The sequence below is a fragment of the Coffea eugenioides genome, chromosome 1 (genome assembly GCF_003713205.1).
Source record: "Coffea eugenioides isolate CCC68of chromosome 1, Ceug_1.0, whole genome shotgun sequence".
Taxonomy (NCBI): domain Eukaryota; kingdom Viridiplantae; phylum Streptophyta; class Magnoliopsida; order Gentianales; family Rubiaceae; genus Coffea; species Coffea eugenioides.
The window spans coordinates 49,650,742-49,779,450 of NC_040035.1; the positions used below are offsets into that span (position 1 = coordinate 49,650,742).

Here is a 128,709-nt window from a genome sequence, read left to right on the forward strand (position 1 = left end):
TTGATAGTTAACGAAAAAAATTTGCATATAAATAAATTGAGTGTGATTCTGTTTTAAGTTCTGCTTTAATGGTAAGAAAGTCAATCTCAAACACAATTTTTAATCTTGCAAAAAATCATCAAGCTAAATTTTTGTTCCAGAGTTAAACAATTCTGAACTTGCAAAATGAAACTCATGTTGTCTCGAATTTTTAGTGCACAGAGTGTGAAAGGTTCGAGGCAAGTGTGAAAGTGGGAATTGGAGACGACAAAGAAGGATCGGCAGTCAAAGACTTTAAACACGCTTTTGTTTCGCAACCACTACCAGTACAGTACAAACGTATGTCTATTCCTAGCAGCAAAGAAAGTCAAGCACTCCAGTCTCCTTCCCTTTCTTTCCTTAAGCTCCCTTTATTGCACCAGTCTCGGTCGTCGCTGTGACTGTTTGTGTTTGTGTTTGTGTTTGTGAGAGAGAGAGAGGGGGGGACAGAAAGAGAGAGCTTTGGAAAAACTAGTAGTACTGATATTATGGAATAGCCTGATAGGCATTGCTTCTTTGACCCGATCCCCTCAACAGTAAAAATCCATCATCTCAAACAAATCTTTCTTCTAGCTTTTCTTCCCAAAGACTTGATCTTTTTCCTTGTCCATCTGAACTGCAGTCGGAAGTCTGAAGACCCATTTGCTGAAAGCCATTATAAAGATTCACACCGGCTGTAAATATATATCTTTGCTTGCTAATCTTCTTTTGAGGTAGCTATTCTGATTTTTCAGTTGTTTTAGTGCTTGTATGCTACGCTGTTAATTGTTTCTTGGAAAGCAATCTGTAATTGGGTTTGAATCGTTTGAGTCAAGTCTTGCCTGTCCTCTCGGGAGCTATATTGTGTTGGTTGTGAAACTTGGGATCAATCAATCAAGCTCTCAACTTTATCAGTGGAGAACAAGATTTCTTTTTCATGTTGATTTGAAGAAACCATTCTTGCTTTTGTGGATCCTTAAATTTTCAGTTTAGGGCTCGACAGCGTCTTAGTTGCAGGTTTTGTCTCTATCCTTTTAATCGTTGTTTTTTTTTTAACTTCATTTTTTCCCTAAAATTGTCCTCATCCATGTGGAACAGATTTTGCTCATAACTTTTTCATTAATTTCAAGATTTCAAATGGATGGGTAGCCTTATGTTTGTTTTTAGTGTTTCAATTCTATAGTCGGTCTTTGCTGCATCGAGCTGGCCTCCCCCCCCCCCCCCCAAGCCAACTACAAAAAAAGAGCAAAAAAAAAAAAAACCCCCGCCAAGGTTTTGCATCACCTCATGCAGTTTTCTGGGGTAATTAGACATAATTTCCGTGGTCTATGTAACATGCTTTTACTATTATTGTTGAACAGACTCATGCCTCTGGTTTCTTGAGTTTGTTTTGAGACTGAAATTATATGCATTAGACTTAAGCGTTCCTTATTTGTATCCTCGTCTTGATTTTTGGATGTTTTGCAGAGTGCTGATTTGTTTCTGTTGGTGTGCATTTGGTTTGGGGGACCTTATGAGGCTTGGAGTTTCCAAATCTGTATATACAAGTATTCTGTGTGCCAGTCAACCATATAAGTAGTTTTTCATCCCTTGGACTATTTAGTTTCTGCTTGTGCCTTGACGAGGATGTCACTCCATAGACGAGCTCTTACTGCTCTTGCTGCTGTCCTTGCCTGGTTTTTTGCCAATGCTTCTTTCAGTAATGGTAATCCGAGAGATGTTGATTGTCTGAGAGCTGTAAAACAGACGTTAGAAGATCCGTTGAATTCCTTATCTACATGGAATTTTGACAATTCAACCGAAGGTTTTATCTGCAAGTTTACTGGAATTGAATGCTGGCATCCAGATGAGAATAAGGTGTTAAATGTACGACTTTCGAGCATGGGACTGAAGGGGGAGTTTCCGCGTGATCTTGCAAATTGCTCATCTCTGACAGGTTTAGATCTTTCCAGCAACAACATCAGTGGAAAAATTCCACCTGACATCTCCAGTATAATTAAGTTTGTTACCACTCTTGATCTGTCCTCCAACCATTTATCGGGACAAATCCCAGAAGATCTTGCAAATTGTTCATTTTTAAACAGTCTTAAGCTGGACAACAACCAACTAACGGGGCATATTCCTCTAGAGATTGGTCTACTTGATCGACTGAAGACATTTAGTGTAAAAAACAATCAGCTGACTGGGCCTGTTCCAACGTTTATAAATGCTAGTGTTAATGCAGACAGCTATGCAAGTAATCCAGGGCTATGTGGGAGTCCGCTGCCGGCGTGCCAGGGTCCTTCAAAGAAACCACGGACAGGAATTATTGTCGGGGCAGCTGTTGGTGGGGTAACCATTGCAGCTTTAGCGGTTGGTTTTGGAATGTTCTTCTTTATGCGTAGGTTGCCTGGAAAGAAGAAGGAAGATGATCCTGAAGGAAACAAATGGGCAAAGAGCCTTAAGGGTGCCAAAGGCACCAAGGTAAGATGACTATCTGTGCCTCTTGCGGTCGTAAGATGACAATATTATGCATTGGGCTATTCGCCTGACATCCAAAGAATTTTCTGAATGCAAGTTGCATGCTAGTTTTAACTGTTTTGTGTCAATGCTGTACGAGGTATGTTAGCGCTTAACAATCTCATGAATAACTGTACTGATATTCAGTTGAACTATGTCACATAATTGATTGAATAAGTTAGTGTTATATGGTAATTTTGTTGTCCTTATTAATGACCTGTAAGTCCATCATTATAACACCCAATCCTCTTATTTCCAGCTTTCAATGTTTGAGAAATCAGTTTCAAAAATGAGATTAAGTGATTTAATGAAGGCCACCAGCAATTTTAGCAAAAACAACATAATTGGGTCTGGAAGAACGGGTGCTATGTACAAGGCATTACTTGAGGATGGAACATCACTCATGGTGAAGAGGTTGCAGGACACTCAGCACTCAGAGAAAGAGTTTGTTTCTGAGATGGCTACATTAGGAAATATAAGGCACCGCAACTTGGTTCCTCTCCTGGGGTTTTGCATGGCTAAGAAAGAGAGGCTTTTAGTCTACAAGCTTATGCCGAATGGATCCCTCCATGATAAACTGCATTTCCCACATGATGCTGACAAAAAAATGGATTGGCCTTTGAGGCTTAAAATTGCTGTTCGAGCAGCTAAAGGTTTTGCATGGCTCCATCATAATTGCAATCCTCGCATTATTCATCGAAATATAAGCTCCAAATGCATTTTGTTGGATGTTGACTTTGAACCCAAGATATCTGATTTTGGACTTGCTCGGCTTATGAACCCCATTGACACTCATTTGAGTACTTTTGTCAATGGAGAATTTGGTGACTTGGGTTATGTTGCCCCTGAGTATACAAGAACCCTAGTGGCCACTCCAAAGGGGGATGTCTTCAGTTTCGGTGTTGTGCTTCTTGAGTTGGTTACAGGAGAGCTGCCTACCTCTGTGGCAAAGGCACCAGAAAGCTTTAAGGGAAACCTGGTGGAATGGATTTCCAATCTATCAATCAACTCCAAACTTCACGATGCAATTGATCAGTCTTTGGTTGCAAAGGGTTATGATGGTGAGCTTTTCCAGTTTCTCAAAGTTGCCTGTAGCTGTGTACTGCCTGCACCCAAGGAGAGGCCTACAATGTTTGAAGTATACCAGCTTTTAAGGGCCATTGGACAGCGATATAACTTCACCACAGAAGATGACATTTTGGTGCTTTCAGAAAATGGAGATGCAGATCAACTACAGGAGCTTATTGTTGCTCGTGAAGGAATAGAGATGCAATAAAGGTATGAGTAGGTGAGATAGTATTAACGAAACCATATATATGTAACTATCAAAAGTTGTTCATTTTCAAATAAATGTTGATAAATCATGTGAGCAGTTTGGTTATTAGTTTTGGGTATCATGCTGGATCACTTATAACGTGGCATGTGATTTTGCTGAATATCTTCTTATTGTTGTGTAAGCCTTAGATTAGATCTGTGATACCAGATTGTTGGGTGATCTGTGGGTTGATTCTGCCTTTGTCTTTTGTTATGGTAACTGTCTTATCATTCTTATGGTAAAGTTTATGCTACGAACCCTTTGTAACGTTGTACTTTATGCAACATGGCCCTGCTTGCTAGACAACGTTCACCAATGCACCTTCCAAACAAGAGGAAGTTCATACCTCTCTGGGTTATCAAGGTCGCTAAAATATCATCTTAGCTATGAAATTCCATTTGGCAATATAGTTTTCTTCTCTTGTTTGACATTTTCTCATGATAGTATCATTTATTTAAAGTTATTGTTGTGTAAGGCTCAGCATATATTTGGATATTGCAGTTCTTCTATGTTGGGGTTGGGATCATTAGCTTGCCTGAGCAGTTTGTTTATGACATACTTTCCTCACTCTGTAGCTCTGTGTGGATGTATTCTTTCGCTTTCATGTTGAATTTGCTTTATTAGCATGCTGTGCTGCGTTTTTTGTTTTTGTTGTTGTGCCTTCACTATATTTTTCCATTTGTTTAACCTTCTTTTTGCTTGTAAATTCTGTTAGGCCCAGCTGGGGATATAAGCTATAATTTAAAATCTTCTTGTGATTCTGTATTAATGTACAGGGTATGAAGTCCATGGTTCCTTTTCTCCTCCTTTCTGGTTTCTGCTTGAGACCTCTTCTGTCCCACTCTCTCTTCTGGAGTTATATGTAGAATTCACCAGAATTACACCAGCATCCTTTCTCTTTTTGGGTGTTTTTTGGTTTTTTTTGTGTGTGTGTGTGTGGTTTTGGATGGGATTTTGAACCTGAATCTCAGATTCTTCCATTATTCTTCATGCACATTGATACATCCAAACTTGCTAACTTATGGAACCTAAGAATATGATTCACCTGGAGCCCATATACGAAATTGAATTTTCTCTAGTGCTGTATGATGCATGCTGAAACTTGATTTATTGTGCTGTTGTGTGATGCAAGCTTACTGTTAACTATTATTGAAAAAATGTCGCTAATTATTTGTTGTTATTATCTTTAATCCTTTATGGAACCTGTAGCGCGATATTGCCCTGATGGTGCATTGCATGCTTCTGTGGCTGTATTACATCAGAAAGACGCAATTTTTCAAGCATGGTTATGCTTTCAAAAAGGCTTGGATAATATATGGCACAACAACCAATAGAGTCTCAGATGGCCATGACAGTGTGTAATTTCAGAACAGCAGTGTGTTGTTTCATAGTTAAAACTGAGAGAAACAAACGAGGCATGGACATTACAAGTTTTATCCTCGTAATATCACACTCGTATGTCTCCTTTATTCTTCCATCTTCCTCTTTAATACCTCATTCCCAAGAGATAATATGGGTAGGGGTAGCTAAATATACTTCGCATAAGTGACAAATTTCTCGTGTGTTCCCTGCCTTCCCTTTCGTCAGTAAACCTTGTGGTAAATGTCCTACTACTTTATTGGGAACTTCATTAGGGGAGCAAGACATGCAACGATACACTTAGCGGACAGCGTCTATCCTGCCACTCTGCCTAGTTTGAAAGCACACTTGCATGAAGACATGCACACACACACACACACACGAACAATTAGAGACATGCACATGTACACATACATAAATTGAAAGCAGTGATTAAGCTGACCGACAGCAGTAAAAAAGGGATTACCTTTCCTGTACCTTTGAAGGTTCAGTTCTTATGAGACTCTGTTATTTACTAACTCTATAATATTTTGTTATCCTGTTTATCTTTGATAGAGGTTCTGATATTTTGATTTTCTTTTTGGTGGTTGTTATTTGTATGATATATTTATCGTGTGCTAAATCTGCCCTCCTTGGTTCTGCTCACGCACTTTGTTATTCTCTGCCGAGTAGTGCTTAACCTTTAGCATGCATTTGGCTAGGCAAAGAATTTCAATTTCTTTTGTTTTGTGGTTTCCAGTACTTTTCCACTGTTATGCAGGCATTTCCATTTTTCTTAGGACATCATAGGTTTTATGGAACTTGTGTCTGTCTTCCCAAAATTCTTCCTCCCTCTCAATTTACCCGAATCTGATGCACAGGCTGAAGTTGCATTTTCACTCGGAAGTGTTGTCTGAAACATAACAATCCAAATCCACGTCTTTTTCTGCCGGAAGAAGTATCTCAACTATCTGGAAAGCAAATAATATGTAGTCTTCGTTGTTAGTTAGATATACAAGGGATACCAAATACATTATGCAGAACTTACCAGCCTTGCTTTTAAGAGAGGTATTTGAGTACCAAAGCTATAAGAAAACTCAGATTCTCTGGTAACCACCATGCCTACTGGTGTAGACGGTGGTCTTGAGTTGTTAAAACAGTCTTGTGCTATATTTATAGCGTTCCTTTCCGATTGAGAATTTGCCAAGTGAGTTTTCTTGAAGAGCTGTGTTGATTCGATTCGACCATTTGTATCTTTTAAAGCCCCGCCCCGCCCCCATCATCTTTCTTCTGAGAAGAAGATGGCACCTGGTCTTTTTCTCTTCAGCTGATTTGGTTGACAGAGTGCTCATCTAAAGCGGCTGACGCTGTTCCAATTTTGTAGTATTGGTCGCATCTACTACGTTAGTTTACCTTTAAAATCCGACTCTGTTATGTTGTGTCGGTGGACAACAAACATGCCCCTCGAGTACCAGGAAATGGTCAAATTGGTCACCGCCTAAACTCGCCGTTGTCGTCATTTTGTCGCGTCAGTTCTTATTGATGCGGCCGCCGGCAACTCAGAATTATGCCACGTAAGCTGTAACGCGCGAAAGAAAATAATAAAAAAAAAAACATATAATAGCTCATTGATGCTGCGGAATCCATCCAAGTGGCAGGATGATCAGAAGGCTGCTCCCGTGTTGCTCTCTAACCTTGTGAGGTTTAAAATCTTCAATAAATTTAAAAATGATTCATGGATTTTGGTTTTAAGATTCAGCTCAACTGGCAGAGATATCAATCAATCAATTGTGAGATTCGTTCTATTTCTTTAGTTCTTCCGTTCTCTAGTTATTAAATAGTACAATACCTTAAACCTATAATAGCAAATCAAGTTTGCTTTTCTCTGTTTTTTCTTCCGGTTGGTTTACTGACTAAATTGGTCAAAATGATTTTAAATACTCGTTGTAGAGAGTCGAGCGACCTTGTTCACCACAAAAAAAAAAAAAAAATTGGGTAATTAACTCGTGCCATTTTGAATAATTTGGTGATCATTTTGGTCATTTACTATTTGAGATATATATTTCGTTGGGAGAATGATTAATACTTTTTTTTTAAATTTTTATAAATACCTTGTTTCATGCGAAGATGAATGGACTTAAGTGTGTAACCCAATATTGTTGAAGGCCGTAAGCCCCCAAAAAAGTCTACAATATCTATAAGAAGAAAAGTTAAAAGGGAATAGGAATATAGGATGGGATATGTTGTGATGATGCTGTCCCATCTTTCAAAGTAATCGTACTTTGGTTTGCCAAAAAAGGATCTTTTCAAGTAAACGGTCGACTTGACAATCTTTCGAGGTAATCAATATATCGCCGAAAACAAAAAGAATATCTTTCAAGCAAGCAGCCGACTTAACGCTTTAAAGAATTCTTTGCTGACCGCGGGTGGCGCTTTCTACATAAATTATTGGGACACGAGGACGTAGAACGGTGTTGGACCGGCGGTGCAAGGCTTGTAATGATCAGAGATTTAAACAATTCGACGGCCAACATCTGATCGGAGTCATTTGTCGGTCGAGTCAAGTGTTAACTGTGTCTGTGCGAAGATGAGACATGCATGAAAACCTCGGATATAGTAATAAATTATTAGTACATGAGATGAGATGCTACGTCTTGGTTTGAATATAGAGTATTGCTTCATTGGTACGACCAAAATGTTTTCTCAAAATTAGGTGTTTACCAACTGATAACGTCAGGCAATACCAGAGTGCCCCCCAACGCCTTCTGAGTCGTCGTGATGCTTTTGTGTCCCACAAGAATTTTTTTTTTTTCCCAGAAAACAAAAAATTACAAACGTCTGTTTGAACTTTCTCTTAGCTATGGCCATTCCTGACTTTGACTGATATGTAATTAGTGGCAGAATAATAGTCAACAAAACCTAACAAAGTTCCACCACGGGAAAACGAAACACAAGAAGAAGAACAAGATGTACACAATTTTATTTTTTATTTTTTTTTTTAAAAAACCGAGAGGGAGTAGTAGAAGATTTCAATCGAGGCACAAGTTCATTAGAATATTCCCATTACTTTGTAAACGATAGTATTAACCGCAGTTAGCACGAAATTTTTTCTTCTGCTATAGTATTCCCGTGCATTATTGTTCTTTTTTTTTTTATGCTAAACTTTCACAAGTTCGTCGCAGTCTCATCGCACACAGCAAAATACACGAGAGACATATTACAATTTACAAGCAAGAAAAATAAAACTACTTTCTTTTCTTAATTTGGGAAAAATGAAAAACTACTAAACGATAAAAGTAGAAAAGCAAGAACAATGGAAAATCTCCAATTTGTCAAGCATCTGGTTGTCCGGCACCGCTAATTAATTCGGCTACAAATTCATCAATATTCCTGTCAGAACTCCCACCCTCATCAATAGCTTCCTTAGCTAAAGTCTTCCATTTAATGCCATTCTCTTTGATCTGCTTTCCCCTTTCTCCCTCCATAATCTCCCTTATACAGGAAACTAACGTTTCCCTTCTCACAATGCCTTTCTCATCAGCAGCAGCCCTCACACCAACCCCCCAAACGTCCTCAATAAACTTAGCATTGGTGGGCTGGTCCGTTAACAGCGGCGCTGCCACCACCGGCACGCCTAAACTCAATGCCTCCATCACCGAATTGAGCCCACAGTGGGTAACGAAACATGCAACCGATTCATGTGCTAATACCTCAAGCTGTGGACTCCATGTCACCACCAAACCTTTCTCCGACGTCTCATCAACGAAGTTGCTTGGTAGCTTTTCCTTCTCAAGCGCCCTCACCACCCATAAGAATCTGAATCCGATCTCCATCAAAGCTGAAGCTATTTCCTCGACTTGTTCTGCTTCGATCCCTATCCAGCTACCGAATGCCACATAAACAACCGAGTCCTTCGGTTGATTGTCTAGCCAGTTGATGCACAAGCTCGAGTCTGGCTTGTAGAGATTGATCCCATAACCTGTATCATCCTCAAGGCGTTTATCCAAGAACATGGATGGAACTGTTGGACCCACTGTCTTCACTCGCCAAAGTCTCGCCATCCAATTCACCGCCTGTTTGATGATAACAACAAACAAAAAGAGATCAAAGTTGGTAGATTTATTATACTGCATAGAATTTAGGATCCCTGTAAGTCATACTCTTCTTGCTGAGAGAGAGGCTCAGTAAGTAGGAAAGGTGTATGCAGTGTAGTTGTATAAGGGGATGAAATGCTTACATCTTCCTCCAATTTGTGGAAATTGCTGAGGATGACCCAATCTGCTTGATCAACGTTGGAGAACTGATTGACAAGTATGTGACGAAAAGCAGGATACGAATCGGGAAGGTAGATAAAGGACGGAGTTTCCTTTGGTTGGAGCAGCGGCAATCCAGGAAGGGAAATAGGTGAGTCTGAAAGAGGGACCGGTAGAAGCCCATGATAAACATGGTAGTAGATGCTGTTTACAGCACAAGTTTGAGTGAAAAAAGCAGCCGTAACAAGTCCAAACCGCTTAGCTACATCAAGAGCCCATGTCAAGTGTGGATCATAAATCACGGCCTGAACTGGTTCGCCATCGTCTTCTAGTTTCGTGATAAGATCAGCCAAGGTTTTCGAGCCGACGGTGGCAAATTTTTCCACGTAGGCCTCGAAGCTTTCAGCTGCTGCATAGCCACCGTCGTCGTAGCCATCTGAAATGGTTTCAAAGTTAATTGACCTCTTAGGATCGGCGTGCATAGACTCGGACAGGGAGACAGTGTTGGCAAAGGTGACTTTGACACCCTTTGCCTCCAAACGTTTACAGAATTGGAGCAAGGGGTTTATGTGGCCCTGGACAGGTAATGGCAGAGCTAGAACATGAACCTTGCTTGATGCCATCGTCATTTCCTTCGATTTTTCTGTGTATTTCTGTCCGAGTACTGCGACTACTAAGAACTAATAAGAATGCCGTTCTTACCCAGTGGACCGCAGTCTTCTGCTGGCCGCCAGAGTTGACTTGTCAGAAAGAAAAAGATAGGGAAAGGAGCTGGGAAGGCGGGAAAACTTGCAGTGCAAGCGTTGTCGACCGATTTTGCGCATTTCAATAAAATGTAAATTTGTTTGTTTATATATTATGCAAATTAATTGTAACACAAAATGTAAGTTTAGAACACTTTGTTGTGAGTTGAGAGCCCAATCAAGGGTATTTAACTTCAGGAATAGTTGCTCCTGCCCCTAATTTCGGGAAGAATGATTTGTAAAAATTCTTAAAAGTTTTGTTGTCCTCACCCTTCCTTGATGCCTGCAGGCTGAAGCACGTTTTCATGGATGAGGGGCAGAGCGGTCCATCTGATGACCGTTCCTGAGCTGTTCACGGTCAAAATTTGAGTCAAAAAAATTATACGATCCAAATTATTTTTTGTACCTCGTTTTTAATGACGTATGTGGGATTCACAAAAATTTGTTTTAAAATTACACGTTGTCCAAATAAAGTTACGCCGTATGTAAACAAAATTATGCGATGCACAAAATCGCTAGGAACGGTTGCACCTACCCGTGGTCCCGTTTTCATGCATCCTGAGTTTCCATTCCCCATGTATTAACTTGGGAAAAAAAAAATAAAAAGAACTGCCAGGATATCTTGAACGTTGGCATATGATGATCTTCCAATTTCCAATGGTTTTAGATGGAATTTTCATCGTAACATATTTCGGGGACTGCTTTTGCATTGTAATTCATCCATTAGTACTTTTTTTTTTGTATTATCAAACAAACCAGTTATTGATTGGATGAATTTTCAAGACACAGTTAGGGTCTGTTTGGTTGGAAGTAAAATGTTTTCCTTGGGAAAATATTTTCCGTAGAAGTAATTTTCCATGAAAATCATTTCCCTTTCATCATTTTCAGGTGTTTGGTTAGCTTATTGAAAATATTTTCTTACTTCATTTTTCTGGTGTTTGTTTAACTTTTGAAATATTTTCACTTTTATCTCTATCTTTACTTTCTACACATTATAACTACATACTTCTTCCCATGCAAAATAAGAAAATTTATCTCATTGTTTAACTTTAAAAAATCTTGAAAAAATGTATATATGAATAAAAAATATCTCCTTAAGCAATAAACAAATTGCTGGCCATTTAGTGTCAAATATCAATCACATGCAATGCTTATTGTGACATATATCTTGCACTCTCACTGCTGAAAGTTTCTCTAGAAAAGAATGTCCCTATTATATATAATTAATTACTAGCATAGGATGAGCAAAATGAGGTTTTTTTTTTATTTTGAATATACTAGGGGGAGGGTTGGGTGGTACGGGGGAGAGAGTGTAAGGAAGAGGTTTTGGGTTCGAGTCCTCCTGTTTACACTAAAAAAAAAAAAAAGAACATACTACAAAATGTTTTCAGTAAGTTTGGAACATGCTACAAGCGGGATGCATGCATTTCGGAAAATAACTTCAGTAAGTTTGGAAGGGAAGTTGTTTTCCATAAGATGAGTGAAAATATTTTACATAGGAAAATGTTTTCAGTAACTTTTGTGCAACCAAACACGAGAAATTAGGAAAATATTTTCCTGAAAAACATTTTCACCCGAAACAAACGGACCCTTAATATTTATGAAATGCGATGCAGAGACTCGTCAATTTTTGAATGGACTCATTCAGTATGCAGTCATCTTCCAAACAAGTTTTCTTTCTTCCATTTTTTTTTTTTTTTTGGGGATTTTTTAGCACATCTAAATGTTTTTTTTATACACAAATTCATTTTAGAATCCAAATTCAAATTGAAATGATCTGATATAGATCCAAACGACTCAACCTTCAACATTAATTTAAAGAGGAAAAAAAATTGTTTAAGAAGATTGCCGTTCAATTATAGCGGCTGGAATTTTAGATGAAGAACCAACCAAACCTCTTAGAACGGTCTTTCTGTGCAAGGCTTGTAATAATAATGATAATAATCATATTTGCATGGGGGGATAGGTACGTGCTATTCGACGGCTGGCTAATTGGACTATTGACCTCTTTATGTCTTCTTTTGCCAAAGCACGTTACCGGCTATTGTCTTTTATTCTAGTGGTCATTGACGTTAGGTTAGTTGGCCCTTCTCTTCAAAAAAAACTCCAGCATCCTTTTGCCATGTACTCTCAGCCAAGACATGGAGTATTATACTTTGCTTCGGCCAACACTTTCTCAATTAAAATTAGGGTTTGGCTAATGAATGATTGAAAAATTCGTCAAAATAGTTTCAAGGGTTAATTTTTTGACGAAAGGTAAAATTAATTTGAGAAGGGATAGTAAATGTAAATGTGTGCATTGATGTGATAAGTTAGTGTATTTTTTTAAAAAAAAAAAAAAAATCCTTAAAATCAAACATCAGACTTTACACTCTGAATCAACAATTCCCCTTAGATAATTAATCGTCACAATAACTCGATTAGAGTTGATAGATAGTTGGATACCCAAATTATTTCAAATGATATTTGACATGTATCATAAACATATTTTTCAACTCTTTTTTTTATCTCAGATACATCACATCACAAAAAGTGTTACAGTAATTATTTTAAATAATATTTCAAATAAATACTCTATCCAAACAGATGTGTTAATTAATAGTCACGACACTACTGCCTATTTCTTTTTTTTTTTTAATCCCACAATAATAATAATATTTTCTTTCCCAAAAACAAAGACAATAATATTTTCTTTCCCAAAAAACGCAGTGAAAAACAAACGGCTCTTTAATTCTCCCTCGCAATCGCAGAAGGATGGAACTTATTCTTACTTGTAGCCGTCCTCAATCAATTAAATTCCTCTCTGTTCTTTGTAGTCTTGTACGGAGCAAACTCAAGAACAAAGATCTGCAGTTGCTTGCTAAAAGCCAAAAAGAAACAAGAATATTAACATGCGTTTGTTGCGTACCCAAAACCAAAAGAGACGGAGGAAGGCCCGGGGGAAGAGATAGCGACAGAGACGAGTTCACAAGAAGAAAAGTCGAGCCACACTTTTCTAGTAGAAGAAGAAACTAAAACGATTTTGATAAAAGAAAAAACGAACCTCTCGTAATCTTTTCTTTCCATACAATCTTTCTTTAATTATATATTTTTTTCCACAAGTTCATAGAATTTATTTTCTTTATCCAACTTGATATTACTTTAACCGAAGCATGAATGATTGATTGATGCTATTATGCATAAATTGTAGTGTAAATAATCGATGATGATGTTACCCCTAGCCTAGCCATCTTGAATGAATATTTTGGCACATAATTATAAACACTCCCACGAAGACACGTAGTATATGTTAGCCAATGCATTTCATTTGGAGTCATTCGTCAGCAGCTAGCTGTGCATTACACCTAACATAATAAAATATTTATTAGATGAGAGTATTGTACAATTGCCCACGCACCCCCTTGACTGGGGATGTAATCGAGCCGAGTCAAACTCGAGTAGTGCTATACTCGAGCTCGAATCGACTCATATATCCCTAGGCTCGAGCTCGATCGAGTCAAAAAAATTAATACTCGAAACTTGACTCGATGTACTCACTTTAAGCTCGAAACTCGACTCGATAAGGCTCGACCCTTAGTCAAGCCTTATCAAGCCGAGTCTAATCAAGTTTTTTGACTCGACTCGACCAAAAAACTGAGGCATTTTTTAGACATTTTTTCTTTTTAGATATTTTTATAATTATGTTATTACTTTTTTACCCTTATAAAATTTTATTATAAAGAAGAGTATATTGTAAATTCCATTTAACCACCCATAATAGTCATTTTATAATTATAATACATATATATTATTTAAATTATAAATATATTATTTAAATAGCCCGGCTCGACAAACTTCGAACCAAAAATTTGAGACTTGAAACTCGACTCGAACGCCAATCGAGCTACTCGAAACTCGACTCGAACTCGGTCAACCCGAGTTCGAGCCAAGTCGTTGACTACTCGCGAGTAGCTCGGCTCGCGTACATCCCTACCCTTGACCCTCCTTTCAAGCCGACTGAGTTCAGAAATTTTGAAAAGAAATGTGTGGTGTTTGTATTCTGGATCGTTCCTAACTTAAATTACGTACGAGGAAATTTGCTTTTGAATCTTCTAAGTACCATTAATGACAAGGGCCTTTTCCTTTGTAGTATTTTCAATTGGAAAGAAACTTGTGATTCTTTCGTCCCACCAGAATTTCTTCTTTCCCAAAATGCAAATGGCTTTTTTCTTCCCCGCAATCCCACATGGATTCAGCTTTCTCTTGGCCGTCGCCATTCCTAACTTGGACTGATAATTGAAATTGCCAGCAAACCTTGTTCGGTTTCGGTTCGCACGGTAGGATCAAGTGTGATTGGATAGGAAATTATTTGAAATATTATTTAAAATAATTATCATAGCAAGTTCTGCGATGCGTTATTTATGAGGTAAAAATGTGTGTTAAAAAATAAATTTGTGATACACCTTTTACAACGTGATATATATGAAATAAAAATGTGATTAAGAAAAATAAAAAAAGGTGCATTGAAAACATGTATTTGAAATATAGGTAAATAATTTTTTTTGGCAAATAACTCCTATCCAAAAATGGACTTGACTCCTCTTTATTGGATTTTCTTTGTTTTCTGTGGTGCACATTTGGATGCGTGACAGGTGTATTCATTTATTAACTTTGATGCATGACATTTGTATTCATTTATTAACAAGGGTTAGGATTGATCAAATATAAGACCATCATGTCCTTTTCTAATAATTGTCGAAAATGTAGAGAGTCCACCACCACGGAGGAGCCAAATTCAACCAAACACACCCGAGAGAGGGAAAGACAGGAGACTTCACCCGTAGAAAGGTTAAGCACAATTTTCTGGCTGAAGAAACTAATAAAATATATAAGTTGTCTCATTTACTTCATATATTTCAAAGAAACACGAATCATGACATAGAATTTATCGGTACAAGAAATTATTACAAATATAAAAGTACTAAATTATTTATCACGAGAGTACTGTTTGGAGGACAAGGTACGTTGCCCTTTTCAGTGTAGCATCCACGTCTAGTTCTTGGCTTTCTGGCCTGCTAATCCAGCAACAAATTCATCAATGTTCTTATCAGAACTTCCACCGTCATCAATAGCTTCTTTAGCTAAAGCCTTCCATTCAATGGCATTCTCTTTAATCTGCTTTCCCTTTTCTCCCTCCATAATGTCCCTTATACAAGAAACTAACGTTTCCCTTCTCACAATTCCTCTCTCATCCGCATCAGCCTTTACACCAACCCCCCAAATGTCCGCGAGAAACTTAGCATTGGTGGGCTGGTCTGTCCACTGCGGCGCTGCCACCACCGGCACCCCTAAACTCAACGCCTCCAGCACTGAATTGAACCCGCAATGAGTAACAAAACAAGCGACGGATTCATGTGCCAATACCTCAAGCTGTGGACTCCATGTCACCACCAAGCCTTTCTCGGATGTCTCCTCAGCAAATTTGCTTGGGAGCTTTTCCTTCTCAAATGCTCTCACGACCCACAAGAATTTGAATCCGCTTTCCTTCAAAGCTGAAGCTATTTCCTCCACTTGTTCTACGTCAATTTCTGTCCAGCTACCAAATGATACATAAACAACCGAGTCCTTAGGTTGACTATTTAGCCAGTTGATGCACAAGCTGGAGTCCGGCTTGAAGAGATTTATTCCATAACCGATATCATCTTGAAGGCGTTTATCCAAGTAAATGGATGGAACTGTTGGACCGACTGTAATCACTCGCCAAAGTTTCGCCATCCAATTCACCGCCTGTTTGATGGTAACAACAAACAAAAAGAGATCAAAGTTGGTAGATTTATTATACTGCATAGAATTTAGGATCCCTGCAAGTCATACTCTTCTTGCTAAGAGAGAGGCTCAGTAAGTAGGAAAGGCGTATGCAGTATAGTTGTATAAGGCGAAGAAATGCTTACATCTTCCTCCAATTTGTGGAAATTGTTGAGGATGACCCAATCTGCTTGATCAACGTTGGAGAACTGATTGACAAGCATGTGAAGAAAAGCAGGATACGAATCGGGAAGGTAAACAAAGGACGGAGTTTCCTTTGGTTGGAGCAGTGGCAATCCAGGAAGGGAAATAGGTGAGTGTGAAAGAGGGACCGGTAGAAGTCCATGATAAACATTGTAGTAGATGCTGTTTACAGCACAAGTTTGAGTGAAAAAAGCAGCTGTAACAAGTCCAAATTGCTTAGCTACATCAAGAGCCCATGGTAAGAATGAATCATAAATCACGGCCTGAACTGGTTCGCCCTTGTCTTCAAGCTTCCTGATAAGATCAGCCAACGTCTTTGAGCCGAAGGTGGCCAGTTTTTCAAGATAGGCCCCGGGGCTTTCAGCTGCCGCATAGCCACCTTCATCATGGCCATCTGAAATGGTCTCGAAATTAATTGCGCTCTTGGGATCTGCGGGGATAGACTTGGAGATGAAGACGCTGTTGATAAAGGTGGTTTTGACGCCTTTTGCCACCAAACGTTTACAGAATTGGAGCATGGGGTTTATGTGGCCTTGGGCAGGATATGGCAGAACTAAAACATGAACTTTGCTGGAATTCATCATGAATTAATCCCTTTTAAGTTTGCCCTTTTGTTTATGTTTCAGCTGTTTCCTGAACCTTGAGTACTCTCAAGTTTCTTCTTTTTCCTCGCGATAGCAACTCCAAGTCGATCTATAACTATGGTTGCATTTGTATGTTTGTAACTTGTACCCTATACATATATATATATGGCGATCGACTAGCTCTCGTTTTCCGTAGGAGATATGGAAGGATGGACCTTCGCACTGCTTTCCAAATTTACCCCTTATTATTCCATATCAAACGGCGGCCTATTATTAGTGGTTGGTAAGTCAAATTTGGCAAAATTCTTGTGGCAGAAACCAAATTGACTGTTTGCTTGACTTTAGATGTGAGGTGCATAATTTGCACTGCTAGCTACAGTCTTTCTTTCACTAGCAGATAAAAAGGGCTAAAATTGGAATGTGAATGATAATATTAATATGATTATTGTCTGCCAATATTAGTCAGTAACACAAAAAATTTGAGATAGACAAAAAGGACATTATAACACTACTGTATATGGGTCCGGAAACGGTAATGCATTATCTCTCATTAGTATAAGAACAAATTATTGTATATACACTTGAAAGAAATTTCTCTAAAGTTAGAAAATTGTTGGGAACTGCAATAAGAATGCATAATAAATAATAAGTTAGGTAGCATCCATCCATCATAACAGATTTTTTATATTTTTCTGTTCGTTTGTTAAAATTGCATCCGCCTATTGTTTCGTCAGTCCCTCACCTATTATTTACACTTCTCTATGTCGATAAATGATAGTGGGAAATTATGTCCGAAATTTGTTCAATCACTGGAGAAATTCATTCTCAAATCTCAAGACTTGAAGTAGTAGTACTTCCTTTGCTCTGCTACTGGATCCAAACTTAACTAGCAGATCTCTTTGAAGCTCAGCCGGCTACAACAAGAAGGCCCACTTCATGTTCTGGCCCAATCGATGATGGGCCGACCTCATCCACGCTTTTATTTGTCTTGCGGAAAGCCGCCCGTGTCGTGTGCTCTGTCTTATTTGTTCTCCATTTTGTCAGAAGGAAACAACAACAGAATAACACGCTAAATTAATTTTAGAGTTAAATGCAGAAAATCCCTACAAACTATTATAAGAATTGCAATTCACACCCTAGGCACTTTATACCCTCCTATTAGTCAACTAGTTCTAATTTGGGTATAGTATTGAACCTTTGCTGCTATTATTAATATTGTTCTAGATTCATATAATTTTTTTGGCACAACTTCATTTGAATTCTTGTGAGATTTCAAGTAATTTTTGCTATTACGTAAAGATATGACAGTATGATAGTTCTGCATTTTTTATTTTTTGTATTTTGTGCTGCCATTTATGTATCTATTTGTCAGCTAGACTTTTTAATATGAAGCTAAAATGAGTCTATTTAAAGTGAAAAAATTTTCTCATTCAAAGGGTACTTTTGTCACTTAGACTCTTAATGGAGGATTCAAGAGTTGCCTTCAAGAGGGTACTTTTGACTTCAAGAGTTGCCGGCTTTTGGAGTTTAATCTGAGATTAGGTTTAATTAAATCAAAGAAAAATCTATTACTGGAGTTGAAAAAAATCAATCACTTGGCTAGAGTTAATTTTTTTTCCATCATTTTTTAGTTGATCGAGGGTGTGAAGTGCCCATTAAAATAGTTTAGGGCATAAAGTGTAATTGACACAATAGTTCATGAAGGTTTCCTGCACTTAACCCCTAATGTTATCCAAGAATTCCTCTTTATTCTTCAAGCATAACTGGAACTGGGATTCTCAGTAGGACCTATTACTAATAAATTAAAATAAAAAAAAATTGAGGGAAGCCCAATTGCAGTTTTGTCAAAATTTTGACGTCAGCAGAAGTTTACCAGCTAGTTGGAATGATTTTTTACTCTGTAATGAATTTTCAGTGCCCTCCGGCATCAGACAAGAACAACAGGGCAACACCACAATCTTTATAACTTCCAACGACCGAAGATACCTAAACGTAAGCTGTCCTGTTGTGTTGCTGCTGATTTCCTACTGCTTTCTTTCTGCTTAAAATCCAACTTGGGAGTCGGGACTCCATTTCTCTCGGCCGAACTTTCTAATTTTCCCGGACCCTCCAAGAGAATAAAAAAAAAAAAAAAAAAAAAAGTCAAATGTTCGATACTTCGATTAAATTAGTAGCAACCCACCTCAAATTCAAAGCTCAAACCTCGCACCTCTTTCCAAATTTCGTCAAGAAAGTGTGGATTTCTCAAGGCTCCAATCTGTGAGGAAGTTTCTTGAATTTCAATGGATCTCAGCTCCTCTCCATCCCTTACCATTCCTATAGTATCCACCCTTACTTCCCCTTTTGAAGGTTCACCCAAGGAGAATGATCCAAAATCTCTAACCAGAAAACCTCTGAGTTTGTGGCCGGGAATGTACCATTCACCGGTCACAAATGCTCTGTGGGAAACGAGGTCTAAAATATTTGAGAGACTTCTTGACCCTCCACTTGATGCACCTCCACAAAGTGAATTGCTTACTAGGACTCCATCTTACAGCAGGACTGCTATTCTTTACAACTTTTCCACTGATTACATATTGAGGGAGCAGTATAGAGATCCATGGAATGAGGTCAGGATTGGGAAATTGCTAGAAGATCTTGATGCTCTTGCTGGCACCATCTCAGTCAAGGTAATAAGTTGTTCTTGCCTGAATTTTTATCTAATCTTTGTGCATCGTGTTCCATTCCCTTTTTACCGTATTATGCCCGTACATTGCTGTGTAGATTCTAGAGTTAATTCAGAGAACCGCTGAAACGAAGTTAATTAAAATCTTATGCCTGCTTAGGCTTTCTTGTCTGGGTTTTGGTTGGTATTACTTTCATTGCAGAATAGGGTCCTATTATTGCAGAGTAACACGGAGTTCAATTGATTTTTTATTGCTATATACTAGAATCTTGTTCTTCGTCTTTCTCTGCTCATTGTTGCATAATTGTTACTCTTGATTTCATGGCTTTATTAGGTTAAGAAACTTTGATGCTTATGAATGTTGATTTAACAATCACTTCCTAAAAGTAAATTGTTATTCTGACGTCTATGACTTGTAGCACACAGGAAAGATTGTTGTAGTCTCCTCCTAGTATCACTTACCTCACACATAGGATTTTGAGAACAAAGGTAGGTTTCTCTTTTTTTGGGTAAGTGAGAACAAAGGTTTCTCGGTTGGAAATTCCCTCCGCCCTGTTAATTATTTCATGATTCAGCATTTTTAGTTATCAGAAGATCTATCCTGCTTTTGCAGGGGTTAAGATTGATTATGGCGCAGATAAAAGTTTATGCTGACTAGATTACGTTATCAGGAGAAAAGGGTCTATCCATCTCTTTTCTTGCTTAAGTGTGGTTGATGAGTTATTGCAATACACAACTTGAAGACCATATATGGCCTTCTGGACTTATTTTTTGCTTGTGGATTAGCATTGTACAGATGATGACAGCATGACTAGACCGCTTTTGCTTGTGACTGCTTCTGTTGATAAAATGGTGCTGAAGAAGCCAATTAGTGTTGACATTGATCTGAAAATGGCTGGTGCTGTTATTTGGGTTGGCCGCTCCTCTATAGAGATTCAACTTGAAGTGACTCAGCCTACAGATGGTATGGTTTTTGGCTCTTGCCTCGTCCATTCATATTGAGCAGCATTACAACTACGTCCAGCAACTGTGTTGGAGTTGCCTTATTGGACTTCTCAAAAGCCATATTTAGTTTTACGGATTAAGATTCCAGTTATATCGTTGTCTATATTTGACACATGCTTATGTTGGTATTCAACAATCACTGATCTACTTTGCTTAAGAAAGTTATTATACAGAAAAACTACTTTAAATAAGAGATATTAAATCATTTTTGTTGGCTTACAAGTGTTCTTTCTCGGGCTTGTGGTGTCGTAACCAAGTTATTGTCTCAGCTTCAACAAAGTCTATGTTGTCAAATTTCCAACAGCAGAATACATAGAAAGTAATCGAGTAGCATTTTTGGGCTGCATTCCCCTCAATATCACCCAAGCAGTTAGTTCCTCCTTTTATACCCGGTATGAGGATTGTGACAAAAAATATGCATTTTTTACATGGTGTGTGTTTTCATTTTGTCATGAGACACGTTCATGCAATTGATTGAGTCTAGTTGTAATGGACCTGTTTTCTCTCATAATGACTGGACAAGCTGCATATCTAGAGTTTAGAGGTTGAGATTTTGAGAAGTGACAATTCCTAACAACTGCAGCATCTGTACTATATATAAAGCCAGAGGAGTGGCAATTGGCGTAAACTTTTTCATGTCATTTTTTGAACTTCCAATTTCATCCTTTAAAAAACTAATTTTTACCCTAATTACCTAATCACATTTTACCAACATAACTACTACTCATAATCACCCTAAGTATTGTAACTACCAATTTACTATATCCTTATAAACCAGTTCTTTAATAAATTTATATAAATTGTATTTGTGTGAAAATCAAAATTTATATAAAATTAATCCATTTTAATTATTTCTAAATTGCGCACACATTTTGTGTGCCTTAATACTAGTATCTAATTATTCCTCTTGTTTGAATTAACGAGGAATCTCCTCCAATCTGAACTTACTGTCATGGGTAATGGCTTTTCTTGAGCACTTTTTTTTTAAATTTTTAATTTTTGTGTAAATTTCCAAGTTCCCTCTTTATTGAAACAAGAATGTCTCTTAGGAACTGTATACATGACTTGTTGACTTGAGTGGATGGATGTAACAAAGGCGGCGGGTAATTGTTGTTGTCAGTGGTAGGTTGACTAAATGTCACCAGTAATAGGTTGACTAAGGAGCATGCTTCTTTTGCAGGAAAATCTGATGCTGCAGAATCTGTAGCTCTGACAGCCAACTTCATTTTTGTTGCTCGTGACTATAAGACACGGAAAGCCGCTCTAGTGAACCGACTATCTCCAGAAACTGAAAAAGAAAAAATGCTTTATGAAGCAGCAGAAGCAAGAAATCAACTTCGGAAAAGGAAGAGGGTGGTAGACAGAAAGGAGATTCAGAATGGTGAATTTGGTAGACTTGAAGCACTCTTGGGTGAAGGACGGATATTTTGCGACATGCCAGCATTGGCAGATCGTGACAGCATTCTTCTCAGGGATACTCGCCTTGAGAACTCTTTAATTTGTCAGCCACAGCAAAGGAACATTCATGGTCGGATCTTTGGGGGATTCCTAATGCACAGAGCTTTTGAATTAGCATTCTCAACAGCTTATGCATTTGCTGGTGTGATGCCTTGCTTTCTGGAAGTTGATCATGTTGATTTTCTTAGACCAGTAAGTACCGTTTGGGAACCTCTCCTACTTCACGTCTATTTTTTCCCCAGTCCCCCACATATTCCCCATGATGAGCGGGAAAGTTAATTTAGGTTCTTCCCCCCCCCCAACCCCCACAACCAAAAAAAGCCCAGATTTTTTTTTTTTTTTTTCTAATTATGTGATGATATTTTCTCAAATCTCCATGACATTAGCAACTTTACATGAAGGGTATCTCAGATAATAGTTAATTGACCTTTCGGAACATGACCAATTCGTTGGCATTTCAGGAGCACTTCAACCACCAAAATTTACTGATGAAGTATTCTCTTTTCTGTTGTGCAGGTGGATGTTGGAGATTTTCTGCGTTTCAAGTCTTGTGTATTGTACACAGAGCTTCAGAACACAGATCAGCCTTTGATCAACATTGAAGTTGTAGCTCATGTTACAAGGCCGGAGCTGAGGTCTAGTGAGGTACAATGCATGGTCCCCATTTCTTTGACCGTAAGAGCTTGGTCTGTCATCACTCATGGTCATAATTTGCCAATGGATGTGCAATAATACCAGCTTGAGTAAACGGTCAAGGAGACGTGTAAAAAAGAAACTGGCGTGAAACTGATTTCAAAACAGAGCTGCTAATCGAATGCCAAACTTCTCTTTTAGGTGACTTTGATGTTATATATTTTTATCATGCAGGTGTCAAACAGGTTCTACTTCACTTTCACTGTTCATCCGGAGGCTAAGGCCATGAATGACAGGGTTAGGATCAGGAAGGTGGTTCCAGCCACGGAGGAAGAGGCCCGCAGAATCTTGGAGCACATGGATGCCGATTCATTTAATCTAGTCTACAAATCTTAAAAATTTTACCAAGGACTGGTGGGTGCCTGGGTGGTTTAGGTTTATCAGTGAAATAACATGGATCAGTGCAATTTCATAGGACCCCTGCTTACTTTTCCTTGCTCAAAGATACATGTTAAAACTACTTCTGATTAACAGCATCCTATCTTATGCTTCTTTTCGTACAATGTCAGTTTAAGATTTACCATCAGGCACACAAATTAGAAAATTTGATGGTTTGAGTTCAACCTTATGTTTCTTCTACATCTCAATATGATCTCGACAAATTTGAGCCATTCTGGTAGATGCCTCCAAGTCCGGTATACCTCCTTCAGTGAACCCTAGCTAATTGGCAGCTAATTCTTCCTACATTGCAGTCGAGAGCTAAAATATCTTCTTGTTTCTTTTCATCATGATCGGTGGATTTTATACGAATTTACAGTAATCTGTACAGCATAGTTGAAATCTTCAACTTGAGCTTCCTGTCTTCAAGTGTTTTCGAATCAAAGAACAGAAAAAGGAGAAGTGTTATTTCTTTTTCTTGCTGTCTTCCTTTTTCCCCACCTTTTACCCTTTTTCTGGTTTGAGCAGACGTTGGGATTTTATTCCAGCTGATGCCTCATGCTTCGACGGGGACGCGATGATAGAGTCTCAAGCTATGTGACAAAATTTGATGCTCTCCAGTTTCCGTTGATAGCAAAAGATGAGCCTACTTTAATGCGCTAGCAAAAAAAAAAAAGCAGGTTATAGGATAGGATCCTTCTTCACTCGTAGCTTTTCAATCCAACAAAAATATTCTGCCACCTCGTGCCTCGCCTTCACCGACTTTAGGACCATAGAAATAGAATCAACTGAAGAGCATTTCGAGGGAAGAAAAGGGTAAAGAAACTTGGAAAGAAAGAACAAAAAAGGGTGGAATTACTTTGTGTTGAGCAAGTTATTGCTAATAACAACGGTCACACATGCACTTGCTTTTGGCCTAAAATATCGATGCATGGATTTTTTTTTTTTTTTTAAATCAAAAGTTAAACATGTTAGATCCAAAGGATCTTTGCAAAACTCGATTATTCCAGAATTGAGAAAATGTAACAATTCTCTTTGTAGTGTGTGCTTGAACAGTTTGGAGGAAAGAATTTTTTTTATTCGGTGTAAAGAGATCTCCTCCCACTATATATAATCCACAGAACGGTTTCCAAAATTCGTTTACATCATATGCTATACTAAATACAATAGAGGGCAAAAAAGATTACATACACCTAAAGTGATTGGGAGGCACTATCCTAACTAGCTCCTATCTGGCCACATTTATATGTTACAATCTTTTTGGCCAGTAGCAAAAAAAAGAGTAAAAGGTACTCGAAGAACCAAGAACTAAGGTGAAGAGCACTCATCATCTGAAGAACTATACCGCTGCCTTCCGGGAAAAGCACTGGAAATTGGCTGCAGATTAGGATTCACTGGAATAGGAAATTTGTGAGCGGAACTAACTGTTGTTCGCTCATTTATCATTCCGACTTCCTTGCATACCCGATCAAGAATTGATAGAAAGTCTCTCACAACCATGAATATTCTGAAAGGATGAGCCTCTTCCTTCGCTGAGTTTCCGTGAAAGTATTCTGTGATCTCCTTCACCAGCGTCAGTGCAACACTTTCTTGGGCTTGAATCCTTATAATCTCCTCCTCAGCCATCTTCATGAAACCACTCATTGATTCAGAAAATTTCTGGCTGCTGCCCCCCTCTGAGCCTGCTGCTTCAATTGATCGTACAACCTCAGCAATATTTCCAATTCCTTTCGACAGCTTCAAGACATCACTATTGAGCACTTCAGAATCCATAGCAGCAGCTTTCTTGACATTTGCGAGTTCTGAACTAAGGCCCGAAACAACCTGAAGCCCGAGCTTCCGGCACTTCACATCATCATTGACACTGGTACTGTGATTTTGGTTTGCACTAGAAAGACGAGCACCTTCACTTCTTATTATCTCCTGAACGACAAAATGCAAGAGAGTCGTTTTACCATCAGCTCCCTTCACATCGACAAGCTTCAGGAGCGTATCAAGTTTGAATGCATGTGCATCACCACGATTAGTCCCAACATTCATACGGTTTCCTGTCTTCAGCACAGCTTCTAAAAGTTTCAAAAACATCCTGCTATTCCTCAGTTCTTCACATGCTGCCTGTAAATTTGGCAACATATATAGCATCACCAATCACCTTATATCAAAAGCAATAATCTACCATTGTATCTTTTAGCAGAGTTACAACAATGTTAAAGACTTGGCTCATATGAATGCAAAGAATCAGAAGCTTGATTTTGTTGATCTAACTCTGAGAAAGCTCCTAAAGAGATGAGAGATGGACAATATCCATTTCTCAGCTGGTGCTTTTATAATTTCAGATATTTCCATCAATCTTGTCTCGAGCAACAATAATCTTAACATGCATTAGATTGACCTGAATTGCTGAATTAACTAAACACATTGGAACTACCCTGGTAAGTTTGCCCGCTCAAAGTCAGAGACAAAACCTGTTTGAAATTTTCAAACATTCAACGGATTAACAGGTGTTAAATGAGTATATCTAATATTCATAAAGGTATTTAAGATCAATGTTTTACAGTAGTTATGTCTGATTGCAGACAGCATGTACAGATTCTCCCTGATATTAAAATTTAAAAATTTCCATCAAAGAGTATGGAAGGAGCTTAGCTAAGAGGTGGCTTCCATGTAATTTTAGGTTTCAAAAATCAAAAAGCTTCACAGATACAGAATGCAAGAGCAATAGAAATTAAAAAAAAATGTGATACGTAAATCAACTTTAATTCTTTGTTTTGTATTATCAGTAACATTTTTGGTGCAAGATTATTGCTTCCTCAACTTTTGTCAACAGAATCAGATCGGATAATTTCACTTTGGTTTAAACTTGGCAGAATTTGCAAGCAATTTCAATACACAAAAGGCCAATAATGATGTAAAATTACCTCTAAAGTGTCAAATGACCTTTTTAGGTACTCAATCTCAGAGTCAAAGCTTGAGATGTAGAGCATTGCATCCACTCTTTTAAATGCGAAAGGAACATCCAGCACTGCCCTCAAAAATTTTTCAGCTGGCCCAAGCTTAAATGGAGAATCATCTTTATACTCTTTCAGCTTACGTTCCTCTTCTTTTGTTGGAGCCATCTTCAATAAACTCTCAAGGAGTTCAGTTCCAAGATTATCTGCATTGCCTGTGTAGAAGTTTTAAGGGATTATGAGCATTGTGATTACCAGATGGCTTTAAACTATGTAAAATAAGATAACTGCATTTCAGCTAATAGGGTGACATTAGATGTAAAAAAGTAAATAAACAAACTATTGATAGAAAATTGACATACATAAACTGGAGCAACACAGACAGAAACAACTAATAGACTTTTCACTACATCACTGGAAAAGAAGATGACCATTCTCAAGGTCATGCTAAGTGGTAACCACAAATTACCAGAATAATAAGGAGCAAGACAAAGACGCAGAAGCATTTGATGGGCAGCAGCTAAGTCCGCAAATAATAAGAAGCAATGCTAAGACATCTAATTACAACAAGAGTTCAAACAAACCAATCAACCATACAAGTAATGGTCGTCAATATACAGAAAACCACAAACCTTTTTCGTTTAAACCTGCCTATTGAAAAATAAGCGTTAGCAGAAATACATCTTGTAATTATGCGTTCTATAAATTAAGCTATTTCAACTGGTAAGCTCTATCGTGCATGACTTAAATGAAATTACGCAAGAAACAACGTCAACAACAATTTGCACAATTTCGTAAGTTCGCAGAAAATGAAAAAGATTACCTTCAATGAGAGCTTCACAAACTTCATCTACCGTCACATTGAGGGCCCTCAGTAAAATGGCAATATTCTGCGACTTCTTGGGATCAAGCACTCTATTGTCTTGGCTTGGTGAGGGAAGGAATGGCCTTCGAGTTGTTTCCTTGGGAACTTGAGTTGGAGTTTTCACAACAAACAATGTCTCAATCATCTCTTCGTCCAACCTGCATTGAACCCAATTCAGTCTGTTCACTTGATATGCAAGATTACCACCCAAAAAAAAAAAAAAAAAACTGTGCCAAAACCACTCTTTTTTAAGGATTGAATGTCATCATACTTGAATGAGCTGGACTTCAGTTGATCCCACACCATTTCGCGATCAGAACTTGCTCTGACTTTATCCCAATGCAATGGCTTCAATTTTGGTTTAGGGGTCTCTTCATTTTTTTCCTCATCTTTCACAACATTCTCAGTAACAGGACGCCCCTGGGTTTCGATGGTCTCCTCAGTCTTTTCAACAGCCTCCAAATTTGATGGCAGTTGCATAGGTGAAATTACTGTTGGGTTCTGCATAGATAAAGGCCTTAAAGGTGTTATTATAGCTGGTGGTTCGGTTAATATCCTAATGGCTGCCGCCGAAGGTGTTGCGGGACTTTCCCAGTGTTTAATTGGCGGCGGAGGCGGTGGGATTGAAACAGTGGGAGGCGGCGGCGGAGGAGGTGGTGGGGCTGAAACAGTTGAAGGCGGTGATGGAATGGAAACAGGCGTAGCTTGCTGAGCAGGACTGCAAATAATCACTGGAGACTCCAAATTCTGATCGGATACGTTTGAGATTCTAGGGGAAGTCTCCCTGCTTCGACTATAAACTCTTTCGGGCGATGATGAACTAGGAGGCGACGGAGATCGCGACAGAGACGGCGATGTCGATGCCGATGCCGATAGTCTTTGGTCAACAAAAGGGGCATTGAAAAACGATATCGGGGGTGCTGGCGGAGGTGGTGGAGCCCGCGGGGGAGGCGCAGTCTGAAGAGCAACCAACTCTGGCGACTTGGGCCTCGAGGCCTTCGGACTCAAACTCACTGGAGGCGAAATGCTGAGTGAAACGGACCTCACCGGCGAGCCCGAAGCAGAACTAGAAGAAGAGTACGAAGCAGAGCTCGACCGACCAAAATTCTCCACTTCTACAGCAGCAAATGCCCTCCTGGACGCCGATCCAGTGCCGATCGAGCTGTCCCTGCCCCCTAAAGACCCTCTAGGAGAGTAAAACTCTTCATCTTCTTCGTCCCCAGCGGACCCCACTTCGGCATTTTTGTGGTTTCGGCTTGCATTCTGCTGGCCACTAAGCGGCGGCAATGGCCGTAGCTCCGGCGAGTCCAGCTTTCTGGAATTGGCAGTACTCCTATCAGCAGTACTGCTGCGCGCATTTTGCTGCGGACTAGTATTACCAATGGCCCCATGCGAATTTACCAAGGTACCCAGATAGAGGAACTCGGAGCTCGTCTGTGATGGCCTCTGGAGCTTGGGGACGCTTCCGTTGGCGGAATAAGTGGCATTGGGGTAGTGGAATCGAGTGCTGTTGTCGGATCTATGGGTCTTAGCATCGCTAGAAGCTCGGCGGTTTCTTTTCCGGCGGAGGTGCAAAAAGACGGCGAGGGAGACAACAATGGCGGCAGCGACCACGGCAGCGATGGCGGCGGCGATGAGCTTGGAGGAGGCAGGTTTGGACTTGGAAGGCTGAGGGAGGATGAGGGAGGAGATGTTAGCAGGGAAGGAGGCGTAGGAGGCTGGAGAAGGCGGCGGAGGAGGGGAGGGGACGGATGGGAAGAATGGGGTGTTGTTGGGGGAATTGGAAGTGGAAGAGAACGGGTATTTGGGGGTAGCGGGGGCGGGGGGTGAAGGGTTAGGAGGCTGTGACGGTGGGAGCGAGCCTTGCGGGAGAAAGGGTTGGTGAAGGATGCGGCGGTTGTGGGTGGCAGGTGCGGTGGTGGCAATAATATGTGAGGACAATGGAAAAGTTGAGCAGGAGGAGAAGAGAGAGAGGAGGAGGAGGAGGGATAAGGGAGGCATAATTTTGGGCTGAGGAGATCAGGAAGAGTAAATGCAGGAAGGGGGAGGGAGGATATCTAGCTGGAGCAGGATGGGCGGATGCCTTTTTGGCTAGTGGGGACTGTGGAGATCGGTGGTAGTACTGGGTGTGAGAGTAAGAGAGAGAGAGAGAGAGAGAGAGTGACGAGAGGAGAGAGAGAGAGAGTAGGTTATTAGTACTAAAACATTAACAACATCTGCATGAGCATGAAATGATGATGATGGTGATGGAAGGGCAGGTAAAATGACCGATGAGGAGAGGAGAGTGCGGGAAGGAAAAAGGTGAAAATTAGAACAGTAGCAGAAAGCGGAAGAAGAAGCTGGGATCGCATCACAACTCACAAGTCCGTCGTCCAGACTACGGGAGTGGAGGAGCAATAGTGCAGTGTAGTTTTTTGAGTAGAAGAAGAAGTATATTATATGAGTTGGGTAACAATTACTTTAAAAAAATAGGCCAGGGTTGACAAGGCTCATATGCTTCCAGCTAAGATTTTGCTGGTTCGTGGCTCGATTGCTATTTTTTGTTGGTGTTGGTGATGGTGGGTAGGAACTTGGAAGTTGGAACTGGGAAGATGCCAATACTACAAATTCAAGAATATTTCATGTGTGGTCTCAAATTCTTATTAATTATTACTCTTACAACTACTACTACTACTACTTTTCTTCTTTTTCACAAGAAAGAAAGAATGGGAAAGAATGTAGAATTTCTGGTAGCATGCTATATACTTCAAATTTAGTAGTATTTTGAGAAAGCTCCTCATTTCTTGTCTCACAAGACATCTATAGCTTAGTAAAAGGAAAATGGAGCTCACAAAAATCATCTAACACAATAATGCAACTGCAACCACGTCAATATATAATATAATAATTATTTTTGGTAACAATTAGATAAGCTTCCCTATATGTTTGATTTGCACGTGCAACCTAAGAGGGAAATGGGAATTAGGATCCAATAAATTCTTATACCCGATCCATACTTTTTTTTTTAACCTTTATCTGAATCCTCCTGTGTTTTTGGTTCAAATGGAGAAATAATTATGGTAATTAAAGTTGTTGTTTTCACCATTATCAACTAGTCAACTAAACGAAATTTTATTGACTTGACTATTTATAAGGAAAATATACAAGGAAAAATAACATGACTGCAAAATGTTACGACCACGAGGATAAAATTAATGTTACACCAAGTTGTTTCTTTCTCCATCCTTTAAAAAAAAATAAAAATCGTGTCATGATCCTAAATGTATTCCAAACTAGAAACATTAGAGAGTGGATTTACTTTGGACCGAACTTTGGTGACTAGACTAGTCCCCGTACCAAAATTATATTTTTCTCTTATGACAGAAAACGAAATGACTGCAAAATGTTACAAACGCGAGAAGAAGGAAGACTATGTGGTGAATCTGAATGCATAAGCAAAATTTTATGGGTCTGTCTCAAAAAATTGATAATCAAGGGGCTGTATCAAAAATATAAGTTTCTTTAAAATTGAAAAAGAAAACAACAAAAAAATTTTTTTTTTTTTTTCTCTGTGGGTCAGTTCGTGGAACGAGATTACCGACAGTCTCGCCCGAGATTGGAGGTCAACGATAGCGGTGGGTTTTTCTCGCCACGTCAGTCGTCTGTCCCTGATGATTTCCTCCTTTGGGACTGTGAGTACCTTACTTTCACCGGCTGTGACTGTGTTAGCTCACTGCCTTGGCTCTGATTAGTTAACGGGACAGGGCCTCACCTTCACAACTTTCGGTCCGCTGTTTGTTTGTTGTCCTTCAAGATTTTTTTCCAAGGCCCCACATATCACCAAAAAGATTTTTTAAAAAAAAAACCATCGTGATGGAAATGGAATTTGGAATTCTATTTTGTTTTACAATTTTTTGAAGTTTGTTTATTGTCCTTCAAATTTTGCATGTAAGGGTATCATGCATGCAATTTATGTTAGCGTCGAAATCAGTCATCCAGCTTGATCTTTGAGGTACTAATTGTTAGCGTTAAAACCATTAGTTGGTAGTGTCGAATTCATTATACGTCAAATATAAGGCATCAAGTTTGAAAATCCTGGCAACTTTTTTCTCAGTCAAGAAACAAATGCATTTTCGACTATGATCTATCCATCACAGGTATAACTTTCAAGAAATGTAAGGTTGTGTTTGGATTGCATTTTCCGTGATTTTTCATGGAAAAAATACTATAGCTATTTGATGTATTTGAGGGAAAAAGGTAATAGGGAAATGTTACAGATCTGTTTGGATTGTGAATTATTAGAGATATTTTTTACTGTAGCACTTTTTGTAATATGATGTATGTGAGATAAAAAGGTAATTGGGAAGGTAAAAAGGTGTATTGGAAATTGTAATGATGATGTAAGCAAATAAATTTGGGGAAATAAAGTCCAATCCAAACAGACCAGTAATCACGGAAAGCGACGTAATTTTTCGACGAAAACCAGCAATCCAAACAAGGTCCTAAAATTAAGAAGATGCTTGATGGTGAAAATTTAACCTATATAGTCAATGGCGTCTTTTATAAGCATTTCGCCCTCAATCTACCAAATCATTTTGTTCAACATACTTTGCATTCAAAGTCTTTTTTTTTTTTTTTGGTGGTGGGGAGGGGGAAGGAGGGGGGGGGTAATTAAATACCCACTCTAAAATATGATGAAGAAAAGGGTATGGGTTTGGTTTTATGAAATTCAAAAGTTAAACCGAATTTTCATTATTGAGAAAGCGACTGCAAAAATGAAACACATATTATTATTATTGTCCGATATAACAATTGGTGCAAATTCAAAAAGGACACCACCACCAAATGAGATGGCCGTTCTACCGTCACAAATTGATTCATCATGATTGATGGTCGCTCTCAATTCATAAAGAACAATGATTTAAAAGGTTGGAATATACTAAACTTTTTACGTTCTTTTCTTTGCAATAATAATACAACTAATATTATTACTTAAAACTTGGATCCACGTATGTGTGCACCTCACGTGTTAGCTTCACAATAACGGTCATTATCTTTGTCATTATTATGGGATATAACAGTAGTAATAATAACAATTGTACTCCGTTCTTTAATTTGTGGAATTAAAAAGTCCATATGTAAGTTCTTCACATAACATTTGCTCATTAAGCTGCTCTCCCATCTTAATGCTTCTTGCCTTCTCTTACCATAAAATTCTAAGCCATTGTTTGAAAAAAAAACGAGCATAGAATGCAAGAGAATAGAATGCCACCGGACCTTTGGCGTGATGATACGGGAGTTCAAGGTTCAACTCTTTTTTCTCATCAATTTGTTATTATATGTGACGGTTTTAATTGACCTTTTTCGATGGAATCTCTATTCACATCGAATTTTCTTTTTTTTTTTTTAGATTAGGTTATAAAAATTCCATCGTTGCAAAAAAAAAAAAAAAATTGTAACAGAATAGACGTAGAGGGAAAAGAAAATCATCAAACAATCGAGACCATTGTTTAAGATTGATTTCTCGACTTGTGCATACGAAACTTGGAGCAATACAAAGAATCAATTAATATAATATTGACAATTTGTCACTGTCCTCGAGATGATTTTTGCTTGGTGAAATGGACTTCTCACTAACAACATACAATACAAAACTGTAATAGAAATGCTGCTGCTGCTTTCGTAACGTGTCCTTGGGATATTGTCGCATTTGATTGAAGTAGTTGTGAGTCACAACCTCAGATGCTACACAGTTTGCAGCAGCCCTTCGCGAAGGAAAGGAATGGGAATGGGGGACTCCTCCTCCTCCACTGCTACTTTCCCAGTAGAGTAATGTGGACTCAGTCTGGAGCACCGACACTTCTTCTAGAGGTACAATACGATATGATGTGTTGTCACTCACTTGTCTTTTGCGATTTAATCCAGCGTCCTTCGATTCTCAACAAAAAGAAATCTACGACTGCTGTCAGATTATTATATATATATATATGTATGTATGTATTTCATGTATTGCTTATTCTGATAGGAGTACTTACTGTATGGGGACTTGGGCCAGAGGTTTCCAAAGCTCCATTTTGTTTTGTCTTTTTTCATCCTGTCCTCTGTTCTACTTCTACAGCAGCAGATCCATTTTTATCAATAATATGTGATCTTACTAAAAGCTACTAATTCTTTAATATTACCGTCGTGCGTGTTGTGGGATTGTCCCCTTTTTAACTTTAATTCAATTAACTTAATCATAAATGGAGAGAGCAATTATTGCAATATTCTACTACACTGATCTTGAGAAAAAGCATAATTGACAGTCTAGAATTGATCTGATTAGTGGATGTCCTTGCATTTGCATAATTGACAGTCTTTTCTTTTCCTCCTGCTTTTGCTATGACGCACAAGTAACCTTATCAAATTGACAAGAGGTCATCTGATCGCAGGTTTAAGAGGAGAACAGTTCTGCTTATAATTGGAGCTAGTATGAGCGCCCAATCTATAATCTCCCAAGAAACAAAAAAAGTTGGCGTTTTTAAGAATTATCAAACATGGATTTTCACAATACAGTGATATGCTTCCTGCAGAGGCCCCGTCCTGGGCCTATACACGTGGCAGCCCACGGAGGCCTGAGTTGGGCTTAGACCCCGGGCCCATGGGAACCGTCCCGCGGCCCTCCGCTGCTAGGGCTCCGAGGAGCTCCAGGGAACGATCCCGTAGAGGGCGGGGAAGATCCCCCTCAGAGCGGGATTGAGACTATTTTGGGCAGGTCCCGAAACGTACGGAGGTCGGGCTCCCAAGCAGGTATAAATGGTAACACACATCAACTGCACAAGGTACGCTCACTATACGCCAATTATTCCCGACTGTGTTACTTCCCGTGAATCCCACTCACCGAAAAACTAACTTGATCGTCGGAGTACCTTCGGGGACGACCTCGAGGCTCCCCTGTCAAATCACCCTCTTGTTCATTTTGCAGGCTTGGGACACGCTTTCCTCGTTTTGCAGGCTTGGGATGGTCTAACGGTAAGCGGGTTCTTAAGAACTCTTGAGATATTGGATTCGAATCTTACTCTGGATTTAAATCCCTATGACTTGCCCTGAGTTGCTGCGTAGGGCTGTGGAACACTCCTCTGGTTTGGTGTGCTGCTCGAATCCTAGGGTTCGAGTCCGGGGTTACCAAAAAAAAAATTTAATAATAATGTTATGTGCAGGACTGGCATCGTGTACCTGTAAGAGAACAAAGTGGAGTTAATTGCGTGTGCAGGAATGGCAGGTGTAGCTGTACCAGTACCCTAATTATGTGGCCGACAGCAACAATAATATAACTAAACAACGAAGAATATTAGTGCGCATTACGCTGTAAAACCCACTCATTTACTACAAGATTGACTGCCTTCATCTTCACGGCATTATTATCATGCATGAAGGGAAAGCGGCATCATTCTACTGTAATTCGTGTGAGCCAGTGAAAATCATCATTACCGAGGATGATAGTTTATCTAGGGTTTTTGAAGTTTGAATCATTATAATCCTTTGAGCCTGAAGAAAAAGAGGGAAAGAAAATCATCGTGCTCCTTGATTTTATCAAACAAATGAGAAAAAGAATGAAAAAAGAAACGTATTTCTTGAGTCAATGGTGAGGATGGAAGGCTCTTGAGCATGCATGCATGCATGGATTCATTCTAATTAATTACTGCAAGTACTTACTTGAATACTTAAACCCCTCGCGCACACGATTAGAGAAATACATTACTAAATTTGTAAACCGGATCTCTGCATGGTTTCTTAATAATTCTCCTATTACACAAACCGCGATTGTTGAGGAATATATAAGCATGATGAATTGGGCACGGAGGGCCACCAGTCAAGGGATGCCATGCCTTGCCGGAGCTATTACCACATGATTGGAAGAGATCAATAATGCTTAATTGGAGCTATCCGGTACAACTGCTGCTTCAATATTATGCTTGATACTAGTACTAGCTAGGAAGACTAACCTAGGACTCAGGCGTGATAAATAAATTATTAACATGCAATTAACTAGGACGTTTCCCAATTACTACTACGCAGTACACATTAGAGCACTTGGGGGGATGTCCAGAGGTTTGACGAGAATTGAAGAAGGTGGGCCGGTGGGGTATCCGTTTGCCAAACGCCTTTCTTGTTCCTTTACGCTTGAGTTGACGTTCGCAATGAATTTCGAATAAATACTACCCAGTACTAGAAGAGAATTGAAGGAGGAAGAGGAAGGAAAGGATGCCCAGTACTATATATGAGCCTCTGTGCAATAATAATGGGTCGTGATAATTAATTTTATTTAATTAGTTATCTTAGACTTGTTTATCGTCCTAATTTTTTTTGTCCCAAATTTGTTTACTAACAACCTTAAACTCTTAGGATATGAAGTAAATTTATCATATCTTATGTCAATTATAGGTCCCAAATTTATGATAGAGGAGGTGGGTACTATTTTTTAAATCTCAAGAGAGGCGAGTGCAACTGTTATGAAACCTCAGGGAGGTTTCTGCAATTATCCCTCATGTAAAATTAGTTCACATAAAGATGACCCCATATCTATATTCCCATGGCTGTCATGTTGAAAGAAAAAACAGAGAAAAGTAAAGAGGGACTGGGACTCGAATCTATTAGATAAGCCACCAAATTTTTCTTCGCCTTTTATAAACCGCGCCTGCCTCGCTAGTCGCCACGGGCACAAACCCCATTGTAAAAGCAATGTCCCATCCTATCGCTTCACCAGTCACCAGTATTATTGTCTCGGACACACCATCACTGGATTCACGACAACAAAATAATCACTGTTATGGTATAGATAATAGTCGTTGCTAATGCATCATACACTAGTCTGCTATGATATACTCCTAGGAAATAGAAATACACACTCAGATATTCTACCGTAGTCCGCTAATCGTCCTTTTTGAGGATCTCAGACTTGTAGCTTTTCGACTTTGTTTTTCTACCTTTTTATATCTTTTCTCAGCATTTTTTTTTTGGGGGTGGTTTCTAAAGCAGTAGTGTAACCTTCTTTAAAGACTACACTTTATTACTAGTAACTTTTCAGAGTCAGGGGCGCAAATGCAATGGACACCAAACTATAATATAATAATGTGCGATCTCCAATCCCATTCCAAAGTTTCAATTATTAAAGTAATCGTGTAGAGTACTAACCTGATAACTTCTTTTTACGTTCTGCTTCGTGAAATGAGGCCTCGGAAAGTTTTTAGTGCTACCATTTGAACTGAGCAAATCAAATCAATTAGGCACGTATCAACTGTAAGATGATAAGGTGAGGTGAGATTGGCAGCAGAGGTCGTCTTCATGATCGTTGATATGCAATCATTTCTATTAAGAAAATAGAGCATCTCTACATCATCTTGATCACTTTGTCATCATCTTTTACTTCTGGCCCAACAATCTTCACTGCTCTTAAGGGACAAATATCATGGGATACCAATAGGGCAAAATTATGAAGAAGAGAAAAGCTGACAAAAAGGATATTACAAAGCAAAGCAATCAATGGGTTCGAGGATGAAGAGCCTCCCTCTCTCTCTCTCTCTCTCAGCCATAATTATGAACACTTTCGGTATCATGTTGCTATTGATGAAGGTCATCAAGAAAATTATTTGTTCATAACCTGTCTCCCAATCATTTTGACGAGATGGGTTTGTCATTGGGCTTTTATATCACAGCACTACTAGGACGAGAGGTTAAGTATCCAATTGGTGAAACCCAGCTTGCCATTAACCAAGCAACCCTATCCTTCCCCCTTTCTCCAATACATCCTTGTCCTTATGAACCCTCTCTTTTCCCCTTTCTCCAATACTATATCATAAAAATCCACGGTCCACTACAAATTTCACCAAGGGATTTTCACTTTTTTTTTCCTGTTTTGGAAGACCTAATCATCTTTTTATAGATTATAGGAGAACATTTCCGTTTACAACATTCTACACACGGGCTTTGAGAGGGGATGTCATACTTGAATGAGGATTGGAGCTGGCAGAGATTAAGTGCTAGACTCAAGGTTGACGCAAAAGTCGTCCAGATCCCCCAAGCTTTGCAGCAAGAAGCGACTTAAATAGTTCAATGCCTATTCCATTTATCTTGGGCTGAACCAGAATCATCATCCATCACAATTTTCTTGTTTCTATGGGGAGATCCCAATTTATAGGAAGCCTAACAATGCGTCTTTGACACCACAGACAGAAAGCCGCACACGAAGCATACAAGGCACCAATAATTAGGAAATAAAGGACAATATTATTGAACGATTAATTAAGTCCAGTACATAGAACATAGGCTAAGCAAATAAGTAACATATTGCTACCTCCAAAGAATATTAGATATAATGACTCAAAATAGTATCAATTCAAGCTATATTCTGATATTTACAATGAAATGTCTAGCCCTGATGAATAAGCCATCAATTATTCCATTATACAGAAAATTAATTCCTTTGAAAGAGACAAGTTCTCCTACACAGAATAAAAGATGTCCGCCCTCCTCTCTGAACAAAATGGGAATGAAATTAGAATACACATTCACCTATCTCAGCCTATTCATTCTTTACTACCGAGAACTGCAACTTGGCTATGACTACTTGTAAAACTTGATCGGACTCTTTGAAGGAAACAAAACACCAGGGCAACAAAGGAAAGAAAGTATACACCACCTGACACATCTAGATGCACATTAAGTAAGACAGACTCAAAACATTCAACATCACTGTCAATATACGAATATACACTGATGATTTCCAGCATTTTGAACCCTTCAAAAAAATTTACGTCAACAGGTGAATTCACCTTCTGGGCACTCTTTTGGTTAATCCAGAGACTTCTGCACGGAAAGATATAATGCAATATAATGAAACACCAGATACACAGTCATCATTCTTTTGGTTTATTTCTAAAGTAAAAATCAAATATTCATCAATAGGGCAATAAGTAATGAATGTAAAGACCCAGAGGTAATGCTGCTCATTACAATAAGACAAATTCCAATGGAGAGATTTTCCCTATCAGGGTGTGGACATTATTGAGAACTCGGCAAATTCATGAATGAGCATGACAATTGGCTTGACTGAAAGGAGAAAAAAGATCCAGATTCTGTTGTGTTAAAGATCCAGATTAAAAAATATAGGCCTTAAACCCAAGATCCTATCCCCTATTTCCATCTGTTAAGACTTGAACCAACTCGGTCTTATTCAAAAGAATGGTCATTTTCCCCAATCCAGACACCCCCAGGGGCTCAGTTATAAATTGCATTGCAAGAGTGGGAGATAAAATGCATTTGATTCACAAACAACTCTTTGGCAGATAAATCTTAAAATCAACATCTTAAAAAGGGCACTAAATGGAGGAGAGAAAAAGGGGCCAGCCTCGAAGGCTATCATAGACTATAGCATGTTCTGAATAAAAATAATATTATTGCTTAATGAGATAAATGATTTCAAAACATGCATTTCTTCATCTGCATTTTCACTTTCTCAAGGTTGCACAACAATAGGTCATCAAAGATCAAGCTACACGATTCTCCACACTGAGAAGCAATACAAGAATGACTACATGCCTGAATTGCATTTCAGGGCCCATTTTTTTAACAGTAAAACATTCAAATTAAACTGTTAAGCAGATAAAATCACACTCTCCAATAGCAGCTTATTTTTTCCACATATGTGAAGGTGCCAAATATCATGCCCAATGTTGCATACTATACAAGTAAGACTGGCAGATCTATTACTTCATACTGGGAGAAGATTGAATAGAACAAATGACGTCAAATTGTAGATGTTGTAAGACTACAAGTTACAATATTCTTTGAGTTTCCACATTTGACTCATCATACTCAACAATGCCCACAAAGATTCCAATCCGAGGCTTTTACAAGATCCCCAGTTAACGAGATATTTCTACTGGATAATATTACCATTCCTTTGATTTTCCATTTTAGACCCATAAGTCTATCCAAGACTTCTAGTGATACAACTTACCAACACATCTCTGATTACCAATATTACCTTTTTCTTTGAGTTTCCAATTTAGACCACACTTTATCCATGCTGCAAATTGTCAACAAGACTTGAATCAAAGGCCATGTTTAGTTTCAATTACCAGTGGAAGGGACCATAAATTCCTTAAAAGAGGGGAGAAATGCATACTGCTACAATGAAGGGAAAAAATATAATTTCTTCAATCTATTCTTAAATCAGAAGTTAGGATTTTTCAGAGAGAAGGGGGGAAAAGTTTCTTCTACCATCTCCTTCTCAACATCATTTTATTTTTAACTATCCTTTTCTTTTCACAATCCTTAACTACATTTTCCAAGAACCATAATAACCAAATCCTATCCTTTACACAAGCCTTAACTTCATCTTCTTGTATTACCAGTCATCCTCCAACAACCATAATAACTCCAAAGCCTAGCAAAAGGAAATCTTGCGTCCAGAGAGGATATGCATACGGTTGATGAAATTGCAGTCATTTAATCTTCTGACATAGCAAATCGCTAACTGAGCCTATTTAGCCCTCGAAGCTAAGTTTTTGAGTGTGGTCGAGGCCTAATGGAAATTTCGCGGCAAGGAAAGATGCTAGAAAGAAGACAGAAGCTGCTCCAAGGAGCCTGGATCTAGTGTTGGACCCTAGATCTCTCAGTTAATATTGATAAAACTGCAGGAAGGTGGAAATTTAGTCACAGAACCAATCCCATCGAACATTTTGAAGGGGAGGCTTATTTCTATAATTCATTACATACTTTTTAAGTGAAGTAGCGGGTCAATTCATTCATCATTATATTCTGTTTACCTCAATTTCTTTCCATCAATTATGGGTCTATTTGGATGGCCTGTCTTTGGCCTGTTTTAGAAAACAAAGTTTGTTTAAAACAACATCTATAATAACAAAGTTTTAGAAGAACACCAAAAAGAAGTACATTAAATAGGACACCGGTGGTGGGTGGGGGAGGGTGAACATAATCTTTTGAAAAACACAGAAAGTTTTCAGTGTTTTGGACAGACACCGGCATTTTTCTAAAACAGATACAGTAAAGTAAACAAAAACCCAAAAAGCACACTATCCAAACGGATCCTATAGTCTTAACTGCATAACTTGCAAACAGTATCAAAAATCATATCATGAGCAACACTGGTAAAACAAAACAACACTTGAGTAATATAAGATAATAGGCAAAAGTGGCTGCATTGTTGGATTTCAACTTCATTCTTATCTCATCTATTATCCACCATAATTCAAATTTTTGGGGGTAGTTCAACACAAAATATACATAGGAATTCTTTTTTTTACGGAACTTTACGGAAATAGACAGAAAAGCAAGTTTTCTTCAGCTACCGACTTTTGGGGAAGGGTGATTACGAATTATATAGCATATTGCATCTTTACAGATGAAGTTGCTGGGAGAGAAGGAAAATTGCTTGCAGTACTATTCAATTTATGGAAGAAAATGTAATGTCAAAGAAACAATAACAAAATGCATTTGGGGATGTAGAAAGAATTGTTCATTCCTCTCAACAAGAGAAGAAAAAATATCATGCCAAAGAAGTTTAATTCTAGTAGAAACACAATAGTCATTATATGGAATTTGTCTTCTAATATAGGTCTTAGCAGGACATAATAGCAGGACATAGTCATTATATGGAATTTCTGTACCTCAGATATATGGACTTGAACAATAGTAAGTAAAGGACTCCTCCAAATTCTCAACTGCAACATCAGAGGACTAAAAAATTACAAAGAACTGTCTGCCTTTAATTAGCCTGCTACCTTTATCGCACCCATCTCATCAATCTTTGAGCTCTTATGCTGCAAGATTTGGAATTGTAAGAAGGCAACACAACTATGAAGAAGCTATTTCAAATGACATAAAAAAAGCAGAACAGGTTAATAGTGACAGTCCAACCACAGGGAAATAGAATGAAAGAACATGTCAACCATGTACCTTACTTTTCTTGTGCTTGTGAACATCACTGAGATCTTCATCCCCATCATGCTTCCTTTTCTGAAACTCAATTAGGCAAAAGAGGTCTTAAATTAGATGTAGTACATCAAAACGTAGAAAGAAAGATATGACATCCCTACACATACAAAGTTTGATGGGTTACAGCAACTTGCCAAAACCATCAACAAAATTTACCCAGCAAATTTGGGTTCTAAATTCATAAATCACATATTTTGCTCAGTGATAATGGGCTAGTGATCATGAAAGGGCAATCAAATAAAGAATTAACCAATTAAAGTGAAAATTTATGGAGCATTATTAAAAGTCGTGACACATGACTTTCGTTAAGGCATAGCAGTAGCAACAGAGCATAACATCCAAACCTTTTCATGATGTTTCTTTGAGTGCTCAGCACCAGAATCATGATGGCCACTTCTATCTTTCTTTTTCTCCTTGTCTTTATCTTTACTCCGATCTTTATGACGATGTTTGTGCTTCTTGTGTTCTTTATCCTTGTCCTTGTCCTTGTCCTTGTGCTTTTTATGCTTCTTTTCCTTGTCTTTAGACTCGCTTTTTGATTTTGCAGCTATGGTAGGAATACCCTTCTCAGACTTCAAAACACACCGATGATGCGACGTATCAGTACTCACCCATCAGGTATAAAAAGAGTAATGAAGTAAAACAAATAGAAAAAGAATCTCGGAAACCCTTGTTTTAAGTGAATCAACGACATAAAACAAAGAGCCATCGTGGATCATTAGCAGCTAAATCAACAAACTATAATAAGTAGACTCTTACAGGAGGCAGATCAACTGGTGCAGTCTCCCTTAATTGGAAGGCTTCTCTCAGAACATCTAGGTCAAATGGCTGTATGCGTGCATTTGTCTCTCTTGAAAAGGAAGTGTCCTTAATGAGCTGATCCAATTGCATACCTTCACCTTTCCTAATTTCTGTGTCTCCCACCACATTATGAAGATAGTGTGTATCGGAGATAGACAAGGGTAGTGACTTCTTACAGAAGAATTCGTGGTGAGGCAACAGTTTGTAGTGGCTTATAAGATCCACAGCACCTGTAAGTTCTCTAGGTCCTATTATCGTAAATAGCACCAAATAGGTAGACGTTACAAATTACGGAAACAAATCTTCGACATTTCAACAGACAATAAACATTTTAGGCAAACCTACACATGAAAGTTTCAACTACGTTACCAAACACTTTGAGATACATTCCATAGAACAGAATAATCAAGTAAAAGAGCTCATTCTCACAGTAGCACAAGGCCAGTCAAAATTTGGAAGGGAATTAAATGGGGAAAAAACTAAGCAAGGAAGTCCGACACCGTAATTTCCTCAAAAGCCTGCTCCATTTGATTCATTCACAAGAAAGCAAATAGCAAAAGAGCCATCTTCTTATTCAATTCAAACCAACTTATGAAATGGATGGCATGCACACAAACTCTAGAAGTTAAAAAAAAAAATCTCAATCTCGATCTGATAGATTGAAAAACAAAATCATGCCAAACAAGAATGAATACACCATAATATGGTAAAAGGAAATTTCACGCAACATCTGATCCTTAAAGTATCTTACCTCTTCCAAACTTCTTGCTATCAGGATCCATCAATCAGCATCAAATATGTAAGAAGACCATTACAACCTGATATTTAACCTGCAAAAAATGGTATAAATCAGCAACTAAAATTGAATATAAATCCTTAGTTAAAAGAGCAAATACAAAAGGCAACATCATGTTACTTAGTTCTCCTTCATCAAAGTGATTCAAATGTTAACAATCAGTAGTAAGTACCACCATAAAAAGCATGGGTATCAACAATTCAAATGAAAAGCGAAGATAATACCCGTCCATATCACTTTGATAGTCTTTTTTTTTTTCACACAATTTAAGAAAAATTTGTTAACTTTGCTGGAAGAGTAAATCTAGCCTACTGTTTTTCTAAAATACCCTTACATTAATATTAGGAGTGTGACTAATCATTATACCTTTACATTAATTACAACAACAATACTGATGGAAAGTTGCACCGTTCAAGGCATGAACCAAAGCAATTATTGATAAAGAAATTAACTATATTAAATAAGGTAAGTTATACTCACTGATAACAAAGCATATTAATAAGGGTATTTTGGAGAAGTTAATTATATTTTTCAATTGGAAAGTGGACTATAATTTAGGGCGGATAAAAAAGGAAAACAAGACTATCAAAGTGGAACAGAGGGAGTAATTTATAAGGACAAATTGAACGGGCACTATCCTTCTTTAATATTGTATTGCCATTTCATAATAGTGTTAGGCACTCCCACCTTTCGAAGAAAATACACAGGCACCATCTCCAAGATAAATAATTGAAAAAAAAAGGAAAGGAAAACATGCAAAAATAACATGAACCTCGGTTGCTCTAATTAACTTCGTATGCTAAACAAGTACAGGTTGCCTAGGTTGGAGAAGACGTTGGGTATACAAGTGGCGGACTACTTCAAAACTCAAACAATCAAACAAGATTGATTAGAAAGAGCAGGGTAATGTAGATTGCAATATAGTAAGCTTACCACAAAAAGAGAATTAACAATGAAAGAAAACGAGGGCGATAAAGAAAGAAAAGAGGCTTTTGTATAAAGCCCATGGCAGCTTCAAAAGTACTCCCTCTGTCCCAAATTTAGAGACTTTTTTGGGACAGCAACTTTTTATGTACAGTAGATTATTATTGCCAGATGCTTTACTTCCAAATTTACCTCACTAGAAGTACATTAGACAGCTGAAGTTTGTGTTTTTCAAAGAGTCATAATTCTATGGGTCCCATCTCAATCAAATGCATCTCTTCATACGTTAAAGACACGCACCAATATTAGCCTTATAAAGTGGGAGTTGTCCTGCACACTCTTCTAGCTTCTCTAAATGGCAATAAATAGTGGGTCCCACTAAATTTCTTGAGACTTTTTTACACATGCACTACGAGGTAAGAATGAAACTGTGGAAGGGAAAAATTTTAGCATGACTCTAATTTTGTGACAATGAAAAAGGTGAAACATGACATTAATAATGGGATGGAGGGAGTATCAGATTGGACACATGAAATAGATGAATCTAATTTCCTTTTCGTTTGTTTCAAGAGATCTATCGATCACTTCCGCATACAAGCTAAAAATAAGAGGGGTCGGTATATAAATTTTGATATTTATCTTCCTTTTTTTTGTTTTTATCTAATTTTTTCTGAGAATTTCTTGTATTTTCATCACCTTACCTAGGCCTAGCGAAGCACGGAGGCGGTCTTTTTTTCTGTAATCAATCAAGAGAAACCGAAACCCCTTTTTATTAGTTTACCTAAGAGTTACTCACTGGGTGGGTTGGTTGAAATTGCAGAATAGGTAGATGTTACAGACGATAAACAAATATCCCATAGTGCGTCGATCAGTTAATTCAATTAATTCAATAAGAATTGGGTATTAGCTCTCCATTTGGTTGGTACCATTCAATTGAATCCAACTCAATTGTTTCTTTATTCAAACAATGAATTTTCAAATTCAATCAATCTTAAGGAATTTATGAAGTTGCTCCTGTCCAGGCTTAGAAGGTCTCAACTTTTACACATGAAATAGACATCTCTATGTGCAGGGATAAGGCGAACTATACTTAGGCTCCACAGCACCTGGAGATTACAATAATAACATACTAGATATATTCTTAGAACCTAGCCAACATAATTGGCAACCAGTTTCTAAGCAACCATGTCATGACAAAACCTAAGACCTCAGGTAAACACTGCATGGCATTAATGCTCTAAATATTTCAGGATCTCCTGCTCCGAAATTCCAGGTGATCATAGCGCTTGATCTAAGGAGAAGCCAGTCCATGCCTATGCAAATATTGTACATTGGAATGGAAGCATGCTTCAGTATGCTTCTGGAGTCCCTAAACTACTGGTTGTTGTCATTGTAAACGGGGGCAATCAAATGATGTCAATAAACTAGGGAGACATACCATCCAGTTAGTGAGGCAATTACCTTTTATATCCACCTACCATATCGACCCGCATAGCATGCATTTAACGGTTACCATGTGACAACAGTATGTGTCACTCTAATGTTAAAATTTAAGTTGGCGCTTCTCAATACCTGCCAGATTTATACTTTTTCAAGTCAAAGGCCACACGCAACCTCCTGAAATGCCCATCATTTATCGTAGTTTTGAACTATATGTTGACCTGAGTAAATCAGAAAGCTTCTCCTGAATGCAACATTGCAGATTAAAGTCTTCAACCTCACCATCCGACAGGTTTAACATTCTCAACTTTTTCATGTTGAGCACTTGAGAGTTCTCAATTTTGCCAGGTAAAATTCTCAACTTTGCAACGTAAGGTTCTAGAATTTGATAATGAAGTTCTTGCTTTGTAACATGGCAGCTCTAAAACACCTTGGTAGATATACCTCCCATTTGAACACCGTTATTTTGTCAGCAATTTCAATATTGTCAACAGAAGAATCGAAATCCAACCGAAATACACATCAACTAATGAAGCGTATAACAGAGCAAAAAAACAGATAGCTAAGCTAAGAGCCAAAGTTCTGATATCCTCCCATGGTGAAATCCTGGAACTTCAATCACAACATAGTTCTCTTATCTGCTAACAGCCAATGATTGCTCAAGAATTTATCCAAAAGTCACCTTAATGCTTCATAGATACTACAAAGGCAACAATGAACTAAAAGTAGCCAGAAAAAGTAGAATAATCCCAGGAAAGGGCTAAGGAGTTAACTTCCATGACAATCAAAGATTCCATTTTTATCCCAGATATCCATCTAAAATTCCCAACAAAGAACAACCCAGAAAAAAAGAAAAGGGCTAGTGCGTGCACAATGATTCAGCAAAACAGTACCGAATTACACTCGTACACCCAGTCAAAATTTGAGGTACTGCTGGTCACTAATCAAGATCAAAAAAAAAAAGAAGAAAAGAAAAGCTCACCTCAGATTCCGAAGTGGTTCGCTCCGCTACTGATGCAGAAGAAACGGTGCTTCCGTCAAAGGCTTCCCGATTGGAGTGAAGAAGTTGAGGGTGGTGAGTTAGGGTATTGAGTTAGCAGATACTTCGTCGTTTTCAGCTGTTCTCTGTTACAGAAATAAAAACCCTAATTCTTGTTCCTGGAAAACTGGTGACTCCCACTCCGGTTATGAAAGAGGGAACGAAAATTGGGCTCCCTTCTTATTATTTTCTATATGTTGTCCGATGTCGTTTGGGGTGTCAATCTACTGCTATTGTGCTTTGTATTTCTGGGGCGATGCATTGTGTCATTTTTTTCTTTTTTACGTTGTTTGGCTGGTGATATCGTCATCATGCACTGTGTTTCCCTTCCCGCAGCTGGAACGCTTTGACGTGATTGCCCTTCTATTCATGCTGTAGGAGGGGGTTTATTGTCAGTTTACTTAGATACCAACTTATCCGGTTATCCCCCTAAGAGCGTAAGAATATTTTTTTTTTTTAGGAAAATTTTTTTTTGTTGCATTTCAATAATTTGAGATGTTGTTTGGATTAAAGATTATTTAAATTTTTTTTATAATTATGCTATAACACTTTTGATGATGTGATATGTATAATATAAAACATATTACTTAAATAATTAAAAAATATATTAATGATACATACGAAAATCTTATCACAAAATAATGACAAACCAAATACTAAATTTTTTTTTTTTATTAAAGTGGGATAATTTGAATTTGGGGCCTGTACTTATACTCCTCTCCCATGAGCTACCCTGTCCATTCATCTCCTCAAGTTCTATACCTTCATTCATAGATTACTACGAGCATTTTTTCACACAAACTATAGCATTTTAATAAAATATAGGGAATATTAAAAGATAGCTAATTTTAGTGAAACAAACATATTGCCCATCGAAATATGAGTGATTATAACTTATTAATAATGAATATTATCAACCCTGAAGTTATTATCCTTATTAGGACTATTGATTTGTGCATTAATATTCACACTAATAAAGTTTAAGGTACTAACAAAATTTTTAAGAGCAGAAGTCAAGCAAAGATACCTGGGAATATTCTCATTTGCAAAAGTTAAATATGGAGATTTATTATAGAGAAAATTCAGAATTAGTTAAAGCTATTATTGGTAACTATTAGAGTTTACTTTTTTGATTAATTTTTCTTATACTATCATGCATTTAACGTTGATAATGTATACACAGTTAAATATGAATGTATATAAAATTTACACCGTCATACATCAAACGATGATAATATATACATTGTTAATATATATAAGATTTACTTTTACTTTTTTTGTTATTAAAATTTTAAAATCTAAGATACAAGATCAAACAAGTGTGTCAAATAAATTTATTATCAAAAATAAAAATTTTAAACAAGGTGAAATAATAAAATAAGAACTTGTATTGTGTTCTTAAGTTCGTACAACTTATCTAAATATTTAAAAAATGATCGTGCTGTTTCATTGCCACGAAAGTAAAGCTTACTAGTCAACAATTCTTGCATCGGCACGAGATAATAAAAATGTCGTGTATATGGTTGTACGGGTACAGGATATATTTTTCATTGCAAAACCACACTCGGACCTCCAATGGAAATGCATTGGGAAATCATAACATGGTAGACCATTCCTGAGAAAGGTAATACGGTAGGCTATCTTCTAATGCAAAAATTTTTTTTTTTTTTTTGTAACCCGAAACATGTTTCGATCCGAACCTATTGGACCCGAGTCGGCACACTAAACTGGAGGGAAGCCAACAACCCCATACAGCTTTCTCGGACAAGTCAGGATGTGCGACGCAGCGGACACGAATCAAGGCCTGGTCAATAGGAAAACCAGCAACACAAGGCGACTCCTTAACCGTTGCGCCATATGACCTGGGAGCATCTTCTAATGCAATTTGATCCTAGCCGGTGACCAACAAAAAATGTAAACATACCAGATGTATCATGCGTAAAGAATAACAATTGATTTAAGGAGTTTAAATTGGTAAGTACTAAGTAAGGGTATGTGGGATTTTTTAAAATAATTCTTTTAACGCATATTTCAACTATATTTTTATCTCGGATAAATTATATTTAAAAAATATATTTCTATAAAGAGTCTCGTGTAATTTATTGTGGGTCTTGCATGATGTCATTCGAGAACGACAAAATATACACCTCTTTATTATTTAAGTAATTGTTACAAGCTGCAAGATGGTTACTTTTTCATGTAACTAATTTTTGCTTAGGTTTTTCCCCGAAAACTTGGCCTACTCTTTCCTCCTTCATGAAAGCTTAATAAAGGACTGTGACCAAAAAAATAAAAGCTTTATAAGAAACTAATATTGATAAAAATATAATTTTTTATTAATTGCACACACATTAGAACATGCCTTAATCACTAGAGATAAAATAATTATGAGAAAGGTAATATGGTAGGTTATTTTCTAATGCAATTTGATCCCAGTTGGTGATCAGCAAAAAATGTAAATATATTGGATATATCATGTTTAAAGAATGACAATCGATTTAGGGAGTTTAATTGGTAAGAACTCGACAAGGGTACGAGGGATTTTGAAAAAAAAAATCTTAATATATATTTTAATTATGCTTTTATTTCACATAAACATATTAAAAAAACCACACACTTACTAAATGGTGTTATTTTTAATCAGAGATTTTCGAGTCTCCTAAAATATATATATATATAATCCAAGACAACCTCTTATGTTTTGCCATGATGCCTAGTTGATGTGACCTATTAACATTTCTAAACGCCTATTCATAAATATTTGTAAAATCCAATTCCTTTCTAAAGTAATTTTGGGGCCTAATTTCGTGGTACAACAAATGGTATATTTCAATTGAACCGGAAAGTATGACGTGGATATCAATCATTGTATATATTTTGTTGACAATTGAAAACACACTAGTAGTACTTGCCTCTTTCACGCCCATACCCCCTGTCCATCTTTTATCCTATCCCAAAGAACAGAACATGCACATAAAAATTTGGTTTTGTCCATATTTTTCTACATCCGATGCAGATTTAATTATATTTAACAAACATTACAAAAAAAAGGTTTAACATAATTAATAATTTTGGGAGATCTAGACATTCACTAGAGACGAGATTTCACATCTTACAATGAACAAGCAAATAACAGGTTGAAAATAAATCGCCAGGTATAGTACTCTCAGAAAAATAGGTATAGCTGAACAGTCAATTCCTCTCCAAATTAAAAGAAAAAGAAAAGCCCTAAAATGAACAGGACAGCCTAATCGCAATCGGGAAATGACTGAGATTCCCTTTCCTTGAGTGAAGTTGCTTAAAATTAGCTGCCAAAAAAAGGAATCAACCACACCTCAATTTCCGTACAGATTTTCCGCTTTCTCCCTTCCTCTTTCCTTTCTTCCCTACACCATTTCCAAATTCCTTTGGTTGTATATAACTAGCAAATAAACTATATCTTAATCTTCACAGTTCTCCCTTGCGTCAGCACATGTGTTCAGCTCTATCCATTAGCAGACTCTTTACATATCCACTGCCCGACTGTTAATTTTTTTCGGGAAAAGAATATTGTCGAATTTCATCCAATAATCCAAACCGGTCGCGAATTTAGCTTTTAGAAGTTGGGCCGTCGACAAAATTTGAACTTGATGGCTGCGAGTGCGAATCCATCTGCTGGTGGTGGTGGTGGTCAGAATAATGGTAATAGCAACAGCAATCACAGCAATAATAACGGCCAAAGAGCAAATGGCGCCACCAATAACGGTCTCTCCGTTCCTGAAAATTCCGTTTTGGGGCCTAACCAGGCGGGCCTCATGCACGACCCCGGTGTTAATACCGACTGGACCTCCGAAGAACAGTCCCTTTTGGAAGATTTGCTCAACAAGTCAGTAATTTTTTGTCCTAAGCAAAAACTTTGACTTTATTTTTTGAATTTATAAACTTGTGCAAAAGTTTAGGTTAGTTTGTGTGTTTGGTGGATCTGTGCGGTTAATTTAAACTCTTCAAAATCGTTCATGTAGCTGAATTTTCTTTGATTTAAGTTCATGTGCTGGTTTTTGCGTGCTATGCGTATTAACTGGTGTGACAGAATTTTACTCTCAATGAAGAACTACTATGTACAAAAGAAAAATAAATAAAGTTGCAACAAGTCAAGTTATGCAAAATAAACTGCATCAAAAACAAACTTTGTGCAACAACTGATAAATTATCTCACCTGAAGAATATAATAGAAAAGTGTTTAGGAATTTTTTTTTTTATCTGGTTATGCGTTGAATGTACGTTTCCAACTGGCATATGATCACGTACGACATACGGACAGAGTTGAATTGATGTCAAATTCATTTGCTGTCAAGATTGTTAACAACTCTTGTCATCTCTAATGGAATGTGTTTCATTCTTTTTCATTCTCTTTTAATCTTGTCCTTATGTTGATGGTGGTATAGCTGCCTGAACATCAATTTATTGGTAACGAAGTGAATGTGAGTTGATGTGACCATTTATCATACCAGAAAGCTACAAAGATTTTGTTTGTGGAATTATCAACCTAGGCTGAGCATGTGTTTCTCTTTGCCACCAGCTACGCTCAATGTTCTGATATTCTTTTATCATTTATTTCTTGGTCGTCGTGTTTTTTTTTGGGGGGGGGGGGGGAGGAGGAGGAGGTTATTATAGTAGTCTAGACTCTGGTCTAATTTTGGATATGCTAGTGGGTCAACTCTTTAGGTGGCCAAAAATATGTCTTTCATTTTCAGAGGCAGTACATGTGTAAGCTTTATGTTTACTTCTAAGTTGTAAATGATTTGGTTTAGACACTAAAATTCAAAAGTTTGAACTTGGTATGATTGATAGCACAATCTCTTAATGATTTAGTCAATTTAACTTTGCTCCTTTGTACTCCATAAATGTCGTTTCTGAAGTTTCAACATTGATTAGGTAATCCAATCATTGTATTTTCTAGTTGTGGTTATCCATGTAGTTACAGTACCCATGCATGGGAGACTTATATTAAGTTGACAAATGGATGGGTCCTGCAGGTATTCATCAGATGGAATTATTGTTCGATATGCTAAAATTGCTGGGCAGTTAAATGATAAAACAGTTCGTGATGTAGCATTGCGTTGCAGATGGATGAATGTAAGCTTTCCATATTCATATCTCTCTCCCCTCCCCCCAACCCCCTTGTTTCTTCCCGCATTCCACTTTCTGATATTGAAGAAACTTTTATCTTAAGCTATAAATTGTTATGTGCATCTTGATGAGATTAAAGGTGCCCAAAAAAAAAAGCACATGTTTAATGGAGTGCCTTTTCACAACAGTGAGGTTGCTCCACTGCTGAATTAGGTGTCAAGGATTTGATGTTTTAAAGTGGCTTCAGTTCATGCAGGGTAGTAAGGCAGCATACACTTCGTTCTTGTTAGACCTTACGGTATTGGAAGTTGCATTCTAATTTAACTTGATTTCTTTTCAAACATTTGATTGCCTTGAGAGGTCAATCTAAGCGACATTCTATTGTTTTTCTCGTGATTTTCAAACGATGATGGATGAAAGTTGTATTTATAGTTTACTGGTCCCCTGTTACCCTTTCTTAAATGTAGGAGCAAAGCAAAGAAAGGCATGCTATTCAGAGGGGTTGATTTTCCTTTTGACTAATTAGTATGTCCTACAGTGTTGTACCACTAAAAGTCATGCCTTTCTCTTTTGCAGAAGAAGGAAAATGGCAAGCGACGGAAGGATGACCATAATTCAGCAAGGAAAAGTAAAGACAAAAAGGTATTGCCTTACTGCAGGTTGTCATCTCTGCCTTGCTTGAAATCCACAATTATGAGATTCAGATAATTTGTGCTGCAACCATTTTTTCCTTCAACACTATTTGGTCTTTGGTAGAATAAATTACACTCATGAGCACCACCATATTGCTGTATCGAGCCATAATGAAACATGAGATTTATTGTGACCAAGGCGCCAACCTTACCCCTGAGGCAGGCATGGGGCTTTGTGTTTAGGAGTAAGCTATTCGACCAATGTAGAAAGTCAAATGATTTAAACCAGAGATGTCTGGAGTTGTTTTGCTTAATATTTTTCTTATTAAAGAAAGCGAAGTTGCTTTTGCATTTAGATATTCCCTTCAAAATCTATATTTAGTCGTCTTAATCCAATAATGACAATTAGCTTTATAGCAGATGCCGTTAGTTTGTTGTCCACCTGCCTGCTCTGTTGCTTCTGATTTGCCTCCTTCAGTGCTTCCATCTTAACGCTCGCCGGCTGATTGTTGCTTTGAGATGCTTATCTTGCATACCACATATTTCTGTCGCAGTAAGTTGATAGAGGTCTATTTGGACCACTATTGAGAATAGGACTGCGGGGCAAGTTTTTAGACTTTGTTACGCCATTTGGGACTTGGTTGTGATGGGGTTGAAGGAACACCAATCTGATGGCTGTTACATCTAGATTTGTCCTGGTTTTTAATGCTGATGGGCCTTGATCAACTTGATGGAATGGGATCTGGCTCTCTTATATCAGGAGAATGGAACCTATGTAGTTCACTTAAACAACACATCCATTTTAGTAACGTATTGATCTTCTATACACTGGCAGTGTGTTGGGCTTCGATATATGACTACTAAACTTAATATGGATTTGAAATCTAAATTTTACATATGTGGCATGCATCCAACCCTGCTAGTGTGTACACCGTCAGTGTGCGGAAGATTAATTCTTCATTTTATGTATTAATTTATTTTTTGGTTCCCAGGAAAAAGTTACAGATTCTCTTCCAAAGTCTCATGTGGGTAACCGTACAAATGGCCCACCCTATGCTCAGTCAGTGATGTCCATGGACAGTGATGATGGCATCTCTTATAAAGGTTGGTCGACAGTTTTATGCATTAGTGGGTAACTATATAAATCTTCCGTTCCTCTCCCGCTTCTAATCATGAAATGCAAGGCTGGATGGCTGATATGTTCTGTCTGATCAGTATATTGCTCCTCTTTCTCTTGATCAACATTTGTGCTTTTCAGCAATAGGTGGTGCAACTGGACAGCTTCTTGAGCAAAATGCTCAAGCCTTGGACCAAATTTCTGCAAATTTTGCTGCTTTCAAGGTGATTAAAGTTTTTGATTCTTTCTCTTGAGAAGTTTTTTTTCTTCACTCTAAGGAAGAACAGGAGGCTAGTAGTGTCATGTAGTTGCAGTTTCCTGATGCCATTTTCAACTGAATATTGAAACTAATAATTAGGTTATTTCCTACCCAACTTTGATTTCTTTTGCTGCTGGCAGTTATTGAAGCCCAGCTTTGTGGTTGAAAATTGATGCAATCTTCTAAAACTGAGAGTTCTGGCAATATTTTATTCTGGAATTCTTACTATTCCTTGTAATTGAGGAATGATGTGTCATGCCATAGTGAGGTTTTCTCTTTTCATTTGTTATCTTGTGTCAGATGATATCAGTGATTGTCCAGCAGTGACAATAATTGAAATAAGTCTAGCTGCGTAAATGGAAATATGCAGTTCTCTTATGACAGTGTTATGAAAAGTTTTCTGTCATTCTGCAATGGTATTGTCTACATTATTAGTGGTGTCGCTTGAGAATTTCTTCATGCTATTGGCGTTCTATATAATTTCTGTTCATTGACATCTTTGGCATTTATATTACTGCAAAACTTAGTCCCTGGTTGTGAACAGCTAATATTGACAGTGCTTTTCTTATCCAAATTTTTTGCAGATACAAGAGAATATAAATCTCTTTTGCCAAGCTCGAAACAATATCCTTAGCATCATGAACGAGTACGTCATGCTGGCCAGTTTACCTACAATTTTTGCATGTTTTTGTTTTACATTAAGAGAAACTTAATGTTATCCTTCACGTTTTTTCACCTGTCCTCCTGAATTTTCAATTTTTTTTCCTGTATTGTTCCTTTCTTTTGATTTTAAAATCCTAAACATGCTTTGATCTTCCAGGAAAAAAGGGGTTCATGACATTTGATCCTGATACGCCTCTAAAAAATGTTTTTTTTTTCCCATTTAATTTGTAGACGGTTTCTTTATCTAAATACCGTTTCAATGGACCATGGTTCAAACTTCATAGGGACTTTTCAGTAGTTAAGATCTGGATGATTATTCCTCAGGGAAGGACCTTTACAAATGGTAAGAGCAAGAAGACACATTCTGAGGAAATGATTGGACGGTATTTATGCTAATTGTTAAAAGAGTTTAAAATGATATGTTGAGAACTCCACCGGAACTCTGTTTTCGTTTTTTCAACTGAACTATGAGTTCTTATGATTGTCCACAACTGCCATGTGTGATAATGTGAGCTAGCTTGTACGTGCAGCTTGAATGACCTGCCAGAGATAATGAAGCAGATGCCGCCGCTTCCTGTGAAGCTGAACGAAGATCTTGCCAACAACATTCTTCCTCGGGCGTCCTTGCCTAAGAAATCTTGAGGTGCTGGCTCTCCTCATGTGGCTGCTCACTCATGATGCTTTTGACCGTGTCCCTGGAGTTGGGACCATTGTGATTAACAGATAGCTAAATAAACAGGCTAATTATGTCTAGTTGTTCTGCTATATAAAGTTTAGATTTAAGTGATTATCTTGTGCTGTTGTTTTTTTTTTTTTTTCATTTTAGGAGTAATTTGTCGATTGTGTATACGGTTGGTTGGCTCATAGTTGCGTAAGAAGGATTTTTTTTTCCTTTTTTGGTCAAAAACGTGAGAAGGATTTTTCACTCTGTAAATCTTTCAATGAAAAGCGGTGAATGCAGGATTTTTGGTTTATAATAAGTAGGGAATCGTAAACTCCTGATGATGGCTTTACCTTTCTTTATCATTTCTCAAAGAACCTCTCATTTAAGGATAAACCTAACTTTCTTTGAGGAGTCCTAATATCATTCCTCTTTTTTAATTTTTAATTTTTATTTTTTTTGCCAATCATTAACTTTTGTGCTGTTTGCATTCCCACTCTAACTTATTCAGGAGAGGATTCAATTGGATCAAGAGAAGTTAGAGGTTCCTCACCGCTAAATTGAAGGGATGCGCGACCAGACAATCTCTTTAGATTTCTACTCGAGTGCCCGGATTTGCTAACCTTATGTTTAATATTTCATTTGGTGGCCAGGTCTCCGAAAGAGAGTTGAAGCTCTTCACAAATACGTACATCAAAAAATGAATATGATACGGCAAAATTTAACAGCAACAAAATGTGGGTATGGCAAAATTCTATAGTAACTTTACTCTTATATTTTTTCAATATGAAGATATACGAAGATAGTGATATATATATAATTTAAATCATTCATTGCAATTATGGTTAAAATTATGGTATATAAAAATTAAAAATACTTATTTTACTATTCAATTATATTTATTTCATCATATATTTGTGAACTTATCTTACTATTTCATCATATATTGTTGAATTTAAGTTGAGGACATGATTCCCGAGAGGGATTATAGAATCCCTCTACGTGTGTACGAGAAGTGATAATATATATATTTGACACGGGATCAATTGGAATAACAACAATATCCAAGTGGCTCAAAATACTCAAAAGAAAAACGTCAAATTTTGAGTATCATATTCTAATTATCTGTTGTCTCAAACTTTTTTTATGGATCTTCTTCTGATCCAATTGTAAGTTCATGACAAAAGTAGTACTACTATTTTAGTAGAACAATTTTGGCTTGGAAAAAAAAAAGAAAAAAGAAAAATGCAAAATGCAAAGTGCTGACATCAGAATGACGTGTGAATCGGAGTTACATAAACCCTCCACAGGTGTCCGCACCATTTTTAAGGGGGGGAGCTGTATAGATACTTTTGGACAGTAGATACAATCCCATGCCATCGTCACCCTCGGCTCCGTCTGCTGTATCTGCCGTTATCCATTTCTGTTTCGCCTAAAAATTCCCACTTTTCCTCCGTTCAACTAGCGGTTCTGAATCTCTCTCCGCTCTCTGGGAAAAGAATTTCGTAGATTACTTGTAACTTGGCTAATTATTGTCTACCGATTATTTGAGCTTTTTGTTTCTGACGGGTATAGAAGAGTGAGTCGGAGGGAGGAGGGACAATGACGGAGGCGTCACCGAAGCTGACGCCGGAGGAAGAGAAGCTCACTATCCGAGACATTACGGTTTCCGCCGAAGCCCAAACTAAAGAAGGCGATACCTTTTATTTACTCAATCAAAGGTATTTCTTATTCCGAAGCGGATGCTTTTAAAGATTTTAACCTGAAACTTTTTCTTAGTTTTGTTTTTTCTTTCGGTTGGTTCTTTTGTTCTGACGTTATTTCCGCCGCGACACATCTCTCTCTCTCTTTTAAAAGACTAAAAACCTTGATTAGGACAGTTAGGGTTTAAGAGACTTCGCTCTCAATGCCGGTCGATGCTTAAATTTTACTTGCATTTTGTAAATTAAGGCTTCAGGATTGGAAGCAGATAAATATGTGATCTTGAGTACGGAGGTGGAGGTGAAGAACTCCCCCATCACCCCCCCCCCCGGCGCCCCAGCCCCAGCCCCACACACACAACAACACCTACCCACCCAAAAAAACGCCCGCCCCAAAAGCTTTGCTTCCCACATGTTTCATGCTCTCTAGTGTTTGCAGAATAAGCCCAGGGAAGCCTTCTAAAACTTCTCAAAGGCTTTTAAATTGACTATTTTATTCATTTGCCAAAATTGCAATTCAGGAGATAGGATATGTTTTTCTTTTTCCCTTTTTTGTTCCTTCTAGCTTATAGTAGTTAGCAATACTAAAAGTTTCGACATTATTTTCTGTGCTGCATTTTCTTTTCTTCCTTTGCTCTTAAGCTTTGAATCAGATTCTCGCTGGTAACGATATTGCTGCTCATTAAGTGTTGTAAAATTTTTGAATTACTCGGTATTGTTGCTCATTTAAGTGTTGTAAGAATTTTGAATTACTCAGTACATACTTCTGTGGCGATAAATTATGAAGCTTTTTTCATCCTTATCTTTATGACTTCTTACAGATGGTGGCAGGAGTGGCTTGAATATGTGAATCAAAGCCCAGCGACCAATACAAATAATGGATTCTCTTTTGACCACCACGATTCTGTCGATTCAAGTTCTTTGAAGGGACCGTCAAGCATTGACAATTCTGATTTATTGTATGAAGTGACTTCAGATAAATCTACACCGCGGACTGAGCTTCATGAGACCCTCGTGGAAGGCACTGACTTCATATTGCTTCCACAAGAAGTATGGAATCAGTTCTGTGCATGGTAAGTTGAATTGTATGCCTATAAGTTAATTCACTTGTTGTGTTTCTATGTTAATTCATTGCTTGTGCTTTCTGGTGTATACTTTACAACTATTATCCTTGTTTTGCATTCCAACCAAATTTAATTTCCTATATTTGAGTCAAACTTAATGTAAAATTCCACAAATTGGAATGCAGAAATGAGGCTCACGGAAAGAGGAGTAGAGGAAAACAGGGAATGGTGATAGTAAATCAGGGAGGAGGCTGTTGCATTAAGATTATAAACTAAATTTACTGATAGATTCTACTTTGTTGGATTTTCAATACTCATCTATCATATTGAAGGTTAATAAATCCACTTGCCAATGTTTATCATACTACAGAGATGTCCCTGAAATTTTAGTGCCAAAATTATCTTTTTTTAAGAAAAGTGGGGAGGCTAGGAAAATTTTATGTTGGTGTGGACAAATTGCCGTGCATGCCTAGGTAGTTCCATGTGCACATGCAAAGGGCCCACTTGACTGCATGCACATATGCAAGTGGGCCCCACTTGGTATATAAATTGGTAAGTGGGGTTTTTATATGTTGACACGAGACTGTCTCATTGATCATGGGCCGACTACTAAGTGTGCCTAGTTGTCGGTCCGGACCATCGTAAAACTTCTTGGGGAGGCCATTATATTCAGCATTTGATGCCAATTTTGTGGAAGTCTGTCCACTTTAATGGTGACAAGCAGTGGTCAGTGGGAGTTCAGAAACACTTAGCTGAGGCCCTTGGAGTTTTGTAAAGTTTCAGTGAGTCTGTAAATTTTTATTGAACTTAGTTTTCTTACCTCTGGTGGTTATATGCAGTTACCTGCCCTTGTGCATTATGCTGTATGTTAGCCTAAATGTTTTAGTCCAATTTAGATTGGTTCACTAATCAATCTTGGATAATAATTGGATTCCTTTATATCCTTTTGTCTCCAAATTATGATTTATTTTAAATGATATTCATATACATTTCTTAATCTTTATTTTCTGGTAAACTTAATGAAAATGTTTTCAACATGGATAAAACAATATAATTTTTTCCTCCTATTGAGAAGCTGGCTGGCTGAGATAGGGGATGTGGAATTGTGAACAACCAATTACATAGCTGAAGGCAAGTGTGTCTCAAATTGCAAAGAGATTAGAGTGTTATATTTGAAGCAGATTTAATGGAAACAAGCTGAACAAGACCCTGCAATCTATTTTTATTGCATCATATGCCTTCCAATTTTTTTTTATGGAGTTAGAATATCCTTTTTGTATGATCTTAAAGCAGCGAAGATCATATTTTCTAATGATCCATCGTGTAATAGACATTAGAAGGTCTAAAGGATTACTTAATGATTCAGTGAGGTTAATACTAACTGCTTGGTGGGTCAGGTACGGAGGAGGTCCTCCAGTGGCTCGCAAAGTAATCAACTCTGGTGTCTCTAAAACAGAGTTGTCTGTGGAAGTTTATCCTCTGCGGCTGCAATTACATTTGATGCCAAAAGGTGATAGAGCTACTACAAGAATAAGCAAAAAGGTATCCATATGTTTTATTTGACTCACTTCTTTGGCCTAGAGGATAATATGAGAAGCAAAAAAAAAAAAAAAACTCTTCTTTCTCCTAGTTCAAATAACTGAACTTATTAGATGGATGGTTATTGCAATGTTTTGTCAGGAAACTATTGGAGAACTCCACAAAAGAGCTTGTGAAATTTTTGACCTTAATCCAGATCAAGTAAACACTGCTGGTTCTTGTGTTCGACTCTGGTTTGCATTTGACCAATATCATGTTTCTTTTGTACCATATAAATCTGTTAATTGCTTTCAGGTGTACATTTGGGATTACTTCAGTCATCGGAAGCATGCTTTGATGAATGATATGGAAAAGACACTTGATGATGCAAATATACAAATGGACCAGGACGTAAGTTAATCTGTGATGCACATCACGTTAATCTTACAAGTTTGTTATGCTCTTCTGGAAGCCTTTTTTTTTTTTTTCCTTTTAAAGGAGGTTGATGTTTTGATGGATAAATAATCGCTCAATTCTATCCATAATCATTTGATGTCAAGTTAGATAGCTATAGATGTCCACTATGGTCTTACATGTAAATAGACATTTACTTCTAGCAGTCATTGGACTCTCCTTCTAGTGCTGTTAGTAAGACGATCTATAGCTTATAAAAGCATGCTCATATTTGCTATCTTAAAAAGTTTCCTTTTCAAGTGGCGCAAAGTCCACTGGATACGTTAGTCGATCAAATCTTGTCCCAAATTAAGTTTGGTGTGTCTTATTAGTTGGCAATTTTTGTCCTTCTGTGCTAAATTTAGACGCGCAGTGGGATCGCTGGACCTACATTCTAATGTGATGATTCTGATGTAGCTTCACATGTGCACTCTGTTTTAGCTTGTCCATATAAGTTGCACCTTAGATTCTCAATGGATACATTGTTTGGTTCCTCATTTGCATACCATTCAAGTACCTATCATTGTCTGCTATCGAGTTTTTCTGCTTCCAGATTTGCCAGTTTTTAGCAAGTTATCTACATATTTTAGTATATTCCGGTATACTGCTGGAGATATAGTAATATGCATGTAGACAATGTGTGTGTTTGTGGTTTATAATGCTGTCAAATTATTTGAATCAAAGCTTATTCATTAGTTTGCATATTTTTGCAGCATGCTTGTAGAATACTAATAACTCGTATTCCTGGTACTCGTGCTTAAGAAAGTATCAAAGTCTAAGTAAATGCCTTAAATCGTCATAGAGTTGATGGCAGCATCTGGCAATATATGAGATCTGACAAATTAAAGGCAGTACAGATCACGGAGACACATTATTGATTTGTTAATTTCATTTAGGACTGCTTTTCTTCCAATTCTGATATAATGAACAGAGAAAGTGAGTGTTATAAAAGAAAGTCCACCTTGCAACTGTTCATCAAGTGAAGTTCAGAAAGTTACAGTAGTCTACATGCCATGATGACGTAACTTTTCTCCTCTTTCGGTACTATAATTTTGAAAGTCATTACTCTTGTAAATCTGTATATTTGTCTATTCATTGAGTCACATTTAATGTTATTAACTTTCAGGTATTGTTGGATGATGAGTGTCCTGCAAGTGTCCCAACTCCTGTGGGATATATGTTTCCCATGTTTTTTCCAGTGAAATCTCCTGTTCTTTTTTATTAGGACATGGTCTTTGAAACACTGGTGGGTGCTGGGAACAGTTCCTATCGTGTCTACAGAGTAACCAAATCTATCCTCAATTGTTGTTATACCTTCATTTGGTTCTTCACAGTCCTTAAAATCAGAAAGAGTTCAATTGAAATCAATGTTCTCTAAGGAAGATTTTTTTTCATCTTTAGATTTTGAAAATTAGTCTGTCATGGTTTCATGCTTCTTGCTATGATATGAATAACTTTTTTCATAAACTTCTCATATTCCTCTAGTTGTACGACACAATTCATCTTTTTGGATACTGAGTCTTGTCCTAATTGGTAAATGTTATTTCACTTCTTTTATAGAGTTTTCTTCAACCCATTGATTGTTGCTCTCCTTTGATGATGAGGATGCAATCGTTATGCAGTTTGTATGAGAGGTAGAGTTGCATTTTAATGGTTTCCTAATTTATGTACAAATGCTGAAACAGATTTTGGTGGAGGTTATTGATAACAACGTTGGCAGCATCACCAGTTCTCTTCGGGAGAATGGGACTGCTGATAATGGAACACTGGCTTTTGTGGAGCCATCTCAGTCAGGCTTCTCAATTGCTGGAGGATTATCTGCAAGCAAGGGTTCATCTAGAAATGGTGGTTCATTGCAAAATCTAGGATCGGTTAGGGAAACAGATAAGACATATGGGAGTATTGGTGTTAGCACAAGGGGTTCTTCTTGTGGTTTGACTGGGTTGTTGAATCTTGGTAATACATGCTTTATGAACAGTGCCATACAATGTCTTGTTCATACGCCAGAATTTGCACGTTATTTCCGAGAAGATTACTATCAAGAAATAAATAGGCAGAATCCTCTTGGCATGGTTGTAAGTCTCAATTACCCTGATAACTCATGCTTTGTTTAGTTAATTTTCTGCTAAGACTTAATTTAGGTTAATTGAAGCCCAGACTTAAAGTTTTGCATCTGTGCAATTGTGAGGTCATCATCCCCTTTTTTTTAATTGGGTTCGAAGGAGGGCCAAAGGCCCTTTACAAGGATGCTAATGGTACTAAATGAGGGGATGCAACCCCCATAACATCATAACTCAAAAAGGTTCCTAACTAACTAATTCTGGTGGCTTCCTCAGCTCTGTTTTCACTGGTTGTTGAGTTAGGCTCCATTTTGCAATGCAGCTTGCACTTCCATCTCCTAGCATGAGTCAATGAGCATTCCCAGTCCTCAGCCACCCAGTCCCTGATTTGTGAGATAAGGTTGAAATGGGGGCTTTCTGGGTTACCATTTTTAATCATGTTCAGCCCCATTAATGAGTACGATTCCAACAGCACTCTCCGATACCCTCCCTTCCAATGCCATGTCCAATCCACGGATTATCCCCCACAACTCTGTCACCGCATTCGTGGTTATGCCCAAGTTGATGCAGAATCCTCCCCTCCATATCCCCATATCATCCCTAATTAATCCACCATCTCCAGCCACCCCTGGATTTCCTTTTGCTGCCCTATCCACATTGACTTTAACCCACCTAGAGGGAGGTTTGAACTGATCATAGTCCATTCCTTCTCCTTAGGGACCTTAACCCCTGTTAGTACTTCTTGAGTTCTTCTGGCTTGAGCCACTAAGTGATCAACAGGCACTTTGATTTCCGAATCATCTGCATTAACATTCCAAGCATTCCTTGCAGCCCAATGCATGATACACAATTTGCTTAAATAATAACTCTCCCATGATGGGTTACTCTTATCTGAATAAGATGTCTGCATTCATAGGGAGATCCTGGAGCAGATAAAAATCTTTTTCTATAGGTTTCATGCGTTTCAGAGTGCTGTAATATTGCTGTGAGCAGATGACATGATAATTTTAGTAGAGATCTCATTCTTTTTCTGAAGTTTTTCTTTGAAATTGCAGGGTGAGTTGGCCTTAGCATTTGGTGAATTGCTCCGGAAGCTTTGGGCGCCAGGTCGAACTCCTGTTGCCCCTCGGCCATTCAAAGCTAAGCTTGCTCGCTTTGCACCGCAGTTCAGTGGATACAATCAGCACGATTCTCAGGTTCAGTATGGCCATGTTTTTATGAGTACATGCCGTATAAGTTAAGCTAATTAAGCTAATTAAAATACCTCCTTTTGTGTGCAGGAGCTCCTTGCTTTCTTGTTGGATGGGCTTCATGAAGATCTTAATCGTGTCAAACATAAACCCTACATAAAATCTAAAGATGCAGATGGTCGACCTGATGAAGAAATAGCAGATGAGTATTGGGCAAATCACATTGCTCGTAATGATTCGATTATCGTGGATGTATGCCAAGTGAGTTATCATGAGACTGTGCTTCTAATTAGGGACGTTAGCAGATTAGCTATATGTTCCTAAAGTCTTAGTTAGCCATGTAAATATGCCACTTGGCAAATATTCTCGGTGTCAATATGTAAAGATGTATTCTGGTACAATCCTATGCGGGTTATATATGTCTGTCATCTAGTTGTTGTGAACTTGTGTATCTGATTTGATTCTGATTAGTCTAAAAAATAATTGTGATCACGTGGAGTTCAGGGTTGGATTCTGCATAATGAAATTTATTACCTTTTTTTGTTTTTCTTCGTTTGCTACAACCTGAATTAACTTTGCTTGTGCATTCATTAGATTTTACTTTGGGTGATTTTGTGTTGGCTGATTACGGTTTTGCTTGTATATCATTGTCTGAATGCTCTCCTTTCTTTAAGGTACAAACCTGAAGAAAGATGGGTGTTTATTTTACTTGCATCATTTTGTCAGCACCAAATAGAATTCGGCTTCTAAAAGAAAATTGGTTCTGAGCACTTCCATTTGCAGATTAGATATCTCTTGCTGGCTGAATATGTAGCCTTCCATTCACTTACATATTCTGGTTACTCATACTATCGTTCTCTCAAACTGTTTTCCTCTTGTACAGTTGCTGTAGAACACAACTTAAACTGCTTCTAACATTTATGTTTCTGTTACCATTTTGTAGGGCCAATACAAGTCAACTCTAGTTTGTCCTGTTTGTAACAAAATCTCAGTTACATTTGATCCATTCATGTATCTTTCATTGCCTCTTCAATTCACGTCAAACCGAAGTATGACAGTTACAGTTTTCACGTGTGATGGGAGTGCACCTCCTGCTGCTTACACTGTTGCTGTCCCAAAGCAGGGACGTTGCAGGGATCTGATCCAAGCACTTGCTATTGCATGTTCTTTGAAGCACAATGAGAAGCTTTTGCTTGCAGAGGTTTGCCTGCTAATTTCTGATTAACTCTTGTGAAGAACCAATCTTTTTGCAATTTTGGGTTTTTGATGATCTCATATACTAAATAATTTAGATAAACTGTTTAAGTAAATTTGTTCCTCACAGATACGGGGCCACAATATATATCAATACCTGGAAGATCCTCTAATTTCATTAGCTTCCATCAGAGATGATGACCACCTTGCTGCCTACAAGATTCCAAAATTAGTGAAGAATACAAAATTTCTTCAGTTGATACACCGCCGAGAAGAAAGGTACGTGTAAAATGACTCAAATGTGCACCATTGTAGGTGTAAATTTCTTCAGATTTTTCTTCAAGTAACCTACGAAATTGGTTGACTAGTCCTTTTACTTCTATCCTAAGCATTAAAAAAAAGGAGTTTCTAAGATCATTAGGAACCCAAAGCACTTCTTTCTTTTGTGCTTCATCTAAACTGCTCTACTTTAAGATCTGTAAAACGCTGCCCATGCCTTGAGATTTGCTTGGTAAAAAAGGTTCCCAGTACTATCCTGCCTCATGGTTTAGGTTTTGCTTTCTATTTTAACGCTGATTGCTTTGTTCAGGGAAACTGGTGGCGCTCAGGGTGCAATGAGTTGGAAACCTTATGGAACACCTCTTGTATCATCAATCTTATGTGAGGATGTAATTACAAGTGATGACATACAGTCAATAGTTCACACCTTGCTTTTGCCGATGTTAAGAGCTGAAAATGTGGGGCATCCCAGTTTGACTAGTTCTCGCACCTCAGTAGCAGCTTCAGATTCATCTCGAGCTGCTGGTTTAACTGAGGAATGCACTGAAACCTATGTTTCTGGACGACATGGGAATGGTGGCAGCTCGAGAGCGAGAAACTTGCAGAAACTTCCACTTGTGTTTGTTGATGAAAATAATGTTTGCATTGACTTAAGTGTTGGGGAGGATAAGGCACTCAAGTACTCCTCATCATCACCATCAATACTTGTATTTATTGATTGGTCAAAGAAGCTTTTAAAGAATTATGATACACACTACCTGGAAAACTTGCCAGAAGTATCAAGATATGGGCCCACTGCCAAGAAAGCTCGTACTGAGCCTTTGTCATTGTATACTTGCTTGGAATCATTTTTACGTGAGGAGCCGCTGGTTCCTGAAGACATGTGGTGCGTTTCTACTTTCCTATAGGAACTCTTATTTTAAGCTAAGTGTGAAGCTGTGGGAGCTGGGTTGTATTCCTCATGGATGTGCGTGTATTCTGTTGCTGCTGATGTTTTGTATTATAGATATCTTAAAAAATTATGTAATTATCCATCTGGATTCAATTCACGGTATATAAGTTTGATTGGTTAATGTTTGAATGATGAAGGTACTGTCCTCGTTGCAAGGAGCGAAGACAAGCGAGTAAAAAGCTGGATCTTTGGAGGCTTCCTGAAGTGCTTGTCATCCATCTTAAAAGGTTCTCGTACAGTAGGTCCATGAAGCACAAGCTGGAAACCTTTGTCAATTTTCCAATCCATGATTTCGACTTGACAAATTATGTAGCCAACAAGAACAACTCACAGCGGCAGCTGTATGAACTGTATGCCTTGACAAATCACTATGGTGGCATGGGAAGCGGGCACTACACAGCTCACATTAAGGTTATACAATTTTATCTACCTTTCCCTTTAAGGGAGTTGAGTTTAAGTTGTTATTTGTGGTGCTTGTTTGTTGTCTGTCAAGATAGAAATGTTTTGATGGGGTACTTAACGATGTTTAGCAAACTTGGATTGCATCATTTTTGTAGCTTATGTATATTCTGTAATGGGATCACTATATATGAGCTTTGGTATGTGCACATTTTTCTTTGCATATCATTTTTTTTTTCATTTTTGGGTCATATGTTGATCAACACGTTGAAAGTCTGGCTCTGCTTTTGTTTTTGCTATGCAACTAATACAAGCATCTGGCTCTCCTAGTCATCTTCACTCTATTTAGTCTTCTAGTTTTCTCAGTTTTGTGGTGCTTTACTAAAGTGCTTGTTGACTACTATTGTTTTTTCTGGAAGAACTTGTCTCGTGATTTTGCTGACCACAGTTTGAATTTGTGGTAATCTTTCATGTACAGCTTCTTGATGAAAATAGGTGGTATAACTTTGACGACAGCCACATATCACCAATAAATGAAGAAGACGTGAAGTCTGCTGCCGCCTATGTACTCTTTTATAGGAGGGTCAAAGCTGATAAAGCTATTCTGAGCATTGGAGCATCATAGGCTTCTGCTGATTCCATAACTCAAGTAGCCTCCAGAGACTAGTTCATATTTGTTTGTACATGAAATCGTTGTAGTGCTCTTTCAAAATATTCAGTATGCTAACCCTTGGGCGGTTTTTGAGTCCCTGTGGGGTTAGGGAAAGCTTCACAAACAGGTACACTTTATAGAAGATTTTGGATCAGAATTTGAAACCTGCAGCATGTCTTAGTTTCTGTTGCAACCTCCTATGTCTCTGTTGTATTTTGAGAGGCTAGATGAAATTGGCAAGTTTGATGGTTAGTCTGACATTTCTTAGTAACTCAGTCGAGAGATTGTCTAGTCTAAACGGCCAAGATTTAGATATTAAGCAGGTTTAGAGGTGCAGATCGGATTTTGTTTATTGTATTTTAGCAGAACAAGATGCTGGTTGATATATGTTCAAAGCCCATTTAAAGAAAAAGGGTAGTGTATTCTGTCACGATTTTGCTAGTGTTGCTTACTTTTCGTCGCGTTCACTTTCTTTTCTGTTCTTTTCCTCTTCTTGTTATTGCGGACGTCCCTGTATGCGGGACTGCGTCACCTCTTCTGGGATAGTTTTCCATCTCGTTTTACCATGGAAGCCGGAGAGGAAGGGGGCGGTCATTATGTGACAAAATCTCCTGTGGAATCCGGCAAAAGGGAGAATTTCGCCAAATGTGAGTAATGTTTGAGGTTTGAAATTTTTTAATGCGGTTACTATTGAATTAGACAACCGAAACAAACGATTTGGAGCATACATTTGTTTTTCGGCTTTCACAAACTAGTGAAATAGGTGCAATAGGTAGAGTATTCAGTGCTAGTGGGAATTTTATTTATTTATTTTTAAGTAGGGGGATTGTGAGATTTAAGCGGTAAACTGAATCTGAATTCTGAAATCTGAATACTGAAATAATTAATTTGCTGAATTTTAAGCACTGAAAAAAATATATGAATGTCTGAATTTTAATACTAAATCTATTTATATTGTTTGATAAATATTTATAGCTGAATGCTTAATAAGTTTAATTTGACAATTTTGCCCTTATATCATTTCATTCAAAAAAAAAAATAGAATCTATGATTTAATTAGTTTAAAATCATTAGGTATGAAAATGACAATTTTTATTTTTAAATCAAATTAATATAAAATTTGAAATATATTATATGAGAAGTATGGAGAAGATGTGAAAGTCATTAAAAAGGGAGAAAAGAGAAACTAAAAATCGTTAGATAGAGAATATTATGTTGTTTAATTAGATAAGAATTTTGAATATAATTAACAAACAATGGTAGATTTGGTAGATAAGATAAGGTAGCTGAAATAATTCTATTGATTCTTATCAGAATTAAGCATTCAGTTAGGATTCTTGTGCTGAAAAAAATACACACAGGTTCAGCACTGCTTAACAAGTTCAGCAAATAGATTTTCATTTATCAAACACTCAAAACATCTGAATGTCTGAAAAAATTCAGATTCAGCACTTTTTTATATTATCAAACAGACCCTAAGAGCATCTAATTTTTGGGATTTCAAAAGTTTGGGTGAATTGAGGCTGATGTTTTAGTTTAACAAGTAATATACGTGTCTACTGAGACTTTTATGAGAGAAATTAGTTGTTTAGCAATTGAAATCTTCGGTGTCACTTTTTCAGAGGCGAATCAATGATAACTCTTTTTTTTTTTGTAAGCAGGAGGACTCGAATCCGAGACCTCTTGTTTACACTCTCTCCCCCCGTACCACCCAATCCATCCCTCCCCCGAATCAATGCTAACTCTAAGATTATATTAAGTGTCTAATTAATTTAAATTACCACGTGATATCTGATTTAAATTTAAATTAACTGAACACTTGACATTAGATGAATGAGTGGCACCGAGTTGTGGCTGATTAAGTGGCACCAAGGATTTAATTTGGTTGGTTAGTGCATGCTATTCTTTATGGCTTTAGGCATTCGGCCCTCCATTGCGGAACATGCCATAGCACAAATAAATCACATTTACATTCTTAATGAGAATGTTTGGACTGGCTCCCCATGTATTCCCTTCCCTTGTCAGCTAATTTAGACTAATTAGCCTTACCGGCTAAGGCCAGCTGCAATATAGACGCGGATTGTTTCTTAATATCCTCATAACCACCAAAAGCATGGTGCCGTATAAAATGATACAACCTCATAAAATAAGCAATATAACCAAACCCGTATTAGTTTTATGATTCTCTACATAAAGCGGCATCACTTGTTTATTTTCACGCCCTAATGACAGAGTAAAAGATTTCCTTTTGGACCTCCAAACCAAAACTAAAAGAAAAGAGCTTGGTCAACTTCTCCCTCCTTTCATTATTTGATTAGTCATATTACCCAACCACTTTGATGCTCTTGTTCGTAGATCAAGCTTCAAGGCTAAAGAGAGAAAAACACAAGAAATGGAGATGAAGACATGTTCAATATTCATAGCTGCAACCATCTTCATACTTGGGATCCTATTCTCCCGCGTAAATTCTCAAGCAGTAGCGGATTCATGCAGTTCAAACATCGACCTCGTCAACGTTCAACTACCCTTTGATACAACTTCTTTCAATTGCAATCCTGTGTGGAGTCCCCATGGTTTCATCCTCAGAGTAAGTCCTCCAGTCCCTCCCCCAAAGAACCCAAGAAAGGAATTCTTAACAACCCAAAAATGATGGACAACGTTTTTCTCTTTTTTCTGGATCAGTATAAACAAACAGGAGCAAGTGAATGGAGCTATGTTCTGTCAGCCCCGAACTCAAATGCTTACATAGGAATGGGATTTTCACCCAATGGGCAGATGGTTGGTTCGAGTGCAATCGTGGGGTGGGTGCGATCAGATGGTACACCAGCCATGAAGAAATACTATCTGGGGGGAAAGAACTCCAACCAGGTCATGCCGGATCAAGGGAACCTTGAGATTGGAAACTCAACCATAGTAACGTTCAGTTCTCGAATCTACATGGCTTTCCAGCTGGTCAACACCGATACGCCTGACAGCCTGCTTATCTACTCCTTCGGGCCTCAGAACCAAATTCCCTCACCCCCAAGCTTCCGTTTAACACAGCACTCCGACTATGTCTCCACCGTCTTGAATTATGCCACAGGTACGCCTCTTCAAACTCTGATCTTTACCTAGAAGACCATAAAATCAACAGTACCTTCTTTTGATTTTGACATGTAACAAAAGTCCAAGTACCACCTAAATCACTCTGATTTGGACACTAATATTTGGTAGTTGTTTCGACTTGCTATTTCACCCGTTCCATCAACCGTCTTGTCATTTTTCCTTCAAGAAAACTGTGCTGTCATTTTTTATTTTTACATGCCCTTTTTTGGCAACAAATTTTCGTGCCTTGAAAACGAGAATTTATGCAAGTTTAATTAGAAGGTAATAATTAGTTAATATCATCTAATGTAGGAACTACAACCACTGCTAAAGATTAATAATGTAGACTTTTGGGCAGCAAAGTGAGGTGGGATTAGTTGTTGAACGTCCCTCCCACTACCATGATGACCCCAGTAGGTGGAGACGGTGACAACTGACAAGTATTCTTTACTTTTGTACTACTATTTCTTTGCTTTTGTTGGGTTGTTTCATCTTTGAGCTGGGTGCAGGCAGTTTGTCGCCCGCTTAAAACTTGCAACCGCTCTGTTGCATTGACTTTGAAGGCAATACTGTCGTCCAAGAAAAACGTTTTTTTTCCTCTAGAAGAAGGATAATGATATCCATTTATTGTTTTTACGTGACTGTAGCTTCAAACTGAAAAACCAATTAGCTGAGGAGGGTAAAAAAAAAAAGGCATCTAAGGAAAGAAACCAGCCAAGCAAATTTGAAATTTATTATGCTAAGATGGAAGAGCAAGTAAGTAGACGTTACTTTCTGATGATTCCTTGGTTTTGAAGGTATCAAATGATTAAGCTTGTGACCTGTAAGGATGTGGTCACAATCATTAGCCTTTAGAATCAAAGCCCTCCTTCTAGTGTCCTCTCCTTACTACAGAGGACATCTATAAAAGGGTAGCTTTAGCGACATGATTCACAGGTAACTCGATGAATTGGTCTCTTTATGAGGTTGAATTTCTAATTGAGTTCAGCATGTTCCGGTAAGTAAGTTTTTGTTGCAGTAATCAGCAACTTGGGCCTTTTTTTAACTGCTAAGTTTGTGGCATTTTTTTAAAATAATATTTTAGCATGATTTACTCCCATAGAAACTTGTGTGTTTGGATTGTTAGTTATTTGAGATATTTTTACTGTAGCACTTTTTGTGATGTGATGTATGTGAGATAAAAAGATAATTGGGAAGATAAAAAGGTATATTGAAAATTGTAATGGTGATGTAAGCAAATATATTTGGACAAATAATCAGCTGTCCAAACACACTTGATTCTTAGTTGTTCGAGAAAAATAAAAGATACTACCAGAATTTCATGCATACACCTTTTTTTTTTAATATGTATTCATTTAAACATATTTTCGTAAAATAAGCAGAAACAGTAATCCGTTCCCCATTACCTTAGGGAAGTTTTCTTGGGAAATCGTTTCAAAGCAGTCCTTACGAACCATTCGTGCATATAATCCACCTCGTAATTCAATCAATTAATGAATTTAATTACAACTGTATATTAATACAACTTATTAATTCTGCTGTACTAGGTAGTAGGTACGACTGTGTCTTAATACAACTTGTTTAAGGTTTTCCTTGGGAAAAAACAAGATTATGTATTTATGTAAGGCTGATCTCAGAAAATTGACTGAACATATACTTACCCAAAAAAAAAAAAGAAATGAAAAGGATGACTAGGCCAATATTTTTGAAGATGCATGATCCATTGAACTTTGCGAACTTTCTCTTGAACGACTAATCGTACCGGTAAGGACTAAAAGGGTATGCTGCCGTATTTGAGTTTTTTTTTCTTTCTTGCCCATTCTTTCCATTTATTTTGAAGGTCAGCTAGTTACTGTTTTTTCACGTTTCGTCATCAAGTTGACCGAGTATAACATGTAATCTTTTGGAATCTTAAGGCTACGCGTTCACTTCACAAATTTGTAGTACCGTTTCTCGCATATGCATAGTCCTTGCACTTTCGCAAGGATGGTTGATTTCCATGGTCTTGTTTAGTTTGTCAGAGGGGCTGTGTCAATGAGGGGTTAGTCTAATGGTTAAGGTTGAGATTTCAGGATGCAGAGGTTCGAGTTTTAACTTCTTCTTAAATCTCATTCGTTCTCCATCACAGTTTTGATGGGGTCAGACTACCCCATCACAGTTGACAAATTTTACTAATTCTCAGAACCTAAATCGATCCGTTCTGAATTTAGATGACTTTTACTATATATCCTATATATAGAGAATCCCAGAAGTTGTAAGCATTGTTTGTGTTTAATCACTCTGGCTGATCATGCATGTACAACAGGTCAAACTCAAACCACGAGTACAAACACAAATTCGCTGAGAAAAAGCCACGGGATCTTAGTGATGCTAGGATGGGGAATTCTGATGGCGATCGGAGCAATGGTGGCTCGGTACATGAGGCAATGGGATCCAATATGGTTCTATTCCCACGCAGCCATCCAATCATTGGGATTTATGCTGGGTCTCGCAGGTATTATTACAGGTCTTGTCTTGAGCAATCGTGTCAGCGCCAACGTCGATAAACACAAAGCCATCGGCATCACCGTTCTCGTACTTGGTTGCCTCCAGGTTGGTTCGTTTTCGTGTTACGTTTTTTATTATTTGCAAGAAGTAATCAGTTTGTATATGATGCATGCATGGCATACAAAGTCTTCTTGTTTTCTTACCAATCTTGTTTGAACTGACTTCTTGCTAGTTGATGGCGGCTTTGGTTCGGCCAGATAAAGAATCGAAAGTGAGGAAATATTGGAACTGGTACCATCATGGCGTTGGGAGAGCTTTGATAGTGCTGGCCGCGGCGAACGTTTTCTATGGGATCCATATCAGTGATGCAGGAAGTTCTTGGAATACTGGCTATGCTGTGGTTCTTGTTGCTTTGTTTGTTGTTGCTCTTATTTTAGAGATAAGGATGAGGATTAGAGACTAAATTATTAGTATTATACTTTTCAGATTTTGTGTTCTTTTCAGTCACGGAAACATTTTGCTTCTGGACTGTAATTATGGAGATGGAAGTCTAGCATTTTTGGATCAGTTGTTCAATTGACAGACAATCTTTTGGATGCTTTCTTGTATTCATTCTTTTATTACTTTGCAGTTTCGCCACGAAAAAAGAAGACTGCTGTTCCTGATTTTTTTCGTATTCTTGCTGCTAACTGATCACAACATTTTCCCACATACATGATACTATAACAGGACTTCCACAATCAGAATCATCCATTGTTCAGGTCTTGATTCATATGAATGATGTGCCAACTTCTGGTTAAAGAAGATGTGAACAAAAAAAATTTGAAATTTGAAATTCGGAATTCATCATTCGATCCAGACCCAAAAGCTAACTAAAGAAAAACACAGACAAGATCTCATGGTTCGAATGAATATTGCACTCTAGTAGTTGCTTGACTGCTATATATCCTTCTCGTTCTAGCATCAGCTTACAAACAAGGTAATCAATCCTTCTCTCGTGCTAACAAAGACAGAAGTAACGTGGGATTATTGTTCTTTTCAATGGTAATCAATAAGATTTGATTCATAAGTTGACAGGATCGATGTAGAATACAGAAGAAATCAAGACTACAGATTCATTTGTCCAAGTAAGCCAAAACTTGAAACGATACTCTTTCTTCAGAGGCAAATCAAAGGGCTTACAAATGTCCAGATGATTGTCATTGAACTCTGAACGCTAATACTAATAGACAAGGGACTTCACTACGTTACTGAACTTCATTAAAATAATACAAGTGCATTATGTATAGCACTGTAATAAAAATGTCTGTAATATGTGCATTTTATTCCATCATCTCAAAAACTAAAGAACTGTCAGATATTTATAACGTGTGTCTTATTCTGAGTCCAAAGAAAATGAAGTACATTCTATTTTATTTTTAACTGTCTTCCCAAGAAAAAGTGATGATCTTTTGGCCTAAAACCCCCCCCCCCCCCCCCCAAAAAAACCAAAAAAAAAAAAAATGTGTTTTTGCAAATATTGGCACAATCAATTATTCTTCTTCTTCCATCCACAAAATGATTCATGTGCAAAGATCAATGGTGAAAAACTCATACTTCACCTCACCTGTCCAACTTTAGAGTTTAGCACACAAATTATGTGTTTCTTGGTTATATCTACACTGACACACTTATAGCTAGTTTGCGAGTTTAGGGCAGAGAAAAAAGGATGAGAAAACTGTTAAATTATGAGAGAAAAAAAAAAAAGAAAGAAGAGAAGTGATTCTAATGTTGTTCGGAATTTTTGAAAAGAAGTGGAATGATTTTGGATATAAAGTCAATACAAATTCATGCAATAACTTTTTAAGGGCAAGATGGGTATTTAAAAAATATTAGTAGGCTTTCAACCAGTTTCTTTCCTTTTTTGCCCGAATTTGGTTGGAAAAATATTTTTAATTGTAGTATAGGCTTTATCCTTCTAAATCCGTTCCTTTCCTTTCCTTTCCTTTCTATTTCACGAAAATCTTTCAAATATCTGATAAGTCAACTTCTCCTACCTTTCTTACCAATAAGTACTGTGTACGTTTTGTACAGTTGAAGTGATAAGCGCAAAAGTAAATAATTCGGATTACTAAATGAGGTTGGAGAAATAAATGTTAGACACAAAAGGTAAATAACCATCAATATCCATGGTATAAATAGTCATTCGGGGTACCCTACCCTATAATTTTTCGGACAAAGTTCAAATTCTTAGTGTCGTTTCCCCACCTAGCAGGGACTAATAACCTCTTTGTACAACTCTACATAGTGAGGTAGCTCATTAATCACGAGAAGTTAAGACAGTCATGGTAGTTTTGAATTTGGTAATGTGTATTAACAAAACTAGTAAGTGTAACAGTAATACTAATTTATTTACCGGTAATTACACGTTTATCTAGCATGAAAACAAACCTTATGTTACTCTTTTATTTTTATTTTTTGTACCTGCAAGAAACTTCAAAATTTATAAAGGAGAAATGAAAAGGAGATGATATGAGAATTTAATCATAAATTTTATGATCGCTTGATTAATGTCTCGATCAATCAAGTCAAATATTGGGGAAGATACTTTACTCGTTACATATATTGGCAATCCAATGGATTAGTATGGATGATTAAAAAAAAGGATAATTGCAGAAGCCTCCCCTCAGATTTCCAACACTACTATTATTTACCTCTCCTATGATTTCTAAAATTGCACTATCCTCCCCTAAGAGGAAATTGGACCTATTACTAACAATAAATTGTATGATTTTACTTTTATACTTTTACTAATTGCAAAAACTTAATGAACGAATTTCAGAAAAGCAAAATTATTTTTTGTCAACAAATTGAGTGACTAATTGAACTATATTACCTATGAGTTTTAGCATCATTAGCTATTGTAAGCAAAACTAAGGAATGATGCCAATTAAGGGTAGAAAACGGCGTGCATGTTTCCATATTGTGTTCTTCAAACCAATTAATTTAAGTCTAATTTTATACAACTGCAGAGAGGAAGACCCATAAGCAATTTTGGAGTTTCTACTAAAGTAAGTATAAAGGGAACTTGCACAAATGTATCTGCTCAAGTAATTTCTTTTTCAAAATCTCCTATAGTTCAGTCTACTACTACTTCTTAAATTGCTACATCTTTTTCCGTCAATATAGTTATAACTCTGTAATTTGGAAAAATCAGCAGTAGAAGCAGTTTTAGTACGTGGTTCTAACGCATTCACTGCAATTTTTATTTACTAAAGACAACTTTATCTTATTAGTATACACTTCTAATTACTTGTAACTAGGCTTATATCATGTCCAATAACTTTTAGTGATACTTAAGTATGTTGTTAATTAACTAATTGTTCAACAATATTTTTTTTGTATATGACTGGTGCTGACAATATAAGCAGTTGTGTTATCCCCACAAATAGCTATTCACATTACTAATAGAAAATTTTAAAAGTGACATATATTCTTTATAAACTTTGCTGCAAGAACCTGGATATCTAGTCATTTAACTAACCATTAGTATCCGCTGTTCTTTCATGTATTGTTGGTAAACTTCATTCAATTGCATTTACACCCGTTGAATTTTACTAATTCTTAATAACTTTTCATATTTTATCATTTCTTTATTAATACAACTTGGCAAGCAGTATGAAGGGCAAATCTGGTATAAATTTCTCATCTCACTCCTTAAAAAAAAATTTTTAATGGTAACTTTTTTGGTATGGACTGAATCTGCAACACAAACCTTAAGTTCAAGGGCGGTAGATGCTATTTTCCAAAATACAAGGGAAGTGAGTGTTAATGTCAGAAACCTCAAGGGAGGTTTATGTAATTTTCCCTAAAATGTATACATATATAAATATATATATCCGTAGCAGGATAGCCAAACACGCGGGGAACAAGATCCAAATTAACAAAAATACCAAGGCAATAGTCACTTTTGCCCAAAATTAGTGCAACTTGAGTTGAGGAAATGGTCATTTCCATCTAATCACTCGAAAATAAACGAATAAATCTATACAATTGTAGACGGAGAACCGAAAATAAAAACAGATGCAAAAATAGAAAGGGGACGACGCCGAGCCAAGAAGGGGAAAAAAGCAAAGCACCGCACCGCAGCAGCACCCCCGAATAGTCCCCGACTAGGCCACTGCCACCACCACCAAAATTTAACAAGTGGGAAAGCAAGCAAAGCATATTGGAAAGGACAAGGAAAAAACATAAAGACAACAGGATACCAAAAGCCACCGGCCTGTTCTTCCCCTTCTTCCCCTGTTCAAAATTTGCCTTCTCATTCTCCCTCTGTTTCCGCTGTAATAAAATGATAACTCATCTATAATAAATCTGTGTACAAAGGTAGAAGATATATCTTTGTAGAATTAAATAGGCCTGATTGCCTCGATTCATTTCTTCTTTTTTTTTTTTTTCTTTTTTTCTATCATTCTTTTCTAATCATCTTACCGGCTGAAAATAGTAAGACCATTTTGCCCCTCCGATTCCGTTAAATTTTCAGATCCGTCCGGCACCCCCACTTATTGCTCTTAGTGGGACGGGTAGTTCCAGTTCCCTGCAGATCCGCCCGCAAGACTCACCGGAGCTGCTTTCCTCGAAATGGACGACTTAGATGTGCTCGCACGCGACTTCGGCTACAGACCCCAAGGCAAATCCAACCCTATGAGATCCGAAGGTGGAGATCGCCGCTCCTCCTCCGCTCGATCTTCCTCCTCTGCCGCCTTTTACGACGATCATGGTAGTAATCGCGATGGCTTCTTGTTCGATGACGTCTTCGGCGGACCTCCAAGATATAGTAATAACAACAAGTCCTCCTCGCCGGGGAATGATTTCGATTACGACTCCATTTTCAAATCCTCCTCCTCTGCGACCGCTAACAGTAACAGTAATAATCATCCCAAGACTTCCTCGGCTCCAGTTTATGATAAGCCCGTGTACGACGAGGATATATTTGACGGATTGCCGGGGGTGAAAACCAAATCTGCGTCGTCTGCGGGGAAGTTTGATGACGATGTGTTTGCATCCATGGCGTCGCCTCCTAGGAGGAGTCAGAGTAATAATTCTAGTAATAATCGGAATGATCAGTTTGATGATCTGCTCGGGAAATTGGGGAGGAATGAGAGGAATAACAACAAGAGCTCGAGTTCAGCAGGGTTTGATGATTTATTGGGGAATATAACGATGAATGAACGAATGCCAGAGGTCAAGAGTAGTAGTAGTAGGAGCACCAGTTCGAGAGGTTTTGATGATTTATTTGGCGGTCTTGCCGGTGGCACTCCTGCTAATAGTAACAGGTACTTGAACGCCTTATATATAAGCTTGTCAATGTAAAGTTAATTGAATTCCCAGTGTTTGGTTTGGAATTGAATCTGAAGCTTGAATTGCATAGTGTCTGATAGAATTGGTGAAACAGTTGTTATTTCAGCATAGGGATGTAGCATTATTCAGCTCATGTATGGCAAATTTCGTTTGATAAAACTTGTGTAGCCTTGGACTTCCTATTCTGTGTTAGGCTGTAGTTGGTCTTTGTGAATGTTGATTTAAGCCTTGTTTGTCTATTAGAGGATGATATTTGCACTTTGAATTTGTAGAGCTTTTCCAGTTACATTTTGGAATAATATAAAGAACATTTACAATGAAGCAGCATTTGTGTTTGTAGACTGCGTCATAACTCTGTAGCATGCTAAAATGAAATTAGCATTTACAAGGCATATGCATCTTGTTTGGCCCTTGATAGCTCCCATTCTCTCTCTCTCCCCCCCTTCCCCCCCCCCCTCCTCCTTTTGATTTATTCTTTATCAAATATTTTAATCTGGAAAAACTCAACTGTTTAGGAAAGATTTTGTGGTATAAGTAATAATTCATTTCTGCCTGAAAAGAGTCATTTACTTGGTCCAGCGAAATAAGAGTACAAGTAATTATGGCGTTGTTTGGGATGTTCTGTACTAGGGGCCAAGGTTGTTGATGTTCAAAATTTCAAGAATCCTTGTTGTCAGCATCTGAAGAAAATATGGAAATAGGTTGTTGCTGTTCAAAATTTCAAGAATACCTGTTGTCAATATCTGAAGAAAATATGGAATTGTAGTTCATGGAATCCATGGTGAAATTAATTGGCTTCTCCAATATGGGGGGAAAAGAGAGGAACTCATCGATAGCAAGTTTTTTGGTTGGTTAAATTGGTTGGATGTAGGGTGCTGAGTTGCACTGTCTATTCCACGTAGTTTTCTTATTTGTTAGAAGAATCTGAATTGTGACGGTAGAAGCACATCTTCGGTCCTTTTTGATGTTTTATTATGATTGCAAACCTCAAACATCCACAATGATGTTTATGCAAGACTATCTGATTATGAATCCTTCTGTCACTTGTGGAGGAAAAGATTCTACTGGATAGCTTTGCATCCGCTTCTATTTGATATTGGGAATAGTGATTGCATTCCAGTCACGCCAACAAAATTTAGTAACCAGAAATTCTTGGAATTTTGATAGAAAAAATTATCTTGCAGCATTTTGCACATCCGATGCTAATTTCTTCAGTTGTTTCATTTCAATTTTTGGGGAATTTTTCTGGAAGTTAGTTTATTTGTTGCTGTACCACTATTACCTCTAATCAGCTCAACCTTCCTTCCCTTTCCTGTGTTGATTTCTCTTCAGGCCAGTTTCAGAGTCAAATCAAGGCCGAAAATCCACGAGCAGCTTCAGTCAATCAACTCCGAACACAGTGGATGATCCTTTTGTAGTTTTAGATTCAACTTCACCGCCTGTGTCTTCATCTGCAGGTGTTTTTGTTGATCCACTGGAAGAGATTGGCAGGCTTGGTAAATCTGGAAGCTCCAAAGCTGGTGGGGTATTTGATGATCTAGATCCCTTGAATGGTTTTGGCAAATCTTCAACTCCATTTTCTCCAGAGAAGGGTAGCAGAGGGAAGGACAGGAGCCCTTTGATGTCAGGATCAAGTGCGAGTGATACTCAAACACCTGCAGGTCAGGATCATGCGAGATCTTCTGTTAGACAATCTGAAAGCCACTCAAAGAGGAATGCACCTGATGACAGTTTTCAGGAACCCCCACCTTTTGACGTTCCAAATGTTTCAGAGAATTTGCAGAAATCTTATCATCAAAATGCTTCTTCACCTCCACGTGTCAGTTCTAATGTTAACGAGATAAATTCCCCGGCAGATGCGTCTCCGAGATCACAAGAACATGGCCAAACACTTGATGATATTTGGTTAACTGTGTTCGAGATTCCTCTTTTCACTCCACCCACAAATGCTCCTCCTCCTTCGCGACCTCCACCTCCTATACCAAGGCGAACTTCAAAAGCAGAAACAGGATTCTTTTCTTCAAATACAAAGAAGAAGAGTGATGACTTTGCTTCACCACCAAGCTACAGTTCCTTCTCTCAAAGTCCTAATGCAGCTTGGACTGCAGGGAAGGGCAATTCTGCTTCTCAAATAGACGAACTTGAGGATTTTGCCACGGGCAGGACTCAAAACAGTGTTGATGAATCTAATGTCCATTTGGAAGAAGAAATGAATGCAAGCTCAGTAGCTGCTGCATCAGCAGCTGCCATGAAGGAGGCTATGGATAGGGCAGAGGCTAAATTCAGGCATGCTAAGGAAGTACGCGAGAGAGAATATGCAAAAGTGGCTAGAAGTCGAGAAAATGTGCATGACATGCAAGATGTGCAGGAGAGAGACTACAGGGAAAATCAAGAGAGGTTGGAAAAAGAGCGGCTACAAAGGGAAGAGGAGGAGAGAGAACAGAGGAGACTTGAGAGAGCAAGGGAGATTGAAAGGGAGAGAGCTAGACATGCTGTGGAAAGGGCAACTAGGGAAGCTCGTGAGAGAGCAGCTGCTGAAGCTCGCTTAAAAGCAGAACGGGCTGCTGTTGAAAAAGTACAAGCAGAAGCTCGAGAACGGGCCGAGAGGGCAGCAGTTCAGAGAGCCCAAAATGAAGCCCGTGAAAGGGCAGGAGCAGAAGCTAGGGAAAGAGCAGAGAAAGCTGCTGCCGAAGCCAGGGAAAGGGCTAATGCAGAAACTAGGGAGAGAGAAGCACGAGATAGAGCTGCATCTGAAAAGGCTGCTGCAGAAGCACGGCGTCGAGCTGAGCGAGCTGCTGTTGAAAGGGCTGCTGCAGAGGCTCGGGAGAGAGCAGCAGCAGAAGCTAGAGAAAAGGCGGCTGCTGCTGCACGGGCGAATCAGCAGAGGAATGATAATGATTTTGAATCATTTTTTAGCATGAATTCTCGACCCAGCAGTGCACCAAGACCAAGGGCCAATTCTTCTGTGAGTATGAAAAGCTATATGAGCATATGAGCTTGCAATAGTCTTCTGCTTTTTAAAAGTTTTAGTGATCATCTCATTTTCTTTTCCCTTTCATTCTTCCCAGGAAACAATGTTCGATACAAATTTCCAAAGTACTGGTGGACCTCAAGGGCCAAAACCAACTTCATTTGGCGGAACCTCATCCAACATGAGGAAAGCATCTTCAACAACCAACATCGTTGATGATTTATCTTCGATTTTTGCAGGTACTTTTTGTTGCATTTGGCCTTGTAGCAGCTTTGTAGCAGCTTTAGATTAGATTTTATCACTATTTTGGATTTTTCTGAACAATATTCCTTTGAAAGCAGCTCCATCATCTGGAGAATTTCAGGAGGTTGAAGGAGAAACTGAAGAAAGAAGAAGAGCTAGAATGGAGCGCCACCAACGGACTAAAGAGCGTGCAGTATGTCTTCTGTTCTCAGGATGAACTTACTTTTCACACAAGAGTTGTTAACCTGGATGTTGCATAATTCTGTAGATCTTTTTTCCTTCTTTTCCCCATTTCCCTGGGTGCCTGTCCCTAGTTGGTGGTGCTTTTATTCTTCTTGATCTCTGAGGGTTATTAATTACTGGGTTATTAATCAGTAATTTTGATTGATTTTGGTAGTTTTTTCTTTTTGGTCTTTTAATATTTTCTTTTTGGGCTTCTCCTGCAAATAGCTGGTGTGGCTTTTGTATTGAGGCTTGAAACTGATACTTGATTTCTCTGCTCAGGCTAAAGCACTAGCAGAAAAGAATCAGCGTGACATTCAAGCTCTGAAGGAACAGGAAGAAAGATATGTGAGTATAAGAATATTAGGGCATGCTTGGATCTCATATAGCTATGCCTATATTCGTTGGTTGGAAGTAAAACTGTTTGCTTGTTGACATTTGAAGAATTCTCATTCTGCATTTTTCTAGCGTTTTCTTTATTTGTTCATTTAGCTTAGGTTACTTGTTCGTTTATGATTCAGGAAGTTTGGGTCATCTTCTCATTGAAATTTTTGGCAACATGGAATAGCTATTCATAGGCCATAATGTATTCATTGTTATGATACTTGAATTTAGGCATTGAATACTTTCTATCAAGTCCATTTGGTTCCTTTAACATTGTTTTTAGGTGGTGGTGTGGTTAGGGAATAAGTTGCACAAAGTAACATTAAGTATTGTTTCCTGTAATTTTCTTGTTTTTGATACATCTGCAAGATCAAGTTAATATAGAAAGTTGACCTTCCTCCTTTGAGTGAGTTTTCATTTGAAAATGCTATCAGATGCATCACCTATTACTGGTAGCTAAACTCTACCAATTATGACTTACCTTTTCTTATCTGCTTTTTGGCATTGCTTTCATAGTAATTGTCTTGAATCTACATGAGTTTCATCTTTTTGATCAATTTCAATGTAGCCTTTCTAATTTTTCTTTTTCATTTGTTGCAGAGGATAGCTGAAACATTAGATATTGAAATCAAACGTTGGGCTGCAGGGAAAGAAGGAAATCTGCGTGCACTCCTGTCTACCTTGCAATATGTATGTTTATACTTGTGCTATTTTATTCAGATGCTTCTTCATGCATGTACGTATATGAGTGCTTCTATCTTTGTAAGATTGGCAACGTTTTTGTTCCTTTTTCTCATTTGATCAAATCTATCTTTATTTGTGTTTTATTAAATTATTAATTTTAATCCAAAAATATTCTCTTATTGGTGGGAAAATTAATTGTTTCCCCATTTTGCTTGTAGGCATTTATTTTCCTTTTCTGTTGCTTGTTTAATGCTTTCAAAAGTGAGTCCTATATCTTACACATAGGAAAAACTATTAACTGTTTAGTGTCTAGATACAAGTGACAAAAGTTATTTATCCTTCTTTTAGAGGCAAATAGAGTTAATGCTCTTTAACAGCTTTGGGTTTGGCTGAGGTTTTGCCCATGGATAGTGTATATATGGACATATTATCACTTAAATATCCATAAATACCGTATATCTGGACAAAATTTTTTTTTTTTTTAAAAAAAATTTCCAGCAGGGGAGGGGTGGGACTTAAGAAGCGGGGAGGGGGCAAGGGGATTTGAACCTAGGACTTCTACCTAGGGCCTCAACTTTAGCCACTGGACTAATGCCTCATTGGCGGACAAATTATTACTTGAATATCCCTTTTCCAACATGTACTTTCTATGTTATTCTTTTCAAGTTTTCTTTTTTCTTGATGGAAAAACGTATCATTGGTCTAAGCAAGATATTGATGCTTAGTTCTCTTGAAGAAAGATTTGAAACACTAGAAAAGCCCTTTGCTTCAGTTCCTTTTGGATATGAGCCAAAATAAACGAGTCATGTCAAGCGTCCTGGTGTAAATTTAATCTCAGAAAATTGTTGTGCTTGTCAGTCTAAATATTGATATTGTTGGCTATGGTTTCCACTTCACTACCAGATTCCCATGCTTGCGCCTACTCAAACCCTAAAATCTGATGTTCACTAAGCCGAAATATTTTCTGTAGAAATTCTGAAATCCATCCATCAGAGAAAGATAGCGTGCACTTTACTACAAGATTCCCATCCTTATTCCTACTCAAACCCTAAAGTCTGATGTTTACCAAGTCGAAATATATTTTCTGGAGAAATTCTGAACTCCATTTATCAGAAAAGATAGTTGTATGCACGATAAAGTGATTTATTAGACCTGTGCATTTATGCGTATGCATGGATATGTTCTCAAGTTTTGACATTATTATTGGTGTTTGAGAAAGGCACTTAATGGTTTTCTTTTCTTCCTTACACAATGAGAGGTGCCAACTAGTTCCCATTTGTTGTTTGTTTAGGTGCTTTGGCCTGAATGTGGTTGGCAACCTGTTTCTTTGACTGATCTGATTACTGGTCCAAATGTCAAAAAAGTATATAGAAAAGCAACTTTATGCATACATCCTGACAAGGTGCAACAGAAAGGTGCAACTCTTCAGCAGAAGTACATTGCTGAGAAGGTCTTTGATCTACTTAAGGTACTGGTGCTATTCATGGATTGACTGATTTTTTCTTGCTATAAAAACAGAAATTGCACTTTGTTGTCACAATCTGACTGTCAAAGTCTTTTTCTAGATATTGTCAGGAGAATTTTAAAATCACTATGATTGTGTGTGTGTTTTAAAATACTACGAATGCGCGTTTTACAATATTATCGTACATCTTGAAACTCATGTGCAAGAATATGAACGGTCAAATGACTAGAAAACAGTTTAGGGACTTGAATACAATTAATTGTAGAGTTCATATGATAAATTGATAAATTTTGGTGTTGGTAGAATTTGCACTTTTGCATTCACTATGTATGCATTTATAATGTAAAAGTATTTTTTTTGGGCTTTAGGTGACTGGGAGATAAGATACAGCATGTAAATGTCTCTGCACATGGTGAAAAGATATTTTACTGCTTGCTCAAAACTACTATTATCTTTCTTACTGTTCTCTGTGTCCAATATAGGAAGCCTGGAACAAATTCAATTCGGAGGAGCTCTTTTAAATGCTTGATCATTCTTTATCTGTGAGATCGAACTCTTTAAAAGCAGCATATTTTGTAGAAGATAAATGATTTTGGGTAAGACTCTGATGAGATCAGCACCGTTGTGCTATTTTTCGTTGGGTTTCTGAGGTGTCAATTGTGAAACGAGGTGGTTGTAGAATATGGAGTTTGCTTGTGCGGTGAAATCAACTATAACATTGTTGCTGTAAATGGATGATATTGCACGAGGAATATGGAGCAAAGGAATTGGGATGGTTGATTGGTGTTAAGAATAGCGTTGTCTTCATTCTCTGCTCCTGTGTCACACTTGGGTCTTCAAAATGAATGCTTAAGATGATTGTTCTTGTATTTTGCCAAATTTTTACCTGTTTCATCATTGTTTTGGTTATATAGTCTTGGTGGTCTAAGATGTATACAGCACTTGCCTTTGAGAACATTAAAATGAGCCTTGTTCTATTGTCGAGCTGAGAATTCGACAGCGTGTACTCATTTTGGCTGTCAAGTTTTTGGGCATCTGATGGCAATTTTTTTCTTTGTTGTTCTTTGCTTTCCTTGAAACTGTATTGTAGATTCAGTGTCCATTAATAAGATTATTTTACGTTTCTTAACATTTTCTAAACTATATAACAAAAAGAGTCACGACCAATAATTTATAAAATGAAGTGATTTTTTGCAACACTGAACCAAGCTCAGTGGTGAGGGTTCAAATCTCACCTACAGCAAAAAAAAAATCAACGTTGGTGTTATAACATTCTCTTGGTTTAGTCAAGTCTGCATGCATACTAGCTCATAACACACAAGTCTTCTTAGGTTTCCTTCCGTGATAGATTAGGATAAAATAGATTATATAATTATTATTGTTGTTGAAAAAAAAAAGTAATTTTTTGGTCCCAGCGGCATTATTTTTGCTTTCTCGCTTTCATTGCTTTGTGTTGATCTCCTTGCCTGATTGGCCAAGGGGATGAGGATTTTTTTCACCTTACTAGAGCATCTGGCAATATTTTTCCTCTACGCTTGAGAATGCAAAGAATATTAACCACGTCTCTTGCGTGTATTAAAATGATAAAAGCACTAAAAGAGACTAATATCAGGTATCTTTGCTTCTCTGTGCCCTGAAAGCATTACTTCTTGATAGTTCTTCGGCAATTCTTCAGCTTTCTCCGTAGCTTCGTACTTCAAGCCTATTTGAACTTTGGTTTGCTGCTTCTATTCTCTCTTATTGATTATTTTGGGGTTATATATGTTAAATTACACCGTTTTGTGGCCTTTTTCAGTTTACATAGGGCATAATGTAGTATAGGCACATTATTTTCAGATCGTTTTGTACAGTTAATAATAGCTTAACAGAGAATTATGCTGAATTGTCTCCTATTTCAGTGATTAGCAGCCAATGGCTACTGTAGGGGATACAGCAACTGTTTTTCACTCATTCCATTCCTTTATCGCTATTATGGTGGTGTGTTTGATTTGTAGTATTTCAGTAAATACGGGTTCTGTGTGTAACAGACTATTATATTTCTCTTGTAGCTAGCTTTTTATACTGATTGCAGTAACTTCCTTTATCCATTTTGGTTCAAATGGTTAAGAAACTTCTGAAGATGCGATAGCCCAAAAGAAAATTGACAAGATTTGTATAGACCTTCAAGATTCGAATATGATTGCTCCGTCATAATTCATCTATTAAAACAAAAGGAAGCATGCAGTATAGATAAAACAAAAGCCTGCAAACTATTTCCTATAACACCAATATTAAGCAGCTATATCACAATCTCAAACGTACTGCAACCTTCACACCTGATGTACAAGGCTGTCAGTCCAAATCTACTCTCAGTGCAGAACTCAGGTCTCAATCTGCAACCTCTATCAAGATGTTCCGCATGAGCTTCAGCCAACCGAATTCGTAAAAGTTCTAAATTTACCTGTGGAGACGCAAAAACATATCAGTGATAGAGGAAAGGTAACACCTAGTTCTTGCCATGCTTGACATGTTGCATGTCCTGAACAACTGAACAATCATCTAGTATGTAACTTGCAGAACAGACAAATGCAGACGTTTCACAACTTCGAATCTTTAGAATATTATTACTGGATCATATGTAGGTATGAAAATACATCTATCTTTTCACCTAAGTAATTTTTTTTATTTTTAAAGGCTAGAAACTACAGAATGTAAATATCTGGCATGACACTAAACAGCTGCATATTAGAAGAAAAGGATATAACCAGAAGCCAACTCAAAAGATGCACCTAGATAGTAGATTTTCACTGTAAGTGAGAAACAAAATATTGCACAGAGGAACATTACTACACCATTTGGTTCTCTTTTACAATTGCCAAGGTCAAGAGAGAAGCCTATAGCAACTTAAAAACCACGTAAGCCAGCTACCATTTCATTTTTTGGAAACAAAGAAATTTTTAACTGCAATCATATCCTTTGAAGGCAAATTACATTAAGCAGCGATAAGCTTAAGTGTTAAACAACATATCTCATCAGACCTAGTGAAGACAAAATGCCAATTACCCATGACAATAACTGTAAAAAGTTTATCCTAAAAATGAAATTACAGTTGTCCTTAGCCTTAGCAAACAACATAATAAGGCAACCACTTGGAATTTAGGAGCTAATTTGAATTGCAGGAAGATAATATAAGTTATTAAATGATACCAATGCTGTAAACTCATGTTACACCTGTGAAAAAAAAGCTATAACAGGGTACAATGAAATCTGGTTTATCATCAGATATAATTCTATACATGAGTGCCACTATCGAACAACTGCAAGTGATGCCAGTTCTCCCCTAAGTTAACAGGAATCAAAAGGGGAATTAAAGGTTGCAGCAGGGCTTAGCTTGAAGCTGTCAAGCCCTGCCTCCCCCTGGTAAAAGAGAAAGGATAGAAAATGGGGGAAAGTATAAAAGCAAAAATATCAACTGCATGGACCTGGCATTCTCTGCAGACCAACAAATCCTCCTACCATTATCTATCTAGCAATCCACTACAACTAAAAACAACCAACAATTACTGTTTAGAGCCAGACAGAGGGAAAAAAAATGTAACGAGCTAAAAGAACAAAGAAATAGAGAATACAACCTCATCACCTCTCTTGAGTTTAAGTTGACACAACAAGCAAAAAATATGAAAAGCATCTTCTCGCAAATCCCCTCGCTTGCAGCGGGGACACCAGACCACCTTTTTTACCTGTTCCAAATGTCAATCCTCAACCTTTAATCTTAAATTTGCTTAAAATAGAAAACTCAAAATCAAATAGTTTCTGCAGCAGTTTCAACTTTCAACATACCTCTTCATCATTAAGCTGCATATGCTCATATACTGCATGAGACAAGTATTCATCTTCTTCATCATCCCAACTTCTGATAGAGATTTCTGATTCTGCAAGGAGCTAAATTAATTTTAAGCTCAAAATGATGCAAATTCATTTCCACAGTAAAAGAAAAAGGGGGAGAAAAGATGCACTACAGGAAGTGAATCTAAAGTCAAGTTGATTATACAACATTTTCATTTTAATGTCAATTTCCAAATAAAAAGACCACCACCTAAGCTAAAACAGTCAAAACGGAGATCAATACTGGGGAGATGGTTGCATAATACTTAGCTGATGCATTAGTATATTTAAAAACCAAAGGGGAAAACATTTTATGGAGCTCAAATAGCAGAAACATCCATTTTCTATTCCTCTCACCAGTTGGGTGTTTTGCAACCAATTAACAATTAATACTGGGCCTACCAAGAATACCTTTTTTGCTCTCTTCCATCCTAAGATCATCATAAAATATTCTTTGCATTTCTAACAAAATTTCTTCACAATCGCCTTGGCAAGCAGTGTGCAGACCATCATAGTCCCATATAGCATCATCATCTGCAGTTATTAGAGTTGGATCCCCAAAATTGATGTCCAGAGAGGAGTCCTTTATGCTTTTCAGCTCATCAGAAACTATACCCCGGAAAGTTGACTTTATGATATCCTACAACCAGAAAAAGAAATATAGCATAGATTGATGATGCCTAGATGGTAAGACCAAACAAATACCAGCTTAAGAAAGAAACAAATTTGACTCGATTCAAGCAACAAAAGAAGATTAACCCAAACAACAGTTCGCATGTAATTTTTCCCTTCACATTCTGGCATCCAACAATAACTTTATTTTACTCTCCAGCTATGCCTCATTCACAAACTCCACCTCAAGATAATTGGAACACTACTATCAATAGGCCACCCCCTAGGGCCTAGGCGACGACAAGACCCGCAGCAATAGTTGAAGACAGTCGGCTAAATACGGAGAGCACAATTATCCACTATGTAGTCCTCTCTTCCAACAAATAGAAACGATTTGAAGAGATGAAGAGGTTTAAGAGTCTTCCATAGTTTCTACGCGTCCGATGTGTTATGGTGAATCTAACCCATAAAACAGAGTCCTACAGTAAGTATCCGGTTTGGGAAGACAGAAAGGTAGCATGGCTAGATGTAACGTCATGAAAGGAATGGCTAAAAGCTTCACCTCAACCGCCACAAACACTTTTTTCAGCCATTAAATGCCCTAAACATTACTATCCCTTAGTTCCAATAAAAAATTAGGCCTATCTATCATGGAGAACTAATTCTATATGAATGAGAACTGCAACCCTAGGGCGAAAGCTATGCTTGCAAAATTGATAACTCTTCTTATCATACATTTAAAATTACTAGAAGGTTGCCTTATTACTTATGTGGTGTCACTAACTACATAATACGCACTAAACATTCTTTACACTAGTTTTTGTCCAAAGCATGAACTAAGTTGAGGGAATTATACCAAAAAAAAAAAACATCCCAATTCCCCATGGCATGAAAATTATCAATTCATATTGCAAAAAGAGGAAGTAATTCTCTGTGAATTAAGAGAAATTAAAAAAAAAAGAAAAAGAAAAACAGCAAGACCAGAACCTGCTGGTGAGTAGAGTCATCCTGGAAGTCGGATAACCTCAATTCCCAAAACAGGCGCGCTCGATCCTCTCGGGCCCTTTTGAAGCAATTTTCTCTGAGCTAAACTTGATCAAAATAAGCAATAACCACATAAGAAATTAGTTTACCAATAGCATCAAATTAAAACAAAAAACCCGTCGGAAATCAAATTTGAAGTCCAAAGCGATGAGATGGATTGAACAGTAAAACGAGGATGAAGTGTACAAGATGAAAGAAGTATCATGCACCTTGTCTTTCCACTTGGGATAGTTATTGAAGGAATTATGGGATTTCAGACAAGGTCGATTCAGGGGTGGCCTCCTCGCACCCTCTTCGTCCCCGACCATTTTCGGAATTTCCAGTTATTCTTTGTGACAAACACTCCAATTTTTTGCGATTTATTTGGCGCCATAGCGGTTCGGATCCTGATTCTAGTGTTTTTCTAAGAATCGGGTGGGTTTTTATTTGGCCAATAAACGCGTATACTCGAGTCAAGTAGCCCGAGCTAATACTCCAGTTTATACTTCATTAAAAATTGGTCCCCCGTATGCAGCGTTACGCCTTTCTGATTTGGATTGATGCTTGAATTTTGATGGCCCTTTCCAGATTTGTACGCTTTTAGCCTTCCAAATTTAAGATTATCATTTTGTCTCTAAATTCTGAAAAGTGTATCATCTTGATATCTCCCATCAATTTGAGTTGCAAACTCAAAGAGTACCTACCACAAAAGTCCACCACGGTTTCGTTTGGATTTTGTGTTATTGGATCAAAAAGAAATTTACAATATTCCCTTAACATATTTTTAAATTACCTTTATATTTCATATATATCATCTAGGTGCTATAATATACTTTTCTATAAATTTTTTTAAAAATGTACAATCTAAATAGATTCTTAAACATTCAAATGGACACATTATATATGTGTGTGTGATTAATTAGACAGTTAAAATTATACACATTAAAAAAAAAGTTGGATAGTCAAAATGGTTTTGGCTTTTTTTTTTCATGCGATAAAGTTTGGGCAGGATTCAACTCCGATCACTACCATGATTCAAAACATAATTCTTAGACCATAGGTTAGTTAAAGGATTCATGATCGGAACATGCTCTCGAAATCACATGTTAGATTGAATTTTTGAAATTCTTACAAATTGAACATATTGTTTCGTTACCAATAAAGTTCTTTTACAAAATCACACGGATCGCCACCAACACAATTTTTATAAAGACATTGGGATTCAAACATACTTTGCCGTTACTAACTAAACCAAGTAGGCAATGATTTTGGCCTTTTAGTTACACATTGTACCGATGAAGTTTATCACACAGAATCTTGATGATAAATGTAAAGGAAAAAAGTTCCAATGGTTCTCGAACTTTTAGCCATGTAAAGTTTTAATCTTCCAATAATTATACGAAAACTTTTGGCCCTCAATCTATAAAAAATGCAAATTGTTGGTCCTTCGGTGAATTCCGACCGTTTATGAGTGACGGTAACGAGGGCATTCTTGTCCCTGCGAGAGTATTAATTGAGTAAACTAAAAGGCTGTAAAAAACTGTTACTTCCCTATCCATTTTCAATCTCTAATTGCAGGAGAGGGGGGGAATCTCCATTGCAATTGAGGATTCAACTTCAACTCACAGAGCAAAAGCAGATAGAAATCAAGAACTAAGTAGTGGCTGGGTGGGAAACAAGGAAGTAAAAAAAAATGAGGAGGTGGCGGAGGAGGCAGCGGTAACGGAAATTACTCAAAAATTTGTAGCACAAAGGAGTTTGAGTAGGAGACTTATTGGGTGCCATTGAGGCTGAAGAAAAAGGGTATTTGTGAAGGGATTTTAATAAAGTTAGGGACTTTATCCGAAAATTTGAGGATTTTGTGAGAATTGAGATTGGCCCAAATGGGACCTCGTGTGAGGAGACAAGGCAAAGGAGTTTTGCCCAAATGGGGTCTCTTAAAATTGGCACACAGGAGTTTTGGTTGTAGGAAATGAGACAACAGAGGGGACAATCGGTTCATTTTTGTTAATGATAGTATGCAAGCTGTAATTATTACCGGGATTGTCAGAAAGAGAGAAACAAGGGGAAGAAGGTGAATTGGGGTTGCGGACATGATGCTGAGGATGACAAAATGAAAGCAAAATTGTTGGGAGTATAGTGACAAAAATAGAATTGTTGGGGGTTGCTGCTGCGTTGTTTGTGGTGAAGAAAAGGAGGAAGATTACTCAGATGAGGGTGGAATTGAAATCCAAAGAAATTCCACAGCTTTCTTTTCAGATCTGAACTAATTTCATCTGATGCATTACACATCCTACCACAAACACCAATAAGAAACCCAAAACAGAAGCAGAAAAAAAAAGAAAAACAAAATGAAGACTTTAGTCACCATCAAATGATACTCTTTTGCGCTACAACAATTCAATTTAAGAATTTTGGAGTTTTATATTCCTGCACGAACAAGAATGCCCTCATTTTCATCACTTATAAATGACTAGAATTTATAGAGGGCTAACAATTTGCACTTTTAATAGGTTGAGAACCAAAATTTTTTTAATAATTGTTAGAGGGCTAAAAATGCGGTTAAAAGTTTAAGGGTGATTTAGACTTTTTCTCCTAAATGTAAAGTACTGTTATTCCATCATAATTTTCAGATGTATGTACTTACTGGTCCTAGTAGTACGTGAAGGAAAAACTGATATAATTACGTGAATTTTCAAGGAAAATGGCAAAAGAAAAGCTTTTTTTTTTTTTTTTTGTTGGGTTGGGGGAGGGGGGTTGTAAAAGAAAACTGTCAAGTGCAACCAGAGTCTCTAGTAAGCCCGTGTAAAAAATCTTCCTCGGACTTCCACGGGCCACGGCCAGCAAAATATCCACAAATCGCCTGTATTAATTCAAAACCCTCGATCATTTTTTCCGAGCTACGGAGTTATCGACGGCGATCGTGAAATCAATAGGGCCGATCCCACCGTTGATCACCCATCAGAACTGTCTTATCTGAAGGCTTGAAGACGAAATGCTTCCCCATTTATTGAGCTAACCAAGACCAGTTCCTTCAAACTGATAACTATAATTAATTTCTATAGCGACTGCAGCGGCGGCGGCGGCGGCGATAGGCGGTGATTTCCTGTTGGTAGTTTGGAAATAGTTAGAAATTAAAACAAATTGCTAAGATGCTGGAAAATCCTGCCATTGATTCGTCAGCCGCCGCCAACGTCGCCCCCGTCAAACGCTATGCTCCTCCCAACCAGCGGTACTTAACTATCTTTTATTTCGTTTTTTTTCCCCAGTTAAATCCTTATAATTTCTGTTCACAGAAATCATGTGTTATCCGCAAATTTCTGAAACCCCATGTCAAAAAGAGTTTCTTTTTAAGGGCTCATCTTTTGATAATTATTTTGTATTTATATTTCTCTTCTTCGTGGCATGCAGGAACCGTGCACTGGGAAGGCGTAAATCTGGAGGAGGTAAGTTAGGATAATTTTGGGTATTTTTTGGTTCAATATGATGTGGATTGCATGGAATTATTCCTCGTAGTTGGTGAATCGCGGTGATTAATTTGTTTTTCTTGGCCCAAATGGATGAAGCATCCAACCTAAATTGGGAGTTAAATAATGCTGGGAAGCTCGGAATACTTATAGAAAACGAAGTTGGTTTAGAATAAATGCTGATTGTTCTGCTCGTATAGTATGGAATATGATTTTTTTTTTTTTGACAATCAAATTCACTAGAACTGTTTATATGACATGTGTTCCATGTTAATCATGCGGACAGCTCATATAGATTCAAGTGTGATTGGTATATTCTCAATAAAGGCTGATTCTTTTGCCTGGCAATCAAGTTCAGTTGCACTGATCGTAGTATTAAGTTTATTCCAAGTTGAATGTAGGTCAACTGATTCGAGTGGAATTAGACGTTCTAGCATGAGTGTATTTGGAGTCATCCATGAATTTCTCTTTCCCTCTTGTATAATCTGTAAACTAAAAGAGTGATTGTGCGTGTATGGTACATGTAGTAACCAAAAGTGAGATTTTTCATAGCTACTCTGATATGTGATTAAGCTAAATCATATATTTTCTCGAATGCAATGCACTTCAAGGCCATTATTATGTTATTCCAAACTCTTTATTTTACCATTTTATTTTCTTCTTTCTATTTAAAACCTCATTGAGAGTTTCCGGACCACCTTGTTCAATTTGAGCTTCAGTTTGATCAAAGCTCCAATGGGTGCCTTTCACATGTTTGTTGGAGTTGAATTGTTCTATTTCGACTCATAACTCATTTGGCATAAAGGACATGTAACTTTGGATCGTCTTTGAATGATGCCTACCTAGAGCCTTGCCCTTCATATTTATGATCTATGAGTGAATAATTGCCAAAATATGGTCCAGAGCATAGTGGATGTCTGTAAATTGCCTAATAAGGTATGCAAGTTCCCCAAAATCCAGGCAACGTTGGTCTTGAATTTGAGAGGCTTGGAGATCTTATTGCCGCTTATTACAATTCCTACTAGTTGGGGGAAGATTCCCCAAGGCCCTTGCCTTTAACTTCACACTTTTAAATGCAAACAAGAAAGTGCATTCCTGTTTTAGCAGGAATATTTGGCTATTTTTTTATATCCTGTCATTGTTGCCTTTGTATCATGTTCATTCTTTTGCGGCAAGAAACTTAGCAAGATGATCATGTAAAGATATTTTCCTTGTGGATATGGTTTCTTTCTTTCATTGGCCCTGGATTAGTTGGACCTATGAGGGCAACAGTCGCTGGGCTTGAAACGATTGTTTTGGAATCTTTTATCAGCATGATATTTCCTCTGGATATTTTCTCATAGTTCGACCCTCAACAATAGAATCAGACCTTTAGTCATCAGAATGATAATTGAGTGGGGAAACTAATCAATATAGAAAAGCGTTGGAGAGGACCAAGGTATAAGCAATAAAGCCAACCTTTTTCTTCCAAATCCATTATCCATCAGGAGTGGAGAAACACAAAGCTACCAGAAGGAAAGATAAACACATGTATGAATTGAAGCATTTAGAGTTTTTGAAGATCCAAATTGTCAAGAACAGGATGGTTGATTGCATGTTAATGAGGATAATTTGGATTGTCATTTTCTCACCAAGAATCTTTTGGACAATTAAAGGGGAAATAATGTGATAATTTGTGGAAGTAGAGATAATTATGCGTTGACTTTGCAAATTCCTTTTTGTTGCCTTAATGAATTGATTGGTGCAGATCGACTGGAAAGAGCAAATAGTTATCCGAATGATGGGGAGAAGACTCAAATTAGTGTACCCAAGAATGTTCCCCTTATCAATCATGGGGATGCAGGAAGCAGCAAACGTGTCAATGAAAATTCTCTTGTGGGTTTGATTCCAATACATGGATGTTGTAACAGTGAAGCATTTCAGCTATTGAATGATCGTATGTCTTCTAGAATTTTTGTTTCTTAAAGAGTTCATTGTATCTAGTCATGAACTTTGGTTTACGGACATTAGCATACCTGATTGTTCATGCTCACTGTGGGGACATGGTTGTAGGCATCTTGGGTATCATCCTACTGTTGACAAGATTAAACAGTTTGCCCTCTTTGGTTTGATTTTTGTTATTGGGTACGACCTTTTTCTCTAAGGAAAAGCTCAGCATGGAGACTATGTGCATAGCTCTTGTTTTTTCTTAAGTTCCATAAAATTTCTTGGATGTTGAATGCAATTCCTCAGATAAAAGCATAGACTTCTGTGAAAGATCATTACCTGAATAATGGCTTTTCCCTATTCTTTATATGCAGGTTGGGCAGCTGCAATGAATGCACTCAATAGTTTACCAGAGGATTCATCCGGTGCGTAGTTTAATAGATTCCTTTCTGCTTCAGCTGCAATGGTTTCATCCCTGTGGTTGTTCTAATTTTCAGATTTGAAATAGCCGCATTTATTAACTATTTTTGTATATTTAGGAAGACAATATGATCATTGTAATGAAGGTCACAGTTTTGTGCTTGCTGAGTTTGATTCACAGCAGGAGGACCATAACAAATGAAAATGAGTAATGTAGGTGATGAAATCATCACATGTAGGAGTTAAAAGAAAAGAAGCAAAATGAAGTACATTTAATGAAAGAGTAAATCTTATATACACTGACAGTGTATACACTATTACTGAAGTACATTTAACCAAAACTGGCAGCATATGTCCTTAAGGTATGGCAGAGAAAAGAGAAAGATCAGAATGCTGTTCCTGTAAAAACTAGATGTATAGGTCCCCGGACTGGTGGACATCTCACTAATATTTTTGCTGTTTTTTTTTTTAACAGAAAGGCCAGTGTTGTATTCAAGAAGTGGATCACCTTGGGGACAACCTATGCTTCCACATATGGTGAGACAGATTCTTGTTGAAACATACATACCACTATCTCTCACTCACTCTCTCTGATGCAAAATATTGCTTCTTGCGTTCAGTTAATGCCGTCCGCAGATTCTTCTGGTCTAAAGAAGGATTTCTTGAGTGAACTCCGCTATGCGATGCGCAATGCAAATGCTGTTTCTGATGCCTGACAGATGCGAAGCAGTAAATGACCAAAGAAAAATTTGGAATGGGTGGGATTGTATCATTAGAGAATTGTTGTATGTTTTCATGAATCAGATGTGCTACCTGTTCATGTAATTTATTCGATGAGGATTAGGTTATTTTCCTGTCATGTACTCTCCATGTACATTGATGCCTCGTGATTCTTGCACTGGGGGGATGCCCGGCTTGCCTGAATTTTACACCTTTCTTGACATACACGAGTGGAGTCACAAAATAATGACTTGGGACTGTTTAGTCCATGTTTGGGTTGCCATTTTTGTGGAAAGTTTGTCCGGGTTTCCTTTTTATTTCACATGTATTTGCATTTTTCTACCAAAATGCCCAAAAAATTGTTAGTTGAGACATTTAACCGGCTTTGCCAGTGGAGGCCAAAGAGAAGGCTTGCTTTTCCTTTTCGCGAGTCCCATTTTCAAGTTGTTTAGTATACCTGTTTAAACTTTAAAGTGAGTGGCTGCAAATACTTTGGCCAAACCGCGTCGAAATGAGAAACAAAATAATTTTAAGAATTTCAAGATAGGTTTTATGGATCAAAGATAGCTTCCTAATTTTTTTTTCCCTTCAGTATGAAAGAAGGATAAGTATAGGCAGCATTTTTTCGAATTGTAATGCCACATTACAAGAATGTTTGCGGTACCGCACATATAAAAGCTAAATGGGGAAGCCCTGGTTTGAAGGTGGTGAAACACGTCGTCTTTTACCAATTGGGTACGAAACAGCTGTCAGCTGGATGGATCAGTACCAGCTCCTTGACGATCAAAAATGATGAATGAATTAAAGATATTCTATCAACAAGTGTTTAGGTAAATGGTGGGTTTCTCTGATGTCAACAGCCAAAATTAGAAATTTTAAAATTAAACGATGTATCGTACATTTCTTGAATTGATTGCCTGAAGAGTGTCATTCTTTCCACACAGGGATGATTCCTTGAGCAGCCAAACGCTTTCGAACCCAGAACACAACGTGCTTTGCTGTGATTCTCTTCTCATCAACGAGGAAAGGCTCCACAGTGCTTACTCCTGAACCATACGAGGAAAGGGAAAAACCTCTGGGGCCTGTTTGAACAGAAGAGTTTGGTCATTTGTTTCGAACGCAAATTTAGCTTTACTTTGCACCGACGCAATGCTGTAAACAAAGAGGTTAAACGCTCTTACCTGTTAGATTGCCATCGGGGAAGAATGCCCAAAATGAATAAGGAAAGCCCTTTTTCAGGAAAGAACCTTCCAGCTGTGATGATTTTATCAATCAACAAAAATTCCAAAATTAGCGAATGTTGAGATTTTCCCGTTGTTGATTGAACGTTTGGAAAACAAGAAGATAGCCCAATTAATACGGCATGATACAGAACAGACCTTGTTGTCCTGAAAAGATAGCTCGAGTTGGGTAATATCTTCTCGCGCTTCCAAAGTTGCTGTCAGCGAAGGAATGACTTCCTCCTCCATCAACTGAGGCAAGGGCTTCGGAGGAGCTTTTGCTGGAGGCTTTTTCGCAGCAGGAGTTGTTGCTTTAGCCGTCGCTGCCTCTTTTGTACCCTCCTCCTGCTTCTCCTCCTCCTTCTCCTTTGTTTCAGCAGCAACTGATTTTAACAATTGTGAATATATATGCGGAAGGCAAGACCAGTTCTAGGAACACTAGTCCTACTCTCTGAATTGAATAGAGCGTCGTGCAATGGCATGCTTGAGAATGAAACTAAATCATAGTAGAAGAACACCAGGGAAAGTAAAACCAATAGTAGTATTATATGCAGAAAATTCACCTGCAGCAGCCGCAGCGGATGATTCTTGAACGGCAAAACAGGCAACTCTGCGGCTAATTATTAAGGATTTACTAGTAACCATCTGACAAACACAAAATCTAGTTTCAGAGCAAGATTCAATAGCAGAAGAATCCAGCGGGCAGCAGACCAGAGCGTTGAAACTAATGAAGAAATAAATGTTTGACGTACCGATAGTGAAAGTGTGGAGGTGGGTTTTGCTTTTTGGCTAAAATTAGAAGATGAAATAAAGCTGGACACTGCAATTGATCCTCCTGCTGTGGCAGCCATTGTTGTCATTTCTTGGATGACCTGGGAGAGAGACAGAGCCGGTGGCCAAAATTTCTCCTTTAGTTTCTGATAACTAATGAAGCATCTTAAGTGCTTCAATATTGGTGTCTTCTCTTTGCTACCTCCCCGGCCCGATGGTGAGAGGGAGGTGTAACTGGCTGGTTATCTGTAAGAGACGAGACGACACAATCTTTTAGTTATCAGCGGGAGGAAAGCTTTTACAGAGACAAGCAGGAAGCAGTGGGAGAACCAAACCCATAGAAACGAATTGTAATTTTCTTGAATTTTGATTATTCGTCGAAAGAGAGAACTTTGTCGTCCACACACTGTTTCAGAGTTCAGAGAATAAATGGCCACTAGTTCCCTTCACGATTAATTATATTTGGTACATAAAACAGTAAAAACAAAAAGATGCAGTCAAATCTTTACACCGCTTTGGCTATGATGAAATTGTGGCTGTCAAGACTACAAAAGAACTAAAGCCCCACCAAAGATAAAGGTGAACAAATCTGGCGCGCGTACTAGATAAAGCGCCACGATTTTAGGTTCACCCAAGATAAAGGTGAACAAGTCTAGGTAAAGCGCAACGATTTTAGGTTGAACTATTTCCACCTGAAAAGTATGAAACGTTTTCTGTGAAACATCTCAACAAGGAATACTGCTCAAATTCTTCGTTGCCCAAGAAAAACAAAATCTCATTGCCCAATATGTAACAACTCAACCAGAATGTTTTTTTTTTCTTTTTGTGTTCTCTTCAATTGCTCTACAGCCAGCCCGGCCCCATATTGAGAATTATGTCCAACCATATAAAAGACGTTCATCGCATTAGTTGTCAATAAAAGCCACTCTTTATTCACATCTTTACTCTTTGAGAACTGTACGAGCACTGACATTCGCCCCCAGATCAAAGTGTCCCTTTCAAATCTCCGAAGTGGAAGAACTTGGTCCCTTTCAATGCTTTTCTACACTTCAGTGGGAAAACCAGCTTGATGACGAAAAATCTGCTTTTCTTCAAGTGTGTACACTCAGATTAATCTAAATCATTTGTTAACGTTAACTAAAATGGATTTCAACTATGGCCAATAAGGATGGATATCTTGAAAACACTCTATACCTACAAAATGATCTCATAGATAGTACATTCTGAAGGTTCCCCTCAACAGATTTAAGAGTAAGCATTACGACTCACCCACAGACAATACAAAAAGAGAATAAAGCAGAGACATAAATTAGGATTTGTCTGTCATGTTCAATATCCAACGCAATCACCCCCTACCAAAAGAAATCTCAGCTATGGACATTGTCTTCTCTTGCTGTTCAAAACAATGGGAACCTGCTACTTCCAGTTTTTTGACTTCCCAGACCCTTTTCTTGACCTTGCTCTTGCTGGGAGGGAACTCGACGTTCTCTGCTTGTAGTTCTCAATCATACCATAGACCTAAATCAAGTGCAAAATTACTAGTCATAGACGACAATCTTCAAAATTTGTTACAAAAATACAATAAAAAAAATGCAAAAAAAAAGGATAAAATTCATACACCAAACAAAAATGAATATTTTTAACGAAGAAATACTACTTCAATCAAGAATGGTATAGATGCTACCAAAACAGATGGTGCATATATGGCACTTATTCAGGTAGATCAACTCTTTGCCTTAACAGGTCAACCAACACTACTGAAGGCAAACAGAAAGAAATATTAATAACTAATCAAGCCTCTAAAACCAAGACAACCACATTGGAGATATTAGGGTTGCCTCATAGTAGTTGTTGATATCTGTTATTGCCCCAAGGCTTTTTACTTGGTCTTTGGGCATTTGTTTACACAAGCCGCTTTCAGGTCTTCTCCTTCTGAAAATGATTTAGTAAGTTGTCACATTTCCAAAGACGAGATTGTTTTCTTCAATCCAGCTATCTAAACGTATACTGCAATATTATCTTTTGATGTTACCTTTCTTACTCCTGAAGTCAATCAATCCAGCTATCTAAACGTATAGTGCAATATTATCTTTTGATGTTACCTTTCTTACTCCTGAAGTCAATCCCATACACGATAGAGTCTGCCGATCAACAAATTTCCAGTTGATATCATCTTCACCCTGCTTTTTATTCCAAAGTTTCTTGAAACCTTATTATGTCAACAGAAAGAAAATGATATATCAGAATAAAACTGGACGTTCAGCAATGCATAATTATTTTTTGGCAAAGGTGGAGAAAGGCTGAGAGACGACTAACCTTTTACATGTAAAACCATCCACTCTACGTACATCTTGAGACGGATGTGGGTAAAGACATGGACATATTCTCCAACATCTTCCCTTGAAATAATATCACAGGACTTTGTAGGATCAAGATCGAATGCTGACTTCAGATAATGGTCAATTGCATCTCTTCTGGTGACTGAGTCAGCTTCTCCATCCAACAAAACAGAAGGAAATTCCCAGAGGCCAGCAAGTAGACCTTTATCTGCCCTCTTGACAAGAATAAACTTACTGTTAGGATGAGCTTCATCCTTCATACGAGGCCCTTCCAGTACTTCAACAACAGTTACAGCAGCAAAGTCACTCCTCTGTTTTGCCTTAACGATTTTCATTGGATAATCAGTAACTTGTACAGAGTCGTGACATCTTGAGAGCAACAGAGCATGGCATTTGGTTGAGATAGGACATTCATTGCAACTTGGACTTGAAGGTGTGCAAACTGTTGCACCGAGTTCCATAAGAGCCTGATTGAAATCTCCAGGCCTACATAAATCCACTAACTGCCCTGCAAGCTTCCTGATACAAATAAGCTTACCATTAATCTTTACATATGCTGTTTCGAAGGTAATCATACTCCAAAAAGTATGATATTGTTATGCCAAAGAATAATGCAGATATTCCAAGCACCCAGATTTCTGTCCAAGTTTCTTACCATTATTACTACTTCAGAAACCATAGCATCTTAGTTACAAAATAAAATAGTGACAATACTAAACTTTGAAACAAGTAACAGCAACCTTTAAAACAGAATGCAAACATAAATTTTGTTGTCACTCTCTCCAAATTAGATTTCAAAGAGCTTGAGTAATCAAACTCTTTTTTGGATTCTAGACAAGACATCATTGGTTAATGCCATGAGATATTTTCCTTTTAGGCTAAAGAAGGGAAACCTATTTGGATGAACGTGGTTTTTTTTAATGAGTAAAAATTCAGACAGAGAGCAAGAGCTTATTCTAGTTTGCAATAACATGCAAGAAAGCTTAAAGAGAACATGTTTGTTTTATTGGCAAAACCTCACCACGTGTTCTTGACTGCTACAGCTTCTTTTGGATTTGTAGATACAGCTTTTAGTCTAGCAATGACCCTGACCACATTACCATCAACAACAGGCACTACCTATGTAGTTCATTTGTTACTGAGCAAACACAAAAGTGGTATAGAATACAGTTCAATAAAACCAAAAAATTATCCACCTCCTTGAATGCAATTGAGGCAATTGCACCAGCTGTGTATTCTCCAATTCCCTTGACCTTCCGAAGAGCAGGAACTGCTTTTGGAAATCCACCTCCTTCTTCAACTATCATTTTTGCACCCTACTCACAACTCTATTTGCAAAATATAAGAGAAATACTATCCGCTTTTGATTATATAGAAGCTTATTGTGCAAACAAAACCAACACTCAACATGCAGAACACGAAGTCACCAAGTTGTCAAAGAACCCTAGATGCAAAAGACATCCTAATGGACAATTATTTCTTCCGCAAACTCATCATTGTGTCATCCACCTCCTCATTGCCTACTTTATCCCAAAAAAGTGTTCGGGAAAAAAAAATCTGGGATGCAACAAAGTAGGTACAAGTACACATTATTGTTGCAAAATTAAAATTTACGCCTTAGAAACAAACAAGTATACCCGCTAACCAACGAGTCGCTCTCTAAGCACGAGGCAAAACTATATCAGGAAGAAGAAGATTAAAAAATAAAAATAAAAAATAGAAAGAGCTTGGTCGTACCCTCGCTGCAAGGAGGACTCAAAAACCAATCAGCTAAAATCTGACATGTTTGATCCGAGATTGATCAAGCAATTGAAGTAGAGTGAATAAAAAGCTGACCTCAAGTAAAAAACGAGCTCGTCTGTAGTACCCCAAGCCTGCCCACATCTCGTTCACCTCCTTCAACAAAGCCACAATTTTAAGCCAAAGAAAGAAAAAAGAGAATAACTTAAAGCTAATTAAAGCAAATACAGACCTCAAGAGAAGCTTGAGCAAGGTGACTAAGGGTGGGCCATTTGGTCATCCATTTATTGAAATAATCAATCACAGTCTGAACCCTAGTCTGCTGAAGCATCACCTCTGAAACCCACACCGCATACGCCCTCTTCTCACTCTCCTCCGTATCCTCATTATCCTCCTCATCCTCTCCTTTGCTGCTGATTCTTCGCCAGGGGAGGTCCCTCTGGTTTTCGTCGTACCATTTCAAGAGCGACGCCCTAATTTCCAGCGTTTCGTCTTTGGTGAAATTAATATCTTCAATGTCGTCCGATTTTTCGACCTGGGTCGACTTGGGTTTTGGTCTGACAACTCGTCGAGGTCTCTTCTTCTTGCTCTGGTCGGAAGGAGCTACAGTGTTCTGGGTATTGCCAATGATATCGTCCATAGATACAGTTGTGGGCGGAGTGCGGCGGTTGCGGAGTGTGTGTGAATGCGTGATGTATCCGGCAGCTGAAGAACGGATTTCAAAGTGGGAGTGAGCGCGATGCATATCAGCATATGCACTTTTTCCCCACTCTCATCTCACTTTTAACTCCAACTCACAATTCTACAGAGCGTTGTGAATTGAGAAATTAAATACACCAAAAAAAAAGACATTAAGAAACTCCTTTGTTTGGCAGAAAAGTTTTTTGCTAAGTTTTTTAAAAATTTTAGCTACAGTAACCTCAAAAAAATTTTTAAAAATTTTAAACTATACATTTCAAAATATTAAAAAAAAACACATTTCAAAATTTTTTTAAAAAACTTCTACAATAAGTTATAGTAAAATTTTAAACAAATATCCAAAAAACTCACTTGTTAAACAGTACCCATATTTATTTATGGGGAAAGCATCAAAAAGCTCAGGGTTTGTTTGGATAGAGTATTATTTGAAATATTATTTGAAATAATTACTGTAGTACTTTTTATGATGTGATGTATGTGAGATAAAAAGATAGTTGGGAATATAAAAATGTGGATTAGGAAATGTGTTTATAATGTAAGAGAAATATTATTTGAGACAATTTAATATCCCGCGATCAAATGCTGAAGAACATGCATGTGACAGACAGAAAATAGATAAATAAAGAGTGATGAGACGAGCAACCAGTTTGCCTAAACAAATGATCAGTCTCAATTTTTTTGAAATTTTTGTGAAAAAAAATATAGGGTAACGATTTGGTGTAGAAAACTTTTTTGTAAAAAAAAAATTTATTATAACGATTTAATGTATATAAAATAAAAAGATAATAAATAAATGTGTTTATAGAAAACGCTTTTTCACAAATTCAATAAGATGAGATTTCTACTTCACGGATTTCTATAGTTTCATCTTCAAAAGTTAGCAAAACCACAAAATGGTAGATATTTTTTTACATGAAATTTTGACTCACGCTCTTGCAGCGTTGGTTTTATTTGATAACTATTGTAGGCTTTTTGGCCTTTTTATTTATTTTTTGTTTGGGACAATCACAATTAATTTCTTGTAGTATTAGTGTCTAATACACAATAATGATCTTATTGTGAACGTTTTGCTAATTTCCATGCAAAAAAAAATTCCTGTATTTCTTGAACTTTTATGATCATGTATTGTTTATACGAGCTTTAGCGAATTCATCATTTGAATAGATTATAAACTTTCAATTTAAAATGCACCTTACTGGTAGTTATGCTTTTATTTGAAGAGGGTTGGGTTAGATGGTAAGGTGGGAGGAATGAAAAAAAAAAAAAAAAGCTTTTATTTTGTATAACACTTATTTATTACCATTTTTATTATTTAAAGAACTATTAATAAAATATAAAAGGAGAATATAAATTTTTTTTTCTACGAAATTTTATACTAGTAGTGATATTTAGAATGTTATTGAGGACGCAAGCAACTGGCCTTGGCTACAAAGCCCACAATTTTACATGCCCATTTTTCAATGCCAAAGTAATTAATGGTGAGAAAAGATTGTTCTCGTGGTATCTTCCACAAGATTCATACTAGTATGAAATTGAGTATGTTTTATACATACCCTCCTAGTTTTAAAGAAATAATAATAATAATACTCCTCCGTTCCACTTTGATAATCCTGTTTCTTTTTTCACACAGTTTTAAAAAAAGTAGTTAACTTTCTTGGAAAAGTAAATTTAGATTGCTATTTTCCTAAAATACCCTCATATTAAATATGGTACAACTTTATGGGAACTTGAATTGATGGTAAAAAAAGAATCAACTCTCATTAAATGGGGTAGGTTTATAGTAACAACTACTTACATTGAATAAGGGTATTTTAGAAAAATTAAAATACAACTACATTCTTCAATTGGAAAGTGGACTACAATTTGGGACAGATGAAAAAGGAATACAAGACTATCAAAGTGGGACGGAGGGAGTAATAATTGCTACTCCGCAAAAGCTGGGACATTTACGGAGTTTCATCAGGTGGGCCGGAGGCCGATGCTCTTGGTGGAAAGGGCCTTTTTCAGTGTTAGAAACAAAGCAGACATTAAAAATTTACATATTATTATTAGAGGAAAAAATCTGGGGAGCCCTTAAACTATTGTCGTTGTCTACTTTTGGCCCCTCATCTAAAATTTGTTTCCGATTGATCCTTAAACAATTAAAAATGCATACTTTGAGGACTTCCGATGACTTTGAGCACAAATCTAACCGGAGAACTGAAGATGAAAAGAAACCATCCAAAACTACAGCAGCCATCAGCAGCAGCAGCACGAGTGCAAGTCCAGGAAAGTAGCTATTCAGGTGGGGGTGGAAGTTCAACGAGAAGTGGCAGCTATTACAGCGCCATGGCGAGTTGCAGGCTGTTGCAGCACTGCAGGAGGAGGAAGCCAAAGCAAAGGGAAGATGTGGGTTGATGAGTCTGAGGACAGTGCCAGCTGCCTTCACTCTTCGCTTTTCGGGGGCCTCCGTTTCCTCCCCTCCTACACGGACGCGGCCCCTGACCCCCCGCACCTTGACTCCATCTTTTTCTCTTTCTTTCTTTCTTCCTTCCACTTTCCTCCTCCCATTTCTCCCACCCCACCCCGTATAAATTCCCAACCCCTCCTCTCTCCTTCAAACCTCCTACGCCGCTCCCGCAAGTCGCTAAATCGGGGCCCATTTCTGTGGGGATCAAGATTATGCAGACCGAAGGCGTAGCCGCCTTGTTTTCCGGCGTCTCCGCCTTGTTTTCCGACGTCTCCGCCACTGTCCTTAGATCTTTCGTCCTGGCTTGGATCTATGATTTCTGAACTCTACCCGGATATGTCTTCCATCCCTGATTCTTCTGCAATTTCCGATGAATTTAAGCACAAATCCGCAAAACATGAACAGACAAAAATGCCCTTTAATTCCGGTCAGATTTGTGCTCAAAGTCATCGGAAATCCTCAAAGTATGCATTTTTAATTGTTTAAGGATCAATCGGAAACAAATTTTAGATGAGGGGCCAAAAGTTGACAACGATAATAGTTTATGGGCTCCCCAAATTTTTTCCTCTTATTATTATTATTGCAAAGGAGCTTTTGGTCATGGAGGCTGCTGGGATTTGTTGCAGCAGGGTCGACAAATTTACATTGTGGTTTAGGAGAGCTAAGGCGGTCCTTTGAGCTTCTGTTTGGTTTTTGGGGTTTAGCAGCATGTTTCATTTGGACTCCTAAGCAATTTGTTTGCATTTTTTTTTTTTTGATAAGTAGTCTTGAACAAAGATCTCTCGCTTACACAATTCCTTCGCCAGACTCCTAAGTTGACGAGTCCTCGAAATCGCGTTCTTTGTCAATTTTTGGAAAAAATGGAAAATTGGGATTTTGTTTGAGAATTCTTGATTGGATTGAGCAAGCACAGTTTCATATGACGTTCAGATTCGCACCTTTGTAAACGCAATAAACAAAAAAATTCTTATAAACATGCTACCATCCCGGGATCAGATTTTTCAGGTTCGGGCATTCCTAATAATGGTCAAGGTAAAAGCCACCGGAGTAACAACTCGGCAAATGGTGACACACGAAGTTCCTACAAACATGCTCTTAGACTAAACCCAAAGTACAACACATTCCTCTTCAGTTCTCCAAGAAGCCATTTGAAGCTATACATCTTCTGGTTCCTTACGCCCAATTCCACCCATCTGTACTCCCGCGCTAGAACCCTCAGTTGAATTTCTTTGGTTCGCTCCACCAAGTGGACCCTTCAATCCCTTCTTTTGTTTCACCTTCTGAGCCCATCCAAGAAGGCCAACTTGCACATGTTCATCAAATATTGACTTCTTGAAATGGGTGCCCATCTACATTGTAGATGTTGGAGGAGACAGAGAGATTCAGGTTAATATGAAACTCAACCGTCCATGAATTAGGTTAATCAGAAGTATTGCAGCAGAACTGACCTGAGTAACAATTGCATAAAGCGGCAAGGTGCTGTAACTGCAGAGTACCTGAATAAAAACCCTGGAACAACCAAACTGTGTGTCATCAAGCACCATGCAACAAACCGTGTAATCAACGAGAAACTGACGTGGATGACACCGAAATGAGGAAAGGGCGAGAGCAAGTGTAAATGGCCTTACCCTATGATGAGCCTGGGGACAATGTAACGGACTTGCCCCATAATGCAAGAGTCAAAGCCATATTGAACCTACAGATAATTGGGACCTCTACACATCACTAAACAGGGCAATGGAAAGCTCAATTGTCGGGTGAGATGGTTGAAGATGACCTTACCCATATCCAGAAGAAAAATGCAATCTCAAATGCATTTTGGAAGAGAATGAAATGTATCAAGAATAGGACAATTTGGGGTCGGTGGAACCAAAAGTGATCATCCGAAGGCTGTACTGCTAATTCACCTTCTATAGCTACGTGCTTCTCAGCAACCTCATGAGCCAACTGAGAAATTATGTGCTCCAACTTTGTGCCAACAGCAAGTAGAAGCTGAAAAACGGATAACAGAAAATCATCAATCAAACAAAATATGCCAACTCAAGCAGGTGCAGTATACATAATCAACCAACACAAAGTGATGACAGAAACAATGGAGGATTCTCCGGGCATTTAATGTAAGAGCAGTCAAATCCAACATGCACGTTAACAAGTTCAATTGGTCTGGAATCTAATTTTACAAGATATACGCATCTGTTCATATGTAACTTAGATAACTACAGTGTAACAATCTTAATGTGTCCACTTACAATGAAAGGAATAAATGCTATCCAAAAGTAAGTATGCCAACCTGCACAACCAACAGTTACATGAGTAATCAAATGGAAACAATCTATTGTATTTGGAAAAGCTCTTAAATACTGCACCACCAGGCAAAAGACAATTTTTCGTGAAGAGCAGTTCAATAGAGAAACTAAATAATATTTTGATAAATCTATATTAGAAAATCGGGGAGGCAAAGTATCATGATCCCAAGTTGAGACCCTAATAGAAGGCTCAATTCTACAAGAACTGGAAGAAGGGAGAGAATCACGGACCACTCCTGTAATGACACATACACAAGTACTGAGATCTGATATATTGAGCTGAAGATGCATGCATGCATGCAAGGATAAAGTAGCCTACCATTGACGTTCAACAACAGGAATACAACCACAAAAATCCACAAATACCAACTGCAGCAAAGAGAATCAGATGTCAAGTGCTAATTAGCAAGACCAATTCCAGTGGAAGGGCAAAAGGAAGTCTATATTGATCCGCCTAAAAATATGAGACATGCCACATGAATCTTAAGCTTATATCTATAAATGTAACTTGCCTTATGCCAACAACAGTCTTGAAATCATCTTCTAGAGCGCGAATCATGTACTTGTGAAAATTAAACTTTGGGTTTCCCCTGCAGTGTGTCTTGGGGACAAGGCTCAGCATACATAATAATAATGACGAAGCAACAAAAATATAACAAAAATTCATATTATCTGAATTCATTGCTTTACAAGTGACTTACCATAATGAAACCCAATCTGAGTGCAACATAATCTGACTTGGTCACAGAACCATAAAATTGCTTACAAAAGGAATGCTGAAAGTTCAAACGCGAAAACATAAAAAGAAATGAGTATCAGGATCATGCTAATACAAAAATATGTTCATGTATGCACATGATTCAGAAAAGGATAATGGATATTAATTTTCTTGAATTTGTTCATGCATGCACATTTTTCCGCAGACACAACCACTAAGACAAAAATAAACATCCCATTCCCCCTCTCATTTCTCCTGGTTGAACGTAGAGAACATAATTTTACTATTCCATCTATCTAATGTTCCTTAATAACTTAAACATCCCAATGTCCAAAAAGCTGGTATTATGATCTCAGTATCTTCTGTATTTGCTGAGAGACAATGCGAGGCAGAAAATATTTAGTCCCACATTCTATATTATGCTTCTATACCAAAAAAAAGGGAAAAATGTTTTTGGACCCCAAAAAACCTAAAAAAGGGAGCTTGCCAAGATGACAAAAGTAACTGCATGTAAACCACAAAAAGATGCTGGACAATTTGCTTGACTTTCATACTGATCTTCTTTCCACTGAGTTTAAAGAAAAGCAATCCAGAAGGAAATCAAACTGTAAGTGTGAACATTCTAGGATAAGAAGACGTTCAAACTGCAGGTACCATATTTAGCATTGTTTACAAAATAATACCATCAATCCATCAAGTGCATCGTATTTTCCATAAAATAGAGATGTCATAACAATTCTATATTCAATAGTCAACGCTATTAATGGGTAGACAGGTAGAGAATAACTTACAAACCAACCCAAAATTCTCGAATGTCTCTCCAAACCCAAGAATCTGTTCTTGATAAAATCATGTTGATGAACATGAGTGATCTTTGGTTTAAGAACTGCATAAAAATGCACATGATTAACAAAACGAGATTAGAGAAGTTCATTTCAAACAAGAAATCGAAGAGAATCAGCATCGGACAATTCAGTATTTGGTCAACCCCCATTATATGGTAAGTTCAGTGTGTATTGTTGTGGGTTCGTTACTGTAACTGGAAAGTTTCAGCAACAGTCCATCTTAGTGAATTGCAAATAGGACCTCTTATGATAACATTGTGAATTGCCATTTCAATATTTATAAAATTAAAAAAAAATTATGAATATAACCAGTTCATCACCATTTTGTAGAGATTTTCAAATGCTATACACCTCAACTAAGGCAGATGAGCAACAGCCCATACCGTGTTGGCTGTCATAATTATCTTTTGCAATTGAGTCCTCCCAGTGCTTCCATTGACGTATCTAAATCATTAGAAGCACATTACTGGCAGAATTTTAACAGACTACAACAAGAAGCTGAAAAGGTAGAAGTTCAATCATTACCTTTGCCCCTCCAAACACAACAGTGAGCACCGAAAAAGTCACATGTACAATGGCTAGAACAAAAATAAAGATGTGGAGATGATGCAATGCCTCAACTGATAACAGTGGGACCTTGTGCTGCAAAATAAAAGAAAAGGGAAAGTAACTGGAACTGTATTTCGCAGCTCAGCACAAGGTATCGTGCATGGTACAATAAGGTGATTAAGGTTTTAAACAAATGAAAGTTCTAGTCGACCAAATATTTGAATTATTAAACATAACCCCCCCCCCCCCCCCAACAAAAAAAAGTATCTAGTGATACTGCTATTTGGTCAAGAGAAAAATAACTTGCCAGAAAACAAGATGCATGCTTTACGCAACTTACCAATACGAAAAAAATGCACGCTAACACTGGTAAACTACCCCAAAATACCAGCTATTGAAATGGAAAAGAAATTACACTAAAATGACCATGTAAAAGCAGACATTATACTCGCCCAAGATGCATCGCAGCAATACCATAAGAGAAGCTTGACTTAACAGCTTACCTTTGCAGCACAATAACCAGCATTAGCTGAACCCTCTGCAAGTAAGCGCCGATGAGCAGGTGTTTCCGGAATAGTGTGAGAAGATCCCTTCCTCTCGTTCGATGAGCATGGCAGGAGGTGCAGCGTTACAGATTCTTTCACACATAATTTGACTATGCTTCCTTGAAACACAGTCAACAGCAGTGATATAAAACCCAACAGCATCAATTCTGCAACAAGACATAAATCAATCGATCCAAAATGCACTAAAATTTCGTATCAATCTAGAACCACTGCATAAACGAAAAATACAAGCAATTTCCTCTTTTCCATAGAACTATAAAATGCAAAAGAGGATTAAAAAAATTGGAGAAAAAGAGTAGTAGATGATGACCTTCTTTAACCTTCTGCAAAGCTTCATACAAAGGCTTCTGATTCTTGTGCTTCAGATACTGCAGTATTTCCAGTAAATAAAACAACTTTTAAAACCTAATAAGAAAATAAAAGGAAAAAAAACACTTATAAACCGACAATTGACAGATACTACAACAACTGAAAACCTTTACATACCCCAAGAAGTTGAATTACAGTATTATATCCTGTATCTAAAAAAAATATTTTTTGAACCGCATAATAGATACAAACTTTATATTCTCCAAGCCATCTACTAACTTACACCATCCACCTCGTTCTCTCTGTTTTTTGGCCACTGAGAAGCAAAATAAAAATGCAGGTAGAGATAAAAACGGAAAAAGAGAAATGTTAGGGGGTAGGGAGAGGACCTTTCCGGTGTAGTGAAGGATGCGTTCGGCAGCGAGTGAGAGGGAGACGATAACGGTGCAGACGGCAGCGACCACCCACGTCGGAGTGAACTCCAGGGTCGTCCCTTCCGCTTCTCCGCCTCCACTCATTCTCTTCTCTCAAATTCTTCTCCACAATGCAGAGACCCACAACTTTCAAACTAATACAAATTACCCAAGAAGACAATAGAAAGATAAAAGAAACAAAAATTTCTCCGAATAAGTGAAACTCTTAAGTTGTGGAAGACAATAAAAAGCCGGGAAAAAAATGAAAAAGGAAAAGGACCCAGGAAGAAATGTCAATCAATCAACCAAACCAATAGTAGTAACGCTACCAGTAGTGGGACAGACAGAGGAAATGAAAACGAAAACTCATACTATTAGAATTAGGAACCGAGAAAGCAGATTTAGCTCCTTTATTTTTATTCTTTGGAACGACGTGAGAAATGGAGGGTAGAGATGGGGTGAGGTGAATCTATTCGGCTATTCCATCGGAAGGTGGAGATAGATGCTGGTGAGATTTCAATGAGACACGACAGCCGTTTTCAGACGGCGACACTTGAATACTGGGGCCTTTCCTTTTCTTTTTTTTTTTCCGCTAAGACGAATATTATATCATCAATTAACTTTTGTATTTGCAAGTGTGGGCTGTGGCCTGTAGCAAGGGCAACATACATCGTAACCTTATTTAATGCAAAGAATTTATTAATGAAATTAATACACGCTTTTTGCTACTAAATTAAACACGATTTAGACGCGATTAGTCGTAATTGGGATAGGATAGGGCGGGCTGTTTAAACGAGAGAGAACACATTTCTTAATCAATTTTTTACCTTTAGAACATTGCAATTCAAACACAACTTTTAATTTATAGGATGGGGTATGATATCTATGAATCTGTTGGATTTATGGATACCCCAAATTAAGCTCCTGCCTTATAGGATTTCTTCTTCTTCTTCTTCTTCTTCATTTCCTCGAAAACATCAATAGATGTCTGTAATTCTATGAGAAATTCGTTCATTATGGGAAAACTAGATAAATGAATTTAATTTTGTACCGTGTGATTTACGTGTTCAACAGTAAATTTAGCTAATAAAAACCTGCATATTTTGTAGTTTTGATACATTGTCACGAGTAGTTAGATTATGGAAGGGATCTAGACTTCAAACTCTCTATAAACGTCAACGAAAGCTTACAATGTGCGATCCAAATTTGTTCAAGTTTTGACCAAGCGTTTAGATGAACAATGCTTTAGGGTTGTCCTAAATGAATATGACAGTCTAGAAGGATATTCAAGGGATATTAGAGCTAAGAGCAAATGGTAAACATGGTTATTAAATTATTCAAATATTTTTTATTTTAATCACTAAACTTTTTATCTAGTCAAAATAGTAATCCAACTATTTAAAAGTGCAATTTGGGTCCAATAAGTATTCATTTTCATTAAACAAGTGATGGAAAATATACGTTTTCATTAGTGAGTAATGAAAATGGACGTATTCATTAGTTAAATAGTCATTTTGGTAACATAAAATGGCGACCATGAAGTGTGTTCATAAAACACGTGTAAAAAATTTCCTTAAAAAATCGCAATCCAAACAAGAAGTTACCAAAATGTGGAGTTTGAAATAGTTTGGTGACTATTTATGATATCTGCTCTAAAGTTAATGAAATTTGAACTAGTTGTTTGATAAGTTAATGTGAAAATTACATAATAAAATGTAAAAGTGTTATACTTTACCTCGCCACTGGCCATTTGGTCCAGTGGTCATCACCATTAAAGGTGATGCTAGAGGTCAGGGGTTCAATCCCTGCCTCCCACAAATTTGCCACAATTTGTAGCGGTCATAATTAGGGCTGCAAACGAATCGAACCGCTCGCGAGCTGCTCGAGTCAAGCTCGAGTCGAGTTCGAGCCGGCTCGAGTCAAACTCGAGCTCGAACTCAAGCTCAGAATATCCACACCTCACTCGGCTCGCGAGCTTGAGTATATATATATATATATATATATATTTTATTTTTATTTAATAATAAAATTACGTATATTATATATATATATATTTTTTATTTTCATAGTAAAATTACGTATATATCCTTAATATTTTATTATTCATTAAGAAAAAAATATTATTTTATTTATTTTTTAAAAAATAAAATAATTATTTTTTATTTTTTTCGAGCTCGAGCTCGGCTCGACTTGATTCGAGTCGAGCTCGAGCTCGGCTCGACTTGATTCGAGTCGAGCTCGAGCTTGAAAATTGCCGGCTTGTCGAGCTCGAGCTTGGTAAAATTTAATCGAGACTCGGCTCGATTAGCTCAAAACTCGACTCGGCTCGGCTCGTTTGCAGCCCTAGTCTTAATTGACCTTCATCGATGGAGTCTGTACTCATATCGAACCCCCTCCCCTTCCCCTTAGATTAGGCTAGATTAGATTATAGGACATCTATCGTTTCGACAAAAAATAAAAAAAAATTATACTTTACCTCACGGAGTATCACTTTCCGCTTTTGACTTGTCTTGCAAATCAAATAACTGGTTAGTAAAACGTTTCCCGTTATAGTTCCAAACCAAACAGGCGAAGAGAACTAGCAAAAATTTATGCCATAATGAGGGGTTTATGAGATTTTTTATATTTTTAAACGCATTTGTTACAACAAGCTACCGCAAGAGACCATTCTCGCAAGACAAAGGTTCTTTATTTGGCTTGTTATTTTATTATTTAAAAAAAAAAATCCAATAGAACGTGCATCATGCATGATGAATGGTTGCCACACGGCCCTCCAGATTAGGGGCGAGTCAAGTTTTGACATAATCGAACCGAACATCCAGTTAATTTTGTGAAGCTCGAGCTCCAGCTCGACTCAAATTCGAGTTGAGTCTAGAGCTTAAAAAATAAAATAATAATAATAAAAAAATTATTTTTTAAAAATAAAAAATAATTATTTATTTTTTAAAAATAAATAAAATAATAATTTTTAATAAATAATAAAATATTAGAAATATATATGTAATTTTACTATTAAAATAAAAATAAAAAAAATATATAATTGAGCTCGCAAGCCAACGAGTTTAATGTTTTTGAGTTCGAGCTCGAACTCGAGTTCTACTTAATTAGCTCGAGCTCGAGTCGAGCTCGTACTCGAGCCACTCGCGATCGGTTCGATTCGTGAACACTCCTACTCCAGATTGACGTAAAATAAGCTGCCCAATTTCTCGTCACTTGGTAAAGAATTCAAATTCTTTAGAACTCAAAACGACTAATTTAATCCCAACCGTCCCAAAATGAACAATTAATTTGCTCAAAGTAGTAGTGTGCCAATTACTACTGTTCAAACTGATTAGTCATGATTGATTCGGTGATGTCTCATGTGCATTTTCCCGCAATCAGTCCGGATTACCGCCATGAGTCAATCTTCTTCCAGCTATTTTCCACCGCCCATTTGTTGCGCTGTTAAAGTAGAAATGATTTTCTAATTCGATCATCATCAATAGTTAATTTGTATGTCAATTCGATCATCAATAGTTAATTTGTACGGGGAGACAGCAAAAATCTTGTCACGTCAAAAAAAAAAAAAGGAAAAAGAAACAAATGATAACGACACTCCATTAGCAAAGAAGGCTGTGCGCTGAAATCGAAAGCTAATTCAAGATTCGGATAAAACCCAAAAAAAAAAAAGATGCTTGACACAATCAATTGAGTGTTGTTTGGAGTTATAGCACTTTTAGTTAAAAAGCACTTTTTGGTACTAAAGGTACTTTAAAAGAGTTTAATGAATATATCGTTTCGTAAGGGGTGAAACTTTTCATGTTAAAAATGCTTTCAACCAAAATTTAAATTCGATACTTTTAAATAACCTTTATATTTTAAGAAAAATAAAATATTTAATCTAATAATTTATTGCATATTATAAATTAAATAAATAGATAAATATATTTAAACTACCGCAACCCGACACAATTACTGAATTAAACATTACAATTCCACGATCCTGGGCTACCGGCTACGGCCACCGTGAAAGACTTGGGCTCGTAAATTTAGAATCAATTCAGTCTAACCAAACAAAGAATTTATCAATTCTTACATCCAGCCCATGGACCAAATTAAGTTACACATCAACGGGCCCAGATCTAGCAAGCTAGTCAGTCAGGTCCAGGTATTTCATTGTTGTTGCAACATTCCTGGACAAAAGAATGCCACAGCAGATCGCTGGCCTCAGCTGCAGAGTGCTGACCTCCCGTAAGAGTGGAGACTGGAGACCAGAGGCTAAACCGACGAATCAACGAAGAGAGAAAACGAGTGGAAGAAAACAGACACTGACGTGGCACAGATCCGTCTCCCAGCCTCTGATCAACCCCCCAAAAACAAAAAAACAATCTGATAATAATATTATATTATTCCTGTTTTTCCAAATCGATGACAGTGATTAAATATAAAATTGCATCACTATCATCACGTTACTTTTGCTGCATTGATATACAATTCATATTGGATTGAAAACTGCAGAAACACTATTATAGCTGGCCACTAGTCCTTATTCAGTTGGATTTTCTTGGTGGTATTACATAGTAGTAGTAGTAGTGGTGGTGGTGGTGTATTACAGCAGAGGAGAGGTCAGAGGACAGAGGAGAGAGTTTACTATACTTTGGCCACTACACCATTGATAGTGAACAAGGAAGAGAGGGGTAATTAGTTTTGGGGTTGGAAAAAGATATGGGGGAGGAAATTGGGTTTTTGGGTTTGGGAATTATGGGGAAGGCCATGGCAGTGAATTTGCTCCGGCATGGCTTTAAGCTCACTGTCTGGAACCGTACCCTTTCCAAGGTACTACTCATTTTTCTCTCCATGTATGTGTAGATTTTACATATTTAAGTATGATGATCATATTTTGATTGATTGATTGATTTATTTAGGTTGTTGCGTTGGTTGTTGGATTGGAACATAAAGAAAAAAAATGATATAGTAAAACTGAGCTGTTGGATGATGTGTAATGAATGATTTGCGTTAAGAGTGCAAGAAAAATGATTTCGAAGCTACATATCCTTCTCGACCTGATTGTGTGCGCTTTTATAGATTGATATTTAACTAGTCCGAAAGAATGGAAAAATCTTCGAACATGAGATTTTACAAGTTTTCCTTTTCTTCCTTGTTCTAATTCTTTTAATACTTGCGGCTTTTGTAGCGCATGAAAGTGGCTCACTTGGTTTAATTATCGTAACACTCGTCTATGTTTGTTTCATTGGTATGATTTCCAACCAAACTTGTAGCATTGAATATCAAAAGAGCGACTATGGACCTTCCAGAAAAAAGAAATCTTAAGCTAATCAACTGATTATGATGCGGCACGCAGTATCGTGGCTTTTGCTTGTTACTTGAAACCATGAAAAACAATACAAACTTACTTCCTGTGGCCCACGAATCGTTTATGCTTGGCTGTTGAATGCAACAAAAACCTTTTTAGTTCCTCAATATTTAACTGATGCCTTGCAGTGTGATGAATTGGTGGAGCATGGAGCTTCTGTTGGAGAAACTCCTGCCGCAGTAGTGAAGAAATGCAAGTATACCATTGGAATGTTGTCTGACCCTGCTGCAGCTCTTTCTGTAAGTCCAAAGAATAAAAGTCAACATTTAGCAAGTTATTCAAGTTGAGACTTGAACTCTTTATCTCTAATGGCATATATTGATTGATTCTTAGGTGGTTTTTGACAAAGATGGTGTTCTTGAGCATATTTGCACTGGTAAAGGTTATATTGACATGTCAACTGTCGATGCTGACACGTCTTCAAAGATCAGTGAGGTGTGGATATCAATTTTTTGGCCTTTCTTTGTCTGGTCAAAATCTGTGAACTTAGAACCACTCCTAGTAGATGACCGAAGTAACAGTTATTGTCTTGTTAAAGGAGTGTAATTTGTGACTCTAGAAGGTTATGCTATAGTAAATGTCAGTGGAGGAAACACGCACTCCCTTTGTTGCATTCTTCAATTTTGACTATATTTGTTGGTGAATTACCAAAATCTGCACTCTTCCCTTGCTTCCAGGCGATTACATCAAAGGGAGGTCATTTCCTTGAGGCCCCAGTTTCAGGTAGCAAGAAACCTGCTGAAGATGGTCAATTAGTCATCCTTGCTGCTGGGGAGAAGGTAGATTTATTATTTTTTGATGCCTCAGCACTTGTTTGATTTTTGTTCCATTAGTTTTCGATACATTTAGAATGCATCTACTGTACAATTTCCCCAGTTATGTATCTCATTTTAGCTATTCAAGATAAAATAAGATTTGTAGAAAAGGTCTTCTCCCCTTAACGCTGTTTATGCCAACATACAAGGATGACTATTCAGCTTTGAGGCATTTTAAACTAAATGAGGAGGTCTTTATTCCGAGGAATAGTGCTTCTTGTGTCTTTACTGTTCCCTTTCCCACCATTTCCTATTTCCCATCCTTGTAGCAAATTGTGCACCATCCCTGATAAGAACTTGTTGAGTACAAAAAAATGCTTGTATCTTGCTTTATCATTGGTTGAATTATTGGATCACAAGTTCTCATCTATATGCTGTGATTTTTATTTAGTGATTAGAGCTATGAGAAGGCGAAGGCCATAAAGAAAGAGATGAAGTTATGACAGATGGATTTTAGATATAAATTCTGGTCACACCACGGGTAGTAGTTCTAATAAAAGAATTATATTAATGCAGGCATTGTATGAGGAAGCACTTCCCGCTTTCAATGTCATGGGAAAGAAATCATTCTTTTTAGGGCATGTTGGAAATGGAGCAAGAATGAAACTTGTCGTCAACATGATAATGGGCAGGTAATTTATACTTAACTTCCATTTGTAGATTATACACTTCTGAGTTGTGCTCTTGGGAATAATTCATTACAAAAATCATTCTTTATATTTAAAAGGTAAGTTAAATAGAACATTGGAAGTACTTCTTTTACTTAAATCAAACATGACTGAAATTGTATGTGCAACATACTATTTCCAGCTGCTGGTGAGCTTTCCCTTTTCCCTTTTCATATTTCTGCAACATCTCCTTATGTGGAGTCTTAGTATCCAGTCTATTTTCTTGCCCACCACGGGGGGGTAGGGGCATGTGATTGGGCAGCAGGAGGATGGATAAGTGGCAACCCTGGTTGTAAATTTCCAGCTAATGTAAAGTATGACGTCTACTGTCAGACTGAACCACAATGGGTTACTATCATGCCTGATTTTTTTACCAATTTCAAACTTGAATATAATGTTTAATAAGCGAATATGAAATCTCTAGTGTGTCAGTGGGTTTGGGAAGCGGTAGGATGATAAGTAATAATCTGAGTTTTAAATCCTGGACAAATCGTAATATGACTTTTTATGAGACTTTCTTACTGCAATAATTATATCTGGCTTAATTGTTTTTATTTGAAAGACAGTTTTCCAAGGTTCAATGAAGATCAATTAGTGAGATATATCAGCTCTTCTATTATGTTAGCGGACATTAGTATGAATAACTTGGTGGTAATAAAATCCATTCTCAATCTGTTTATGCCCTTAAGAACCTGTAAAACAATACTTAGTTGTGTCTGATGTGCAAATTCATGATTACGATATTTTCATCTTTACCTTTTCAGTCACTTACCAAAGCCTATCTTAGCCAGACTCTTCACTTTTCCCTGCCTTACCATATCCTACTCTTCCTTTTGCACTAGAGTAGCTATGTTGTCGGGAGTGCCGTACCTGAGTTTGGGTTACATAGGTCAAAGCAAGTGTGCATGTTGAGTTTGGAATTATGCATGGCAAATAGTGGCACATAAAATTTCACGTTAGAAAAATGGATGCTTTTGTGGAGCTGTTGTCATAAGAAACACTAGTGTTGGTCAGTGATTTTTGGTCCTTGCTACTTTGCAGTATGATGAATGCATTCTCAGAGGGACTTGAATTGGCCGATAGAAGTGGACTGAACCCTCAAACTCTTCTTGATGTTTTGGTGAGGCAACTAACTGCAGATTCTTCTCACATTCCGTTAGTTCTCCACTTACTTTTCCATTTTTTTTTATATCAGGACCTTGCAGCAATTGCCAACCCAATGTTCAAGATGAAGGGGCCTACAATGCTCCAAAATAATTATACCCCTGCTTTTCCACTGAAACATCAGCAGAAGGATATGAGATTGGCTCTTGCCCTTGGAGATGAAAATGCAATTTCAATGCCAGTTGCAGCTGCAGCTAACGAGGTAAGGCATTCTTCACCTCAGTGACTCAGTTAACAAATGAATTTACATTTTTGTTCCTTTTTTCATTTTTCTGTTCGTTATGGCTTTGAAGTTAGATATGTTAGATTGCTGTAGGAAAAACCTTAGTATTGAAGCAGATAATGTGAACTATAGAATCCACATTGTGGAGTTTGCCAAGTGAAGCATTTGACTACGTGTTCAAATAAGATTTTCAATCCAGATATAATTATGTTGTTTAGATGGACGCTTTATCATTTGACATGCAGGCCTTCAAAAAAGCCAGGAACTTGGGGTTAGGGGATCTTGATTTTTCAGCTGTGCACCAGACAGTTAAGGGTGGTGAACTTTGATATTGAACCTACCAGGGACTCAGGGCACCGATGCTGCTAAAGAAGATAATGTGAGGAGCATAATGATAAGCGGACAGAAGAACATAGATGTCTGCGGACAGAAGAGCGTAGACGCCTTCCTGCTCTAGAAATTGAGTTGTGTCAACCACTAAGATTGCTTTTATGTACAACTTGACTATTCTTTCCTGTATGAACCACTCCACTACAGTGAAATTGCTTGGTTTGGTCCAATGTTTTAAAATTCGGACCGGTGATTGACCCCGGTTGAGTGACTGGTTCCGGTTTTTTCCGGTTCAACCGTTTGGGTCACTGGTTCTTTGATTTTTAATTTTTTTAATATTTATATGTACAAGCCCACCATGGCATGCGTTGGGCCAGTCCAAGTTTCCTTTAGTACTTCCACATACTGATTGTTTACCCGTGGACTTAGTTGTCTTGTCAATTAAGTCCCATCCAAATTTAAAAAACTCGGGCCCAATTCATAGAGTGTTTTAAATCTCCATGACCAATTTAGCTTAGCTAATGTATTGTTTACTACAACAAAATAAGCGAGGAATTTGGAAAATAAGGAATGAATTAGCAAAAATTCCAAACAAAATTTAAATCCATTAGATATTTGAATAGTTAAAAAAAATTCAAAAACACCAAAAGATCTAAAAATTCCAGGGATTTTTTGAGAAATTCAAAAAAAGTGAATACATCAAATAGAGAAAAAAAATGTCACCAGAATTCCTAAAACAACACATGAAATGTAGAAAAATTAGAAAAATTTCTGCTCAAATTTGTCAAACAAAAAACAATCAAAAGTGATTACCCAGTTATCACTTTCTCAATTTAACAGAACAATAAAAAGGACTAAATGTAACTCCAAAAGAAGATTTTGTTTTTGAATCATTGTTAAAATGGTACAACCATTCCCAAAAATAAAAAAGACAAAAAAAAGAAAAAAATGCAAACCACAAAAGAAATGAAGAAACTGACAAATAAATAGAAAAAAAACTCACCCAGGCCTTTACGCATGAAAATTAAACTTTAGGATCCATCTGACGTCTTATGTGGGTAAGTTATGGAGTTTGAGCTTTGGATTGAAAAAGATAATAGACTAGAAAGAAGAGAAAGGAGTGAACATTGAGAGTTTTTTACAAACTCACAAAAGAAGAAAGTTTGGAACTTTAGAGGAGGAATAAAAGTGGCGGTTTCTTTAGGGTTTGATAGTTTATTGCCTTTAATGTGAATGTCAGTAAGTTTGGTAAGTTAAGTGAGTAAGAATACTCAAACCGGATTCAATCGATTCATCCGGATTTTTCCGATTTTCACGATTTTTATTCTGTTCCGGCTTTAGCTTCCAACCGGACCGGTGTCATGACCGGTTCGCAGTTCAACTGGTCAAATCGATCGGTCCGATCAGGTTTTAAAAACACTGGTTTGGTCCATTGAGGTCTCTTTGACTGAAAAAGTAAAGGGCCCAGAGAGTTAAGAAGTTATGGAAATTTTTGTTCGGCCCTTCTTTACCACACCTTTGCTTCTTTACTTTTTCTTTCATCTTTCTTAGAAAGCAATCCTGCTCTTTTGCGTCGGGCATATATCTTGTTGCTTTTTGTGCACTTAAATGTGTGAGTATTAACTATTAACTATTAACTATCCTGATTTATATTTATTAGACACACAAGAAATTTCCGCCCATATATTTATTTTGTTGAGAAAACAAATATTTTTACACACACAAAATTTTCATCCATATATTTATCTTGCTGAGAAAATCAATATTTTTATCCATATATAATTTTGCAGAAAATTAATATATATAAAAATGGACACAACTAATATATCTAGATTTGTATAGCCAAAAAATTTGTGCGTTCATCAGGGAATTTGTGAGGCCCCAGTCAGTTCGTAAGTTGATATTAGGGTTATTTATTATTCGGTGTGGTGAAAGTAGGGTTTTAGGGCTAAGGAGAAAACCCTAATCTTGGTTAAGATTGAAAACCCTAGTTTATGTATTATTATTCGTAGGTTCGAGCTATAATTTATAGTCGGTGTTCTAGTGTGTGTTTTGGCATATGTAAGTTTAGGATTCGTTTTAGGTTACAAAGGTTTAGCAAGTTTGAAATGGTTAGCAAACTCTAGATTAGCAAACCTCTAGTGTTACAATTTATTAGAAAGCTTAAGTGGGGTTTAAAAATCCTAATTTTGCCAAAGTTATAAAAGTTGTTGTTTGATTGTTTTTATTATGGAAAAAGTATGTTTGAGTATAGGTGATTAAGATAGGAAAGTGATTAGTGAAGTAATTAAGCGTGATTACATGTTTTAAACTAGATTAAGTTATGACCTATGGAGTTAATTGAAAGATTATCAAATGTTTGAGGACAAGAGTAGAATAAAAGCTAGGTTGAAGTGCAAGGGTTTAAAAGGCAAATAAAGCATTTTTATGTGATTGGTTAGCCTAAAAATATCTCCTATTGTCTTTGACTATTTATTACCTTAGGATTATAAGATAATCACAAGACAAACAAGACAAGACTTGGAGAGAAAAAGAGAGAGGAGAGCCGAGATTGAGAGAGCAAAGAGAGGAAAGAAATTCTTCAAATTCTTCATCTTCTAGCCTTTCATCTTGCTTTTGAAGCTTGAGGGAACAACTTAGGAGCTTGATTGTTGAAGTTTGATCATCTACCAAACTCATTTGAAGGTATGCCATCTTCTTTGAAAGATAAATTTTGGGGTTGTTAATCTTTAAGCTATGGAATTGATGTATTTTGTTGTGATTATGGATTTGTATGGTGGATTTGATGTTTATATTGAAGTTTTATGGTTAATTTTAGTGTTTTGTTGCTGTTGGAAATTCAGTCAAAAGGAAAAAAAATTAGGGCTTCTTGCTTTAATGTTTTCCTTAGTTGTTTTGATTGAGAAATTGATTTGTAGATGGGATTTGTGATGTATTGATTGTTCTTGTATGGTTAGATTTTGGTAAAATCAGATTTGGTTCATGAAACCCTAGACTCCATTAGGATAGTTTAGCTTGGCTAATGCCTAGTGAGTTGGGGTTTGGTTAGTTGGATGTTAGAGCAAGCTCATTAGTGCGAATGAAGTGAGGATAGGGATTTTGGTTAGTGTTTGGTAATTTTGTGGTAAAATAAGGAGAGAATTTCGGACCACTAATGGGCTGATATACGTATGGTTGTTGGGTATCAAAGTGGTTGGAAAAGTTGGTATAAGAATCATAGAACGGACTGTACGGTTGCGGCGCGCAAAACCGGCAAATCTGGAAAACCAGGGCAGTTCAGCATCCGAACTTTGGCTTCATTTTTTCTTGATGTCATGTACGGATTCAGAAGTTCCTCAAAACATGAAAGTTGTAGCCTCTTAATTCCTGAATATGCCTGTCAAATTTCAGGTCAATCGGATTAGTGTATCCTGAGTTATAGACAAAACACTCAGGCCTATTTTGAACATCAGATTCTGTTGCGTTTTGAGTTAGCTTCTGACCGTGATTTTTTTTCCGTTTTGATAACGTACGATCTGACGATAAGAAATGTAGATATTTTTTTTAGTTTCGAAACGGTATAAATTGCGTTGAAATCCGAGTTCCGTATCTCCCGTTATGACCAAAACAAGATCGATCGTCAGAACTGCCTTTGAATCTGGACAGTTCTGACGGGTACTTTGGCACTCAATTTTCGTTCTGTTCTGAGTGGATTCAGGTCTTGGCCAAAACATCAAAGTTTTAGCCTTATGTCCCAGCTTTCTAATGCCTTTAGAATTTCCTGATTTGGATTTGTGAGTTGGGAGTTATGGTCCAGCAAACATACCCTGTCCCCGTCACTCTAAAGTGCGAATTTCTGGAACGATTTTCCATACTTTCGACCTATTTCTGTTCAGATCCGGACTTAGTTGTCTTCATAAAAATTTTAGCCCTTCCTCTTAGCTTCGCAACGGTATCTCATGTACCTTGATCCAACACTCGTAGCTTCAATTGTATTCAAAACAGCTTTGACGGCAAAGCGATTAGATTACCATTTCCGAATCCGTATGCCGTTTCCGCACTCGTATGTGCCGATTTTACCGTTTTACTTGTTTTAAGTATGTTAGTAGCCGTTTGTGATATATTGTGACACAATCTTCTATTTCAGACATTGGTGAGTTAGGAGGAGCCGGTAGGGCCTACTAGCTACACCTCGCGGCACGAATTTCGTACTTTTGCTCTTTTGTTCGTTGAGTAAGTATTCAGGCCGCTCTTGTGTGTTAGTTGATTATGTATTTCGATATGTATGAAGAGGGTACCTAGGCGAGGGTGTACTTTATCGCACTCGACCTAAACCTTAACTTGCGTACATATTTGTACATGGCTTGTGTATATGAGAAATTTTGGAACTAAACCCTTGAACTTGTGGCTCGGGGTGACTTTTGAATAATTTTGTGAAGTTTGTGAGTTTGGGGCCCGATCTCAATACCTAGATGATCTATTCGAGCCGGTTAGAGCTTGGTCGAAATCAGTCCAACTTGGATTGAGGTCACCAAGTTTGTGAATCTGGTTCACCGAGAATGTGGACCAAGTTTGTGACCCGAGCTTGTGAACCAAACTCAATTTCGTTCGCTCGAGCAAGTTTGTGAGGTGTCTGGCCAGAGAGGGTGATAAGGGGTACGGTGGGAGAATAAGTGGAGTTCTTCGGACCATTATTTGTGGTCGACGGAGTGTCGGCAGGAGATTATACATGACACATGAATTGGCTTTGGAGCCACCCGTATCCTTATTATGTGATGTTATTTTTCTGCTTTTGCTTTACTTTTACATATGTGAGATTTACGCTTTTACCCCTGTTTACTTACTAAACATATAGTTTACCCCTTTTCTTTTGTTTTCCTTAGCAGGGGCCGACGCGGGGACTTTTGACACATACACTAGTATAGTTAGATTTGCATGTAATAGTTGGACAATTAGGATGTTTGTTTTAGTTTTGGTGTTTTGTATAAGGACCCTCCTTAGGGTCTACTCTTTGGTTTTGGTTATATTCATAAGGATGTAATGGGATGATTAGAACACTTTTGGGATTGTATATATTGTGTATATAGTGCTCTTTCGGTTTATCTCGTGTTATTGCTTTAAGTTTCGAGTTCTGGCGCGAGTTAGGCAGGCGGCCCGCTAATACCCTCGGGTTCGCCCTTGGGAGAAGTGGGGTCGTCACAGAATTGAAGGTAGCAACTGCAGGCCTAACAAACAAAAGCAAAGAAACAATAGTAAATAGAGATGACAGGCTAAAGACCACAAAGTATAAAATTAAGATATTAATTACAAAGAAACTAGGACAAAAAGGGCATAATCGGAATATAAGGTGACAAAATCCAAAATGAGAACAGTAGCAACAGCAGACAATCAACTCCACAGCCGGCACAAAAGACTGGGGAAAATGAACACGTGATCCATCAAGACAACTAACAAAAGCTCTACTAGTTGAGGTAAAGCAGACATTAATCAAACTTTAAAAAATTGTAATTCTTTGGGTCATCCTCCTTCTCTAACCAATTTGGGTCATTCTCCTTATCTTTCTCCTCACCCTCTTCAACTTTCTTGTCTTCATTCTTTTCTTCCTTCTTTCCTTTTTTCTCAACCTCTTTTTTAACCTCAGTGGTTTCATTTTCTTTCTGCTGCAGTTTCTCATGGCTTACAACCATGTGCTTAGCCCTTTCAAAGTCCCAGCCCTCCTTAATGAGTTCATATTTTTTTATGATAAGAAGGTCTTTCATCACACTCTGAAGAGATTTAAAGCTTTCTTTGAGCACCATAACAGCTCCGGTTCCAAAATGCCCCCCTAAAATACCTACATAACCTGCTCCCAAGTTGATCGTCCTTTCATGTCTCTGTGACGCCCCACTTCTCCCTAAGGCGAACCAAAGGGTATCTGCGGGATGCCTGCCCAACTCTCGCCAGGACTCAAGCAAAAATACATTCAAGCTTATAGCGGTACTACATATCCAAACCAAATATTATAAATACATCTAGTGCGGAAGCGTTCAAGCTTAACAAGATCCATCCATTATCCAATCCACACGTCGGGTGTTCATAATACATCGTAAATCCCAAAATATACCTCACATATATCCGAATGATACATTAAACTTTCAAAAGTACAACCATAAAGGGGTCAAGCCAAATTATACTTGAACCCCGAAGCCAAAATACGAAAAGAGGTTTCTCCAAGTTCATTCCCTGTCCAGACCTGTTAAGGAAAATAAATCTATAGGGTGAGCAAAACGCTCGTGAGGCCAAGAACACAGATGCAAGCACATTGCTCAAATAACAAACTCAATTTACAAGTCAAGCAATCATATTTTAGTAATTAACAATTTACTGGAAATATAACCAGAAACAATTCAAGGATACTGGAGCTCTCAAGAGCTATATTCCACTTGCACATTCAATAACCTCCACGAATTGACACTCCGTCAATTGGGTAGGTTTAGTCCGTAGAACTCCACTTAACCTGTTCCCTTTCACCTTACATACCCCTGTATCGGGCCCGCCTGTCATTTGTTTGTGGCGATACTACTCGAGTATGCCAAGCAAGACCTCTCATTAGGTCAAACTTATATATCTCATGGCTCGCAAAGGTTCCCGACCAAGCCCATGCCGGCTCGAGTCCAAGGTCGGCCAATGAGATTTGGGCGTCCCCATGTGCACTTGTGTGTCGAGGAGATTCACTCCAACGACGTATGCAGCTATAGCATACTATTGCATTTCATTCATTCATTCAATACATTTCAATCATTCATTCAATACATTTCAATCATTAAAATATCATTTCTAATGAGAACGGGTGTGGTAAAGTACACACTCGACTCCACTTTCAAGATTTCCAATCATTAATAACAATTAAACATGTAACAAGTTTACATACACCTGACACTCACCAAGTATTAGGTGTAAGTAAGGTCAAGGAAAGTTCAAACGTCCACCGTGGGATCCTCTTAAAGGTCCTCGTGTGCGCCTGAGCAAATAATAGTGAATTATCATTCATATCCCAATTATCGAGGAATAATTCGTTCACTAGTATTAATCTAGGAAATTTCGTGAAAATTAACCTCAATTACTCGTAAATCGAGGTTCGAGTGGTGTTCGATAACGTTCAAAAGTATTTAAGTCTTTATCTAGAAAATCGGGGATAAAACGTTTAGATAATATCAAAAGAATAAAGAGTTCTTGAAAAACTCTATTTCCTTGAAAGTTGGAAAATTTCAGTTTTGTTATGAATTTTTGAAAAATCGTAACTCACTCGACATAAGTCGAGAATTGGAAAACTTTATACCGTTGGAAACTTCTTAAAAGTACTACAAGTTCCTAGAAGACACTTTTCCATGAATCGAAGTGAAAAGTACTCAAAAATGAGCTTGAAGGTACTGACTCGGTTCACAAGGCAGAATTAAGTTGGATTTTGGCCAACTTTAAAAATTCGGAAAAATTCACACGTTGCGAACCGGCCTTTGAAATTTGTAACTCAATTAGAGTTGCAAGTGAGGTTTATAGTAGAGCAAGCGGATCAGGAATCGGAGTTTCGAGTATCGAGATACGGTAGCTCAAAGTTGGGAAAAATTCAAGACTGGAGAAGAATTTCCAGATTTGAACTTCCAACATTGGAAGTTTAGTTAGGTATCGAAACGAACTTGAATTGGTACCAAAATTGGCAGTATTTTACTCTTATATGAAGGGTATCTCTCTATCAAGTTTCACAGAAAAATACCTTCGGGAAGGTAGTCAACGAACCAACTAAAGTTTGGAAAAATTCTTAAGGCAATCTGCCTTTAATCCTTTTCTTTCCAAATCCAATCGTTTGGCTAAGAAAATCCTCCAATCATGGTTCATATGTGAAAGGAAAGTCTAAGGAACATTCATGGTACATTTGGTAGGTGTTTAACACCAAGAATTTCATTTAGTAAGACCACAACAAGTCTCATCTCAAATCTGTCCAAAACTAGGTTTTTCCAAAACAGAGCAGTGTTCTTGTTTTGATCACAACTCAGTCGACCTAACTCGGAATTGAGCATGGTTTATGGCGTTGGAAAATACATTCATAGGGTTAAAAATTCACAGAAGGAAACATTCTGAAATTTGGCAAACAACCAGATCGAAATTGAGCCTCAAGTTGCTGCCTCTACAAATCATTCCAGCAGAACAGGGAAACAGGACAGCTATCTTAAAACGAATGGTTCGGCTCTTACACATGGAATCAGAATATGTATTTTATACCGTTGGAAAGGTATGGATGTCTAGTTTCAAATTACACCAACGGCACTCGATTTCGACGTCGGAGGACAAAGTTATGGTCGAAATGCTACCGCTGGTCAGGGTTATCCGAAAACAGTTTTCCAGCTTGACTAGTTCACAAATAAATTCATTTGCCCAACCAAACGTTAATGTTTTCCAATGAAAATTTTTACACATCTAATACAACATATAAACATCAGGTTCAAGCCATTAGAACTTCAAAATATTGCATTAAAGTGGCCGAACAAGTCAGGGGCAAAATGGTCAGATTTGGCCTTTTTCTCTCCTTGAAGTTTCCACTAATTATGCACCAATAATCCAACATTTTAAACACTAATCCAACATTATAAATATCATCAACCCAAAATCAGTCCTCATCACAAAGGTGGGAGTTCATAGAGCCCACCCATTTCATCTTACACCATAAACAACTAACTATGTGCATGCATGAGCTTAATCTTGCTATATAACCTCCAAAAGATAAGAATCCATGGGTTGATCATTACCTACTCTTTTGGTGTGCAAGATCAGAATTTTTCAGCCCTCTTGAAGCTCCAAGAAACCGTGAAAGCTCCCCTCTTTCTTAGCTAGATATAATCTCCAAGTGATTTGCTAAGTGGTCTCCAAGTTTGGTGTGATTTGGATGAAATTTGGTGCATGGATTGAAGATGAAAAATGAAGAACAATGGAGAGTTCTTCTCCCTTCTTGTTGCACGGCCAAATGAAGTGAGGAGAGAGAAAGTGTTGGTTCAATTGTGGCTTCCTAAGGAAGATTCATTGTGTGGTGCAAAATCCATCTCAAAGTCAACTTGAAAATAGTGCAATTAGGATGCGTTTGGACTCGATTTTCTCTCGCGTTTGTTGCACTAGTGCACTAAACCTCTAATGCATTTTTATTCATGTAGATAATATTCACTCTTAATTGTCCCGAAATAAGGGTCTAAAGTCCTTCAATTAAAATCGCGCGTGTGAAAACGCGTATCCCCAATTTGAACGCTATAACGCGAAACTTTCGAGAAATTCTTATAACGATTGTACTACTAACTATCACTTGAATACTTAAATATAAAATTTCCTATTTTAGAACCATTGTACAAGTCTTGAATATTCCAAGCCTATTGTACTCTCAATCGGATAAAATTTCCTAACGCGTTTTCATTTTTTCGCTAAACAAGCTTCCAAGAAAATAATTTTTGAAACGAGACACTTTAAAAATATAATGAAACTATAATTCCATGTATTTAGGTCTAATAAGGATAGAAAATAATATTCGGGGCCATTGGCCAAATAAATAATTAAATAAGCTCGTAACAGGAGTTTAAAATAGGTAAATTTGTGAGTTCTTACATGAGTCGAGTATTAATTTCTCAATTAACTTTTCTTAATCTACTATTAATCATTCTTAATTCTCCAATGTTAATACACTCCCGATTCAAGTATAGCCTCGAAAGACGTGCACTCGTTGTTCCAAACTAAACGAATTTTTGAAAGTAAATTTTCCAACAAAACGCTTTAAAAACATTAAAGAGACGTTGTTCCATCTAAATGGATTTAAAATGGTCGAAATAAATAATTCGGAGAAAATGAGTGAATAATTATTTAAATAACCCGGTAATATTCTATAAAAATAAGAAAATTTTCGAGTCCTCACAGTCTCACAGTTGCTACATTTTTATCTAACCAACTCTTGATGTTCTCAACTGGATCAGCAGGTCCAGAGTTTGAAAACCGGGCTTTGGAGATAAGGAATGAGTTTTTGTTTTGAAAAAAAATTTTCGCCAAGATTTTTGAAGCTCTGATGGAAATAGAAGCTATGGCTTGGAGAAAAAAATGGCTGTGGAGATGATGAATGGAGTAGAAACAAAAAAAAAAAAAGATGAAAAATGATAGAGATGATGTACTGCAAATGAGTGGCAATTAGCAAGGGAAGAAGTAGGACTGCACTGGTTTGTAATCCCAACTAATAGGGTGTCGAGTTGTCAGACTTAAAATGGGATCCTCCAACTATCTTTAAAATTTTTCTTGAGTTGAAATTAGCCCACGAAAAATTTGGAGAAATACAAAATAAAAATAGAATATCATGAGTTGGAATATATCAATAATATTTTTGATATTTTGTTTCTTAAGAAATGAATAAGTTTAGCAAAACGAGGGAGTGTATTCGCTTATACGTTTTTACTCCTAGTTTTGCATATATATTATATTTTTTAAAAAAATCGTATTGCAACCCCAAATTTGCATGTATATTTTCACATGAAAAACACCTAAATTTGCCATAATAAATTAGCGATTGTTTAAATCTTAGCCTATGAATGGTTTGTTAGTTTAGCCTCGCGCCTAAGTGCGCGAAAATGTATAGAAGTTAAAGTAATGAGCAAAAAAGAAAAATGTAGGAGGCTAAAAAAGGTTGTATTGCACTTATGAACACTTGTATAAAATGATTACAAATGGGGAGGACT

General features: G+C 37.5%; 16 protein-coding genes across 26 annotated transcripts; 8 read left to right on the plus strand and 8 right to left on the minus strand.

Moving 5' to 3' along the window:
- Positions 1 to 320: 320 nt before the first annotated feature.
- Positions 321 to 6,360, plus strand: LOC113748456 (probably inactive leucine-rich repeat receptor-like protein kinase At5g48380). Of its 5 annotated transcripts, none has more exons than XM_027292034.1 (4): positions 321 to 731; positions 1,465 to 2,460; positions 2,756 to 3,774; positions 6,031 to 6,360. In XM_027292034.1, exons 2-3 carry the CDS (start codon positions 1,624 to 1,626, stop codon positions 3,770 to 3,772), a joined length of 1,854 nt encoding a protein of 617 aa, XP_027147835.1. In that variant the 5' UTR covers positions 321 to 731; positions 1,465 to 1,623; the 3' UTR covers positions 3,773 to 3,774; positions 6,031 to 6,360. The 5 variants fall into 5 exon arrangements, with proteins under 5 accessions (XP_027147835.1, XP_027147834.1, XP_027147836.1 ...); XM_027292033.1 differs by lacking the exon at positions 6,031 to 6,360 and adding an exon at positions 5,021 to 5,646; XM_027292035.1 differs by lacking the exon at positions 6,031 to 6,360 and adding an exon at positions 4,588 to 4,975.
- A 2,012-nt stretch (positions 6,361 to 8,372) lies between these two features.
- On the minus strand, positions 8,373 to 10,112 carry LOC113778628 (UDP-glycosyltransferase 74G1-like). The gene is made up of 2 exons (XM_027324092.1): positions 9,387 to 10,112; positions 8,373 to 9,222 (listed from the first exon to the last, which is right to left on the minus strand). Exons 1-2 carry the CDS (start codon positions 10,029 to 10,031, stop codon positions 8,482 to 8,484), a joined length of 1,386 nt encoding a protein of 461 aa, XP_027179893.1. The 5' UTR covers positions 10,032 to 10,112; the 3' UTR covers positions 8,373 to 8,481.
- Positions 10,113 to 15,009: 4,897 nt separating this feature from the next.
- On the minus strand, positions 15,010 to 16,825 carry LOC113776443 (UDP-glycosyltransferase 74G1-like). Its single transcript, XM_027321610.1, has 2 exons — positions 16,076 to 16,825; positions 15,010 to 15,911 (listed from the first exon to the last, which is right to left on the minus strand). Exons 1-2 carry the CDS (start codon positions 16,715 to 16,717, stop codon positions 15,177 to 15,179), a joined length of 1,377 nt encoding a protein of 458 aa, XP_027177411.1. The 5' UTR covers positions 16,718 to 16,825; the 3' UTR covers positions 15,010 to 15,176.
- A 1,818-nt stretch (positions 16,826 to 18,643) lies between these two features.
- On the plus strand, positions 18,644 to 23,149 carry LOC113765153 (acyl-coenzyme A thioesterase 9, mitochondrial). Its single transcript, XM_027309236.1, has 5 exons — positions 18,644 to 19,386; positions 20,169 to 20,346; positions 21,568 to 22,037; positions 22,362 to 22,490; positions 22,713 to 23,149. Exons 1-5 carry the CDS (start codon positions 19,000 to 19,002, stop codon positions 22,872 to 22,874), a joined length of 1,326 nt encoding a protein of 441 aa, XP_027165037.1. The 5' UTR covers positions 18,644 to 18,999; the 3' UTR covers positions 22,875 to 23,149.
- Positions 23,150 to 23,986: 837 nt separating this feature from the next.
- On the minus strand, positions 23,987 to 29,109 carry LOC113761662 (formin-like protein 1). Its single transcript, XM_027304744.1, has 4 exons — positions 27,001 to 29,109; positions 26,688 to 26,887; positions 25,835 to 26,079; positions 23,987 to 25,031 (listed from the first exon to the last, which is right to left on the minus strand). Exons 1-4 carry the CDS (start codon positions 28,728 to 28,730, stop codon positions 24,225 to 24,227), a joined length of 2,982 nt encoding a protein of 993 aa, XP_027160545.1. The 5' UTR covers positions 28,731 to 29,109; the 3' UTR covers positions 23,987 to 24,224.
- A 7,906-nt stretch (positions 29,110 to 37,015) lies between these two features.
- On the minus strand, positions 37,016 to 45,950 carry LOC113781001 (mediator of RNA polymerase II transcription subunit 19a-like). Of its 5 annotated transcripts, none has more exons than XR_003467011.1 (7): positions 45,650 to 45,950; positions 42,259 to 42,337; positions 41,466 to 41,755; positions 41,051 to 41,278; positions 40,673 to 40,727; positions 40,379 to 40,531; positions 37,016 to 37,553 (listed from the first exon to the last, which is right to left on the minus strand). XR_003467011.1 is itself a non-coding variant. In XM_027302190.1 (7 exons), the coding sequence occupies exons 2-6, from the start codon at positions 42,287 to 42,289 to the stop codon at positions 40,527 to 40,529; spliced, it is 609 nt and encodes a 202-aa protein (XP_027157991.1). In that variant the 5' UTR covers positions 42,290 to 42,337; positions 45,650 to 45,950; the 3' UTR covers positions 37,016 to 37,553; positions 40,493 to 40,526. The 5 variants fall into 5 exon arrangements, 2 of the variants coding, with proteins under 2 accessions (XP_027157991.1, XP_027147770.1); XR_003466306.1 differs by having other exon boundaries at positions 37,016 to 37,550; positions 40,668 to 40,727; XR_003465145.1 differs by having other exon boundaries at positions 40,668 to 40,727.
- A 3,012-nt stretch (positions 45,951 to 48,962) lies between these two features.
- LOC113762946 (rho GTPase-activating protein gacM) lies at positions 48,963 to 54,463 on the plus strand. Its single transcript, XM_027306638.1, has 7 exons — positions 48,963 to 49,571; positions 50,722 to 50,821; positions 51,392 to 51,457; positions 52,440 to 52,551; positions 52,706 to 52,788; positions 53,408 to 53,469; positions 54,017 to 54,463. The coding sequence occupies exons 1-7, from the start codon at positions 49,336 to 49,338 to the stop codon at positions 54,126 to 54,128; spliced, it is 771 nt and encodes a 256-aa protein (XP_027162439.1). The 5' UTR covers positions 48,963 to 49,335; the 3' UTR covers positions 54,129 to 54,463.
- Positions 54,464 to 55,488: 1,025 nt separating this feature from the next.
- LOC113779937 (ubiquitin carboxyl-terminal hydrolase 5) lies at positions 55,489 to 66,041 on the plus strand. The gene is made up of 13 exons (XM_027325733.1): positions 55,489 to 55,868; positions 56,669 to 56,920; positions 58,309 to 58,453; positions 58,592 to 58,651; positions 58,745 to 58,840; positions 60,568 to 60,957; positions 61,998 to 62,138; positions 62,223 to 62,393; positions 63,076 to 63,333; positions 63,457 to 63,605; positions 63,916 to 64,491; positions 64,695 to 64,968; positions 65,435 to 66,041. The coding sequence occupies exons 1-13, from the start codon at positions 55,750 to 55,752 to the stop codon at positions 65,579 to 65,581; spliced, it is 2,778 nt and encodes a 925-aa protein (XP_027181534.1). The 5' UTR covers positions 55,489 to 55,749; the 3' UTR covers positions 65,582 to 66,041.
- A 1,726-nt stretch (positions 66,042 to 67,767) lies between these two features.
- LOC113782967 (cytochrome b561 and DOMON domain-containing protein At3g07570) lies at positions 67,768 to 71,775 on the plus strand. Its single transcript, XM_027328960.1, has 4 exons — positions 67,768 to 68,195; positions 68,291 to 68,690; positions 70,998 to 71,284; positions 71,412 to 71,775. Exons 1-4 carry the CDS (start codon positions 68,001 to 68,003, stop codon positions 71,640 to 71,642), a joined length of 1,113 nt encoding a protein of 370 aa, XP_027184761.1. The 5' UTR covers positions 67,768 to 68,000; the 3' UTR covers positions 71,643 to 71,775.
- Positions 71,776 to 75,250: 3,475 nt separating this feature from the next.
- On the plus strand, positions 75,251 to 83,557 carry LOC113761748 (auxilin-related protein 2). Of its 2 annotated transcripts, XM_027304873.1 has the most exons (9): positions 75,251 to 75,544; positions 75,702 to 76,494; positions 77,852 to 79,484; positions 79,588 to 79,729; positions 79,832 to 79,926; positions 80,238 to 80,303; positions 80,940 to 81,029; positions 82,315 to 82,491; positions 82,971 to 83,557. In XM_027304873.1, the coding sequence occupies exons 2-9, from the start codon at positions 75,800 to 75,802 to the stop codon at positions 83,007 to 83,009; spliced, it is 2,937 nt and encodes a 978-aa protein (XP_027160674.1). In that variant the 5' UTR covers positions 75,251 to 75,544; positions 75,702 to 75,799; the 3' UTR covers positions 83,010 to 83,557. The 2 variants fall into 2 exon arrangements, with proteins under 2 accessions (XP_027160674.1, XP_027160666.1); XM_027304865.1 differs by having other exon boundaries at positions 75,251 to 76,494.
- Positions 83,558 to 84,620: 1,063 nt separating this feature from the next.
- LOC113761182 lies at positions 84,621 to 88,379 on the minus strand. Its single transcript, XM_027304088.1, has 6 exons — positions 88,218 to 88,379; positions 87,952 to 88,050; positions 86,764 to 86,992; positions 86,308 to 86,399; positions 86,100 to 86,207; positions 84,621 to 84,928 (listed from the first exon to the last, which is right to left on the minus strand). Exons 1-6 carry the CDS (start codon positions 88,314 to 88,316, stop codon positions 84,767 to 84,769), a joined length of 789 nt encoding a protein of 262 aa, XP_027159889.1. The 5' UTR covers positions 88,317 to 88,379; the 3' UTR covers positions 84,621 to 84,766.
- A 2,385-nt stretch (positions 88,380 to 90,764) lies between these two features.
- On the plus strand, positions 90,765 to 94,837 carry LOC113777179. The gene is made up of 6 exons (XM_027322219.1): positions 90,765 to 91,219; positions 91,399 to 91,433; positions 93,202 to 93,390; positions 93,755 to 93,805; positions 94,276 to 94,337; positions 94,421 to 94,837. Exons 1-6 carry the CDS (start codon positions 91,140 to 91,142, stop codon positions 94,514 to 94,516), a joined length of 513 nt encoding a protein of 170 aa, XP_027178020.1. The 5' UTR covers positions 90,765 to 91,139; the 3' UTR covers positions 94,517 to 94,837.
- Positions 94,838 to 95,084: 247 nt separating this feature from the next.
- LOC113763634 lies at positions 95,085 to 96,907 on the minus strand. 2 transcript variants are annotated; one of them, XM_027307522.1, is made up of 6 exons: positions 96,493 to 96,907; positions 96,304 to 96,385; positions 95,900 to 96,123; positions 95,702 to 95,774; positions 95,420 to 95,602; positions 95,085 to 95,295 (listed from the first exon to the last, which is right to left on the minus strand). In XM_027307522.1, the coding sequence occupies exons 1-5, from the start codon at positions 96,598 to 96,600 to the stop codon at positions 95,448 to 95,450; spliced, it is 642 nt and encodes a 213-aa protein (XP_027163323.1). In that variant the 5' UTR covers positions 96,601 to 96,907; the 3' UTR covers positions 95,085 to 95,295; positions 95,420 to 95,447. The 2 variants fall into 2 exon arrangements, with proteins under 2 accessions (XP_027163323.1, XP_027163314.1); XM_027307513.1 differs by lacking the exon at positions 95,085 to 95,295 and having other exon boundaries at positions 95,297 to 95,602.
- A 775-nt stretch (positions 96,908 to 97,682) lies between these two features.
- LOC113780642 (adenine DNA glycosylase) lies at positions 97,683 to 101,319 on the minus strand. The gene is made up of 7 exons (XM_027326427.1): positions 100,823 to 101,319; positions 100,687 to 100,746; positions 100,047 to 100,166; positions 99,872 to 99,969; positions 98,828 to 99,369; positions 98,614 to 98,720; positions 97,683 to 98,029 (listed from the first exon to the last, which is right to left on the minus strand). The coding sequence occupies exons 1-7, from the start codon at positions 101,228 to 101,230 to the stop codon at positions 97,928 to 97,930; spliced, it is 1,437 nt and encodes a 478-aa protein (XP_027182228.1). The 5' UTR covers positions 101,231 to 101,319; the 3' UTR covers positions 97,683 to 97,927.
- Positions 101,320 to 104,637: 3,318 nt separating this feature from the next.
- Positions 104,638 to 109,788, minus strand: LOC113760205 (MLO-like protein 1). Its single transcript, XM_027302773.1, has 14 exons — positions 109,421 to 109,788; positions 109,033 to 109,090; positions 108,660 to 108,868; positions 108,133 to 108,249; positions 107,991 to 108,051; positions 107,554 to 107,648; positions 106,746 to 106,820; positions 106,557 to 106,645; positions 106,364 to 106,413; positions 105,988 to 106,028; positions 105,521 to 105,730; positions 105,367 to 105,434; positions 105,187 to 105,247; positions 104,638 to 105,087 (listed from the first exon to the last, which is right to left on the minus strand). Exons 1-14 carry the CDS (start codon positions 109,547 to 109,549, stop codon positions 104,893 to 104,895), a joined length of 1,458 nt encoding a protein of 485 aa, XP_027158574.1. The 5' UTR covers positions 109,550 to 109,788; the 3' UTR covers positions 104,638 to 104,892.
- A 3,980-nt stretch (positions 109,789 to 113,768) lies between these two features.
- Positions 113,769 to 118,398, plus strand: LOC113760124 (glyoxylate/succinic semialdehyde reductase 1). The gene is made up of 8 exons (XM_027302696.1): positions 113,769 to 114,259; positions 114,926 to 115,036; positions 115,131 to 115,232; positions 115,475 to 115,576; positions 116,129 to 116,244; positions 117,322 to 117,400; positions 117,476 to 117,646; positions 117,913 to 118,398. Exons 1-8 carry the CDS (start codon positions 114,149 to 114,151, stop codon positions 117,994 to 117,996), a joined length of 876 nt encoding a protein of 291 aa, XP_027158497.1. The 5' UTR covers positions 113,769 to 114,148; the 3' UTR covers positions 117,997 to 118,398.
- The last annotated feature ends 10,311 nt before the right edge of the window (positions 118,399 to 128,709 follow it).

What these genes read in the sequence shown, in the direction of transcription:
- LOC113780642 (XM_027326427.1), bottom strand. Translation starts at nt 101,230, where the DNA reads ATGGACGATATCATTGGCAATACCCAGAACACTGTAGCTCCTTCCGAC. An exon ending in GTAGCAGTCAAGAACACGTG is followed by an intron (nt 99,370 to 99,871) that starts GTGAGGTTTTGC and finishes TATTTGTATCAG; the next exon opens with GAAGCTTGCAGGGCAGTTAG. An exon ending in GATGGTTTTACATGTAAAAG is followed by an intron (nt 98,721 to 98,827) that starts GTTAGTCGTCTC and finishes TGACATAATAAG; the next exon opens with GTTTCAAGAAACTTTGGAAT.
- LOC113748456 (XM_027292034.1), top strand. Translation starts at nt 1,624, where the DNA reads ATGTCACTCCATAGACGAGCTCTTACTGCTCTTGCTGCTGTCCTTGCC. An exon ending in AGGGTGCCAAAGGCACCAAG is followed by an intron (nt 2,461 to 2,755) that starts GTAAGATGACTA and finishes TCTTATTTCCAG; the next exon opens with CTTTCAATGTTTGAGAAATC.
- LOC113760205 (XM_027302773.1), bottom strand. Translation starts at nt 109,549, where the DNA reads ATGAGTGGAGGCGGAGAAGCGGAAGGGACGACCCTGGAGTTCACTCCG. An exon ending in CATTTTTCTTCTGGATATGG is followed by an intron (nt 105,435 to 105,520) that starts GTAAGGTCATCT and finishes AATTATCTGTAG; the next exon opens with GTTCAATATGGCTTTGACTC. An exon ending in GTCCCCAGGCTCATCATAGG is followed by an intron (nt 105,248 to 105,366) that starts GTAAGGCCATTT and finishes TGGTTGTTCCAG; the next exon opens with GGTTTTTATTCAGGTACTCT.
- LOC113782967 (XM_027328960.1), top strand. Translation starts at nt 68,001, where the DNA reads ATGGAGATGAAGACATGTTCAATATTCATAGCTGCAACCATCTTCATA. An exon ending in CGTCTTGAATTATGCCACAG is followed by an intron (nt 68,691 to 70,997) that starts GTACGCCTCTTC and finishes CATGTACAACAG; the next exon opens with GTCAAACTCAAACCACGAGT. An exon ending in TCGTACTTGGTTGCCTCCAG is followed by an intron (nt 71,285 to 71,411) that starts GTTGGTTCGTTT and finishes ACTTCTTGCTAG; the next exon opens with TTGATGGCGGCTTTGGTTCG.
- LOC113778628 (XM_027324092.1), bottom strand. Translation starts at nt 10,031, where the DNA reads ATGACGATGGCATCAAGCAAGGTTCATGTTCTAGCTCTGCCATTACCT. An exon ending in TCCACAAATTGGAGGAAGAT is followed by an intron (nt 9,223 to 9,386) that starts GTAAGCATTTCA and finishes ATCATCAAACAG; the next exon opens with GCGGTGAATTGGATGGCGAG.
- LOC113763634 (XM_027307522.1), bottom strand. Translation starts at nt 96,600, where the DNA reads ATGACAACAATGGCTGCCACAGCAGGAGGATCAATTGCAGTGTCCAGC. An exon ending in CCTCCACACTTTCACTATCG is followed by an intron (nt 96,386 to 96,492) that starts GTACGTCAAACA and finishes TGTGTTTGTCAG; the next exon opens with ATGGTTACTAGTAAATCCTT. An exon ending in TATCTTTTCAGGACAACAAG is followed by an intron (nt 95,775 to 95,899) that starts GTCTGTTCTGTA and finishes AAATCATCACAG; the next exon opens with CTGGAAGGTTCTTTCCTGAA.
- LOC113777179 (XM_027322219.1), top strand. Translation starts at nt 91,140, where the DNA reads ATGCTGGAAAATCCTGCCATTGATTCGTCAGCCGCCGCCAACGTCGCC. An exon ending in TATGCTCCTCCCAACCAGCG is followed by an intron (nt 91,220 to 91,398) that starts GTACTTAACTAT and finishes CGTGGCATGCAG; the next exon opens with GAACCGTGCACTGGGAAGGC. An exon ending in TTTACCAGAGGATTCATCCG is followed by an intron (nt 93,806 to 94,275) that starts GTGCGTAGTTTA and finishes TTTTTTTAACAG; the next exon opens with AAAGGCCAGTGTTGTATTCA.
- LOC113776443 (XM_027321610.1), bottom strand. Translation starts at nt 16,717, where the DNA reads ATGATGAATTCCAGCAAAGTTCATGTTTTAGTTCTGCCATATCCTGCC. An exon ending in TCCACAAATTGGAGGAAGAT is followed by an intron (nt 15,912 to 16,075) that starts GTAAGCATTTCT and finishes ACCATCAAACAG; the next exon opens with GCGGTGAATTGGATGGCGAA.
- LOC113760124 (XM_027302696.1), top strand. Translation starts at nt 114,149, where the DNA reads ATGGGGGAGGAAATTGGGTTTTTGGGTTTGGGAATTATGGGGAAGGCC. An exon ending in CGTCTTCAAAGATCAGTGAG is followed by an intron (nt 115,233 to 115,474) that starts GTGTGGATATCA and finishes CCTTGCTTCCAG; the next exon opens with GCGATTACATCAAAGGGAGG. An exon ending in TTGCAGCTGCAGCTAACGAG is followed by an intron (nt 117,647 to 117,912) that starts GTAAGGCATTCT and finishes TTTGACATGCAG; the next exon opens with GCCTTCAAAAAAGCCAGGAA.
- LOC113765153 (XM_027309236.1), top strand. Translation starts at nt 19,000, where the DNA reads ATGGATCTCAGCTCCTCTCCATCCCTTACCATTCCTATAGTATCCACC. An exon ending in AGTGACTCAGCCTACAGATG is followed by an intron (nt 20,347 to 21,567) that starts GTATGGTTTTTG and finishes CTTCTTTTGCAG; the next exon opens with GAAAATCTGATGCTGCAGAA. An exon ending in ATGTTGATTTTCTTAGACCA is followed by an intron (nt 22,038 to 22,361) that starts GTAAGTACCGTT and finishes TCTGTTGTGCAG; the next exon opens with GTGGATGTTGGAGATTTTCT.
- LOC113761182 (XM_027304088.1), bottom strand. Translation starts at nt 88,316, where the DNA reads ATGGTCGGGGACGAAGAGGGTGCGAGGAGGCCACCCCTGAATCGACCT. An exon ending in ATCCCAAGTGGAAAGACAAG is followed by an intron (nt 88,051 to 88,217) that starts GTGCATGATACT and finishes GATCAAGTTTAG; the next exon opens with CTCAGAGAAAATTGCTTCAA. An exon ending in TGCAGCTTAATGATGAAGAG is followed by an intron (nt 86,208 to 86,307) that starts GTATGTTGAAAG and finishes CATTTGGAACAG; the next exon opens with GTAAAAAAGGTGGTCTGGTG.
- LOC113779937 (XM_027325733.1), top strand. Translation starts at nt 55,750, where the DNA reads ATGACGGAGGCGTCACCGAAGCTGACGCCGGAGGAAGAGAAGCTCACT. An exon ending in ACAATCAGCACGATTCTCAG is followed by an intron (nt 62,139 to 62,222) that starts GTTCAGTATGGC and finishes TTTTGTGTGCAG; the next exon opens with GAGCTCCTTGCTTTCTTGTT. An exon ending in ACTACACAGCTCACATTAAG is followed by an intron (nt 64,969 to 65,434) that starts GTTATACAATTT and finishes TTTCATGTACAG; the next exon opens with CTTCTTGATGAAAATAGGTG.
- LOC113762946 (XM_027306638.1), top strand. Translation starts at nt 49,336, where the DNA reads ATGGCTGCGAGTGCGAATCCATCTGCTGGTGGTGGTGGTGGTCAGAAT. An exon ending in TTGGAAGATTTGCTCAACAA is followed by an intron (nt 49,572 to 50,721) that starts GTCAGTAATTTT and finishes TGGGTCCTGCAG; the next exon opens with GTATTCATCAGATGGAATTA. An exon ending in GGAAAAGTAAAGACAAAAAG is followed by an intron (nt 51,458 to 52,439) that starts GTATTGCCTTAC and finishes TTTGGTTCCCAG; the next exon opens with GAAAAAGTTACAGATTCTCT.
- LOC113781001 (XM_027291969.1), bottom strand. Translation starts at nt 42,289, where the DNA reads ATGGATCCTGATAGCAAGAAGTTTGGAAGAG. An exon ending in CAAAGAAACATCATGAAAAG is followed by an intron (nt 40,728 to 41,050) that starts GTTTGGATGTTA and finishes ATTGAGTTTCAG; the next exon opens with AAAAGGAAGCATGATGGGGA. An exon ending in ACAAGCACAAGAAAAGTAAG is followed by an intron (nt 40,532 to 40,667) that starts GTACATGGTTGA and finishes CAAATCTTGCAG; the next exon opens with CATAAGAGCTCAAAGATTGA.
- LOC113761748 (XM_027304865.1), top strand. Translation starts at nt 75,800, where the DNA reads ATGGACGACTTAGATGTGCTCGCACGCGACTTCGGCTACAGACCCCAA. An exon ending in TCCTGTCTACCTTGCAATAT is followed by an intron (nt 81,030 to 82,314) that starts GTATGTTTATAC and finishes TTGTTTGTTTAG; the next exon opens with GTGCTTTGGCCTGAATGTGG. An exon ending in AGGTCTTTGATCTACTTAAG is followed by an intron (nt 82,492 to 82,970) that starts GTACTGGTGCTA and finishes TGTCCAATATAG; the next exon opens with GAAGCCTGGAACAAATTCAA.
- LOC113761662 (XM_027304744.1), bottom strand. Translation starts at nt 28,730, where the DNA reads ATGCCTCCCTTATCCCTCCTCCTCCTCCTCTCTCTCTTCTCCTCCTGC. An exon ending in CTGAAGTCCAGCTCATTCAA is followed by an intron (nt 26,888 to 27,000) that starts GTATGATGACAT and finishes GGTTCAATGCAG; the next exon opens with GTTGGACGAAGAGATGATTG. An exon ending in GGTCATTTGACACTTTAGAG is followed by an intron (nt 25,032 to 25,834) that starts GTAATTTTACAT and finishes CCAAATTTACAG; the next exon opens with GCAGCATGTGAAGAACTGAG.